Genomic DNA, 144,179 nt, shown 5'->3' on the forward strand with positions numbered 1-144,179 from the left:
TGCTACCATGGAACTGACGAGGATAAGGATGGGATACCTCTATTTATTTAGGGTAGCGTTGGTGGAGGAAGTGGGAGTAATGCCGTTGTCTTCTTGTTCTTCTTCTTTTTCTTCTGGCTTCGTAACACCATGCGGGTCAAGGCTGCCCCTGGGTCTGTTTTCTTGTTGTTGCCCTTCTTGGTCTGTTTCCTGGAGTGACGACGCCCCTGAGGTTTCCTTTGAGGCTGCCTTTGAGGCTGCCTTTGAGGCTGCCTTTGAGGCTGCCTTTGAGGTTTCCCTTGAGGTTTCCTTTGGCGACGAGTTGGATGTTGTCGCTTCTGTTGTTCCTCCTGCAGGTAGGACTGCCAGTTCAACAAGATGCGTGTCAACACACCTGCCAACGTTCCACTGCCACTGCGTTTCATCAGGTAATTCAGACGTTCATCCACAGGCAAACGTGGATTGGTGATCTTGGTCAAGACGTCTTGGTGTCTCAACAGCCAGGTCTTGTGTTGCGTTTTCAAAGGAACACGCCCTGCTTGCATATTTCTCATGGCGATGGCAAACCATTGCAACAGCCGATGACGTCCTTTGATAGCCACACTCTCTGGCAAAGGCAAGCGTTTCACAAGGCGGATGGGTTTGACTCTTCTGCGTGTCGTCGGTTTGGAGCGTGTCGGTTTGGTGGAGCTAGGAGCACGAGGTCGTTGAATCATGGCCGGAGACGTCAAGGGTTGAAAGGGTTGAATCATGGTAGGAGACGACGACGACGAGAACAAAGGGGTGGCATCAAAAGAAGAAGAAGAAGGAGGCGACAAGGTGACGGCAGGTGAAGCACGATGCGTATAGACAGGGACAAACGTGTTTGCTGCTGCCGCCATGGTGGGAGTGGCGGGGTACAACTCTTTTAAGGAAGGTCTTCTGGGTTTGGCAGAGGAGGAGGTGGAAGCAGGAGGAAGAGGTGTCCTGAGACTTTCGTACAACCGTTGTACACCCGAGCGATGACGTTCGGTGGGATCACGTCCCAAGGTGGTGGGGAGGGTTTTATGAGCGGGTTTAAACAAGCCTGTGGCAACAACAGCACGTTTGCGGGGCTGGGTCTGTTTTCGTCTGTTTCCAATGGCAGGTCAGACTCAACTGATGGGTCAGGTCGACAGTCAGCTCTATTTATCACTTGGGAACGTAAAGGGTGGTGGGGTTGCGAAAGAGATGGGTACGCACACGATGCTCTTTGGCCGTGGTGGGTTTCAAGTCCAGAAACAGATAGGAATAAGGAGCCAAGGTGGCATCCTCGTAGGCTTCTCGAAGGAAAGCCGTCTGTCCTGGAAAGATTTGTCGAGCCAAGTGATCCATTTGAGAGGCATCTCTCGGGTTTTTAAACAGCACCAGATAGTGAGCATTTAAACTAATGGTGCGTTGATGAGGTGTTGAGGCAAAGAGGTTTTGCGTCAGGTACAACACGGACGTGTTGCGATGATGACTTTTCTTGGTAAACCATCGCAACACGTCTGCCTCTTCCTCTTTGCTATGATCGCCCAGCAAATCGTCAATGATCAACCAGTGGGGTGGAGGCAAACCACCCCCACCCCCAGCCCCAACAGACCCTGCTGCAGGTAACTGCGTGTTGGCTTCGCTCATGGTTTGCACAAAGGTCAGGGGAAGGTTTAACTTTGATGTCAACACTTCCAAATCTTCGTGCATGGGTTGCCATTCACTGTACACCCAAACGATCCCCTGAGGGGGTAGATCGAGAATCCCTGGTTGAAACACGTGTTCCAGCAACGTTTTGACGAACGACGTTTTACCCGACCCTGTAGGGCCTGCAATCAACATGGTAAAAGGATGACGTAACGTGAGTGGGGTGACCATGGCATCCACCAGGTCGTCGCCCCTTAACAGTGTCCCTGACTGTGTCCCTGACATGGTCCCTGACATGGTCCCTGACAGTGTCCCTGACATATGTCTTATCGCCCTGCAGGTGACACCAGAAATGACCTCAAGGATCGATGAACCTTGAAGATATATACAACACATTCAAACCATTCACATTGAATTTTATTGAAACAACAACAACCTGTGAACCATTAACAACAACAACAGATCACCACCAGTTCAAATGGTCGTGGGGATTACAAGTCGAACAACGTAGAAAGTCCATTTGTCCAGGATGAAAATGATTTTCATCGTTAAACATGGGAATGTCTGGATAGTCCTCGGGAGGCATCATTTCTGATGCAGTCATCTCGGATGAAGTCGTCTCGGATGAAGTCGTCTCTGGAGCCATCACGGATGTCATCATGGGATCCGTTGTCATCAGGCCTGGATGAGCAGACGTGTCGGCGGAAGTCTCCCCTGACACTGTTGTTGTTGTTGTCTGCTTTGCATCAGTCATGGGGACAGTCGACGGTGGCATCTCTGGTGACAGCATCGGTAGTAGATCATACAAGTCTTGTAGATCAGGAGGCAACTCATCATGGGGTGTTGCGTCGGGGCTAGCAGGAGAGGTTAACTTGTCGGGGCTGACATCAACAGTTTGCTGATCATTGTTCCACAGCACATCAGATGTCATCTGTTTCTTGACACTCTGTGGGTCTGCTGCCTTGGTGGTGGTGGTGGTAGGGGCTTCCTTCTTCTTCGTCTTCTTCGTGGTAGGGGTACCTTTGGGAGGGGTACCCTTGAGAGGGGTACCTTTGGGAGGGGTACCCTTGGGAAGGGTACCTTTGGGAAGGGTACTCTTGAGACAAGTACTCTTGGGAGAGACACTCTTGGGAGAGACACTCTTGGGAGAGACACTCTTGGGAGAGACACTCTTGGGAGAGATACTCTTGGACACCTTCTTAGGGGATGTCTTGACGGGAACCTTCTCCTCCAACTTCTGTTTCTTTTGTTTTGGAGGAGCCGTGGCAGGGGTATCCTTAGGATTAACCAGGGTCTTCTTGGTGGGTGTTTTCTTCTTCTTCTTGCTGACCACCACCACCACCTCCTCCTCCTTCTGTGTCTTCCTCGTCATTGTGGCGGCAGGGGTTGTCCCTGGTGGTGGTATCACCACCCATTTAGGAGGGACGGCCTTGGGTGTCTTGACTTTTGTCTCTTTGGAGGATTCCGACTTACGAACGGTATAAGTGACACAGATGAGGTCCTCATGGATGATGAGTACATACCTTCACATGATAACGTTCATCCTGGAGAAGAGCAAAGTACCTCGAAGGGGATTGGATGTATTCAGCCCTCATGATGTGGTCCATGTTGGAAGAAGGGAGCAGTGAACAATCTCTAGTACCTGTAACATGAAATGGAAAAAGAATATTAACATCAACGTTTCGACGGTTGCATTGTGCAAGCATGATGCCCTCGGGCCTACAAATGCTCTGTGCGGTCGCGTACTTTGTTGAGTTAAGTAAGTGAAAACCATACTTACTGTGCTGACGTGGAGATGCTGCCATGCTGACTGAACTGGTACGACTGAAGACGTCTCGATGGATCCCGAGTTTTTTATACAGCAGCTGCAGTGCTATGACGTCACGCATTGACGTCACGCATGGCGTCACGAGCCTGTTGCTTCTGCACCGCCTCTTGCACCGCTTGTCTGATCTGTTCTAAGAAGTGTCTCTCTTCCAGATACGTGGCGATCACAAACAGCAACGTGAACAACATGATGATGAATGACAAGTCTCACACACAAACTCTTCTTTATATATATACACACATGCGATGACGTCATGACCTTGGATGACATCACTCGGTCGTCTCTGTCACTGTGACTGGTTCTGCATCGCTTCTCTGTCCTGTTCTAAGAAGTGACTCCGTGACTCCGTCCCTCCATAAGATCAGCCTTCTACGATCATCCCAAACATCCTGCAGAGTCAGTTGTCGTCTGTCACTGGGTGGAGCCTCTCTGGGAGTCTCTGTGGGAGTCTCTCTGGGAGTCTCTGTGGGAGTCTCTACTCCCAACACTCTCATGGCGTCTGTCTCGTCACATTCCTTCAACGCTTTGCAAAAGAGGGTGTAAGCTTGGGGTCCTCGCCGGGGCAGAACATCTAATAAAGCTCTGATCCGATTGTAAGAGGTTTGTGGTACCTCCATGATGTCAGCCTTCATGAAGAGGGTAAGGAGTTTAAACTCCACCAATTTGTCGACCACAGCTTCGATATCTTTGATGGCTACGACGAGACTGAGGCGATTGGTCCTGAGCTTATCACAGTGAACGGACTGCATCCTTTTGTGTTTTTTGGCTTGGGGGTGCCGAAACATACCGAAAACCAAGAGGTGAGTGTGTGTGCTCTCTCTCTGACGACTAAAGTCGGAATGAGGAGTTGCGTTGAGGAGGTCTTTATGACGCGTGACGTCAGGACACGTGACGTCAGGACACGTGACGTCAGGACACGTGACAACAGGGTTTGACCAATGAGGTGTTAGGAGGGTGTGCGACCATGGACTCCACCAGGTCTGTGCCTAACAAGATCATCATAAAAAAAAAAGGGTGACCATGGACTCCACCAGGTCTAACCCTGAAGACAAATGACACGACACATGAATATTCATACATCACATGATGTTTTTTTATGACTCTTGATAAACATGCAAAGAAACAAACCATGTATACAGTGTCATCAGTTTTCTTGTCCATGACATGATCAGCAACAACAGTCCCTTTGTTGAGTCCTCAGGCATAGTCACTCGCCCTTATAGCCATAAGGTAGTGTTTCGACGGGCATGCCTTCGGAATCGTAAATCACGCGTCGCTTGGTGTACACCATGCGGTACACTTTGCTGGTGTCCTTGGACAGCAAGGTGTTGTTCTGGCGGAGTCCTGTCCGTATGATCCGACGTGGATAGGGCACAGTGATGCTGACTCGATCCCTCTTACAGATGAGATTCTTCATGCTGTCAAAGTGAACGTATTGACTTGCCCTGTGATTCAGAGTAAGTCCTCGGACTTTGCTGACAGCTACTACACTACCGTCGGGTTGAGGATGTCGTAGCTTGTAGGTGTAGTTCTTAGGTCCTGCCGAGGCAAAGATCTGAATGCTATTGCCCCCTCCCAGCTCGTCGGTGAGTTCTCCCAAGGTGTCTCCCAGGGGACGGTTGTACTGTAGGGGACGGTGGATGTAAATGATACTGTCTGTATCAAAGTACAGGACGCGGCGATCCAAAGGTTTCAGGTAGGAGTAGAGCTTGAGACGGGCTTGGGCTGTGACCCAGGCTGCAATGACCACGTTGTGAGCAAATAATATCAACGGCCCTTTTCAGGGCCACCCACATGCTCCCTAAAGACTGCTTGAAACACGATGCATCCCATCCCATCGCCGTCGTTCCACTCTTCCCTCCTCCCCCTCTCCTCTCCCCCTCTCCTTCCCTTCCCTTCCCTTCCCTTCCCTCCCTCGTCCCGTCCCGTGCCGTGCCGTCTGCCGCCGCCATCTTGAAACACGCTTCCTTCTCGCGAGATCACGCGAGATCACGCGAAATCGCGCACAAACCACCGTTGTTTAGCAACACCCCCGTTGCTAACGATCACGTCACACCCCCGTACACACCAACTCATGACGTCATCCTAGAACAATCAAATGACGTCACACCCCCGTACACACCAACTCATGACGTCATCCGAGAACAATCGAATGACGTCACCATGCGGGTCACGTGACCGGAAGTGCCGCCATCTTGAAAAAGGCGCCAGAGAGACGCTGTGCACTACTAACGCTGTTAACACCACAGCGACAGATGAACAATATTGCTTTTGCACGTCGTGACTGCAGTTTGTATTGCAACAGTAGGCGCCCTTTCAAAAGCCATTGTTAACATGACAATCCACCTTATCTGTAGACACAAATTCTGTTGACACAAATATTGATCAAATACAACTGCATAATCATCATCATCTCTTATAATGTCGTGGAACACAATGTCAGGCTACAAACGTAAATCCATGATTAACTAAGTTGTAGAAGGAACCAAAATTAAGAAATTGGATGAACAAGGTGTATGAGATACACAATTTTAGAGGCTCAGTGAAACACACATAGAAGCTCAATCAATACAGTTAAACTGCTTTTGTGGAGAAGTGGACAGACTTCACCCCCTTTAACACTATATTCAGAGAAGGAAGTTGAACAACATTTATGTATGTTTAAATGGCATTAAAACTGACAAATACCCCTGATTCATGACTCTTCAGCATGTATAATGTGTGATGTTTGTGTACTCACAATTGAATGTACCTGGCCATTAACACCACAGCGACAGATGAACGATATTGCTTTTACACGTCGTATAAAATGCATGCATGAGTCTTTGTTCAGCCGTGAATGGGTACATTCAATTGTGAGTACACAAAGATCATACCGTTTGCCTGTGTTCCCAGTAAGAGTGGGCAAGCCTCCAAAATGGCCATAGACAGGCTACCCTGGCTACCCTGGCTACCCTTGATGTTACGTGAGATGAGAAAGGTTTGCGCTTGCCTACTGGCATAGTCTGAATAGTTTCTAGAAAGTTCTTTCCCCCTTTCCGACCACTCCAGATTACACGTGAATCCACCAATATACAAAACGTATAAACTTTCATACCATAATAAATTTATACTCGGCCAAATGAAAAAACGACACTTTAATCCCCAAGTGGACGTAATGAGTGCATTATTATGAAATTAGCTGTGCATCATTCTGCTATCACCTAGGTAACAAGACGATGAAAAGTGAAAAACTAATTTATGATGTCCCATGATAATCTTGTTCCACTCGTCTTGGTTGAATCACGCTTGTCTTCTGACCACAGTACACGTTGAGAGCGGTGAAACTACATCAGGATTGGTCCTGTTATTTAACCTTCAGCTCAGACATTTGCGATTTGTATCGATTCCTGATACGGTCTGTTGCTCATACTGTATCCCTGAACAACTGTCTGCTTGTGGAGATTGCAGTTACAAAGCTATTGCCATAGTCTATTGGGTAACCTGATTCAAATTTGTAAGTCATCTACATGTCCTCTGCTGGCCTTCTAGGTGTCCTCCAAGAGACCTCTTGGTGCCCCCTTTCGGGCCTTCTAAGTGTCCTCTACTCCGTGTCCACTACGGGTCCTCTACGCGCCCACTACGGGTCCTCAACGTGCCCGCTACGTGCCCTCTACGTGCCCACTACGGGTCCTCTACGTGCCCACTACGTGCCCTCTACGGATATTCTACGTGCCCTCTGCGGATCTTCGGAGTGATAGGCCAGAATTCGTGCTGCAGTGGGATGTCCATCATTGGCCTACCCATGCTCACGATTAACAATAATGTGGTTGTCAAGTTTCTAATTTCGTTGAGTATACTTCTCTACAGGTAATTATTGTTAAAACACAACGTTATGACTTTCTATTTAATCAAAACATTAACATTCCATTACGATTGCAACATAGCGTGACCATAAATTACACTGTCTTACCTGGGGACACTCCCCGGAAGAATTGTCAGGTAACTTGCCAGACTCAAACAATCTTGCCCCATCAGTGTCCACAGAAACAGGTGTGCGTGCAATCTGACGGACCAGTTATTTTCCATGCTACCTTTCAGAGCCACAGTTGTAACATAGTGCTGTGAATGTGTCAGTGCTTTCATGACATAAAGCAGCTATACTGCTTTAGAAATGTAGGTTCATAAAACACACTCTAAGCGCTTTTTAACTCGGTGTGCTCTTTACGCCGCTTTTAGCAAATTCACGACTGGGGACACCAGAAATGGGCGTTACCCCACCGCTGATGCATCTGATTGCTCCTGTTCTGTTTTTGGAAACAAAGAGATTTAATTTACTTTGGGTCCATAGTAGATATAAATTTCATTCTACAGCACAGACAATAGAAACTATGTCAAAACAATGGTAAATCAATGCGGTAATTAGCTAAAACAATAGCCCATGACCCACATCCCTCATCCCTCATCCCTCATTTCGTGCTCCAATTAGCAAAGACAATGAAACCAGTGACCGTAAATCCCCCATCCCTCATTTATCCCTCATCCCTCATCCCTCATCCCTCATTTGGCCCACATTTCATCCCAAAAATAGCTACACGTGACAGTCATTATCTAATCATATCAATTTCATTAAGCCTAGTGATACATAATATCACCATGATGAAAAGAAGTTAATGATGTTTAAGGAGAAATTATCAATGGATGTTTCACGCTATAGTTGATGGTTATTTGTTACAAAACGATTGGAATGCTGTCTATTCAAATAAGTTGTTTATACAGAACAGTCACGACAGGGTGGCATGACCGGTTGATACCCAGTGCACGGTGTACTCTATATATAGAATCAACAAACCAGGGGTAGCATGACTGGATGATGAAACTTAAACCTTTGAATAGTGCCATGTCATGATTAGTCATCCCTTTCACATTCTTTTTTTAAAAAACACACGTTCCACTACGTCTATAAATCTACCAATGAGCGATGGTGATTATTGTGTGTTGTCCAATGACATACAGTAGTTTGAATTCACCAATAGATGTGCGCATGCTCGCATCCATCACTGCTTACAGCAATGTTATTCCAACTGAGTACAAGCAACAGACAACTGTGCTGAGCAGTATTATATGTACATGAAGGCAATGACGTTTGGCGATGTGGTTACAGCTGAACACATTTTAAGAGCCTCTTCTGCTGTTATGCAGAAGAGATTAAGAAGATGTGTGAAAAACTTTATTCAACACAAATGGGATGTTGTGAGTTACCATGTTGTGAAGAAAGTTACCCTGGCTAAGTTTACTCAATCTTCCACTCTTCGACATGCATTAATGAACACCTCCACAAAAATATTAGCTGAAGCCAGTCCATATGATAGACGGTGGGGTGTTGGACTCTCTCTTCACGGTCCCAAGCTATTAAATCCATCTAACTGGAAGGGACAAAACTGGTTGGGGAAAGCTTTGATGGAGGTCAGACAAGAGCTTATGGACAAAGTTGTTGAGAGTGAAAAGTGTTAAATTCTTGTTTACAGTCAACTGAATGGTAAAGCAGCTTTCTATTCCTGGAAGCAAGTTCTACAATCATCACACACCTTGCACGAAACAGTTGTCATGCAATCTAACGAATGGTTTCAAGATCGCAGTGAATGTGTCAAGGATGCTAAGAGAAAGTTTCAAGATGATTCTAGGTCAACGAAAAGAATCATCATCAAGAAGACAAGAAAACTGTTCTTGTGTGTCGACGAAGTTGATAGTGGAAATCACATAAAGCATGCGGAAAATCTTCTCACTTTGTGTTACACTTTGGAACTGGCTAAGATTCTTAGACGGTTATCCTGTGATTTGTGTTTTGGATGTATGTTTGAACCTGAGGGAGAACTGGTGCACACGTGTAAGCACATGCTAGAACAGGATCACGTTGATGGTCTTTTCATGACGGCCATGAGTGAAATAAATGATGAACACGTGATTGATAAATGGTTGGAAGTATTTAGTGATGACACATCTCTGAATTACGTGAACATAGTTTCATACCGCTGCAAAGACTTTCGGGACACTCATTTTAAAACATCAGAGTGGCTTCATGATCTGAAGCAACGTGTGGTTAAGATGCTGTTGTTAGAAAATCGCTTTCAATAATTGTGAATGTATACATGAATGAATTCTATTAATTAAAGCATATGTTCCTTCCTATTCGTACCTTCATGTTATATATTGACTGTTACAACTGGTTTCATTCAGTACGTGTGTGAGTTCACAAAAGATGAACAGGGTATTGTTAGAGAGGCACGAAAAAGCATTAGAAAAGTATTATTATGACCCTCACAATCCAGGAGCCTACTATGGTCCGTCCAAACTACGACGGGTATTGAAGACAACACCTCAACCTGATGTTAAGCTCAGGAAGGTGAAATGGTTTGTCAACAACCAAGATCCTTACAGTTTACACAAACCAGTCAAGCATAGATTTAAAAGGATGAAAGTCAGAGTGAATTCCATGGACGAAATGTGGGATGTGGACCTTGCTGATCTTTCACGCTACAGCAAAGAAAATGAGGGTATCCGGTATTTGCTTGTCGTGATTGACATACTGAGTAGGTTTACTTTTGTCCTTCCTTTGGAAAATAAAAGGCCAGAGTCCGTGTTGAAAGCCTTTAAAAAAATACTTCAAGAAAGAAAACCAAGAAAAGTACGCGTAGATGGTGGTAGTGAGTTTAAGGGAGTGTTCAAATCTTTTTTGGAAAAACAAAATATTACCATTACTATTACACGCAACGAAAACATTAAAAGTAATTATGTGGAACGCTTCAACAGAACACTGAAGTCGTTGATCACACGTTACATGACACGTAAGAACACCAAGCATTATCTCAGTGTTCTACCTGATTTGGTGTACAACTACAATAACACCCCACATTCGTCTTTACCCCTTCTATCACCTGCTCAAGTCAATAAAAGCAATGAATTGAAAGTTTGGCAACACTTGTATGTCAAACCCTTGTTGAAGTCAAAGGAAAAAAAAGGTCAAGTGATAAAGAAATACAGATATAAAGTTGGTGATCTTGTTCGCATCCCATACCTGAGGAAACCGTTCAGCAAAGAACTTGATCTGAAGTGGACGGAAGAACTTTTCAAAGTAACAGAACGTTTCAAGAAACAAGACATACCTCTGTACAGAATTAAAGATTTTCATGGTGAACTTATTAAAGGGAGTTTTTACACTGCCGAACTGCAAAAGGTTAACAAAGGAGACGATATTGAGTGGCAAGTGGAAAAGATCTTAAAGAAGAAACGCATGAGAGGAAAAACGTATGTTTTGGTTCGTTGGTTAGGTTGGCCTAGTTCTTTTGATTCATATGTGGAAGAAAGTCAACTGAAAAACCTATGATGGAGAAATGTGTGTTTCTCAAGAGTTCTGACACAAAAAATTCTTATTTCAAGGATAACAGCCCTTATCATTTTCGCATTAAGCTCAATCAAAGACTGCTGTTTGATGGATTTTGGGTCGTGTCTTTATCCGAGTTAAACTTTGGAAAGATAGACCTCACTCATGTGAACGATCCTTATGTAGATATACTGTGTAACCTGTGCGATAGTTCACTGGTGGGTAATACCCAGTTACCACTGTTAAGACGCATTGATCTGAGGAATGGACCCAACTTTTCCTTTGCTAATGAATACAATATCCATGTGATGGTCAAAGAGTCACCTGACATTGAAATCTGTATAAAAGCGAGCAGTGCAACACCACTGTCATTCTTGAAAGAGCAGACTTATGCAACACTTCACTTGAGACGTTATCCCTTTGCTGACTGAACATGGATTCCCTCCCTCTGTATATCCCAGATTATAGCAAATGGCAGAAATACTTCAAGAAACAAATGACAAGTACTTCTCGTGTTGTGAATGGAAAAGCTCCCCCTAAAGTTATTCCATCTCACCGATCTGTTTCTCAACCGGAAGAACCTAAAATCGAACTGCAGATGACTTCAGAACAACAAAGTGTTGTGGAGAGAGCGGATGCTAAAGAAAAGCGTCATAGGTCTTTAAAAAGAGCTGCAGGTGAACAGATTGCCACAACCAAGAAGATACGTCAGACAAGTAACATCGCCTCCAAGACAGCTAAAGTGCTCAAGTGTACTCCTGTGAAAGAAAACGACATCTTCAGTTGAGCATCATGTCTTTATTGAATAGCAAAACTTTTGAAGAGTTGGTACCGGATTCGCTCAACCTATTTACCTTACCTCCATATCAGACCAGTATCCAGCAACACTATTTTGTAGATGTACGCCCACTCAGTCAAATTAATGACTCTTCTCCACTGGAATTTCACATATCCAATTCGGGTAGTGATTACATTGATTTGAAGCGAACAAAACTGCATGTAAAACTCAAAGTCACCCATGCGGATGGATCGGTATTGGATGCAGACGAACACGTGGCACCTGTCAATTTGCTTTTGCAGGCACTGTTTTCTCAAATTTCAGTGTATATGCAGAACCAGTTGGTGTCTTCGACCAACAATCATTATGCTTACAAGAGCATGATGAAGACCTTGCTAAACTATGGAGCTGATGCGAAAAGCTCTCAAATGACATCGCAGCTGTTTTACAAAGATGAGGGTGAAGATAATGATGCCATTGAAACAACTGATTGTGTCACTGGAACCAATTACGGTTTGATTGCACGTGGTACCTACATCAAGAAGAGCAATGAACTGACCATGTCTGGACCTTTGTATGAAGATGTGTTTAGCATGAAAAGACATTTAATCAATGGAGTAGATTTGACTTTGAAATTGTACAGATCATCACCTACTTTCTGTTTGATGAGCGGTAAAGCCAACCAAGAGTATACCATTGAGCTACTCGATGCTTATCTTCAAGTATGCAAACTCAAAGTCAACCCGGCGCTGATTCTAGCTCACAACATAACTCCAATGCACTCTACCCTTTCACCAAGTCTGAGGTCAAGGTCAACAGCATCCCTGTTTCTCAACTGACGCATACCATTGATAATGTGTCCAACCCCATTGCTAATCGTTACATCATCGCCTTTGTGGAAAGCAAGAGTTTGAATGGGTCATATGACAAGAATCCTTTCAACTTTCAATCCAGCATGCTCAAAACTGTCAGTCTCTATGTGAATGGTGTCAGTGTACCTGGACGTCCAACTCGAGCTGATGATGTGAACAGCTACGTAAACATGTTTGATGGCATGGGGTTTTGGAGAGAAAATCGAGGAAATTTCATATCCAGGGGAGAATTTTTGTTAGGAAATGCACTGTTTGTCTTTGAACTGGAAGAGTTGTGTGGAGAATCCGAGTACCTCAATCTGGTGAAGACTGGAAATGTGCGGTTGGAAATCGAGTTCAAAGCTGCACTAACCAAAACGCTGAGCTGCATCATTCTCAGTGAAAGAAACTCCATCATCGAAATCGATCAAGCGCGAAACGTCTTCATCAAGTAAATACAGAGATGAAAGCTTCACAGTTGATGTGCGCCCTTCAGTGTGATTCAACCTTACAGACTCACGTCTTCGGGGTGTATGCCAGAGATACGCTTCCTATAATCGCACCTTTCATGCAAAGACAAGGTGTAGGATGTATTGTGAATACTGAGTCCAGTCAGAACAGTGGTCGCCACTGGGTTGCTATGTACTTTAAAAACAATACAGCAGAATTCTTCGATAGTTTAGCAGATCCTGTTGATGTTACATTTGATCGCTATTTAAAGACTTATGCTGGTTCTTACTTACGCAGTAATCACCGGTTACAATCTGTGAATTCAAATGTGTGTGGGTTCTATTGTTTGTACTATGTATTATGTAAATTTAAAGCATGCCAGAGTCTAAACCATATACTTCATCAGTTTGATGTACACAACTTCATGTGGAATGACGCCTTTGTATCTGAATATGTTTGTAATTATTTCAAATACTGCTCTGCTTCTTGTCTAGATGACCCGTGAAGGTCCCGGGGTAGAATAGGCCTTCAGCAACCCATGCTTGCCATAAAAGGCGACTCAGCTTGTCGTAAGAGGCGACTAACGGGATCGGGTGGTCAGGCTCGCTGACTTGGTTGACGCATGTCATCGGTTCCCAATTGCGCAGATCGATGCTCATGTTGTTGATCACTGGATTGTCTGGTCCAGACTCGATTATTTACAGACCGCCGCCATATAGCTGTAATATTGCTGAGTGCGGCGTAAAACTAAACTCACTCACTCACTCACTCTTGTCTAGATTGTAACTGATGTTATATCTATGTATAAAAAAAAATATCAATAAAATTAGTGTAGATGAGATTAGGTTTGTGTTGTGTATAAATACCACGGTATCAAGCCTAGTATTGCAGTTCTGTGCTAAAGAGCGATCTGAATACATCATGGGAGAATGTGTGTTACCATTTCAAACTCCTACTACAATATCGGTTGTGGGAGGATCTTCAAGTGGGAAAACCTTTTGGGTTGCACAGCTCTTAAAACAAGCTAGCTGCATGTTCGATCCACCACCCAACCTGATTGTGTATTGCTATGCCGTGTGGCAGGATGCCTACAGCGAACTTGAGAGGACGATTCCCAACATTCGATTTAAAGATGCACTACCTACAGAAGAGGAGTTAAAATCATATTCTTCGGAATCCGATAAACGGTGTGTACTGGTAGTAGATGACTTCATGCAAGACATTTGTAAGAACCCTCTGTTTTTACATCTTTATACCACACTATCTCATCATCTGGGAATTACTGTCATTAACATTCAACAGTCAGCCTTTCCTAAAGGCGAATGTAACAGAACCATGTCTCTAAACACCCATTACTTTGTTCTGTTGTCTAACCCGCGTTCAGCACATGAATACAGAATTTTGGCATCGCAAATATTTCCAGGTCAAATTAAATATTTTATGGAATCCTTCCAAGATGCAGTTGGGAGAAAACAATATGGGTATCTTGTTTTGGATGCTTCACCCCATGCTGATGAACGCTATGGACGTTTACGCACAAACATATTTCCTGATGATGAAGTATGTACAGTCTACTTACAACAGTCCCAGAAGTAGGACTGAAATGATATATTCGTCTCTCTACAAGTGTTTTCATCATTTCACACTCACCGCTGAAGTTGAACAGAACCATGGATGTGTGCGGACGGTTCAATGATGTGCTCGCAGACTGTGTTGAAGCAGAGCGTTACACTGAGGAGTATGGCTATAAGTTTAGTGACAGATTGAAGTCGTTCAACAACTGGCCTGTTCAAATGAAACAGTCGCCAAAAGCCATGGCTGAAGCAGGATTTATTTACACAGGACAGTCTGATAAAGTCTACTGCTTCAAATGTAGGCTTCGTGTACATCAATGGATACCCGATGATGATCCCATGACTGAACACTTCAGACTGTCTCCACACTGTAACTATATACACATGGTGTCTGAACCCATGGATACCAAGAAAGGTTAGACGTGAGCAACTTTGAATAAATATTAATCACCGTAGTTTTTCAAACTGACAACCTTCCATATAACAACCAAATCACGTCACTTCAGCCATAGTACAGTCAGCCCTCGGTCAGAATGTATGCAGTGAAAGAAAGGAATTGTCTGATCAACATTATCGAAAAACACAGAAAGGATGATGCAACATTGAAAGAAACAGCTTCTCGAATGTTGTTTACAGTGTCAGTGTGGGGAGACGATTACGCTGCTTTACAAACAGAACATCACTATGACTCATGGACTGAAGTCATTAAAGACTTCTTGTGGAATAACAGACTGTGTCCCAACATATTAGATGAAGACATATGGATAGATGGAAGGGTAGACTACGAATGTTTCTGTAGTGAAAACGAGCGAGTGGTTGCTAATAATATTTTTCGAAAGGCTATGTCTTTACAAGATTACGAAGACTCAAAACACAGTACCACTGTGTCTGTTAAGGGTGAAGATTTGTTGGAAAGTTGGCAAAGAGATCCTCCTCATGATTGTAGTCAGTGCAAAGACGATGACAACAAAGAAGATGCGATTTTGGGTTTCTAGATAAATAACACTAACCAAAGATGTGTGTCTTCATTTGAGAGTGGAACAGCTACCCTACAGCATCAACATGAGTGGTCTGCTCCAAAAACATTCAGCTTTTCTTATGATGTTGGAACAAGCTAGTGTCAGGCAAAGAAAGGCTTTGTTAATACATGCCTCACGTGAACAGCTTATGTCAGTGATTACTCTTATATTTAACATTTTGAGAGGAATCATACCCTTACCACACAGTGATAAAATGCGTCTCTCACGCTACAAGAAGTGCATTCGATCTTTAGCCAGCAAGACAGTTAGTAGTCGCGAGAAACGTGAGCTGATTCTGACACATCATTCGGTTCTACCCATTTGCATAAAATCCTTTCAAGTATACCTCTCATCGATTCACAATGAGCAAGCCTATGGTTCTTCTGACAAGAGAGACCTACCAGAGGTTGATGAACAATCAAGAAGAACAGATTCTTCCTCAGACAGCGAATCAGATACTGAATCAGAATCCTCTGACGAGACAAGATCTGAAGATGATGAATCATAATAAGGGTTCTAGTGATGAAACGGTTGCATCTGTCATGGAACATAACATGGACTTTATGCTTCGTGTCCCCGAGCAGATCATTCGAGGGGTTTCGTCTACAAAGACCATTGGGAAGTTAATGAGCTTGTGGATATGTGTGAAAGAAAATATTCTGAATGGTCAAATAGGACTAACAGGAGATCTAAGACTTGTGTTACCTAATGGTGAGGTATTACATGGTTCAAATATAGTGGATTTGCTCCGCTTTCTCATCATGAAAGCAGGTGCTGAGAGTCACCGACCAGTGGGATATACAGAGTTTTATAAACTTTTGAGACATTTACACGTTCCTAAACATCTCATGAAAAGCAGGCAAAATAAAGACAAAAAGAAGAAGACTGTAAATACTTTATATATAAAACGCAAAGCGTCTCATGGTGTGCCTGGTGTGACAAACGTAAGGAAAACAATCGAACCATTTTAATGTACATCCATTCTTCTATACATATTATGTACAAGGAAATAAAAAAATGGATTACTAAATGACTAGTTGGTCTTGTTGTTTATCGTAAATGCATGTTGAGTTTGGTCAGCATCAGCAGTTTCTCTTTTCCTGTGTTGGAAAGCAAACCAGCGTTCAAACTGTTAATGTTGTCATACCAGTCGGTGTATCTATCATGGAAGTTTAGTCTGAGTTGTGTACGTTGTTTTGATGAGATATTCCACTCAGAGCTTCTTCAAAATAGCGCTCCACCTTTTCATCACTATTCAGCATCACACACTGGTGATTGATTTGAAACGGATGACCAATTTCACATCCATAGCAATCGTCTTCACACAATTTGGTGATTTTTGTCTGGAGTTCATTCAGGTAGAGCGTTTTGAGAATAGACTCGAACATTTGACGATGGTGTCTCAAGTCACATGCACGCTCAAGAGACCGCCTTGTGGTGTTAATTTCACGCACTTCTACAGGATATACAGTGTTAGCAGGGATCACACCCTGTTCCATGAGCCGCTGCAGAACCCTCTGTGCTGCTTGATAAGCAGCCATTCGTGTTCTTCTTAAGGTTTGTCCTTCACGCAGCGTTTCACCATTGGCACCGATCAGTCTGTACACATATCTCTGAACATTCATTTTGACGCTGAAAATAAATTAATGATTAGATAAATAGTTAGATAAAAGGAGCAATATATATATATAATTAGATAAATTATATATAATGAATGAGTAAAGGAAGCAATATATGGTGAATGAGTAAAGGACTCCATACATGGCAAATGCGTAAAGGAAGCACATACCTGTTGAGCACTGTTTTCTTGTGGAAAGATGTCTTCACATACATAGTGAATGTATACAAATTTTTTTAGATTGGTGAATATCCATATGGAACGCTGTGAACAGCATCATCTAACAGATACCTCTTGTCGTCAACTGGTGTCAATGCCACCTTGTTTTGTCTCTCAGTGTACAAAGTGTTATTGTATGATCGAATCAAGTGAAAGGAACAACTGAACCTCTTCTGTTCAAATAATGATTGTTTATACATATCATGTCTGAGAAATTTCTTGATGACAGATTTCTTAATGCCTTTAGCTGTCTTTTTTTCGATGACGTTTTTAGATTTTTGCATCAGAAAAGAGTACATTTTGCTTTTTAGTCCCACAAACTCTAATATGATGCTCCCGCCTGCTTCATCCTTCATTTTAACAGTTACCTTGCGATTTTCATCCGAGTATAACCCTTTTGGATCATCAGGTGCATAGTTGGAAGTGTCAAACAAATGTTGATTGTATTTCATGAACACATAAGGATCCAAAAGGGGTTCATGTGAAGGTGCATGTACATGCATAAACAAACTGTCCGTGTCCGTCATCAAAAGGTCAAGTCTTTCTGGCCCATACTGCATTTGCATGACATCATAATAGAAAGTGTAAATTTCATATTTGGCTAAATCCAAGATGGTGAAGCCAACAGCAATGGGTTGATCTAAATGTACAGATAATTTCTCCAACTCTACTGCAGTCACGTCTTCTGAAAAAATTTTGACCTGTTTGAAGTTACTTTTAGCTGCACATTTTCGAAGTTTAGATCTCTGTGTTACCAACTGAACTGTTTTATGCTTTCGTTTATTCATGCAGAACCGTCCAAACACACAGTTGTTCATGAGTTTATAACGATCTTTATCACAGTCATCCTTGGCATTTTTGCGGTTACTCAAATTAAGATCGATGTAAGGTTTCAACCATGCTCCTTGTCTAAATTTTAACACTCTGTGTATTTTTGTACATATCAATCCATGTCTCAGGTACAGCTGTAACGTTTTGAAGTGAACCACGTAGTGGGAACGATCTTTTAGAGTAGTGAACAGTTTTTTACCGGATGATTTCTTTGAACCTTTACGCAACGATTTTTTGAGTGGGTTGAAATGAGTTAACAGTTTCTGGTGAGCAGGTGAAAACTCATCATAGGGAATGTCATCATGTGTAGGAGCCATGGGAAAAGCAGCATGAGCTTTGTGTAAGTGTTTGGGATACAACAAATCGACTTCAAGGATGTAACCTGTATCTCCTTCTGTATCGACAGTTGTCCAGTCAATGCTGTCATACTCTTCAGAACTGATGAAGCGATAGTTTCCAATGGGGAGCGGTTGTAGCATGACTGTTGCATATAGAGAGTTAACATCAAAGTAGAGAAGAAAGGAGGTGTCTTTCAGTGGATCAAAACCCGATAGGTGATAATTGTTAGCAACTGCATATTTCTTACTAATCATAGACACCCCACCACGAATGGAATTTTCAATGAAATTGTAAGTGTCGACATCAGTGAACAGATCAAGTTTGGCATCTGTGATTTTCATAGCAGCATCCAGACAAAAACCTGGCATGGAGTAATAATGACAAATGTCAAGACCATAGTCAGTCAAACACCCTGTTCTGAAGGTCTCTATGATGTCGGTTAATAGCAGCACATCAACACTCACATACAACCGGACAAAGTCGCTCATGGTTTCACAGTCAAACTCCTTCCATAATTCATGAACAAATGTATAGTCTTCCTGACTAATATTTTCATCAGACAAAGAACTGAAAAAGGATGCTTGAGAAGGTAAACAGGTCTCATTCAGTTTTCCCCAGTCATCCATGTATTCATAAGGAAAGGGAACTTTCGTTGTTAACATGTTTCCATGATGGGGGAAGTGTTCTTTCAAATAGACAAATGAATCCACGCCTTTGTTCAGTTGGTTTTGTGTCAGTGCATCTAAGGAACTTTGCAGAAATTTGTAACTATCCAAAAAGACCAAATTGTTATCCACTGTAAACGATAGAAACTGTTCTGAGTTGTGAGGGATGACTGTAATGTCTCTGTCACCAAAGTGTTGTGCTACTTCCAGTATCAAGTGAGAATCATAACGTTCAGAGTTATGAAGCATGACAACCACTTTCTTGCGTAACTGAAAATTCAGGTTACATCGATTATGCAAAACTTGTCGAAAACGTCCTGTCAGGTGATCGTGGTCTAACACTCGATCAGTACCTAACAGTTCACTACACAAACCACAATGAGTAGCATTGGCGATGGTTATCTTATCTTGGACAGTGAGCTGCATGGGTTTGATAGAATCCAACAATGTCTGGATGCTGTCATATTCCCTTAAAATACTTTCAATAAAATGCTCAGCTGCCTGTTCTCCTACATAGGTTTGTACAGGTTTCGAATACCGTTCCTCCGTGCACACCACTTTGTAAGCATAAGCACAAGGTACATGTTTATTCAGTCGTGAACTACCCGGGTTGCTTTCTGGAATGAGCAAGGACTCAAAATCAGCCACGATAACAAACTTGGCTCGTTCTGTTTTGCTTTGAGAACGTAATCTAAACTGATACACCGCATCCTCTGGACTAGGCATAACGACTCTTTGTGCTTTGTCATAACAGTAGTCTTTATGCTTATCCAGACATTGTTGTGATGTATAACACCAAAGACATTTGCGACAGATGAACTGAGTGCGGTTATTACGTTGCTTGTTTCTGACTAACCCACTTAAACTGGTAATGAGACAGTAATGTGTATTTGGTTTAACGTCTACGTCCATGCGTTCATGTTCTTCTAACCCTAGGATGCCTTCAAAATCATCCGACTCACTTTCTTGTGAAAGCAACAACAAATCAATCTTCCTGTTTTCATCTGCATCCAGCCTATTACTGATGTACATGGGATACAAAGTATTATCTTCAAACCCATACACGTTGATACTCAACTCATTGGCTTCTTCAAATCGAGGAATTTGTTTTAAAGTCATGGGAAAGGTGAATCCTTCTAAATTCAAACGGTTTAAATAAGGACGATAATTTCCCTCGCGTTCTTTGTTATGAGAAGCCGGAAACAGTTTTGCTAAAATGCTGTAAGCAAAACAAAGATTATCGCCATTTTTTATGTTGATAATACTTTTGGATTTCTTGACAAGAGTTTGTGGTAGTGGAATATAACTACCACCTTTGAAAGGTTCAAACTTTACCACAGTGAGTTTCAAAAGTACAACGGCGGAGATATTCAAACCAGAATGAACCCCCTCATAATCATCCAGCGTCTGAAGCATCTTGTGTACGGCTTCAAGATACTGTTCATTTAAGTCACTACCCTCTGTAGCTATAGTCATGACACTTCTGAAATAAGCCTCATGGTAACTTGTGCTCTCATCTTCCCGACTAGGTTTGGCCATTCTAATATGGAGACACAACCCCCATTTTACGGCTTTTTTCTCACGAATTTCATCCTCAATTGTATCAATAACCTGACTTTGTTCACTAATCATGAAATTCAGTGGGTCCGTGCTATTCCGTCCGTCAAAGTCATAGTCTCTAACATCTCCCTGTAGGGAGTGGCTTGAACATGGACGTGAGGCGATATTGGTGGCGGGAGGGGCGTTAGGTGGGGGAGGAGGAGGGACAGATAGCGTAGCCGTTTTAGCCCTTTGTCTACGTTTACCTCTGCCACCACCCGACATGTCATGGTCAGTTTTATGTGTGTGCATTCTTAATGCTTTAGAGGTTGGGAAAGATTGATGATACGTTTGACAAATATGTTCATCAGGAGCAGATGTTTTACAGTTACATGAATGTCGTTGATAACCGAATTTGCTGTTAAACCTTTCAAAACAATGTGGACATTGACGACAATAAACAACATTTTCGGAACAACTTTTGACATGACGTTTTAAATTGTCTTCCCGATTAAACGATCGATGGCAATGGTTGCAGGTAAACAATATGCCCACTCGTTCACAATGTCTCTGATGTCTTAACAAATGACATTTCTGTTTGAAACAATGTCTGCAAATTTCACATTGGAAGACAGGACATGTAGTTTGCTCAGACATTTTGTTATTTGTTGTTATTCACCTACTATAAAATTTGAATACGATTCACTATTGCATGCTTTTTTCTGCGCCAACGTCTTTGTTTATCTGAAATAATTAAAGTTATGATAAAACGTTTCGAACAATGTTTTAAAAAATGATGCACAAAAAAGGCCGAAGACTAAGTATTCTGATTGTTACTCACTTCTCTGTTGCTTGTACGTTCGCTTGAAGAAGTCGAGTCTTGACTGTCTCTAGTCTTTGACGGACTGTTGAAGTGTGTTTCCGGTCGTGCATAACCTTATCCTTTTTATACCGTGTAAGTGCGCTATGATGCTTGCTATTTCTCATGTCTTGTATCGGAAGAGGGATGCGACTGGGGTCGCCACGTTTTGAAAAAGTGTCACGATTACTTCGCTTCTGTTTTTCAACAGTACAACGTGGTTGCTCGGTACATGCAGGGACGTTGATACAACGTGTTTTGGAAATGATAGAGGTGTGTGTCGCTCATATATACTGCTCACCATCACTCATGATGTTGTCTTGACTGATATTCTTGTATATGCGCGGATTCACATGGACACTCACGCGCGCGCGCACACACACACACACACACACACACACACAGACACACACACAAGCCATCGAACCACATGCGCGCACACAGAGTGAGAAGTCGACACTGCTAGACTATGGGTGAAAGTCCAACAAAGAATAAGAACAAGACTTTTCAAAGTAATTATTCGTTTTATTAAATTAATAATTCCTTTTCATTCCTGACGACCAAACCTCACCCCGCGTTCAGTGTGGTACGTGTCTTATTACAAGGACGTTGTTTGCTGGTGTTGTGGGGAAAGCGTAGGGGACCCGTGCCTGACACTGTGTCACTGCATCAAGAGGATCCCTTGATACCTTCTGACAGCAACAGGAAATGTAGACTAACGCTTAGTTTCTGAATACATATCATTTTGATAGTAACACACAAACACATTCAAATTCAAAAGGAGCATCAGGGAGACCAGAGCTTATAGGGCTTGAGCGCTGCAGCTAGGGCTATGGTGTTTGGGAAATAATATGGTTCGGGGGCTGTGAGACAGACTACAAGGGATCTTATCATCTCGGATGGTACGGATCAAGACAGCCACATCGATTGCGAATACACTCAGCACAATCATACATTCAGCACAATCAGCGACAACGTGGTTGTGCAGACTCGTACCACTTCTGAAATAATAAAATTTGTAAGAAGAACTCATGTGTGTAACGGTTTTTAACAGAATTAATGTTAAGTAACTTTACGGTAGGAGTACTACATCATTACATGAGAAGGGGCGTGATTGGACGAGTGGTAGTGACGTCGCACTGTATGTATATCAGTGTGTTCTAAATCGGATTTGCAAATAATTTGAAAAAAAAAACCCTTCTTGCTATAATTAGACTTTACACACACAATTATATGAACTGTTTAAGACAAAAAATGTGACTTACTCAAGACAGTAATCTATATAAATTTATTAGACACCGCATTGTGAGAAGCTGGTTTTGGTGAACATATGAGTAAATTCATTCATAACTAACGAAGCCGGAGGAACGTTTCAGATCACTATCACCAGCTCGCCGCTTTAACCGGAATGAACCCGGTTGTCGAGCGAACAATATGATTAAAGTCAGGCCATAGCTACAGGTTTAACCTAACCTATCACCCGTCGTCTACCTTCACCGCTTTTCATTCAAGACGATATGCTTACTAGAATGAACTCGCCTCACGCATATATTCAAGACTAACTAAACAAACTCAGTGAGCGGGTAAGCACGTGTTCCCGTTGGTGAGAAACATTGTGCAAGCACCGCCATTCATGTGTCCATTTAGATTGCCTCGCAGAATATCTACCACCCATCATGATACTAACAGCGCAGTGATAATAACGTATTTTAAAACTTGTACTTCTCACATCTTAGTAATAATTTATCCAACACTATGATGTAGGTAAGAACACTTTTTGTGAATTTCAGGTTCTCATAAAATTCGTAGTCGCCTACAATAGGATACAAGGTCATTATCAGTACACCTATCAACATGTATCATTTTGTGAATACCGTCTTTAATCAAGGCGATCGCACGAACAGAATTATAAACCACTTATCAATCAGATAAAGTAATCACATGACAGTTAATACGTGATTGTGGTAACATAGATGATGATCAAAGTTACAAAGTACCTGCGCGTTAGGTTCTGCAACTTTTCAACAGAACACTAATCACATGGTTTAACATGTAATGTTTGCATCAAAATCTCTCCCACTTTGCTAGTGAATTCACTCTCACGTTTGTGTAAAGTCGAGGTACGTTCTAACGATTCTATCTAACGATCTATCACTTGTTACAGCATGATTATCATAACGAATTTCATTAAGAGTGGAAACATTGAGGATACACATCACATAACAGACATTTTAGATTCGGTAAAGTGTTACAAAGTAATTGAATCAGAAGCGTTAGTACTCTTTATAATTTTAAGTTCGTACTCTGTTCTTTGAGCATTAAATGAAACGCGAACAGGCATTACGTGAAATATTCCAACTAAAGCTGTTGCGAGCGGTGGTGCGTTTTAAGACGTAAACGAATTAGCAGACTCTTAAATGTGGAAAACGAGCTGTCTGCTGCTAACAATTTTCTTTTCATCACTAATTCTACTGAATTTGAAAACATAGCAGGGAGGGTCTTGCACATCTCAGTTAAATAAACAGTAATTTAAAGCAAACCCATCTTGACCTACAGATCAAACCATCTTGACCTACAAATCAAACCTACTTGTCAGCACTTTTTTACACAATGGGCAATGGCGGAAAAAGTGGTGCATGAGCATGACACAGCGTTTCTCTTGCTGCTGATTAAGTTTCATTACAACGCATGAAATGGGATCGCGATGGGTTAGGGTTTGTATGTGACTTGACTAAAAAACGCTAGATCATAAAGACACTGCCGAGACGTCGCCAAGATAACCAGTCACATGACACCTTTCATGGTTGTTCTATATTACAGAGTACACCGTGCACTGGGTATCAACCGGTCATTCCACCCTGCCGTGACAGTTCTGTATAAACAACTTATTTAAATAGACAGCATTCCAATCGTTTTGTAACAAATAACCATCAACTATAGCGTGAAACATCCATTGATAATTTCTCCTTAAACGTCATTAACTTCTTTTCACCATGGTGATATTATGTATCACTAGGCTTAATGAAATTGATATGTTTAGATAATGACTGTCACGTGTAGCTATTTTTGGGATGAAATGTGGGCCAAATGAGGGATGAGGGATGAGGGATAAATGAGGGATGGGGGATTTACGGTCACTGGTTTCATTGTCTTTGCTAATTGGAGCACGAAATGAGGGATGAGGGATGAGGGATGTGGGTCATGGGCTATTGTTTTAGCTAATTACCGCATTGTTTTAGCATTGTTTTGACATAGTTTCTATTGTCTGTGCTGTAGAATGAAATTTATATCTACTACTGTCCATTGCAAAATCGCACCCTTTTCACATATATACACTACACCTGGGTAATAGTTGATCACCCCTATATATGTCGACCGGTAATGTTCAGAACTATGCCCAAGATCTGTTTATGTATGATGATAATTATGATGATATTGTTCATTTAACAAATTACTTTGAAAATGTCTCCCAAACACACCCTATGGAGCATGTCCAGTTTGGGCACGTTCCACATGTAGGTGTTTGATCTTCATGGTTTTCAGTCAGGCTTCTGCCCTATAGGAACAAGATTATGACGTGGCTAGAGATGGCACATTATTCGCATACAGAATTCATATATGCTCGCTATACTTCTTTGATTGGCATTTTAGAAGTTGGGTTGATGAAAAATGATGACAATTGTTATGGACATGCTTCATTTACACTGCGAAAGTGGCATTTCGACATAGATTCTAATGTCACTTGCTTGATAACATTAGAATCTATATATGTCGAAACGTCGCCTTCACAAAATAAGGTACATATCCATAACAATTGTCATCATTCTTCAAGTTCGTTATCGGCAATGAATGTCAACTCCAGTCATCGGTACTCGGGTAGGTCCGCGTTAGAATATTGATGTTCAATAACCCAGACTAACTAAAGAGGCGACTAACGAGGATCGGGTGGTCAGGCGTGCTGATTTGGCTGACACAAGTAATCGGTTCCCAATTGCGCAGATCGATGCTCATGCTGCTGCTCACTGGATTGTGTGGTCCAAACACGATCATTTACAGAAAACCGCCATGTAGCTGGAATATTGCTGAGTGCGACGCAAAACTAAACTAACTCACTCTGCTCTTTCCCTATCTCCTCAATCACAAATACCAAATGGAAACTCAAAACGTAAAACTAAACTCACTCACTACATTTGTGAGTCGTTTAGTCAGGACATACAAGGAAACCAATGAGGTCAAGGATAACCCATGTTCTTGACGACCTATGGTAACGGCAGATGGTGAAGACATCGCAGCATAGAGGCTCACTCCACGACTATCATTCGCAATTGCACTGTCGGAAAAAGAAAAAAACCCTGTTTTTCACGTTTATCTCTACAAGTTCCGTTGTTGATATGGGAAAGTGTGGACTATCTGTTAAAATACGCTCGGCCTAACTACAGTTCCTGTAGTAGGGAGATGAGAAACGTGAGAAAGGACTTTACTCAGGAGAGATTAGTGCAGAAATGAGCAGTACGGATTTTTCAAGGTCTAAGCGACTTATTTGGAACAAACCATGGCTTTATGCAAATTACTGCTAGACACATATGAGATGATCCTGCGCACTAAACGCATTTGTGACAAGAGAGGCGGTACAACGAATTGGGCGAGTACACTTGGCTGCTACAGGTAGCTTGACGATTATGCACGTGCAATACATGCTAACCGTGACATGAAATCAACACTGCTACTGATTAACACCCGTCTCGCTACTGTGTAACACCTGTCTCGCTACTGTTTTACACCTGTCTCAATACTGTTAAACAGATGTCGATATTTATCAGACAACCTGTCTCCCTCTTGTTTCAAGCGGATCGTTCTGTTGGGCGTTCCCAAGTATGCAAATTGGGGTCATTTGTCAGGTCATGGATCATCTTATATGTGTTTACCAGTAGTGTGCGACGATATTTTATAATTAACTTAACTTTTTAAATGCACATTTTGAAATTAGGCTTGGCTTCAATATAAACGTTAGCTGACGTAAAACTTTGATTGTGAAACTGTTATGGATGTAGTTAGCACTGAGTCTCACTATCACTGCAGGAGGGGTCGTCTCACGGTTGAAGCAGACGATGGTTTGTCGGGCTGGGGGATAGATATATCAGCTATGGTATGATAATCCCAGAGGGGAATTAAAGTAGAGAGGTACACAGTATGCCCTAACACAAATAACAACATCCAGCCTGTCGAATCCGGGTCATCAGCTTGACGAGTGAATGCATTAACCAAAAGACTATCCCATATGCATCCCCTCTGTAAGCTCCCTCTAGGCAGGTTCGTTATTGTCAAGCTGTAAGTATCTATAAACGTCAAATGACAGCACCCCTTATACGTCGTCGAACCCCAGCTGGGCGTTCAATGGAAAGAAACAGATATTAAGCGAGTAACGGATTATAACAGCTTTATTGTATATACTCACATGAAACACGTTGTGTATTGACGAATCCACAACGCAAACGCCCTGCAGCTGCTGCAACAGATGCACGCGTTTTTGTAACTAATAGACGCTGTGGTTCACGTTGTGTTGACGAAGGCTACTGAGGTTTCTGGTGTCTTCCTGACATCACGTAGGGAAATCTGTAACGGAAGCTTGCCCAGGAAACCACACAGGCCGAAGATTGCCCTCGATCCATTGCCCATGTTCAGCTTCGCCAAGAGGACTGTGGAAGGGTAATGTGTGACAGAATAATATCGCTGTGTCGCTGATAGTTAAAACGTCTTTTATAGTGTATGTGTAGTATTAATAGTAGTAACTGAAGTTAGAAACAACAATAGCGAAGTCCCCACTCTCCTTTTACCGGAACGTTTATTAAACGGCCATTTACACTCTCATGAAAATGACGTGTGCAGCCCCACTTTCCCAGAACGGTATATCCGCCCATGCTAGCCTGGTTTCTGGTAAAGTGTGTGATTGAAGTTCACTTGGTTTTAATGTTGTATTTGCATTATGAGATTATCTTACTTGTATGTGTGAGCAATAGTCATTCCTTTCTTTAGAACATTACATGTGTGGAACAGTAACTAATAAATAACTGCAACTGTTTGGCGGGGGGGCGCACTGCCAATAAACCTTCGCAGCCGCGACCGTTATCTTTGTTAAGACTGGCAAGTTCAGTTGTAAGAGCGGCTTAGCTCCTGCGAGAACGCGCAGCCAGTAAACGTAATAAAATGCATCCAGGGTATAGGGGAGATTCATCGGAACGTACACCTAGGAGATATCGAGGTTGCCAGTACAGATACATGCCCTCTTTTCCTACACTTGGGGGTCCGGGTTAGAATATTGTCCATCAGTAATCCATGCTTTTCGTAAGTGGCGACTAACGGAATCGGGTGGTCAGGCTTGCTGACTTTGATGACACATGTCATCGGTTCCCACTTGCGAAGATCGATGCTCATGCTGTTGATCACTGGATTGTCTGATCCATACTCGATTATTTACAGACCGCCGCCATATAGCTGGATTGCTGCTGAGTGCTTCGTAAAACTAAACTCACTCACTGCTCCCCTTTCCCTGTTTCCTCCATCACAAATATCAAATGGAAGCTTGGGGAAAGTGATGCCATACAAGAAATGAAACAAGCATATCACACACAATGTATATGGTTGTGAACACGCACGTATGCTCAAACACGAATTCTCACAAATTTGTTCTGCCAATTTGCCAGTATAAAGGATTAAGTGCATGTTAACTTGTATTCCAACCGAACCATAAATGTCGAGCTCATTACCAATTCACACAATGACCTACTTTTCTGCCGATCCTAATTTTCTCCCGTGAAAGTGAAAAGAGACACTACAAACAACTATGCTTACACTAACTCCAATTCCTTGTTTCATAAGAAAATGGCATTTACAAATTAATTTTAATGGTAAAGTTTTATAAATATCGTATTTTTATTTTTGATGTCGAGTTGCTGGCAGCATGTATTTGATTAAGACGTCATTGGAGCTGTTTGAAGATATCGTGCAATGATTCACAATTCATCTGAGTTCAATGGCTACGTGTTACATTTTCACAGAATATAGCTTTATGTGGCTTTCCTTACATGTATGAACACAACCGTTATAACAGATACAGCGTAGTTTAGATTTGCAGGGACAGCAATAGTATCAAGTTTAATGTGAATCTGGGAGGGGTTATGTTCAAATGAGAGATTATGTACGTGTTTGTACATGCAAAATGCAATAACTGAAAGCACGGATAAGGGAAACGTGCGTTCCCGCATGCTATTAACTAAACATATAAACTCTCTAAGAACGATAGCATAATAATATTACTAAACAATTCATTTACAACGAGGAAAAACAAAGACTGAAAGTAGGACTGTTGTCAAAGTAACAACCCATTAAGTCACAAAGGATATCGGTGTAAATAAAATATTTGATAGTTATTGAACAATATTAGATCATCGATATACCAGGAACTTAAGTTACGCACAATTGGCGTCTATGGGCACATCTAGTTCCTGTCGAAAGGTTTTACCAACAAATTTTACAAAAATGTAATCAGCGATGAAGTCCAGCATTATATACATTGTTTTCTCAATAAACTTCAAACGACATATGTTTTCAGTTTGGACAAACAGTCCTGAACTTAAGATCTCTGGTTTGGCATTGATAAGTCTCCAGGCATCAAGATAAGCTGCGCAGATGCTTAAACTTGGAAGCTTCATTTGGAAGCAAAGGTGATTATGAAGGTGTATATTTGTTCCAGATAAGCTTCGCAGCTGTTTAACATATACTACAGGCAGAAAATAAGGGAACCAAGAAATTGAATGTAGATGACTTTGACTGTGACAGGGTCCGTTATCGTGGCGTATCTCCCAAACGCAACATCCAATGACAATGGAATTTCGCACGATGCATGCCCAGCACGTGCTACACGTGCATACAGAAGTTAACTCCTGTCAATGTACTGGAGAAGTCGCAATCACTAATGCAATAGAGATTGACACTTACTGAGAGAAATGCCTCCGAGGCAGTATCTCGGTGAAGCAACAAAATGGAGAATTGTGGGGATGATTGAGGAAGGGGGGGGGGGGGGGGGGGGGGGGGGGCATCATTATGTGAAGTTGCCCGGCAGATGGGTAAATCAAAAAGTGTAATTTCACGCCTGTGGGATAAGTACCGTCAAACGGGTGGGGTTGCAACGAGACCTGGGCGTGGTAGACCAAAATCAACGACACCACGACAGGATCGTCTCATTACGTTAATTGCTCTACGCGATAGGTTTAAATCAGCCCCTGCCATCAATAGAGAATTCCGCACACTTACTGGAAGCCGCATTTCAACCTCAACCGTTAAAAACCGACTCTATCAAGCTCGTCTGAAAGCAAGACGGCCTTTTAAGGGTGTCACCCTTTCAGCTCACCATAAGCGCCAAAGATTGGCATGGGCTAGGCAGCATCAGGGACGGGCTATGCGCCACTGGCGTTACACCATGTTCTCTGATGAGTCAAGGTTGTGCCTACGATTCACAGATCTCAGAAAACGTTGTTGGCGTCGGAGCGGGGAGCGATATGCCAGAGCAGCAATTCTTGACCATGATCGATATGGGGTGGTGTGGGATTACACATGACAGACGATCAGATTTGGTCATCATTAACGGAGCCATGACTGGTCTGCGATACTTTGACCAAATATTGCGTCCTGTTGTGGCTCCATTGGCTAGAGTTATCGGCCGAAATTTTGTATTCCAAGATGATAATGCCAGACCACATCGGGGCCGAATTGTCTCCGCTTATCTCCGACAAGAAGGTATCCAGACTTTGGACGGGCCCTCTAAGTCCCCAGACCTGTCCCCAATTGAACATCTCTGGGACGTTCTTGGTCGACGGGTGTACGCCAGGGACCCAGGACCCGCCAACCTGGCCCAGCTTGGTGCAGCTCTCCAAGAGGAATGGCGGGCAATACCACGGGCAACCATCCGGATTAACAGCATGCCATCAAGGTGCAGTGAATGTGTTGCCCAACATGGTGGACACACCAGATATTGAACTTGACGCCTAAAATTGATTTAGTGGATATTTAAAGCAGTTTCAAATTCGCTATTATTTCATTAGTTCCCTTATTTCTTGTCGGTAGTATATAAACATCCTTTTAATAAAAGCAAACGTAACTCGTTTCACATTGAGTTTCTTGCGCACAATCGAAAAGCAAAACAACGTTGTTTTTGAGTAAAATCAGTGGGGTCGTAGAATACATAAAATAGGAGCTTGTACATAACGAAAAATACGCTTAGCTTATGAATAAGGTGAGAAACACTGTGACGCATAGGCAGATGTCCTACTGTATTTTCGTATTTTCAATGGTGTACTAGCCTACTAACTGGTCTCGTGAATGGGCGAAGCTACCATTATAAAAAGGCCCGCGATGATTTCTCTCTCAAGATAAAAAGCCTTGCAACCCACCAGGCTTGCACGAAAACATTGGTTTGCTACGCGCCTGTCGTGGTAATATCTTAGGCATCAACTAAATACTCCAAATTTTTCGTGTTCGTACATATGACGTACGTCGTGTGTTGGTTTTTAACCTTCACACCGCTGTGCTGGTTGGTCGCAAAGAACTCTGGGTAAGAGAGTAGATCTAACGGCTTCGAAGTTTTTCGCCGCCATTTTTTGCCGCATCGCCATGAAACAAGAGGTTTTGGGGCATTTGCCCCAACACATCCAAAGGAATTCTAAGGTAAGTAAATTTCACTCTCTGCTTATGTGAGCTCCATTTTCCTGTTCTATCCCCTGCCCACCAGGTGCCAAGTTTCTTCAACCCTCACTCTGAAGTCGAATAACATGATTCAGCAGACGCACAAATTCACTCTGCAGTTGTCAGTTCTGTGGGAAGTCCCTTTTCTTACTATCACCCAGAGATTTGTTAGGTAAAACAACATCACTGAATATTACATCTCAAAATATGATATAGCGATAATTACAAAGCATTGTGAATCTCGCAATTTGGCACACTGTGCGAAATCGCCTTTCCAAGCCTTGTGCTTGACCCCTGGCTGCAAGAGGGACATATTTTCCCTAGCTGGATGCCACAGGGACATATATGTCCTTCTTCATCACCCCTTACTTTGAAGTCGAAATACAATTCTGAATATACCACGCACATATATATACTTCACAGTTTTGAATTCTTTGGAAAATTCCGTTTCCTGGTACCATCCACTATTTTTATCTCAGACCATACTAAAGTGCTTAAAATTGTCTTTCAAAATAGACTTCATCGTAAATGTCGACATATGTCACACTACACAAAATCGCGATTCAGAGCGTTATTTGCAGTATGTTTTGAAATGTGAAAATCGGATAATTACGGGGAGTATTGAATTTCAAAAAGAGCATATTAATGATCACTGATATCAAGTTTTCATGTAACTAGTCATAATAATTCTGAAACGTCGCCGATGAACCCATAATCGGTTGGGATGTTTTCGAAAATACTCTTACACGAACGCCGAAGTGCGCTTTCCGCCATATTGGATAGTGTTTACAAAATCACGTTTCGAGAAGGCCGATGTCGAGACGCCAGTTACATCATGTGTATTTCATAGTCAGCTGCGACAAATGCATCACTGAATTCCCCAAACATTTAACAATGAAATTACAAATTGTCTTTGTCACCAATACCAACTGTCTAGATAAAACGAAACGAAATATACTTGGTATGAAAACAAACGCTGTGCTCGAAAGATAGCGCTTGTTTGAAATGTAAACAAAGGGAAATTGCGATGTTACACTGCATTGCATTTTAGGAAATTTTCCAACATCCAGTCGTGTAATCATTGCTTACAATGGCTCAATAGGCTTAGAATATTCAGGGGAAGAATAGCGTAGCAGGATATAGCAAGTTAAAAATAGATACAATGCAATCATTTCATAATTCATAAGAAACTGTCAAACTTTTAGTGACGCCATGACTGACGCAACATCACGCAGAACGACAACGGTACTTGTCGGCATTCTGGCTTCTTCCGTCATTTACAATGCAAAGGATCAAAACATATAACAACACACAGATAGTCAAAATATTCTGATTGCTTACATCTCACATTTATGTACAAAAGATTCCCACATAAATTAAAGAATCCTCATAAACTCCTCCGTACCCTTGTCAGCGAAGTCACCATTTTGAAAGAAATCGGTCATCGGTAGTGATGTCACACGTCAACATTGTTGCACATATAGGCAATTTCTTTGAAGTGAAGGTCGTTTGACTAAGAGTAAACACAATGGCCATATTCTCATTGCACTTTTATTATTGTGATGCATATTTTGCGTATCGTTCGGATATTTTTTCATGAAACTGATTTCGGTATCTACATATATCCATGTTCAACACCATATCATATGTGGATATAAGGTATGCGTTTTTATTCTTTGAAAGCTTTTGATAGTTTGACTAATATTTACATGGGAAATTGACTCAGTAAGTGTACTATACTACATTTAATAAATATTAATGAAAATGATTTGTACATTTTATGAAATGTAGAGGCACACATATTTAAAGGAATTGTCTTGTTCATTGTATTGGTTTGTGTCGTTTTCATAGACAAAACAATTATGAATATTGATTGACAAGGTGCGAGTTTGCCAAAAACGTTTCATGATTCATTATAATTTTTATCGATAACAAAGTCAATTCACATTCGATTAAAATTTATCTGATGGCAGAATATCTAACTCAAACAATATTTATACGAAAATTGTTAAAAATATATAAACCAGGTCATGTCTTAATTTGGACAAATCTTACGTCCATATTCTAATACTTCTGTACTGAAAAAGCGATCTCTTTGTACCTTTCACTGCATATCTATCAAGTGAAATAATAACATAATCATTGAAGAAAAGTCTGTTTCCTAAATAAATATTCAATGAACATTCAGGTGTAGTGAAATTTTCATTTAGACTAAATCGATGCCAGACAGGTGCGCGTGTTGCTTACAATAAGGTACGTATTAAAACCGTCTGATTGTTGATATAGTCAGGACACTATTTCATGGGTAAACCATTCCTTTTATGTTTTGTCTAAAAAGTGTTAAATTCTGACACACAAGCCGAGATCTTTCACACATTGAGTGGATATTAGGTTATATACATACTAATCAGCAAACCAGTGTCGTCTTTTTCCGACCTCACAAAATGCACAAAACATGCCATAATGTCAACTAAAATGTCGTATTATTTTGAGTTATGTCATTACATTTGGAAATGTGGCTGGTTACTCCGTTAATAATTATGCAAAATTAATCCAAATACTACATAGTACATCAGCACAAACAGGAGAATATGGGAATCTAAGATCTAAATTATGTATAGGTCCATCCAAATCGCTATTAACTGCTTTCTGGCTTTACGTTTAGCATGGAATAGCATTCTCGCCATGCATAATACTCAAAATTATGCGTAGACACCTGGTTGGGTAAAAAAAACCAAACTAGCCAACTGAGGTAACAAAATAATAGGACTAAACCGTGGATGCAGCTGAGGCCCAGATAAGATGCGTATCTTGGTGAAATGAATTTAAATTTCTACATTTCAGTGTAATTTTATAGCCGTAGATAGACGCGAGCAAACTTCAATTTGCATACTGTATGTCTTTATTTATATCAGAGTTATTAATAACTTTATTAAAAATTTCATGCAATTTTGTTCATGATAAAGTCACCGAAATCGTGTGAAAATGTGTAGAGCAGCCATGATGAAATGGACGCCGTTGAGCCCTTGAAGTAGCTCATTCATGCCATACTTGCTTTGTTGTAAGTCATAATTAATGAGAATTGACTATCTTTCGATCATAGCATCAAAATTATTTCAAGTAATTTTCTTAGAGTAGTTTTAACCTAATACTCCTTGATAGAGAGATTTGGAGGTAGCGTGTGTGCAATCCATGCTATTTCAAGCACACACAGTAATCGGTAATCGTAATCTTTTCATAACTGTGATTATACTGGTAAGGTAAATACTGTTTATTTGTTACTAGGGCCCAGCTGTCAAACGGTGTTGATCCACGTAGGATTAATGTGGGTCGTTATAGAGCTGCGATATTGTTTTGATGTACCATTTTCTATTTTAATGTGCGTTTGGCGCAAGGGCGTGGTCCAAAATGATCACTGGATTATAACGTGTACCTGTTAAATGTATACATTAGTGTAAAATCACGTGAAGGTTAAGTAAAGACATTCCTTTATTATAAGATATAACCTAACAAGTAGCATACTGTTCACTTGTCAATATTGATCATACGTTACTCCATATATTGCTTTAACCCCCTGGATGCCACAGGGACATATATGTCCTTCCTCTACATCCCTCACTTTGAAGTCCAATAAAATTCTAAATATACCACGCATATATAAACACTTCACAGTTGTGGATTCTGCGGAAAATTCCCTGTTTCTTGATACCATCCACTATTATCTCAGACCAAGCTAAAGTGCTTAAAATTGCCTTTCAAAATAGGTTTCATTGTAAATGTCGTCATTTTTCAAACTGTACAAAATCGAGATTCACAGCGTTATTTGCAGTATGTTTTGAAATGTGAAAATCGGATAATTACGGGGAGTATTGAATTTCAAAAAGAGCATATTAATGATCACTAACCTTAAGTTTACATGTAACCAGTAATGATAATTCTGAAACGTCGCCGATGAACCCAGAATCGGTTGGGATGTTTTCGAAAATACCCTTACACGAACGCCGAAGTGCGCTTTCCGCCATATTGGATAGTGTTTACAAAATCACATTTCGAGAAGGCCGGTATTGAGACGCCTCTAACATCACATATATTTCATAGTCAGCTGCGACAAATGCATCATTGAATTCCCCACACATCTTAGAATCTAATTACAAATGGTCTTTGTCACCAATACCAACTGTATAGGTAAAACGAAACGAAAGATAACGGGTATGAAAACGAACGCTGTGCTCGAAAGACCGCGCTTGTTTGAAATGTAAACATAGAAAAAATACAATTTTACACTGCGTAGCATTTTCGGAAATTTTCCAACATCCAGTCGTGTAATCATTGCTTACAATGGCTCAATAGGCTTAGTATATTCAGGGGAAGAGTATCGTAGCAAAAATAGCAAATTAAAACTAGATACAATGAAATAATTTGGTAATTCATAAGAAACAATCAAACTTTTAGTGCAACGTGACGCCATGACTGACGCTAAATCACGCAGAACGACAACAGTACTTATCGGCATTTCTGGCTTCTTCAGTCATTTACAATGAAAACGATAAAAACATATAACAATACACAGATAGTCAGAATAATTCTGATTACTTACATCTCACATTAATGTACAAAAGATCCCTGAATCAAGGAAAACGTCCTCGCAAAATCCTGTGTACCCTTGTCAGCGAAATCGGTCATCGGTAGTGATGTCACACGTCAACATTGTTGCACATAGTAGGCAATTTCTTTGAGGTGAAGGTCGGTTGGACAAGAGTAAACACAATGCCCATACCATTCCGATTGCACTGTTAGTATTGTGATGTATATTTTGCGTATCGTTCAGATATTTTTTCATGAAACTGATTTCGGTATCTACATATATCCATGTTCAACACCATGTCATATGTGGATATAAGGCGTGCGTTTTTATTCTTTGAAAGCTTTTGATTGTTTGAATAATATTTACATGGGAAATTGACTCAGTAAGTGTACTATACCACATTTAAAACCTGTACATTGTCAATAGAATTATAGGTAACTAAGGCAACTGTAACAAACATCTTAGGAATGACACTGCGGTCTTTGGGTAATTAATACAAGAAAACGCATAGTTGGAGAATAAGAAACTTGACTTTAATTGGGAAAATTACTGTTGTCAGAAGTTTAGCAATTTCCACTCATCATACATAGTCCAAACATTGGTTTGATTCCGGTATCCATTATGTTAAGGATATTTGTAATGAAAATGAATTTCTCAGCTTTGAAGATCTAAAACAGAGGTACAAAATAAGAGGAACCTTCTTAGATTATCATCATTTGCTAAATAACACTCCAGTAAACTGGAGACAATTTTTATGACACGGAATTCTATGCTTAAATCAATTAAACATTAACAGTGTATACCAAGATATCGGACAAACTGTTATTGATAACAACTTCTTGTTGCGTGATGTGTTGCGTGATCGCTTGACAACGGTACAAGAATCTGTATCGAAACGTCGCAATCACGCAATAAAGAAGTTGTTATCCATAACAATTTTTCCTATTTGTACACCTCAACTTCTAAAATGCCACTTACACAAGTTATACCAAGATATGATCTCAAATGTTAAAGGTTCGAGGATATTCTTTGATAAACTGATTGAGAACAACAATACCCCAAATGTACTAGAGTATTGCAATACTGTCTTCCAGCAGGATATCATTTGGCATATTTATTTACGGACTTATTTATACAAAGAAAGAACTACTGAAGATGAAATTAGTGGATACTGGTACATGTGATCTTTGTAAAAATTCTTCAGAAGACATATCGCATATATTCTTTTACCGTGGTTTAGTTAAAAACTTTCGGCCAAATGTAGAACAATTTCTAAATACCCACCTCCAGTGTAATGTCTCTGTACAAAATTCTCTGGTGTGGCGTGTGCTCAAACAATAAAATACTACTACTGTACTATATGTCTAGCCAAAAGATTCATTTTTGTTTCAAGTATTAAAAAAACAAAATGCGCTCTCTTTTGAGAGATTTCTTAGGCTGTTAAAATATATCTGTCCAAACGAAAAGTATTCAGCCAGAAAAAAGTAACTATATGCTGATCTGTGGCTACCACTGAAGCGCTCTTATAATATCAATTGATGTTTCCAATCTCCTCTCACTCCATTAAAACAAATCAGTGTCATATTATGATATTCTATGTATCAATATATATATAATATATATATATATATATATATATATATATATATAGACACACACACACACGGAGGATGTGATATATATTGTGTGTCAAACGTAATGTATCTGAGAATTGACATGGACTTTTAAAAAGAGCGAATGCTTATACATTATGTAGTGATAACCTTTCGATGAGTCAACAGCAGATCACATTATTTCTAATCAAAACAATGCTAGGTACAGATTGGGTGACCGAAATATATAATACAATCCAGTATCCTGTAGTAATTATGTAGGATTCAATACGCTGGACACTTGATCGGAATGGAAAATTATAATCAGTATATGAAGACTATAAACTGTACATAACATTGTAAAAGATTGTATTTAATTCGCCATTACAACATAACATTTTAGTTCAGTTTGATGAAATTCTTACAGTTACGGATATGCCGAATGGGTATCAACTTAATCACCGTGAATCATAAAAAACTGATTGCAATAACTGTTAACTATAAGTAATATAAATGTATTTATTAACCTTTGACTGCTGTCTTCGTTGACCATAATGGCAGGCCTTCAGCAAGTACTGATGTCGACCTGGCTTCGCCATATCTTGATAATCAAGTTCATTATTTCTGCATCTATCGATGTTCTTTACCGAAAACAATAAACAATGTGGCAACTGTATTTCTTGTATTAGCAACTGGGTTGCTCCCACTTTCATGGCAGAGATGTGCAAGCACCATCAATGTGCACTGAACCCAAAATTAATGTGTCTCACAACTGGGAGTTCTCACAAATTGGAGGACACCTCGACAACAGCTTGACAACTCTGATATTGGTGTTAATAGTGAGTTGTTTCCCCTGGTGCTATACTGTATCGACCCTGGGTGTATATAGCACCCTCAGTTGTATAATTGAGCGACCCTGGCTGTATATTGCATTCCCTTGGTTCTACACTGCATCGACCCTGGCTGTATATTGCATTCCCTTGGTTCTACACTGCATCGACCCTGGCTGTATATTGCATCCTCAGCTGTATAATAGAGCAACCATGGCTGTATACTGCATTCACTTGGTTCTATACTGTATCCACCCTGGCTGTATATTGCATCCCCAGCTGTATAATAGAGCAATCCTGGCTGCATATTAGATTCCCTTGGTCCCTTGGTTCGACCCTGACTGTATATTGCACCCCCATCTATGTAATAGAGCAACCATGGCTGTATATTGCATTCCCTTGGTTCTACATTGCATCGACCCTGGCTGTATATTGCATCCTCAGCTGTATAATAGAGCAACCATGGCTGTATATTGCATTCACTTGGTTCTATACTGTATCCACCCTGGCTGTATATTGCATCCCCAGCTGTATAATAGAGCAATCCTGGCTGCATATTAGATTCCCTTGGTCCCTTGGTTCGACCCTGACTGTATATTGCACCCCCATCTATATAATAGAGCAACCATGGCTGTATATTGCATTCCTTTGGTTCTATATTGCATCGACCCTGGTTGTATATAGCATCCCCTGCGGTATAATAGAGCGACCCTGGCTGTATATAGCATGCCCAGCTGTATAATGCATCAACTCTGGCTGTATAATGCATTAGACCGGCGGCTTCCCCCTGGTTATATTGTGTATTTCCCTGGTTGTTTAATAATAAAAATAAGAAGAAGAAAAGGTACTTCTCCAAATTGTCGATTCCCTTAAGGCAAAATTAAGAAAAATGTGGACTGAAAGAAAGAAAAAATGGGATAAGAGAAACAAATTTATTAAACAAAATAAACTATTTAGAAATAATGAAAAGCCGTTTTACAGGCAACTCAAGACAAGTGGTGTTGAGGAGCATGATAAGCGGTCTCCCATGGCTGCCAATGAAAGGTTCTGGAAACAGTTGTGGTCTGTACCCGGCAACTGTAACATGGAGGCACCATGGGTCAGTGATTATGACCATGCAATGCATGAGAAATTAACCAGGTCGTTTGTCTGTTACATCTCACCAGATTGCCTGAAGACTGCTATAAAGAAGTCCAAATCTAATACAGCTCCAGGGCCTGATGGCATTCGAAACCGGTATTGGAAACTGTTTCCCTGTGTCCAAGCACCACTTCTTCACTGTTTCAATTCTCGTGTGGATACAGGTGATGTTCCTCCATGGTTCTGCAAAGGTCGCACAACACTTCTCCCCAAAAAAGGAGACTTGACTGATCCCAAACACTTCCGCCCTATCACATGTCTAAATACTCAATACAAATTATTCACAGGGTGTTTGACGAACCTCGTGTCATCTTATTGCTTGTCTAATGACTAATTTACAGAGAGCAGAAGGGGGCGAGGAAGGGATGTTGGGGGTGCAAGGATCAACTTCTTGTACAGAAAATGATTTTGGAAGAGTCTAAAACGTATCATCGCAACCTCTTTATGTGCTGGATTGACTACAAAAAGGCATATGACTCTTTCCCTCACGAATGGATTCTGAAGTCTCTTCAGTGTATTGACCTCCCTGAGCGACTACTTGATTTACTCAAGTCTTTAATGAGTTGCTGGTCGACTCAACTTGAGATGTACCCGCAAGGAGAGGTGCAGACTTCAGAATCTATTCCAGTCAGAAGGGGAATTTTCCAGGGGGACTCCTTTAGTCCTTTGCTATTTTGTCTGTCTCTAAATCCTTTGAGTTTTTAGATCAACAGGGAGGAAGGGTACCATCCCGGACCTCCTCAGCACAGATCCCCAACACCTCTTACTCATCTCCTCTACATGGATGACATCGAGCTCCTTGCCAAAGGAGAGACCAATTTGAAAGAACAGGTTCTCCTTGTTGAGTCCTTCTCTAATGATATTGGCATGACATTTGGACTTGACAAATGTAATACTCTCCATTTGAAACGTGGCAAGGTAACTAATGATGGATCACAAGGGGGAGGAATTATTGAACATCTTGTGGAAGATCAGGCCTACACCTATCGTGGAGTGCAAGTTCGAGACAAGCTCCAGAATGCCCAGATTCAAGATAAACTTTGGGCCGAGTATAAATCTCGTTTAACCCCCTGGATGCCGAGTTTTTTTTCAGGCGCACATTTTCATAAAGTTTGAAAAGTGAACGTTGTGCGAGATTTGCTCTCGCGTGGTCCTGGATCTGCGTACGGCTATGAAATTGCACAGACATGTAGAATATTTGATTTCCTATCCGTTGGTATAAATATAATTGCGGCTACCTCAGGGGTTTGAGAAATAGACACTGCTAAAAGTTGTCCAAAACTTTTGTGTGTGTTCAAAAACAGTAAATTTCTCAGTTTTTTATCGTGCACCAATAGAAGCACTCTGCTACGATTTTTTTAATTTGGCATCTTTACGGAAAGTGTGAGTGAAGAAAATACAGCTTGATATCTGAACGACATAAGTGTATATGAAATGGATGTATGTGCTAATGCATAACGTCATACTCACAAAATCAAAAATGACCCGCAATAAATGTCAAAAATCGATTTTCTTCAATGACGCCAAACGTCGACAGAGAGGTCATGCACGTATAAAGATAAGGGGGCATAACTCAGCTATGGTTTACATTAGGTCAATGTAACTCCTATCACATGGAAAGAATTTGCTGTGGATATGGACAGTATATTTTAGTGATGTTTTGTTCACAGTGAACCAAACTATTCCAATACAAATGTCCCCAATGTGAGAGGATACCTTTTGGTAGTTTCACAATTTGTAAGAAAAGATGCAAGTGTACTACATCAAAAATCAGGCTATAGCGATTTGGATGTCCCTATCCGATACATATTTTAGTTCTTAGATTCCCATATTCTCCTGTTTGTGTATATGTATTTTTATTAATTTTCCATCATTATTAACGGAGTAACAGCCACATTTTCAAACGTAATGAAATAACTGAAAATAATGCGACGTTTTAGTTGACGTCACAGCATGTTTTGTGCATTTTGTGACGTCGGAAAAAGACGAGTCTGGTTGCTGATTAGTATATATCTAACCTAATTTCCACTCAATGTGTAAAAGATATCGGCTTCTGCGTCAGAATTCAACACTTTTTAGCCAAACCATAAAATGAATGGTTTTATCACTGAAATAGTGTCATGAATATATCAACAATTACACGGTTTTACTACATATCTTATTGTGAGCAACACGCGCACCTGCCTAGCATCAATTTAGCTTAAATGAAAATTTCACAACACCTGAATATTCATTGAGTATTCATTTAGGAAAAAGACTTTTCTTCTCATGATTATGAAATCAATTCCCTTCATAAGTATGCAATGAAAGGTACAAAGAGATCGCTTTTTCAGTAAAGAAGTATTAGAAAATGGACGTAATGCTTGTCCAAATTAAGACTTGACCTGATGTATATATTTTTAACAATTTCCGTATAAATATTGTTTGAGTTAGACATTCTGCCATCAGATATATTTTAATCGCATTTGAATTGACTTTATTATCGAAAAACAATGATAATGAATCATGAAACGTTTTGACAAAGTCGCACCTGGTCAATTAATATTCATAATAGTTTTGTCTATAAAAACGACACAAACCAATACAATGAACAAGACAATTCCTTTAAATAGTAGTATGTGTGCCCCTACATTTGATAAAATGTACAAATCATTTTCATCAATACTATCCGTTTTACTTATAAGTTGGAATTAAATCGCTGTTTATTAACCAGTTCATATGTAACTGCAATATTTGTCCCAACGTATTGAATATTGCACATCACGTGAACTAAAGCACATGTTGCAGTAATGGCTACGTGTAATATTCCAACACTTGTGCAGAGGCTTAAAATGTGGTATAATACACTTACTGAGTCAATTTCCCATGTAAATATTATTCAAACAATCAAAAGCTTTCAAAGAATAAAAACGGATACCTTATATCCACACATGATATGGTGTTGAACATGGATATATGTAGATACTGAAATCAGTTTCATGAAAAAATATCTGAACGATGCGCAAAATATACGTCACAATACTAAAAGTGCAATCAGAATGGTATGGGCATTGTGTTTACTCTTGTTCAACCGACCTTCACCTCAAAGAAATTGCCTAATATGTGCAACAATGTTGACGTATGACATCACTACCGATGACCGATTTCTTTCAAAATGGCGGCTTCGCTGAGAAGGGTACACAGGATTTTGCGATGACTTTTTGCTTGATTCAGGGATCTTTTGTATATAAATGTGAGATGTAAGTAATCAGAATTATTCTGACTATCTGTGTATTGTAATATGTTCTTATCGTTTACATTGTAAATGACGGAAGAAGCCAGAAATGCCGATAAGTACCGTTGTCGTTCTGCGTGATTTTGCGTCAGTCATGGCGTCACGCTACACTCAAAGTTTGACAGTTTCTTATGAATTACCAAATTATTTCATTGTATCTATTTTCAATTTGCAATTTTTTGCCACGATACTCTTCCCCTGAATATACTAAGCGTATTGAGCCATTGTAAGCAATGATTAGAGGGCTGGATGTTGGGAAATTTCCGAAAATTCTACGCAGTGTAAAATTGGATTTTTTCTTTGTTTACATTTCAGTCAAGCGCTGTCTTTCGAGCACAGCGTTCGTTTTCATACAAAATATATTTCGTTTCGTTTTGTCTAGACAGTTGGTATTGGTGACAAAGACCATTTGTAATTTGATTCTAAGATATATGGGGAATTCAATGATGCATTTGTCGCAGCTAACTATGAAGTCTACATGATGTAATGGGCTTCTCAATACCGGCCTTCTCGAAACGTGATTTTGTAAACACTATCCAATATGGCGGAAAGCGCACTTCGGCGTTCGTGTATGTGTATTTTCGAAAACATCCCAACCGATTCTGGGTACATCGGTGACTTTACAGAATTATCATTCCTGGTTACATGAAAACTTGATATCAGTGATCATTAATATGCTAATTTTGAAATTCATTACTCCCAGTAATTATCCGATTTTCACATTTCAAAACATACTGCAAATAACGCTGTGAATCTCGATTTTGTACAGTTTGAAAAATGGCGACATTTACGAAGAAGCCTATTTTGAAAGGCGATTTTCAGCACTTTAGCTTGGTCTGAGATGATAGTGGATGGTATGGAGAAACTGGGAATTTTCCGCAGAATTCGAAACTGTGAAGTATTTATATATGCGTGGTATATTTAGAATTTTATTGGACTTCCAAGTGAGGTATGTAGAGGAAGGACATATATGTCCCTGTGGCATCCAGGGGGTTAAAAATCTGGAGCTCCGAGCTAAATGATCGAAACAAGGTCAAAGCCACCAATACTTTTGCTGTGCCAGTCCTCTCCTATTCCTTTGGATTAGTTGATTGGACAAAACAAGACATCCAGGGTCTTGACCGCCTGACTAGAAGGATATCATGTCTGATAACAGAGCACACCACCCTCGTTCTTCTCTTAATCGTTTATATATGCCAATCAATTCAATTGATTAATGTGGAAGCTCTTCATGACAGAATTTTATTGTGTACTTTTGCACATATTTATTTATCAGATGATCCTCTGGTGATGCACGTCAAGACTCATGATGAAAGCAAGGAATTCCACAGCTACTTTAAGCGTGCCAAGGTTGTTGGACACAATTGGTTGATGGCGATGTACTGCTGGATGGTACAGTGATGGGAGTAAACCAGGTGAAGTCTTTCACCAAGTCTGCCCAGAGTCGGTCCTTTGTGGAGAAGCTGTCTGAGAAGCCACTGCACCGATTGTACATGCAGTGTGTGGAACAGAACAGCAATCCAACCGACTCATTCGCCTGGATGAAGCCGGCTGGTCTCAAATGTGAAACTGAGGGCTTGCTTTTTGCTGCTCAGGACCAGTCACTTCCCACTCGCAATCGCCAGAATGTTATTCTTAAAGAAAATATCAATATGAAATGTCGTCTTTGCAATGAATTTACAGAGACTGTCCAACACTTTGTCAGTGGATGCCCTTCCTTGGCACAAACAGCATATCTTAAAAGACATGATGGCATGGCTCGCTGCTTTTACTATCGTCTCCGCCATGCCTGTGGCTTTGACTCCGAGGTCCACCCATGCTCCAACCCTGAACATGTCCAGGGCGTCCTGGAAAATGATGCTTTTAAACTTCTCTGGAACAGGCCAATATACAGCCTGAGACGAATTCCAGCCAACAAACCTGATCTTGTCCTTTTTGATAAAACCAATGAAATTATTTATATCATTGAATTTTCTGTCTCTTTTGATAGCAATGTGATTGGCAAGATTCAGGAAACGCATGATAAATATGCGGACCTCGCCTTTGAAATGTCTCGCTTGCATCCTAAGTACACTGTCGTCAGGTGTACTTGGTGCCCTTGGTTTGGTACCTCCTGATCTCTTGGCGCAGATCAGGAGAGTGCCCGGGTTCTTCACTGGGAGCACAGCCCTTCTGACAATCTGGGTAATGCAGAAGGCTGCAGTGTTGGGGAGCCTCCATATTCTCCGGAAAGTTCTTGGTGGGTTCGACTAGGCAGTGTCTCCTGGGAGAAGTCCCTTTCGCTGTCTGGGCTGATGATGAGCTTGACCAGTCTGACTGTGCCAGGATCACCCAAACCCTCTCTGCTGCATTTCTATCTTAATCTGTAAATAATAATAATATAACAGATCCTTCTGTTTGTATATTCTTTTTCTTTGCACTGCATTGACCCTGATTGTGTATTGCACCCCTAGCTGTATGATACAGAAGTATACCTACGTGAGGAATGGGTACTATCGTGGACTATACCTCCTGCAAACGTGGACTTGGATTTTGTTTAAGGATTTTAAGGTTATGAAAATGTCATCACTTATTGATGGGTCGAATATGCCTGATGTGGTATCCGACCACTCGGTTTTCTTGTCAGAAATAACTTTACATGTGATAGCATGTGACGTGACTGCTGATCGGGTGCCTCAATGTGTATTCAATGAACAACAGTGCGCGCATTATGATAAAAAGCAAAATTCATGGTCATTTCCTATCAAGTGCACATTGCGTTTCTCTTCTGAACGACACCATCCGTAGAACTGAATCGCATCTCTGTAACCTAAGGGATGTTGACACTGCCTATGCAGGGACTGGGAAAGGCAGGGGTCATGGGCCGTTTTGGACATTAGATTGAAAAATGGCCCATTCAAAATTAAGGAAATGGCTAATGATCCTGAAAATGGCCCATTGTCGAAATTCTCTTTCCCAATCCCTGCTTATGGTGAATTTTAACTGTAGGCATGTTGAACTTGAAAAGGTTGAGGAGATTTAGGCGTTCTTGTAAAAAATGTAAATCAGTTCATAAACCATATTTGTGAGAAGTTTTACGTCTTCAGTGGAATGTGGTCTCAGGAAGTGAGTGGTTAAAGTGTAAATTGCTTTTTCGGAGAAAATCAGTAAAAAATTAATATTTATCTAAGCGTAAAGCTTTTGACAAAATCCCCGTTCATGTAAACGTTCTTATCAGAGACAGCAGCAGCGAATTCTCCTTGATGGGTGTAAGGACATGGATTCTTCGGTAGTTCTGGTAGGCTATAGGGAAAGTAGGAATAGCTAATGACAGATGTAGTTCTATTCCTTGGGATGTTGTGGAAATGTAGTTGTTGTCTCTGATAAGGATAAAGTTTTTGATAAATGACAATCCGATTATTGTAAATTATATACTGGCAGGGAGTGGGAAAGAGAATGGGCCATTTTCAGGATTATTGCCTATTTCCTGAATTTTGAATGGGCCACTGCCCTTGTATCAATAGTAAACTTCTAAATTTTAATGGACCATGTCTTATTCTAATGTGCAAAATGGCCCATGCCCTCTGCCTTTCCCAATCCCTGTACTTGTGATACAAGTTATCGATTGGATGGTAATCACTTGCATCAGGTAGTAGAGAGTGCATCATCCAACTCCGTTCCTTGCTTCAGTGGTGTTGGGCCAAGCCCGTTAAATACATGTACATCTGTATCATGTAAGGCTAGTCATGCCATCAATCATGCTAAATGTGGTAAGGCGCCTGGATTAGACTTCATACCTGAAGAAATATTAAAAAATACCTACTGAATACATGTGTTATTACACGCATTTTCATATTGTTTAGATAATGATGTTGACCCTGATATTTGGCGACACAGTCTAATTTATCCTATCAAAAAGGCCTTTGCAGATCCACTTGACCTGCTAGGGTAGACCTGTTGATACCAATACCTTGTAAATTATAAGCGGATAGTTTAAATACACGCTTCTCAAAATGGTTGGAAGAACATAATCTTTCGGCAGAAGAACAAAACGGCTTCCGTAGTAAAAGCAGTACAATAAAACATATTTAGTTTGTACTGTGAAGAACAGAGAGTCAGTATGTCGATTATATCGATGCTAAGAAAGCGTTTGATCGTGCGAATCGCGTCTGTCTGGTTTAAGTTATCAGAATGGGAGTAAACGGAAAGTTTCTCCAATTGGTAAATCGTTTTATGATAATAACACCTCTCGAGTTTTTGTAAACGGTAAAATTACTTGTAGTTTCGCTGTATTTAGCTGTGTAAAACAAGGCTGTGTTCTGTCACCGACACTTTTCTCGGTTTTCGTAAATGATTTAGTAGAAGAGATTAATGATGTAAAGTATGGGTGAAACGTAGATAACTCCATAATCAGTATGTTTTACTGTATGCGGACGATGTCGCGCTCGTTGCTCCTGAAAAAGCGTCGATGCAATCAGTGTTTAACTATGCCACCAACTGGTGTAGGAAATGGTGTCTCCAAATAACTAGCAAAAAATCTAAAATTGTTCACTATCGTAACATGTCCGCAGTAAGATTAGTTTAGGTTTTTATTTGTGGTGAAGAAAATATGGTGCATCCTTATAAGTACCTTGGGCTTTGACTTAAAGAGTATTTGGGTATGAATTATACAGCAAAAGGAAAAGCTAAGTCATGCAGTAGACCTCCTGGTGTAATAATTTGTAAGTTAAAAGCAATGGAGGGAATGGACTATGGTGTATTTAATGCTTTATATGATAATTTAGTTCAACCAATTTTATCGTATGGTTGGGCAATTTGTGATTCTAAAGAATTCGGTTGCATTAAGGGTATTCATAAGGGCATCACGCTTTTTTCCCGGAACAGGCAATAAGACATCCTATTTGGCTTTTGGGTGGGGTGGAATGGGCTGGACATCTAATTTCACAAAGTAAAAATTTGAGATTTTGCCTTTTTGGACAAAATTAATCTTGGCAGACTGAAATAGGCTAACAAAGATCGTAAAACTTGATCCTTCAAATTTTGGAAATCTTGGAAACATACATTTGGGAAATTGTTTGTTCAATCAGATTCTCAACCGATAGTGAGTTTATGATTTCATAATTTTGTTTATTCATGAAAGGTGCTTATTGATATCGATAAGGATTTATGGCTGAAGCAAATCTGGAATGATAAAGGGATGACTAATGGTAATAAACTTAGAACACATCGACAGTCCAAACGTCTCTTATACCTCCCAGCATGTGAGTAGTGTATCTAATAGAGAACGTCGCAGTTTACTGGCAATGTTTAGATGTGGCACTTTCCTTCTTGAACTTGAACTAGACCGCTTTTTGAAACCAAAAATGCCATTTACTGACCGTACTTGTAAACCCTGTAAGGCTGATACCATTGAAGACGAGGTTCATTTTCTAACATCACCTTTCTGTTGACTTAAGAGCTTATGTTTGTGACCTGGCTTCGTCCCTTAATCCAAATTATTGATTTTACGTACACGCCACTGGACACCTTAATAAACTATCTTCTTCTTTCCTGTACCATGCTTTTCCCTTGTTGTGTGGAACATTCTCATGGTTGTACAGACAATAGAATCTTAAATACGGTACTCAATATAGGAGACAACTCTTGTAGGTTTAAGACTGAACCTTACTACATCAAGAGTTATTTCCCCTGGTGCCGCCGCCGGCTTTTGTTGACACGATAGAATTACAACAGCAGAAAAAAGAAGAAGATTGTAAATTGGGTCTGACTAAGGCAAAAGAGTTAGCGAGTCGACATGACATTCCTCTGTCTACATTATACAGGGCTTTGAAGAAAGTCTAATGAGATGACTAGAGGAAGTTTTCAGGTATGTCATGAAACCCTTAGTGAGTGAGTGAGCGAGTTTAGTTTTACGCCATACTCAGCAATATTCCAGCTATACGGTGGCGGTCTGTGAATAATCGAGTCTGGACCAGACAATCCAGTGACCAACAACATGAGCATCGATCTGCGCATTTGGGAACCAATGACATGTGTCAACCAAGTCAGCGAGCCTGACCACCCGATCCCTTTAGTCGACTCTTACGACAAGCATAGTTGCCTTTTATGGCAAGCATGGATTGCTGAAGGTCTATTCTACCCCGGGACCTTCACGGGCCTGAAACCCTTAGACAAGAATTGCAAAGACTTTACTGGGTGATAGAGCGCGGAATTCCCTCTATAATATTGATGAGAGATGCCCCCAAATTAAAGATGTTAACACTGGCTCAGAGCTCACGAAAATCAAATTTGGGAAAATGTTTTGATGTAAATTCTGCCAGGCTTTTTGCGATCTTGGACTAAGAAGTTTCTCAGTTAAATGAGCTCTGACTTACACAATGCAATGTTATGGCTGGATGAACATAGCACGGCTCACACACATTGCAGAAAAACTGCATCGTGAACACACTATAATTTCAGAACATATGAAAATATCAATAAGTAACATACACGATTTCAGATCTATTTTTCATATACATTTTCTATAATTCAACATTTGCTGTCAGTCTTCAACTTAAATAGATGCTATAATTGCTGTAATTTTCTATTCAAATGCATCTTCTCGCGCATTACGTACATTGCCTGATTAATTAATCCGATTATTGTACAGACTCACTGATTGTTTTTGAACAGGGATTATTGAGGAGATGTAAGTTCTGTGATCACTGAGACGTTTATCAAATTAATGTGTATTGTTTAGATTAATCCAATCTTCCTTAAAGAAAGACTTCCACAGAAATGTTGAAGCAAAGGTTTTGTTCTGTGATTAGTGATCATTGAGGCAGTTGTACCACATACCTGGACAATTTATACAGTGTACACAATGACTGGTTATTTCTGTCCTTGTACACGTTGTCTGACTGAAGACATTAACTGCAACATATACATGCATTGGATACTTTGATTACACGATACCATTTAGGAAGTAGTCAGATGCAACATATATCATGTTTTGGATTTCACTTTCTCAGTAAAGTACAAATTCTAGTACTTTTTGGTTGAGTCCCATCCGGGATTCGAGCCCGCACCCTCAGAGTCAGGCACCTAATCGCCAGCACACAAAGTCAGCCGCCTAGCCCGCTCAGTGTGGAAGTCGCGGTGGCTGAGCGGTCTAGGCGGCAGACTTTGTGTGCTGGCGATTAGGAGCCTGACTCTGAGGGTGCGGGCTCGAATCCCGGATGGGACTCAACCAAAAAGTACTAGAATTTGTACTTTACTGAGAAAGTGAAATCCTAAATATGACATATGTTGTATTACATACTTGCCGAAACAACTTTCTCGGCAATTTCTGGAAATAGTATATAATACATTCCCACGGTTGTATGAAGGACCAGCCTCGTTGAATAATGCACCTCTGGTTGTATAATTTATCCCGTGGCTGTTTTGTGCGTTACCTTAGGTTGTATACCAAACGGCAAATTTAGCATCAATAAGCTATTATGACGTCGTTTTCGACCAGCGTTACCTTTGCGGTGGCGCTTTCACCTGTCCGCCCAGTTGTAACGGTAGTCGGAAAGAAAGTCAGGATAAAATGTCACAATATTGGCTTGGGAAAAACATCACAGGGAAAAGGTCACAGTCACTGTTTGTTATCATCTCGTAGCATGTAGAGTGATTGTGTGACTGTCCAATCTGACTGTGGCTACAGCCTAAATCCATGTTCCCAATAACACAATGTTTGATAATATAACACTGCGATTTCATTGAAAGCGGAAGCCTATATTCGCTGTAAAGCCAAAGTGATAATCTCTGTATGAATGAAAGCTTCTGTTGTCAGGCTTGACAAACTCTGCAGTAACTGTGCTTCCATTACCATAACCTGGCTTTCATAGCCCTTCCTGTTTTCAGGTCAATGGAGCGGTACAACTAGTACAATACCTCGTATAGCATGCAACACAGCTACAGCCATGTCAGTTTGTAAACAATAATGGCGTCTCCGACTCACATAAAGATTATAGCCTCTGGGTACCTGAAGTCTCACCACACAGCACATGTGAACAGCAACCAGTTTGACTCTGGTTTAAAGAACGAATGAACTCATCTTTGTACTCTTTTAACCACTGCATATGAAAGACGTCTGGTTAGTCATAAACGGAACACCATTTTTAAAAAAAACAAACTTGTGGTTAATTAATAACAATCATTTAAAAGTTGCTGAAAGCCGTCTGCTTCTCTCTCGCCCGCTAACGAAACCACAGACAGGTTACGTAACTCTATCGCCAGAGCTCTACAGTGACCTCATAGAACGAGTTTCAGTTAGTTGTATAGAAAATGTGTAGGAAACTCGTCATTTTGCTGATTTCTCGACGTTAGCAAGGACATACCGAATTGTTGTGTTGCCGTCAATTGCTCCTTGGGGTCGGGTGATGGTGTCACAGATTTCCATCCGACTCCGTAGTTTGTGCTAAATGTGTTGTTTGTGTGTGCGAAGCGAGCGTTGTGGAAGCTTGTGGTATATATACTATATCGGATGGTTCGCCCCATACCTCGCTTCCATGATACAATATGGTATTGAGATTTGTTTTCAAATTAACACTGCTTACTACACATTGCTGACCAAAAGGATTTTGCATGAACATAACGATTTCTTCCTCGGAAGCGAGGTTGTGGGCGAAATGACAATATTATTGTAAGTAATATTATATTGAACAGTTTGATGACGATTTATATTCTCTTAACGCCCTGGATGCCACAGGGACATATATGTCCTTCCTCTACATCCCTCACTTTGAAGTCCAATAAAATTCTAAATATACCACGCATGTATAATTACTTCACAGTTTGGAATTCTGCGAGAAATTCCCTGTTTCTTGATACCATCCACTATTATCTCAGATCAGGCTAAAGTGCTTAAAATTGCCTTTCAAAATAGGCTTCATTGTAAATGTCAATTTTCAAACTGTACAAAATCGATTTCACAGCGTTATTTGCAGCATGTTTTGAAACATGAAAATCGGGTAATTACTGGGAGTAATGAATTTCAAAAATAGCATATTAATGATAACTGATATCACGTTTTCATGTAAGGAGTAATGATAATTCTGAAACGTCGCCGATGAACCCAGAATCGGTTGAGATGTTTTCGAAAATACACATACAGGAAGGCCGAAGTGCGCTTTCCGCCATATTGGATAGTGTTTACAAAATCACATTTCGAGAAGGCGTGACGCCTATAACATCACGTATATTTCATAGTCTGCTGCGACAAGCGCATCATTGAACTCCCCACACATCTTAGAATCTAATTACAAATGGCCTTGTCACCAATACCAACTGTCTAGGTAAAACAAAACGAAAGATAACGGGTATGAAAACGAACGCTGTGCTCGAAAGACCGCGCTTGTTTGAAATGTAAACAAAGAAAAAATACAATTCTACACTGCGTAGCATTTTCGGAAATTTTCCAACATCCAGTCGTGTAATCATTGCTTACTATGGCTCAATAGGCTTAGTATATTCAGGGGAAGAGTATCGTAGCAAGAAATAGCAAATTAAAAATACATACAGTGAAATCATTTGGTAATTCATAAGAAACAATCAAACTTATAGTGCAGCCTGACGCCATTGACTGAAGCAAAATCACGCAGAACGACAGCGGTACTTATCGGCATTTCTGGTATCTTCCGTCATTTACAATGTAAACGATAAAAACATATACACAGATAGTCAGACTACTTCTGATTACTTACATCTCACATTTATGCACAAAAGATCCTGAATCAAGGAAAAAGTCCCCGCAAAATCCTGTGTACCCTTGTTAGCGAAGCCGCCATTTTGAAAGAAATCGGTCATCGGTAGTGATGTCACACGTCAACATTGTTGGACATATTAGGCACTTCCTTTGAGGTGAAGGTCGGTTGGACAAGAGTAAACACAATGCCCATACCATTCTGATTGCACATTTAGTATTGTGATATATATTTTGCGTATCGTTCAGATATTTTTTCATGATACTAATTTCGGTATCTACATATATCCATGTTCAACACCATACCATATGTGAATATAAGCTATGCGTTTTTATTCTTTGAAAGCTTTTGATTGTTTGAATAATATTTACATGGGAAATTGACTCCGTAAGTGTACTATACCACATTTTAAGCCTGTACACAAGTGTTGGAAGATCACACGTAACCATTACTGCAACATGTGCTTTAGTTCCCGTGATGTACAATATTCAGTACGTTGGGACAAATATTGCAGTTTCATATGAGCAGGTTAATAAACAGCGAATTAATTCCAACTTACAAACAAAACTGATAATATTAATGAAAGTGATTTGTACATTTTAGGAAATGCAGGGGCACATATATTTAAAGGAATTGTCTTGTTCATTGTATTGGTTTGTGTCGTTTTTATAGACAAATCAGTTACGAATATTGATTGACCAGGTGCGAGTTTGTCAAAAACGGTTTATGATTCATTATCATTTTTTAGATAATAAAGTCAATTCAAATTCGATTAAAATACATCTGATGGCAGAATATCTAACTCAAACAATATTTATACGAAAATTGTTAAAAATATATAAACCAGGTCATGTTTTGATTTGGACAAGCGTTACATCCATATTCCAATACTTCTGTACTGAAAAAGCGATCTCTTTGTACCTTTCACTGCATACTTATGAAGTGAAATAATTTTATAATCATTAGAAGAAATGTCTGTTTCCTAAGTGAATATACAATAAATATTAAGGTGTTGTGAAGTTTTCATTTGCGCTAAACTGATGCTAGACAGGTGCGCGTGTTGCTCACAATACGATATGTAGTAAAACCGTCTAATTGATGACATATTCAGGACACTATTTCAGTGATAAAACCATTTATTTTTCATTTTGGCTAAAAAGTGTTGAATTCTGACACAGAAGCCGAGATCTTTTACACATTGAGTTGAAATTAGGTTAGATATATACTAATCAGCATCCAGAGTTGTCTTTTTCCGACGGCAAAAAATGCACAAAACATGCCGTGACGTCTACTAGAATGTCGCATTATTTTCAGTTATTTCATTACATTTGAAAATGTGGCTGTTACTCCGTTAATAACGATGCAAAATTAATCCAAATACAATTACACAAACAGGACAATATGGGAATCTAAGATCTAAATTATGTATCGGATAGGGACATCCAAATCGCTGTTACCTGCTTTTTTATGGAGTACACTGAATTCTTTTCTTACAAATTGTGACACTACCAAAAGGTATCCTTTCTCATTGGAGAACTTTGTATTGGAATAGTTTGGTTCACTGTGAACAAAACATAACGAAAATATACTGTCCGTATCCACAGCAAATTCTCTCCATGTGATCTGAGTTACATTGACCTAATGTAAACCACAGCGGAGTTATACCCCCTTATCTTTATACGTGCATCACCTCTCTCTTGACGTTTGACGTCATAAAAGAAAATCGATTTTTGACATTTATTGCGGATCATTTTTGGTTTTGTGAGTATTGCGTTATGCATTAACACATAAATCCATTTCATATACACTTATGTCGTTCAGATATCAAGCTGTCGTTTCTTCGTTCACACTTTCCGTAAAGATGCCAAATTAAAAAAATCGTAGCAGAGTGCAATTATCAGTGTCTATTCCTCAGACCACTGAGGTAGCCGCAGTTATATTTATACCAACGGATAGGATTCTACATTTCTGTGCAATTTTATGGCCGTGCGCAGATCCAGGACCACGTGAGCGCAAATCTCGCACAACGTTCACTTTTCAAACCTTAACTACGAAAATGTGCGCCTGAAAAAAAACAAACTCGGCATCCAAGGGGTTAAACCATACAAGGTAATATGACTGTCTCACTTCTACTACCAACGAAAGTTTAGGTCAGTACATTCAGCTGAAGTTGACTAGTCATACGACATTCCACGACTGCATTGTGGGAATGTAAACATTGCAAACATTACCGTGTCTGTAAAATTTTGAGTCGAACTATGAGATATTTTATCCTTCGGAAAACATAAACTTAGTGTTTCCACCAATGATGTTAGCTGTGTGATGCAACTGCAAACCAAGAAACGGGATGCGACGAAGCACTTCACTGTGGGAGGCTGTACGAGGCGATGGCAACTGACATCCATCGTGACGTGATTCTTCAAAGGCATTTAGAAGTTGGCGTAGTAATACAGGACAATTTTTTATCGATAGCGACTTCTTGAGTTTATTTTGTCGACGTTTCGGGGCTTATCCTAGCTCCCTCATCATATGACGTCATAATGCTATGACAACATGATACCAGTAGCTAACAGGAATGCTATGACAACATAATAGAATAAGTGGTGAATGGTTCCAACTAACATGACTCACAGAATGAATACATCTTATCTGGATATAGAGTAGTGTTGTTGGATTAAATTAGAAATGCCAGATCTCGTAAACTTGTAAGTTTAGACATGTACAGATATTGTTGATAAATGTATTGCATGTATAGCATGTTAAGTAATTATTGTTCATCCATGGGAGCCCGTGTCGGTCTTTTTAATATGATTTTGAAATGACTGGCATACCCTTTAGTCTGGGTGAGATTTTAAAATTGCTCGAGCATGTCGATAAATCAAAGTTTGGATGTCGGTTAAGTTACCGCCATCCTCGCGTAATATTTGAAGGTTTATCAGTGTGCTAAATAATTTTGATTTTAGGCAAGTGGAAGCCTGCTTATATTCGATGGAAATAATCGCCAAGGGATCGACCTGCCGCCATACTGGGATGCTGGTAACGCACGTTATCAACATCACCTTAGGTATGGTGATTGTACCTCAACACCATCAATTGCTCATTTTGAACGTAATTTATATTACTAACCGATACCTTCTGATGTTTAATCAACTGAAATTTCAAAACTGTTCGCAGTCAGTATGATGGTAATTTGAAACAGGGTATGAAACAATTCAGCCAGACTACAGGACTGCTTAGATGTAAAACTTGTCAGCCATGACCAAACTTACCACAAAATATCTTCATATACCTGTCTAAATTTAATCCCGACCGTCGGTCAGATGCATTTGAGCATCTGGAAGTCAGTGCTGAATATAACCCGTCCTGGGCAGTCTGGCATGCAGATATTTCAAACGGTGGAATTTGGAATGTAGTTTTGGCTTATTGGTATCTTGATGTCGTCAATAGCAACGGTCCCGAAGACTCGGTTGACAATACCAACAGAGGCTCGATAAACAGCAACACATATATTAAGTATTGTCAGCGGTGTCCAAAGTAAGTGTGAATCACACAAAAGTTACAATATCAAATATACATGACAGACCCATGTTTGTCCGTTCGAGAATAGCTGACATGTTGTGGCGACCAAACAAACAGGCGCCAAATACAATATCTTTTGAACACTGACTACCAAGCCAGGGCTACAATGATCTGAAAAGTTCCATTTCTACACTGATACAAATGCAAATACGTGGTTTTAACACTGTGAGCGGCACACATTCGGCGGTCGTTTTCGACAGGCAGTCTCTTCACGACTGAAGTGCGAGAGGTGAGTGACACTGATGCAGTGTAGTATTTTCCCATTTCTCGGTTTCTAGACATATAGTCTAAAACCTTTGTAGGTTGTAAAAGCAAAGACATAGATTTAAAACATTGTTTGGTATTTAATAGATTTGATAGATTCAAAACATTCAGCGTCCATGTAATGTAATGAATGCTCGCAACTGTTGGTGTAAGTGAACCGGGACATTGTCATACCGGGTATCTCAACGAGGAACTATATAACATTAGTAGGGGCTAAGTTTAAGCTCATGGATATCCGTACAAATTTGAGAATTCAAATAGAATGCAGGCTGTTGAATTGACGTGACATTGAATTGTCAATCGAAAATCTGCTGTTGTATGGCTGTTATTTAATGTTTTTTTTCCACCATTAAACCTGAAACATAATTTCATTCCATACATAATCTCTCTCGTATTGTCGAGGATTGGGCTACATGTATGCAAAATGGATGCGAAATGTGAAGGTTTTGCATACAATGTGTGAATTTCTTCGGCTCGTACATGCCGGGATTTTGGATAGCATGAGGATTAAGCAAGCCATCGCCAGAAAACCAGTGTTCTATGTCCACTTTTGATTGAGCATTATGCGGAAGCTCAGAGTCTATTTTGCTGTATATTCCATCTCATGGCAAAATTTCACCGTGATATATAGCCAAGAAAGTGGTTTGCCTTGTTATATCGCCGTAAAATAACATAAATTGTCTGTGTTTTATTCACAAGACGTAGATACATTCATTTTACAGAGTAACAATAAATATTATAATGTTGGTAAGACATGGCACCGTCGCCGTTACTGTAAATATATATATAGTAATATTCACAAGAGAAGGTACATTCGTTTTACATCGAAATAATATGACGTTATGCATGTTGGTAAATCGTAGCATCTCAGTCCATACTCTAAGTTGTAGTGTTCAAAAACGTAGGTATATTCGCTCTACAAAGAGATAAAATTATACATGTTGGTAAGTGGTGGCACCGCAATCCATGCTGTAAGTTAAGTAGTAATATTGGCAAGGGTAGGAACATTCGTTGTACAAAAGGATAATATAAGGTTGGTATCAAGTCGATGCTGTAAGTAATAATATTAGTATTCACAATCGTTTACTAAGTCATATCTTGTGTGGTTTACTAACTTCACAACGAACAGACGCCACAATCCTATTCACTCTCGTTATCACTCTCTGCTATCTGTAGCTTCTTTTCTAAAGAAAGTTAGGACATTGCTGACGATTTCTCGACACTGACATGTCAAACGGCGATCTCTTCTCGGCTGTTCGGACATGTTGACAATCAACTGACAAAGTTGCACCCGTTCACAATCATTGACCCAACCAGTTGTAACACGGCAATGTAATGCATTAGTAGTCACTTGATCAGGTCAAAGAGAACAAACTGTAGTATAATGTTATGAATGTTGTTAAGTCGTGACACCGCTGTCAGTGCTGTATGTAGTTACTGCAGTATTCACAAGAGTAGGTACATTCGTTCTATAGTCATGCATGCATGACTCTTTTTTCTGTCGTGAATAGGTATATTCAAATGTTAGTACACAAAGATCATAATTATATATGCTGAAGAGTCATGAGTCAGGGGTATTTTTTTCAATTTTAGTGCCATTTGAACTTACATAAATTTTGTTGAATTTCCCTCTCTGAATATAGTGTTATAGGGGATGAAGTCTATCCATTTCTCCACAAAAGCTGCTTGATAGTATCAACATGTAGTTTCACTGAGACTCTACAGGTGTGCATCTCATACACCTTGTTCATCCAATTTGTTAATTTTGGTCCCCTCTACGGATGTTTTAACGTAGTTGAATTTGGTTCTATTCATCCTGTTCGTCCCATACAACAGGTGTACCTTATTCACTTCTTCTCAAAACCCACTGCACAAAACACACTTGTCTTACATTTATCTTTATTAGAGACTGTAAAGATGTGGATCTCATATTTTGTTTTTGTATTTCACAGGTTTTTTTTGGTATGTTTAGAGACATTTGAACTTCGATAAACTTTGTGGAATTTGTCACTGATGATAGTGAACTTTGGGATTAAATCTACCCACTTCTCCACGTAAACTGTTTATTCTGATAACGTACCTATTGAAATAGCGGTGGAGGTTTTTGAGGTCAAAGTTTAACTTGTACAGCTTACGTATGTAATAGAGATCTATGCCGTTTCCCAGCCGTGAGTAGGGGCAGTTGTAACTTGCTGCTCACCCTACTTTGTACATGTTGACGAATCATCACACATCAGTCCATGCTGTAAGTACAGATAGCCATTTGCTCATTCATTCGTTTGGTCTGTTGTTCATTATCTTTCAAATATTTCTTAAAACAAGAATTCCAGAGAATTCTATGTGGTAATTGGACCAATCAGTATCGAGATTGATCACGTGACATGGAGATGAAACGATCTGGAGTGATTGAGTGGCTTTAATTTTAAGCTGCTTTTAGCAATATTCCAGCAATATCACGACAGGGGACAACAGAAATGGCTTTACACATTGTACCCATGTGGGGAATCGAACCTGGGTCTTCGACGTGACGAGCGAACCCAATAACTGCCAGACTACCCCACCACCCATGGACCACTGAAACATCCCTTATTTATGATTTTTATCAAATGTAATTTGTAGGCTATGGAACTAAAACAAGATAAAGAACAAAAATACATCACCGTACAGGGACAATAAGCCTAGGGTTCATTTGCATTTCTGACACATAGAACACTAGGTTTGAACAAAATGACAAATCTGTTTGACCAAGTGTTTAATCTGCAAGCGTTTTTCGTTAATTTCTTATTAGGAATTTACTTTGAGAAAATACTTTGAGTTATTTTTTCAAGTCTTTTTGAAATAACACATATATATGTGCACAATTTTTGCACAAACATTTGATAGAGTATACAATAGTTTTGAAATTGCTGTTCTAAACATCAAGTTCGATTTTCTCGAAAAGGGGTTTTTTAGGACGTAGAACACTCTGGTTTTCAGGCGACGAGGTATGTAACTCAGAATGGTGAAGAAAACATATTCAAGAAATTGTGAACTTAGCGGTGTACCTCGCGTTTTGAGGTAGCAAGTGCCGTGACAATAACTCAATTTTCAATGCGTATTTCGCGTTATGTCCTATCGTGCCTATTCGAATTGGAGTTGGAGATATAACAAGTGATGCTGTTGTGAAATAACAATCACCACAAAACGTGTCTGCATGAGGTATTTCAGGGTATGCGACCGTATTTTAATGAATACCCAATAGGGTAACGATAACTGGGTTCTATCTATACATGTCGCTAGATGTGGCAGCGTATGGCAAGCCGCCCACATTTATGTAGAAATTAATAATATCTTCAGACGTCAGATGTTATTATGATATCTGTATTATCTGTAAACATACCAATGTGAGTAAATATTTGAATTTTGTTTAACACCTTCTGAATGAAAACATATATATATATATATATGTGTGTGTGTGTGTGGTTGGTGTGTGTGTGTGTGTGTGTGTGTGTGTGTGTGTGTGTACTATGTACTATGAACTACATATAACCATGTGATGTATATTATATTCCATGTGAGGTATCTTCAGTTTATTTCAATATATTTCTGTATCCATTCAGGATATCTTTAGAATATTTTAATAATTGTGAAAACTGTTTCTGGTCGCGATCGACTTTTGGTGAGTACGGTGTTAAATAACAAACAAGACTATTACTGCGACCCAAAATGGCTATAGCTAGTATGTCCAGTTTTTATGTCTCTCACTAATACTCATTTGCTGTCACATAACCACTACAAGCAATATGTGGGTCACCTGTCTCGTGTGTTTAGTTGTACGCATGCACAACACAACAAAACACGGTCAACATTAGTTCAATTCAGAATAAGAAGGTCATATTCAGATGTAAATCCATGTATGAGCGTTACATTTTCGAACGTTCAAATTTCACTCAGTTGCTGTCAAATGAGCGAGAGCGAGGCTTTTACGTGTGTGTGTGTGTGTGTGTGTCTGTCTGTCTGTCTGTCTGTCTGTCTCTCCCTCTCTCTCTGTGTGTGAGTGTGTTCATTGACACGTATATCCCTACTGCGTAGACGATGCTCAAACTGCTGATCACTTGATTGTCTTTTGCAAACGCTATTATTTAAAGACCGCCGCCATATAGCTGGAATGTCGCTGAGTGCGGCGTTAAAGAAGAAACCACCCAACCACGGATGTCTGGTCGGCAGAATGTTCAGTTTGTGAGTTAGGTCAATGAGGAACAATTGAGCATGCATGAAATGGCCTAGTCCAATGTCCCTTACGATCGAATCCTTTATATTATGATTTATGTTTTGATAAAAACCGGTTTCTAATTAAATCAAACTGACAGTATTTTGTAACACATCTGTAACGAAAACCACTTTCTCTTTAAATGACTTCTAAGAAAAGCATTGAATCATGAATGAACTGAAGGTATGGCGGTACATTCAGAACCGCCCAGATCCTTTCCCGTTTTAAACGCAGTTTGAATTTCGCTGTGATTGACCGAAATTAAATATGCACACCTCCTGTTATTTAAGAAATTCAAAACTGTTTCCTGCACTGCCAATTCTGCCTAAACAAAGTTTTCAACATCGGCTCCTTTATCATCTGTTGAGATGCTAAGGCGGTGTGGTAGCCTTATGGCTATAGTGTTTGCTCGTCAAGACCCAGGTTCGATCCCCCCACATGTAAACAATTTGTCAAGCCTATTTCTAGTGTCCCCCGCCGCGATATTGCTAGAACATTTTAAACGTCACACTCACTCACATTTGGGTAACTTCCAAAAATGCCACCTTACTTGGGCGTTTAAGGTACACCATTTGCTATCGTGGATCCAGTCCCACAGATCTATAATACTCAATATGAAATCAGTTGTCAAATGTTATAGAGGTGTTGTTGAATAGTGATTGATCTGTTCTAGGATGGCTAGCATGATCCGGTTGAAGAGGCTCAGAAGTATGTCATGGCCGTGCATGTTGACCCTGCTGTGTATTGTGACTACTGGGGTCAGTTTGCTGAGCAGAGAGTTCGTTACTGTTGCCAAGGACGATAGGGCAGTGGCGATCACGACAAGCACAACAAAGACTGGAAACGCATCGAGGCAAATAACCATTCCACCAACCACTCCAAAGACGATCAATAAACACAAGGCAGATATTATGAGAGCTTCTAAAAGAGTTCGCGCGGTGTCTGACCCCATGCTGCGATATCTCAGCATCACACACAGTAAAGAGGATGTTTGGGATAATTTACATTTGTACAAATTCTCTATGAACGCCGACAACTGTAAGGGTAGGGCCCCCGTAGTGGTAATAGTGCATAGTGCCATGTATAACACACACAAACGAGAAAGAATTAGGAAAGACATAAGGGGCAGTGACTCAAAGCGCGAACCATTATTGACTGTTGTTTTTCTAGTCGGGGAAACGACCAACGCATCATTACAGGCAAAAGTTAAAAGGGAATCGCAAAAGTATCAAGACATTGTACAAGGGAATTTCATAGATTCTTACCACAACCTGACCCACAAGCACATCATGGGTTACCACTGGGTTATCAATCATTGTAAAACTGTACGCTATGTTATCAAAATTGACGATGATGTCGTTGTCCACGTTGACAACGTCTTAAGGTACCTGTTGTTGAACCCTCTCCCTGAAGAGCATATTATGTGCGTCGTTCTGCCGATGACCGTGAAAAGTACACGCGGAAAGTGGGCCATTTCTGATCAGGAATACCCTTTTATCAGGTACCCTCGATATTGTGCTGGATTTGCATATATAACAACGCTGTCAGTTGTCAAGAGACTACACGCTGCTTCAACTTACATCAGGTCAATATGGGTTGATGACACTTATGCTACCGGCCTTCTTGCACTTGCATCCAACACCAAACTGATAAGTTTTCCCAATGGACAATACTATAACGGGTTGCAGAAGCCACCCGCACGATATAAAACAGAAGGGATGTTTATATTGTACCGTGATTAAGTGCGCCTTGTGGAGCACAAGAAGACGTACACGAAGTGTGATGTCGACCTCCAGATGATGACGCTGTCACAAGGAGAGTTATGTACTGAACTGTGACATGTCTGTGATGCTGCTTGCATAAAAGGAATTACAGACATAAATTGCGGGCGATTCTGCTAGTGTTCATCCAATGATGTGCAGAGGTAGGGTGGTCGAAATGAAAGCAATGCTGCTTGGATAAGGGGATAGCATTGTACAGCCAATCAGACTTGCCAATCTGCTACGCAAAGTCATTTCTGATGAATCATGATTTTCTTTTGCAGCAAACTTCTTTAGCATGGACATTTCTGCAATAATTTATTCCATTTACTAATTCATTAAGAGGTACATCGTTATGACTAGTATACTGTTAAATATACATCGTTTCACTGAATGTATTTAGTTATGTTTTATTCTCTTTATAACAACACTCGCACACACGCACACACGCACACAAACACCAAACACTATTTCGATTTCCATGGAAACGACTTAGTCTAAACAGGGAGTATGAGCTTCACTCAAAAGAACTCAAAAGCTATCTTCAACAAAGCGTGGTACATACATCAAACAACCTAAGCGGTGCCTTTTCTTATTTACAGATGTTTACATATACGTTTAGCTTGATTTCCATGGAAACGTGGTGGACTAAGTCTCAAGAAGGAGGGCTGGGTTTCCTTACCGGAGCACAACTCTAAAACCTTTCAATATCTTTCTGTAAGAATTTTGCAGATGTATCAAATAGATTTTGAAAAAGTGTTTTTTGCTACTTACAGATTTTTTAGCTATACGTTTTTCATAATATCCATGCAGGGGTTTAACACTTTTTCCAAGTCCACTGGCCCCAGGTCCAGAAAAGTTTTAAAATCCACATGACCAAATCTCATTTGATGATTAACATTAACAATCTGAGCTCGTGGCAGATTGCATTTCTATTTCATTATCAAAATACATATATTTTAGTAGTGTGGCACTACTGTACCCGAGTAAAGTTTAATTTAATGTGGATATTTATTTGACTGACCGTCGGGCAACAGTATTTTTACACCCCTGCCATGGAAACGGTGTTTTATTACTTTCATACATTTATACATATACTACTAGACATACACTGGATATGTAAAATGTACACTTCAATTATCAACACTTAAGTCATGATATCTAGGTCATTGCTAAGTGCAGGTAATGCGAAAATGTAACAGATTGGTTCATTTATGCTGTGAATAATTCGCAATGATCCTGTACAAAATTATAGCGATTGCTGACAACGTTGATTCATCATTTTATGAGCGCTTTGACAGATAATTCAGGCTGTTATCAATTTCCTTGATGTAGCTATATCTGTTATTTTTTCATGCTTTGAATTGTTCAGTTTTCCAAATATGTCTTTTATTGCTTAAAAAATGAAAACAAATCTATTAAATGAGAGGGTAAGCTGTTTAATACATAAAAGGCATGTAGAATACATTCGGAATCAGTTTTACTAAAGCATAGATCATCATCAACTAAAAGCTCATTTTCAGTAAATCCTTTTTCGTGTATATTAATCTGTTTTGAACGTCTAATAGCTTGCAATCATTTGTTTATTTCCTGTAACAAGCAAAGGCATCATTACAGATGATATCGTGATCAAAAACAGAGGTCAAGTGCCCCAATACTTTGGGAATATCATCATTCTTAATGGATTTATCATAAAGTATACTTTGTCTTGCATCATTTGAGATCATATCAAGATTAATACTGTTGATATTCAGCTGACATAAACGATGAGTTGTTGCGTTGAGTTGATGAGTAAGATGCCTACAGGTACCTGAAGCATTGTGTAATAACTGCTGATAATATAACTGCAAGATGATATGCCGGGGAAATTGGTGTTCTTCTGATGACTCTTGTATATGGTCTATATAAATCAGCACAACATGATACAGTGGAACAAGTCCCACACAAAAGGAATAAGAGACAGTGAAATCATGAATATTTCTAAATAATGCTTTATCAAGTAAACACTATAGTTTTGTTCACTATGAGAAGTGAGTATACGTACGCACATGTACTTACATAACTTACATGACTTACATGACTTACATGACATACGCGGTGGCTGATTTGATCGAATGAGTTAGATGTTGATATTTCCCACAAGTTTATAACTATTAATGCAATGTTGTTTACTTGAGATTGACGTAAATCTTGTTCAGGATAAGAAATTAATGCATTTTCTCGTAACATGAATCATCTTGGATGTAGATTTTAGCTGTGAATCAATAGAACATGACGATTACATACCACCTTTGGATGTATGTGTTTTAACCTTTTCATTATGCATAGTTCGAGAGTTCGATGCGACCATATGGTCACAGAAAAGATCCGGGTTTGATTCTCCACATGGGTAGTATCGGGTACAATGTATTAAGCCCATATATGGTGTTCCCCGTCTAGATACTGTTGGTATATTGCTAAACGCTTATTGCTAAACACTTGTACTCACTCACCCACTCACTCACTGGATACGAGTCGATATGATATTCCTTTATGTTTTTCTTGGACTATATATAATTAGACAGTCTTGACCATCGTGACCGATGTCATAAATTGTGTTAATATCGCTATTCATAGCAGTTCAACAGAGACCGTGTTATCAGGGTTGTGTCTTTGTCAGAAGATCTTGTTGTACAGTTCAGTTTATGAGTTATGTCAATGATGAGCTTGCAGGAAATGGCCAAGTGCCGAGGAATACCCTCATATGTATTATGATTTGTGTTTTGATAAACGGTGATTACTAACTTGATCAAACTGGCAGTGACTTATTTCAATGCCATTTTTGAAGTTGGAAGTCAGATCGAACAAGTATATAAGCTCTAACTTTTTATAGCTCTAGAACAGACGTTTCATGCAGGTTCTTGCATCGTTTTCAAGTATGAATATTCAAACTCACCTTAACATCCACATTCACTATTGCGTTATTTCCGCTGACTATCCACAGAAATGCATCTTTATATGGACTTGAAAGCTACACCAATTACTGTCAGTAACTCCAGTTCCAAAGAACTATAGCACTGTATATGAAATCAGTTGTCGAATGTTACAGAGATGTTGTTGAATATTGATTGATCTGTTCTAGGATGGCTAGCATGATCCGGTTGAGAAGGCTCAGAAGTATGTCATGGCGGTGCATGTTGACCCTGCTGTGTATTATGACTGCTCTGGTCAGTTTGCTGAGCAGAGAGTTCGTTACTGTTGCCAAGGACGATAGGGCAGTGGCGATCACGACAAGTACAACAAAGACTGGTAAACCATCGAGGCAAATAACCGACCCGCCAACCACCCCAAAGACGATCAATAAACACAAGGCAGATATTACGAGAGCTTCGAAAAGAGTCCACGCGGTGTCTGACGCCATGCTGAAATTTCTCCACATTACACATAATAAAGGGGATGTTTGGGATAATTTACATTTGTACAAATTCTCTATGAACGCCGACAACTGTAAGGGTAGGGCCTCCGTAGTGGTAATAGTGCATAGTGCCATGTATAACACACACAAACGAGACAAAATTAGGAAAGACATAAGGGGCAGTGACTCAAAGCGCGAACCATTATTGACTGTTGTTTTTCTAGTCGGGGAAACGACCAACGCATCATTACAGGCAAAAGTTAAAAGGGAATCGCAAAAGTATCAAGACATTGTACAAGGGAATTTCATAGATTCTTACCACAACCTGACCCACAAGCACATCATGGGTTACCACTGGGTTATCAATCATTGTAAAACTGTACGCTATGTTATCAAAATTGACGATGATGTCGTTGTCCACGTTGACAACGTCTTAAGGTACCTGTTGTTGAACCCTCTTCCTGAAGAGCATATTATGTGCGTCGTTCTGCAGGGTAGCATGAAGAGAACAACCGGAAAGTGGGCCATTTCTGATCAGGAATACCCTTTTATCAGGTACCCTCGATATTGTGCTGGATTTGCATACATGACAACGCTGTCAGTTGTCAAGAGACTGTACGCTGCTTCATCTTACACCAAGTCAATATGGATTGATGATACTTATGCTACCGGCCTTCTTGCACTTGTAACCAACACCAAACTGATACGTTTTCCCAATGGACAATACTATAACGGGGTGCAGAAGCCACCCGCACGATATAAAACAGAAGGGATGTTTATATTGTACCGTGATTAAGTACGTGATTTGAAGCATAAGATGAACGCGATGTGGATGTCCAAACTATAGATACAGCTGCCGCTATCCCAAGGAGAGTTATTGTCCAAGTGGCTATATAACAGAGTCATATATATATATCACTTTTGCTCAGCAACCATTGTTTCTGTAGAACGTCGTCAGTTATTGAATGATTGAAGTGACGTCTATGAAGAGGGCATTAACATTTGCTCACCGTGTTTTACTGCACAAACGTTTTTGAACGAAATGGATAATAAATATATTGTTGCACACACCTATGCGTAACTTGTGCTAGCGGGTGTATTGCCGTCGATCTCGTTCGGGGATAAAACATTTCACACTCGTTTCGCATCAATCGTATGACACGCATGTTCGTGTAATAATCTCTACGTAGGGAACTGTGGCGTGTTGGTGGTGCTGCTTGCATAAGGTGGGTTACAATTATACATTGCGGGTAATTCTGCTAGTGTAATGGGAATTAATATTATGTACACAAGTCGGCATGCCTGTCTACAGGCTATCTTGCTGGTATAATGGGAATTATGTACACAAGGAGGAATGCCTGCCTACCGGTGACCCTGCTACTATATATTCAGGTATGTATAGGGCCTGGGGTGGTCGATCTCTGGAAAATGTTACTGGACAATGGGGCTGCCTTGTGCAGATAACAGGACTTGTCAATCTCGTACACAAAGTCATTTCTGATTAAACATGTTTTTCATTTAACCTGTTCTGTTAACCCACATATGCATAGTGTCTTAGATTTTCCTCAGATTTTGTGAGCAAGTTTTTTTTTGACAAGCAATGATAGGAATGGGGTGTCATTTTACCATAAAATTGTTTTTACCCCCGTCCCCGTCCTGCAAAGTGCGTCGTAGAAATAGTACGATATGCACAGATGGGTGCAGGATTATTTTCCAGTGTTGGGTAGGCGCGTTCACAAGCACGATAAAATGCCAGTACCAGTGTATGCATCTTCCTTCGTGGAGAACGTGGACAGCCTTTTGTACATACCGAAACATGAGTCTCCTTGACTTCAGACAATGACCTGCCTTTCAGCCGATCCGAATTTTCTCCAGTGAAAGTGAAAATAGACACCATCAACGACTCTGGTTACACTGAATTCCAAGTCATTGTTTCATAAGAAAATTTCTCTATTTTATGTCGAGGTTTAGACAAGTCAAGTGAATTCCAAGTCATTGTTTCATAAGAAAATTTCTCTATTTTATGTCGAGGTTTAGACAGCATACCTTAACTAAGAAATCACGGCCTCTGTTTGATGAGGTCGTAAAATGATTCACAATGCATCAGACTAACTTGTTAGGTGTTTAGGGGGTGGGTGTGGGGGGTGTGGTGTGGTGGGACGTCGGGTGACAAAGTTTATTTTGCAGACTGTGTAACTGACCTGTATTGTCACCAAGCCTAGGCAGGAGCGGCATGGTTTACACACCTGAAGCCGTATTAAAAGCTTGGTTAAAACAAAACATGCAGGAACTGGATCAGGAGGCTGAAGATCATGTGCCATATGTTTAAGAATCATATCCCAATGTGTAACTCCAACCACCACCCACACCCCTCCAGTGTTTCATGTCCCTAGATTATACTAAACAATGATTCTGTTCCGATGGAGACTGCTTCGATGTGTTTTCAGAAAACAACAGTAACCCATGCTTGCAAGAGCGACTAATAACATCGGGGGGTTAACGCTGTTTTCAGCATGATTCCAGATACATGGCAGCAATCTGTAAATAATCGAATCTGGACACGAAAATCCAGTATAAACAGCTTGAGCGTCCACTTACACAGCTGGGATACTATGACGTGTCCATAAATGACGTGTCGCCTCTTGACCATGACAATCGAGGCTTTGAGATGCTCCCTTTGTTGCTCAGATTTCTCGTCTTTTCACGTTAGTATCTCCCGTTATCAATTGCCGACCAACCGACTGCTAGATTAGGGTCGCATGTTATGAGCGGATTATTGCCCTCAGTTGTGATAAACAATGATATACATTGCCCACAAACATTTCCCACTGATTCCCTCGTTAACTTAGTGTTGTGGTAAAAATCTATCTAGTTTCACAAGAACTAGGGGATGTGTTGGAAAGACAAGCGTTTTATTGATCACATATAAAAATGCATGTAACTTGTTATATATACCATTAAATGGTTGGACATATTTCTCACGACTGTGCACAGACGTAAGTACGCTCTGGCATACATTGAGTACTTTGGGCCAAATTGCGGTATAATACATAAACATAGCAACGTTGATACAGTGAGTTCACGAAGACAGAATTTGACATTAACCAATGACAAGAAGTACAATTTGCGGAACGACTGATTAATGGCACACTGCCATCGACATATAGAATCAGAGCTATTTTTATTTTTATTGTTGGAAATGACGGTAATATACGAAGAAATGAAAGGATAGCTCCTTAAAGGTCAGTTAGTGAGATATACAAGAGTGTACTGTACAAAACAAAGCCAATGCTAGGCATATATCTATCACAAAGTATCAGGTACAGGTTTCTTATTAAATGCTGCTTAGATGCAAAAGAACATGGGCCCCTTATACAATCTTTATACTCAGTGTGGGAGATAGTTTCCCAATGTTGCTAGCTAGTCTGGATAATTATGCCTGAAAGTTACTAGCCCACAAAAAAGTTTACTAGCACGAATTTGAGTGTAGAAAGTAAGAAAAAGATTACAGAAATAGATGTGAATAAGATATTGTCGACATGACACAGGTTCATCATTAAACTGCTGACAGTTTTCATCAGGTCATGATCCTCCATGATTTAAAAGTGTATAATAACGTAACAGGTCGGAGAATGTGAATGTTCAAGGTGTTTTTCCCAGCGCGTATGCATATGTGGTGTGCTGGATCATATTGGTATGGCTGTCTGTAAGGGATTTGGGGGTGGCGAGTCTCTGTGGTGTGCTATTGTGGTCTGTGTGCCTCTCCAGGATGTTGGTTTGCGGAAGCCCAGGAGCGTGTTGATCTGGTGGATCTTTTAAGGATGTTGGTCTGGTGTGGCTCTTGGGGATGTTGATCTGGTGTGGCTCAAGGGGTTGTTGGTCGGGTGTGGCTCTAGAGGATGCTGACCTGGTGTGGCCCAAGAGGATGTTGGTCGGGTGTGGCTCTAGAGGATGCTGACCTGGTGTGGCTCAAGAGGATGTTGGTCGGGTGTGGCTCTAGGGGATGTTGATCTGGTGTGGCTCAAGGGGATGTTGGTCGGGTGTGGCTCTTGAGGATGTGCACCTGGTGTGGCTGTAGAGGATGTTGGTCTGGTGTGGCTGTAGAGGATGTTGATCTGGTGTGGCTCTAGAATATGTTCGTTGGGTGTGGTTTTGGAGGATATCGATCTGGCAGGTCTCATAAAGATATTGGACTGCTGTGATTCAAGAGGATGTTTGTCTGGAGTTGACCATGAGGATGTTGATCTTAAGTTACTCTAGAGGATGTTAGTCTTGAGTTGCTCTCGAGGATGATGGCCTGGTGTTGCGCCAGAGAATGCTGGTCTGGTGTCTCTGGAGGATGGTGGTCTGGTGTGTCGCAAGGATGATAGTCTGATGAGTCTCTGGGGAATGTTGGTCAGGTGTATATCTGGAGCTTGTCCGCGGACATCTCCAAGGGTTGGCGGTTTGATCTGTTTCTCTAGAGGATGTTGCAGCCCCAGCAGCAGGTCTGTGGGTATTTAGGGGCGTAAACCTTGTTCTCAAAACCATAGATGAAGAAGTCCGAATCCGACTCCTTCCAGTGGAAGAAGGCCTGTGTGACGGGCACAATCCGTACTTGGTGGCGCTGCAAATACAACGTTTGGTGAAAGTATCTGGAATGTCTATACTCACTCAGACGCATTCGGTTCTATTTATATGGCAACATGATTACATGGTACAGCAACAAAGTAAGATAGGTACCAGGACTACTAAATAGCATTATTCAAAGCGGCATCATACCCAACTCGGTCACGCAACAGGAGAGTGTACGAGATCATAACCTGGTCTACCTAGCATTCAGTCAGATGGCTCCACACCACTATCACCCAGTAGGAGAATGTATGAGACCATAACTTGGTCTACCTAGCATTCAGTCAGATGGCTCCACACCACTATCACCCAGTAGGAGAATGTATGAGACCATAACTTGGTCTACCTAGCATTCAGTCAGATGGCTCCACACCACTATCACCCAGTAGGAGAATGTATGAGACCATAACTTGGTCTACCTAGCATTCAGTCAGATGGCTCCACACCACTATCACCCAGTAGGAGAATGTATGAGACCATAACTTGGTCTACCTAGCATGCAGTCAGATGGCTCCACACCACTATCACCCAGTAGGAGAATGTATGAGACCATAACTTGGTCTACCTAGCATTCAGTCAGATGGCTCCACACCACTATCACCCAGTAGGAGAATGTATGAGACCATAACTTGGTCTACCTAGCATTCAGTCAGATGGCTCCACACCACTATCACCCAGTAGGAGAATGTATGAGACCATAACTTGGTCTACCTAGCATTCAGTCAGATGGCTCCACACCACTATCACCCAGTAGGAGAATGTATGAGACCATAACTTGGTCTACCTAGCATTCAGTCAGATGGCTCCACACCACTATCACCCAGTAGGAGAATGTATGAGACCATAACTTGGTCTACCTAGCATGCAGTCAGATGGCTCCACACCACTATCACCCAGTAGGAGAATGTATGAGACCATAACTTGGTCTACCTAGCATTCAGTCAGATGGCTCCACACCACTATCACCCAGTAGGAGAATGTATGAGATCATAACTTGGTCTACCTAGCATTCAGTCAGATGGCTCCACACCACTATCACCCAGTAGGAGAATGTATGAGACCATAACTTGGTCTACCTAGCATTCAGTCAGATGGCCCACTGGGTATGATTGGTTTTATGTTGTTGGTTAGTACTGTACCATCCACACCACTATCACGCAAATGAAACTCCATCCACAGAAAGCGAACACTTGACCCATTAGACTAACCCCTTGCATCACAAGAACTTCTGATAAAGAATCAATGTTTGTTTAAAGAGGGACGGTAACAAGAACTTCTGATAAAGAATCAATGTTTGGTTACAGAGGGATGGTATGTGGCATGGCACGCATAGGTTATTGGTTTGGTTTGGATTGTGCACTTGGTTTACTTTTGGATTCAGGGCAGTGGGGTAGTGTATTTTTTTACACTATTTCCATCTTTTGAAGTTCCATTTTTCATCTTGTGTGAGTTGTCATAGATCAAGTTTGCATCAGAGGTTATTGTTGTGCTACTGCTGAGGAAGTATTAAAACAGATGCAGACATACACATGTATAGGTTATAATACAACACGTATAATATATCGAATTTGCAACATATGCCTACCTACAAAATGTCATATACACACACATACACATACAGATGTAGCAGTGATGAAATATCTGGGTTTGAACCCTTGATACATCATGAGCTTATTCAATATTTTATTACTGTCTCAATTGTATTTTTAGGAATGTCATTATGTTGTGGTTGAGGTCATTTTAATATATGTTATAAAATGCAAATAAAAAATGTATATAAAGAAAATGGGCTACAAAAAAGGTTTTAGGTGGCAGTATTCTTTTAAATTATTAAGTTCATTTGTGGTGAAGGAGTTCATCAATTATCTTGATGGAAAAGGTAGCAAAAGAAATGCATTTATTTTGAGATCACTGTATATAGTGAAGGCTGTCAGTCAAAGATCATAGTTCAAGGGGTTGTCATGTCAGGTCATGACACTGGAAATTGTTTATCACGTGGTCAGCTATGCTCATTTCTGATTGGTTGATGAGCCAATAGTTGGTTCTGCATGTTGCACCTGAACAATTAACCTTCACTTCACATTGGGACACAGAGATAGACAGGTGAGCCATTTTTTGTGTTGGCATGACATGTTCTAAGTGCTTGTTGGTGCGAGTAGAGCAGGTATTATAATTCAATTCTTAGTGGAATATTATTGCATCTTTAGCTGTAATTGTATTACAACTTTTTGTAGTTAATAAGTTAACATTTGATTTTGCTTTGAATAAGCTTTAGCATCAGCGTTATAAACTTAGTTACTGTTTAAATGAAATAGTGCTACTTTATTGTACAGTTTTCTGCACTTTACTGGTCCCAAGGGTGATTTGTGACTGAATGAATTTTTCTGCTGTTTGTGTACTGCAGACGGTAGCGTGTATGCCATGCGGTCATGGAAGGCAAGGGCGTCGCCATGTGCTCGCTAGGCTGTGTTACTTTTCTTTTATTCTTTGTATGTATTGGGAGACTATATATCATGTAATATTTGAAATGGGCATTTGTATCTTAAGGCATTTGTATCTTAAGAAATGAAATGAAGTACATTGTAACCTAAATGTGCATGAATCTGTAATGCCTGTTCTAAGTTGATCTTGAACTTAAATGTGATATGTTGAAATGTAAGAATTCCCTAAATGTTCCAGGGCATTGAATACTAGCGGCTTACGCTGGATCACCAGAACTAGAATAAAAGGCTTGAACCCCATACAGCCTCCATCGTCATTTCCCGGCGAATAGAGCTATTACACAGATATATTGCATGCACATACATATATAATGTATTCAGTTGTCAGTGATCAATGTAGTGGGTTCCCAAACAATAAATGAAAAGACGACCAGAAGGCATGAAAACTTGCAAAGTTACAATTTGAATATGCGATAAATTAGAAATTTCATAATAAAGGTTAAGAGCTTGGTTTAGTCATGTTTCTATTAAATTTGTAAAGGAGTGATTTGGTCATCATGACAAAAACATTCAAAGGATAATTATGTTTACCCTTTAAGCCAAACAATATATGCTCCTCACCGAAGGTGATTCTACCTTCTATATAATTTCTAAGCCATTCTGATAGCTTTTCCCAATATCAACAATATTTAACATTTACATATGATATGTGAAATCGTTTCATTTGGTTTGTTACATAAACTACATGCTGCTGATGGAATATAACAAATCTTGAATAAATGACTGTTTGTACTCAGAATTTTGTGCAAAACATTCAACTGAAAACATCTTAATTCACTACTTGGAGTGCATCCTTTCACCATTAGAATATAGTGTATCCATTTTGAATCCGTATATGTTTTCCCAAGGTAGTTTTCTCACTTTTTTGTAGTTCTTAAGTAAAATTAGACTCATGCAGAATTTTATAAAGAACCTTGCATTCAGATTTACTGTGTATTTTTGATATGTTAAATGGCAATATTGGTCCATAAGACATTTTCATTAAGTCATTTCTATTAAAGTTTCGTAAATACCTCAACATAGATTGTCCAATTCCTTGATAGGTCACGAAATTGGCTCTAATTCTATACTTTTCAAACGAATTCATCAAACTCATATATTTTACCATGTTCATTAATAAAATCATTCATAAATGTTACACCCTTTTTTTAATGGGCTTACCATAATATTTGTATAGAATTGTTACGCCAAACTGATTTGTTCATAATGTCTTCAACAGTTTGTTTCGTGTCGAAACAGTTCAAATATGTGCTCCATAGAAGCCCAAGGATGTGCCCTTTCCCTAAATTCCAATAAATCCTGGCAACTGGTTTGACGGTACCTGCATCAGTATGCGTTCTGTTGGGAAGGCCCCCGCGTGAGATCCCACGATAGTCTTGGAAGCGTTGTTGATTTCCTGATCCGGAAAGTGGTTTATTGGAAACACCTTGAAATGCATAGAAATTGAAAGAATGTATAAGTTGTCAATTTTCAGTTAATACTTGTTAACTGATGCTTGTGCATCTCATTTTAGTTGTGATACTTAACATGTAAAGTTTTGAGTCCATATATTACGTTCTTTTACTGTCTATAAGTTCTATTGGTTTGGTGAGTTCAACATCTTGAAAACTATTGGTCATGGAACATTTTGAATATGTGGTATTACCAACACCGTATGGAAGATATAACATGTCATAGTGTCTGGAACAGGGTAGTTTTCGATATCTACTTCAAATGATTTCGAAGGATTCCAAATGTCAGCAAAAACAGTTGTATTTAACTAAACAAACAATATAGTACAGGGCAGCTTTTAGAACAAATCAGTTATTTCAGACGCTAACAACGCCCATCGCTCACCCCGCCCATTACATTGTTCTTGCCCCTCCTCCGCTATCTTGGTGAGTACAACTGCTTACCCTGGGGGCTGTCTCCTGGAAGGCCTGGTGACCGGTCACCTCCCGGATCAGGTGGTCCGGAAGCTCCGTCCTCTCCACGATGTGGTCATTGACGTGGTTCACCCTGGAAGTCGTTAGATGGTGAGTAGTTGGTGGAAGATTGGTTGGTTGTGCGAGTGACTGACTGAATGCGTAGGGTAGTTAGTGAGTAGGTGGTTGATTGGTTGAGTTAGTGACTGGCTGAGTGGGGTAGTTAGTGAGTTGGTGGTTGATTGGTTGGATCAGTGACTGGCTGAGTGGGGTAGTTAGTGAGTACGTGGTTGATTGGTTGGATCAGTGACTGGCTGAGTGGAGTAGTTAGTGAGTAGGCGGTTGATTGGTTGGATCAGTGACTGGCTGAATGAAGGGTTAGTGAGTAGGCGGTTGATTGGTTGGATCAGTGACTGGCTGAGTCGGGTAGTTAGTGAGTAGGTGGTTGATTGGTTGGATTACTGAAGATACAGGCCCTTTACGAAACATGAAAGATTACACCTTTGTCAAAGTGCTGACAGTGGAAACAGCCTTCCACTCATATTCGTGACTGTTTGAGCGATTGTGATACAGCACTATTTTTCCACTATTGCAGTAGATCGATATATATCCCTACACGCCAGTTATATGCCTCAGGAAAGGCACTAATGTCACGCGGGATTTAGAAGTTCACCCGTAAATCTCCCAACAACCATTGGTGTTGATGATCGGTGCCTACCATATTATACTCAGCTTGATGTAGCACTTCAGTCTGGTTTTGCCGTCACATAGCGGGCACGTGACGCGTCCGCAACCATGGCAGCGGTGACATCTGAAGGACAAGAGAATTGCATGTCCAATGTGCAAATAATCGGTTCAAATTTAGGTTAAATTAGAAAAGAGTTTGTTGTCTGTAATACAAAGTGGTTCATGCATCGGTTCCTTTTGCACAGTCAACTTCGGAGTGGGTAATTAACTAGTGCACTGCATTTCAGCAATCAGATAGCACCTTTCAAACATTTCCTATCAAATCTTTTTGTCCCCTTGGAAACACCAATTGTGATCCTTACACAGCCTCTGAGAGAGGAAACCACAAGAAATAGTGAAAAATATCAAAAAGGTCCCACTCAACTCACGTCCTCATTCCTCTGCCGTTGCAGCTGGTGCAGCTGCGGTCCACCCAGTCGCCGTCGATATACTGCCTCGAACACCCACGACCATTACAAAACGTGCATTGTTCCTGTAACGACATCGACGATAAAGATATTTACAACAGTGTAGTAACGACATCGACCACGTTTACTGCAGTTAATTAGCGACATTGACCACTGGGACACCACAATTAAATAATGACATCAACAACGGGGACATTTATTACAGTTAAATAACGACGTTGACCACAGAGATATCTACTACAGTTAAATAACGACGTTGACCACAGAGACATCTACAACAGTTAAATAACGACATTGACATTACACATTAATGTGTACGTGACTATCACAGGTAGATCAGGTATAAACCCCAGCCCGGGCTACTGGCTGACAAGGAACCTTATCAGTCATTAACACAGCACATCCGGGCAGAGGATTAGCTATAGATGACAGGAGCAAAGGGATAGCATCCGTGTCTAGCGAAGTACCCTATCTAACAATGCTCAGGCGATATTTATTTGTTTAACGTATTACCTATTGATATTAAGAAATTATACATCTTCATTCATTCAATAAATCTAGACCAGTTCACACTTACATGGAATATGAGAGATGTATTACGGGGTCTGAATGAGACAAATAACCTACCCTCCCCAAACCGAAGCACTTGTTACACTGGATCCATCCAGAGGCACAGCAGTTGTGACAAGCCTGCAACAACACAGAACAAGTTGTAACTTTGGGTCACTTTTACAAAGGACGCCCGGATCAACACGTGACTTATTCAGATCTGCTGTGTAGGGAGCTGAGTGTAAATCCGGAAGTGCAGTTTCCGATGCACATTTCCTCCGCTAATGGCCCTCATTCACCATAATACCCATTCGCTTACTTTATGTAACCGACGGAAGGAACATTTACGTAACTGACATCCAACAATTTGAGCTCGCCTCTTTGTACACCCCTCAAGTCTAGATTTTCTGAACGTTTTATGTCCTTTTCAGATGTAGAGAGGTAACATTTATTAGAAAGAGTTTTTCAGTATTTTTCTAAATTTCTTGCACTTCAATTGGTCTCGGAAGCTTTGCGAGATATCTCCTCTGCTCTTACCTACCTTGATGCTTTGTGGGATACCATCAACTCCCAGTTACCTACCTTGACAGATGCTGTGTGTGGTACCTCCAGATCCATCTTGCCGTCTTGGAACATTGTGGGGCCGGGGCTAGGGGTGATGTCCCATGGCCCGGGGGCGGGACCATTTGCTGGGGTGTCTAAAATCTGACCTGTGCAAGAGTCGTGGCGTTGATGTCAGTATTACTACAACCCTAATAGCGATGAATAAAGGCGTGATATCAGCGAAACGAACAGGGAATCATAAGACTTGGCCTGACACCGCCCGTCCCTTCCCAGCAACTGGACATCCAGGAGATTACCCACATAGGGAACATCTTCATGTGACGAGCGAATGATTTTCAACTTTGCCTCTAAATCGCCAAATTCCTGTATGAAATGTGGTGTGTACTCTTATCAGAGAACCATGAACAAATCATAACCTGGTACTCACCACAAAATGGCTCAAAGGCCCAAGAAGTTGACCGCGACTCACAGAATGTCTCAAGGGTGTACTGGAAGAGGAAACAAGAACTGAGTGAGTGAGGGAGGGAGGGAGTGAGGGAGGTAGGTAGGTAGGTAGGTGTATTTGTGAACAAGCACGTGCCTGGCGAGCGACGATCCATGTCAGGTCACACGATCTATCAGGTAAGACGGAGGTAAAAGCCACTATTCAAAGGGCACATGTCATTCTAGCTACCTAATCCTCCGTATTTCACCAGTCCCATCCAAGCTGACTAAGCAAACCAGCTGAATATTAGATGAAGAAATCACATGGGAGTTTCAGGTGAATATAAGCTGCTCGTCAGAAGAGACTGCCTGCAGGATTGGGAGGTCTGGCTCGGGGTTTGCATGTCATATTACATCAATATCGATCACTGTTTCTTTGGTCCATACTCCATTATTTGCAGACCAGTGATAGGTTGCTGCTGTGCAATCTGACCATAAAAAGACATTCTTTGACGTGAAACAAAGACGGTCGTACATGGAAAGCATTGGTAGGCTGCAGCTGGGTGAACTTCATCGTCTCGGCAGCTCCCTTCCCGTAACAGCAGTGCTGCGCCACATACATCAGCAGCGCTTCACGTGCCTGGTCTTCATTCAGTACGTCCACCCTGAAGAAAAATCAGGTCATCAGTGAATATACCCCAACACCCTGGCCGACTTAAAGGGCAGGTGCCCGTTCGCCGCTTTCACCCTGAAGAAAAATCAGGTCATCAGTGAATATACCCCAACACCCTGGCCGACTTAAAGGGCAGGTGCCCGTTCTCCGCTTTCACTCTGAAGGAGAATAAGGTCATCAGAGAATATACCACGACAACAGGGCCTATTTAAAGACAGGTGCCCGTTTACCGCTTTCACCCTGAAGGAGAATAAGGTCATCAGAGAATATACCACGACACTAGGACCTACTTAAAGACATGTGCCCGCTCACCGCTTTCACCCTGAAGGAGAATAAGGTCATCAGAGAATATACCACGACACCAGGACCTACTTAAAGACAGGTGCCCGTTCACCGCTTTCACCCTGAAGGAGAATAAGGTCATCAGAGAACATACCCAATACAAGGCCACCCATCCCGTGATCTACCGAGCCACAGGTTTCCTTTCACCACATCAGCTGAAGGAGAATCAAGTCACCAATGAATATACTCCCGAACCCTGTGATCTACCAAACGACAGGTCTTTATTCATCACGTCCGTCAGTGAATATATCAACTCGATCTACCAAATGGCAGGTCCTCGTTCAGCACGTTTACCCTCACTGAATGTACACCGACACCCCCTGATCTAAGCTAAGAAAGGTGCCCATTCACCAGTACATTCTGAAAAAGCACCAGCGATTTTACCAAGAATAGTCTTATACAGCACGACATGGAAATACACAGATATAGACTGCACAATAGGTGTGAGTACAAAGCATATCGCTTGTAGCCATACACAAACGTTATGGTATTTCCTGTTGAACAGACAGAGATTTATTGACATGTAGCGTTCACTTCGGAATGTGATAAGGAGCCAAACAATATTTCTTGGGAGATCCGGGTGTGTTTTTCAGGATAATGAAAGGTTTTACTAATATATCCCTGCACTCACAACCCCACCGTGAGATATCAGGTGGTCTGCTCTGAGTGAGTAAGTGAGAGTAGTTTTACTTCTCTTGTAGCAATATTCCAGCAATATCACGGAGGGGGAGAACAGTAAGGGGCTTCACACATTGTACTCATATAGGGTATCGAATTCCAATCTTCGGAGTGACGAGCGGACGCTTGAGCCACTACACTACCCCACGGCCCCAGGTCTGCATGGAAGAGGTGATGACATACCCCTTGATCTCCGGTCTTTCCGCTGGGGGCTGGACTGACTCATCATACGACGGGGGAGGAAGACAACCTGGAATAAAAGAAGTTGGTTCTGTCACAGTAGAATGAACACCTAAACTATCACTATATGTGCTACAAGTACCAACAATTTAACTGTTCACGATTTGATGTTATAGCGCAATGTGACGAAGATAATCGGATCAAAGTCAACCCTTACAGTTGCAAACACACAATGTGTTTACAGAGCGGTCACATGTAACATGTGCTATATATGGGATGACACATTTGAAGCAGTAAGATTCTAGAACCATTGCAGGGTTGAATCCAATGCGGGATTCGAACCCTCACCCGTAAAATGTGGCACACAATCGCAAGCACAGCCATGACAGCAAAAACTCTTTAACGTCCTGGAATCTGCATGTACTTCCTCGGGAAACTGTTATCTCCAATATAACACATGTTGAACCCTTAAAATAATATTTTATTATTACCCGTCGTTTAAAAACAAATCAAATATCAGTTTAGCCACAGTGTTAATCAAGATTGAAAGTAGTTCCGGCATTACTACTATATTTGCCTCTTGAAAAGATTTAGTTAACAAATGTCAGTCAAATATTGTATTTGGAACTAATTTCATAACAAGACTTACTGCCCGAGAAGCCGACACCTTCGTACCCCCCTACGTTGTCCATCTCACTGAGGGAGGGGGCGGAAGGGGTGGGAGCTGCCTGTCCTCCTGGAAGCGTGCCTGGCTGGCCCTTCTCGTTAGGATTCATTGCTCCGTAGTTCGACGGCTGAGCCAGGGGCGGTTGTCCTTGCCCTGGAACTGCACCCACAGCACCGGCTGGGGATACGCCACCTGGGTATCTGTAGAAAACATGATTGTAATTGTTTCTGCATCTTTTGAACCATTGGTTTTGTTTTTCTATCAGTGGGATAATCATGTAATAAATATAACGGATTGATATGGTGCCCGGTGTCTCGAAGCTGTTCAACGGCGCATCACAAAGTCATCTGGATACCCTTACACCGGATAAGACAAGCTGCTTGTGAGCCGCAATAAAATTAATGATCACATGACTTATCCCGTTGGGTTTTTCATTTTTCTGCTGGGTGAACAGAGACAAGTTTGAACAAACTCAGTTGCGAAACCATATCGCTGTGGGGCAGGACTGAATTCCTGTAGAAACTTTCAGGACTTACTTAACTTGGACTGATTTGTGACCTATGCACACGACCAGATCAGTGGATATACGCGTCTCTCACCTATCACACTTACCGACCTTAACGTTAAATCGTAATACCTCTTGGCATGCAGTGGAAATATAGTTCCTACACGCATCGTCATTACAAGGCGTATGTGTTCCCTCCGGCGTTGTATTTCCATGACGTGAGTCCATTGTCATGTTTGATGTCGTCAACACTTCGTGTCGTGCATACATTCATCTCATGTCACGAGACAATCTTGAAGATTAGAATCAGTCCTTCAAGGTCAGTGTGACTGAGGGATTTTATGACTTCACGTTGATCTTGTATTTATTCTCTAAATTGTCAGTAGAACACCACTTTGCTATAATGGAACTTCCTGATTTCTCCCTATCGTATTCCATGAGAATAGAACAATGTACACGTATGATAAAACGTCTGTCAACCACTGTGTGAAGGCCATAAGATGCTATTTTATGAATGACATTTACGTGTGTTATCTTAGCATGCCTGTATTTGCTCATGATAGGCCTATCAACATGGGCTAGTGATATTCAGGTTGTTGATAAATTCACTTGGACTTAGTTCAATCACATATTTGCCCTGAAAAAGAATTCCAACTTGGCTGCAATTCTCGAGTCCCGCGTTTGTCGGCCGAGGGGTGCGCTAGGGAGAGATTAGTTCAGAAAATAGAAATGTGACCAAAAGCGACTTTGAGGGGAACAGAACATGGCTTTATGCAAATTAGTATTACAAAGGGAGTTTTGTACATGCCCATTTTGAAACTAAACTTAACGTAATCATGAACTATAGCTTACGTAAAAAATACTGTTAAGACTGAAACTATTCAGGATGTAGCTACCATGGAGTCTCACAGTCACTATGAAAAGAATCTGGTAAGAGGGTCATCTCAAACGCAAAGCCAGGACGGGTGTAGCAGACCGTAGTCGGGGTCGGGCTGGAGATATCCTTTAGGGGAATGAAATTAGGGGAGCAAACGGCATGTCATAACAATAATTACCAATCATGTATAGCCAGTCGTTTAGATCATGGGGTGGTCGTTCAGTACGATGCCAGATTTAAGCGGTTCTATGGGCATCGTGTTCTTTTATACATTTCAACATATGAAAGAAAACATTTAAGGTTTTAGTCTATAGATGAGATATATTCAACGCACGTGAAAAGCATAAAATATCTTTGAGATGATCCCTTGTGATTGTAGGCAGCATATGCATTTCATGCCAGATGAGTCGACGGCCCTCTTCATACCTGGTTGAGAGACATAACTGCCATAGTCTGATCTATTGTTTTCAGCAGATATTCGCATTTTCAAAGGGTTTTTCCCGATTTTACGCGTAAACATCTGTTCTGGATATCCTATCACGCATCCCACTGAACGCCCAGGTAGGCCGATGTGGGTTATCTCTACATGAAATTTGCAATTTCGTAAATTGCAGGGATGTAGAATAACAGCCTAAAACAGTCTTTTTTCAACTTCCGACAGTACTTTAGTGCAGCGAACCTACTTGTTTATCAATACACCTAGTGTTTTATAAGAGGCCCGGGTTTTTTTTTAATTAGTGAGTAAGATCGGAATAGCGCCGCTTTGAACATTGTACGCCTTATAATGAGGTGTCAGCTGGGTATGGCAGGAGGTCCCACGTGATAAAGAGGCGGGAATGGGGAGTGAGTGAGGACAAGGTCGGGCAGACGGACGGAGGACTACAGGACATTCTATTCGTTCACCGATAGATGGACTCTCGATAACTCCAGGACGTTAGGGACGTTCATCAGTCTCTAAGCAAATCGTGTGAGTTACTGAAATCTGATTTTGGCAACTTTATATGTATAAAATTCAGTAAGTTGATATTTGCAACTGATAAAGATACTATCCTGATATGTGCATAGATCCCACCAGCGGGTTCATCGTACTATAAGACTCACGCAAGATATAGCCTCGATAATGTAGATCAGCTTTTAGTATCTAATTTGTCTGAGTTTAGAGATTCCCATGTTGTACTGTGTGGCGACATGAACGCGCGTACTGGGGAGAGTAACAAGCCCCAAGTGACGTGGTGATGATAGAAACGTCACTAACATACTTGAGGAGGAGGAGGATATCCCTGGTGGGGATCGTAAATCACATGATAAAGTCATAAATAGATTCGGACAAATTTTGCTGGACATGTGTTATGCATTTCAGTTATTTATTGTCAATGGTAGAGTGTTTGGAGATGAACAGGGTGAATATACTTTTGTCAATGGTAGAGTATTCGGAGATGAACAAGGTGAATATACTTTTGTCAATAGTTGCGTGTTTGGAGATGAACAGGGTGAATATACTTTTGTCATTGGTGGAGTGTTTGGAGATGAACAGGGTGAATATACTTTTGTCAATAGTTGCGTGTTTGGAGATGAACAGGGTGAATATGCTTTTGTCAATGGTAGAGTGTTTGGAGATGAACAAGGTGAATATACTTTTGTCATTGGTAGAGTGTTTGGAGATGAAGATGGTGAATATACTTTTGTCAATGGTAGAGTATTCGGAGATGAACAGGGTGAATATACTTTTGTCAATGGTAGAGTATTCGGAGATGAACAAGGTGAATATACTTTTGTCAATAGTTGCGTGTTTGGAGATGAACAGGGTGAATATACTTTTGTCATTGGTAGAGTCTTTGGAGATGAACAGGGTGAATATACTTTTGTCAATGGTAGCGTGTTTGGAGATGAACAAGGTGAATATACTTTTGTCAATGGTGGAGTGTTTGGAGATGAACAAGGTGAATATACTTTTGTCAATAGTTGCGTGTTTGGAGATGAACAGGGTGAATATGCTTTTGTCAATGGTAGCATGTTTGGAGATGAACAGGGTGAATATACTTTTGTCATTGGTAGAGTCTTTGGAGATGAAGAGGGTGAATATACTTTTGTCAGAGGTAGCATGTTTGGAGATGAAGAGGATGAATATACTTTTGTCAATGGTAGAGTGTTTGGAGATGAACAAGGTGAACATACTTTTGTCAATGGTTGCGTGTTTGGAGATGAACAGGGTGAATATGCTTTTGTCAATGGTAGCGTGTTTGGAGATGAACAGGGTGAATATACTTTTGTCAATGGTAGAGTGTTCGGAGATGAACAAGGTGAATATACTTTTGTCAATAGTTGCGTGTTTGGAGATGAACAGGGTGAATATGCTTTTGTCAATGGTAGAGTGTTTGGAGATGAACAGGGTGAATATACTTTTGTCATTGGTAGAGTGTTTGGAGATGAACAAGGTGAATATACTTTTGTCAATGGTAGAGTGTTCGGAGATGAACAGGGTGAATATACTTTTGTCAATGGTAGAGTGTTTGGAGATGAACAAGGTGAATATACTTTTGTCAATGGTAGAGTGTTCGGAGATGAAGAGGGTGAATATACTTTTGTCAGTGGTAGAGTGTTTGGAGATGAACAGGGTGAATATACGTTTGTCCATGGTAGAGTGTTTGGAGATGAACAGGGTGTATATACTTTTGTCCATGGTAGAGCGTTTGGAGATGAACAGGGTGAATATACTTTTGTCAGTGGTAGAGTGTTTGGAGATGAACAAGGTGAATATACTTTTGTCGGACAGCATGACTGAAGTGTTAATGATTATTTCCTCTGTTCTAGTGATCTCTTTGAATATATAAGTATGTTCAATATAGGTGACCTATTAAGTTCCGATCATGTGCCTTTAGAGCTCAAATGCCAATTTCCTAATAGGAAACAAATTAAAGGTAAATCAACATCGGTGACGTCCACTAATGAAAAATTATGTGGAATGAGTCCTTATGTAAGACATTTTTAGAACATCTTCAAGAGATGACCACAGCTTGTTTTCAATCGGTGTTTGATAAACTTGACAGTAATATAGAACATGCTATTGATGATTTTGTAAGTATGGTTTTAGATTCTGCGAGCTGTATGAAGACACGTGTATCGTTCGCACCGTCGAGAAACATTCCACCCTTAAATACTGAGTGTAAGGTCGCACGGCGGGTTGCACGAAAATCTTTAAAGACGTTTAGACGTAAACGTACTGATACCAATAGAAAATTATATTGTAAAGAACGAAATACATACAGAAACTGCTGTAGAAGACTTAAATCGGACCAGAGTAAACGAAATGTCGATAAATTAACAAAGGCAACAAATAACCGACTTCATTTTGGAAACAGATCAGATATTTAAAAAGTCGACCATCACGAAAGAATGTAATTCCGAAAGCGGAATGGCTAAACCATTTTAAAAATGTATTTCATTATGATTTTGTTATAATGATTCTTTTGATGATTGTCCTTTGCAGGAGAGTGTAACACCAGATATCTTAACTGCTGATATGTCACACGTCGAATGACTTCCATTGGACTCACCCATAACAGTTAATGAAATATCAGAAGCGTTATTGCATTTGAAAAATGGAAAATCAGCTGGTCTTGACCTCGTTGTGGCGGAAATGCTTAAATGTTCAGAGTGTGTTATCATGCCCTTTTTGAATAAGTGTTTTAATAAATTGTTTGAGAATGGGATTTTTCCCCTTTGTTGGGCGCGATCAGCCATTGTACCCTTACATAAGAAAGATGATGTCACCAATCCAGATAATTATAGAGGAATTTCCCTGAGTATTTTAGGTAAAGTCTTTACATCTGTTCTAAATAACAGGCTGACCAAATGGTGATATGACAGATAAAATTCCCCAATCACAAACAGGCTTTGGGAAGAATTATTCAGCTTCTGGTCATATCTTTACACTATTTGCACTATCCTAGAAATGTCTATCCAGTTGCAAGCGTAAACTATACGTAGCTTTCGTTGATTTCCGTAAAGCATTTGATTATGTCAATCGTTCTAAATTGTGGTATTCTTTAAGTAATGCTGGTCTGAAAGGAAGAATGTATTCAGTTTTAAAAGCAATGTATACTAATGTGAAAGCTTGTGTACGTTGTAATGATGACAAGACTGATTTTGTCGACTGCCTCGTTGGCTTAAGACAAGGGTGTGTTGTGAGTCCAATTCTATTTTCCCTGTTTATCAACGAATTGTTCTACGATATTATGGCAAATACTAAGCATGGCATCCAAATGTTTCCAGATCTCTTAGAACCTTTTATTCTTTTATTTGCTGATCAGAATCTGTAGTTGGACTACAAACCATTCTGATCAGTTGGACTACAAACCCAGTTTCATATTATGGAACGGTATACTAAAACATGGGATTTATCTGTTAATCTAGATAAAACTAATATTGTTATGTTTAGAAAAGGTGGCCGGATATCTTCTAAAATACGGCGGTCCTTTAATAACCAACAACTTGTAATTGTCTCCGATCATTACACTTATCTTGGTATTAAGTTTACGTCTTTTATGAACCGGAAAACATCTGTTACTGATATATCACTGAAAGCTAAGAAAGCATCGATAAGTGTTTTATCTGCTTTGTGTAAAATTGGTGTGTTGACGCCCAGTATTTACTTTAAAATATTTGATTGTTAAATTCAGCCTATACTTTTGTATGGATCCGAGATTTGGGGATACCAGAGATATGAATGCATAGAAAAAATACATCTGATGGCCTGTAAGAAATTTTTAAATGCAGGATCCACCACACCGAATTGTATGGTGTACGGTGAATGTGGGAGGTACCCCCTATATATAAATGCTCATATTCGATGTATAAAATTCTGGTTTAAGATATTGAGTATGTAAGAACATAGATTACCAAAAAAGGCTTATAACATGCTTGTTCATTTGGACAACATTGGCAAAGAGACGTGGGCATCTCATGTAAGAAATCTCCTATTTGCACATGGTTATGGTTTTGTATGGTTAAGTCAGTCAGTTGGTGATGCAAGGTTGTTCTTAACTCAGTTTCGAGAGAGAAGTCTTGATATGTTTAATCAACAATGGTGTTCATTTACACTACTTCTTTTATCAATTGACCAGCATGTAATAATAAAGCTGTCGTGTTATATCAAATATATAATATTATATATACTATAAACATCCTTGACTTGACTTTGACATTCTATCCGTTCACCGTTAGCAGGATTCGAGATAAGTGCAGGACATAGTTTATGGCTAGGGGTAATGATGACTGTGGTGCATGTGCAATGTGAAAACGACCACCACCACCCTCCCCTCCCTCCCTCCACAGCATGTGTACAAAAAATAAGGAACGGCCCTCAACCTTGATGTCCGTTTAGTTGCACGTTATGGGACAAGGAAACGAAAGTAAAAGCATATTGTCAGTGTTTTGTTAAAGTGCGGGAAGTATTTTCTTAGTAAAGCTCTGGTTTTGTACATGCTGCTGCTGTATAGCCATTTTTTCCAGGTTTCCCCCCAAATATCATTGCGGTTTATCAGATTCAGTGGTGCAGGTCTCATACGTTGCCACAGATAAACACACGAGCACGGTTTTAATTGTTGTGGCAAAACAAACAAACAAAAAAAACCCCAGACATTGGTTTTTGCATACCCAAGTAAATCACCACATCGTCCTACCATAGATGTATTTTACATTTCAGTGACTTCTATGAACTTTAATATTAACATATATTTATATTTTACATACTTTTGGACAGACTGTAGTCTAGTACCTGCACATTGTATGATTCAGATATGTTTCCAATGAGATCTATAACGATAATTACAGAACTCTGGTCCAGTTTCGATGGACCCTGTGCCCATGTGCGACATATAACAAAGACGTGGTTATAAGCCTTGTCAGTGAGGCCCTGTGGCCACCGATAAGTCCGGTAACGACATATCTCGGTGTCGGGTCACATGCTACGTCCGGATAGGAGTGTTCGTAGGATGTGTCACGTCACAGGTGTCCAGATACAGTGACAGGTACATTTTCATTGTCCTCATTGCGGATGTCATACCATGCCGTGTAAATGTATACAGCTTGGCTGCAGTGGGATATGTAGCTTCAATGTCCTAAAGTCACACAGTCATATAAAGATTACATGCGGTGGCGAAGGAGACAGCTCGGCAGGTTCGATGGGGAAGGCGCATGGAGACTTCATATTTTTTAAATATCCCATTATATCTAATAGTTGTTCCCTTATTTGCGTCCACACGCCACAACATTTCATCGATCTACTGAAATATCTAGGTAACATCAGCACCATGAAATGCTCTCTTGTTGCTCACTGGCTATACGGTGGTAGGGACCATCAAGGTGTGATGTTCATATATCCCATTATATGCCTGTATATCAACAAGTCACGCCAATAACCGTGCATGTAAGTAACTGGTTAGACTAGGATCAGTACATCAATATTACCCCACGTCAAAAATGTTATATTGCATTTTATGTAAAATTACGTCAGTATGTCATACTGTATCATATGTAATAGTACGTCGACATGTAAAACTGTATCATTAATAATACTGCGTCAGCATATTACACTGTGGAGGATAAAATCCTACGTCAGCCTATACTGCGGTGCATATAATCCTACATGAGCATGTTATACTGTGATAGATATAATCCTACATGAGCATGTTATACTGTGATAGATATAATCCTACATGAGCATGTTATACTGTGATAGATATAATCCTACATTAGCATGTCATACTGTGATAGATATAATCCTACATGAGCATGTTATACTGTGATAGATATAATCCTACATTAGCATGTTATACGGTGGTCTACAAAATCCTACATCAGCGTGTTATAATTTGGCCTATATATTCCTACATAAGCATGTTATACGGCGGTCTATATAATCCTACATCAACATGGTATACGGTGGTCTATATACTCCTACATCAGCATGGTATACGGTGGTGTATATACTCCTACATCAGCATGGTATACGGAGGTCTATATACTCCTACATCAGCATGGTATACGGCGGTGGTCTATATACTTCTACATCAGCATGGTATACGGTGGTCTATATACTCCTACATCAGCATGGTATACGGAGGTCTATATACTCCTACATCAGCATGGTATACGGTGGTCTATATACTCCTACATCAGCATGGTATACGGTGGTCTACGGAGGTCTATATGCTCCTACATCAGCATGGTATACGGTGGTCTATATACTCCTACATCAGCATGGTATACGGTGGTCTACATACTCCTACATCAACATGGTATACGGTGGTCTATATACTCCTACATCAGCATGGTATACGGAGGTCTATATACTCCTACATCAGCATGGTATACGGTGGTCTATATACTCCTACATTAGCATGGTATACGATGGTCTATATACTCCTACATCAACATGGTATACGGTGGTCTACGGAGGTCTATATACTCCGACATCAGCATGGTATACGGAGGTCTATATACTCCTACATCAGCATGGTATACGGAGGTCTATATAATCCTACATCAGCATGGTATACGGTGGTCTATATACTCCTACATCAGCATGGTATACGGAGGTCTATATACTCCTACATCAGCATGGTATACGGAGGTCTATATACTCCTACATCAGCATGGTATACGGTGGTCTATATACTCCTACATCAGCATGGTATACGGTGGTCTATATACTCCTACATCAGCATGGTATACGGCGGTGGTCTATATACTCCTATATCAGCATGGTATACGGTGGTCTATATACTCCTACATCAGCATGGTATACGGCGGTCTACGGAGGTCTATATACTCCTACATCAGCATGGTATACGGTGGTCTATATACTCCTACATCAGCATGGTATACGGAGGTCTATATACTCCTACATCAGCATGGTATACGGTGGTCTATATACTCCTACATCAGCATGGTATACGGTGGTCTATATACTCCTACATCAGCATGGTATACGGCGGTCTACGGAGGTCTATATACTCCTACATCAGCATGGTATACGGAAGTCTATATACTCCTACATCAGCATGGTATACGGAGGTCTATATACTCCTACATCAACATGGTATACGGTGGTCTATATACTCCTACATCAGCATGGTATACTATGGTACATATAGTCCCACATACCGTTTAATCGGGCATGTTATCACAGTTGTCCTTCAAACATCATGTCTTGCACTAAGCAAATGATACTCCATTATACCTGTGCGTTAACGTTTTAAGTTACTGGGATTTCAATTTATACGATGCCTCCACGGATCATGTTTTGAAAGAGACAGGAGGTGTCATGAAGGACAGTAGGACATGATGTGACAACATGACAAGGCGAGTGACATGGTCTTCCACAATATTTGTAACCACCTGTCACATAGAGTCGTCACTGCTGCACGACTAAATACTCACTGACTAGTGTCCATGTTGGTAGCTTTCCCACTGTCAAGTTTCCAGACACGCTTGGGCTGTATGTATGCAAAGGGGGTGGGTTTTGCACACGGCCCGCTAAGTGCGATGTTGGAGACTTTGATCAGTGATGTTGACGTTGCTGGAAGTTGTGAAATCCATGGTGTTAATGTCCATTCAGAGATGCTGCGAGGAGCCCTGACATGTACAGTCTGGAGTAGGGGGGCGTGTGTCGAGTGGGCTTGTCACGAGGAGAAATAGTTGAATTTCGCGTCCACGGTTATATTACTTCCTTCTGGACATGAGGTGGAAACGAGGCTCATGGGTGTTTATATTTATACATGATGTAGCCTTCATACTGACATAGGGGGTAAAAGACGAAACTTCAAGGCAACCGCTGAACATATGTAGGTCGCATGTATATCTGCCTCGGATGGCATACCACAGATTGTGAATGAAAGAGCAGGGATTGGCTCCCATGTGCAAAAACTTACAGTGTCTGGTTAAATAACTTATTATGTCGAGTTAAATACCTTACAGTCGAGTTAAATGCCTTACCGTATCAGGTTAAATATCTTACAGTGTATGTTTGAATACATTACAGTGTTTGGTTAAATACCGTATAGTGTCAGGTTAAATACTTTACAGGTATAGGCTAGACGGCGAGGATGCGTTCTGCAGCCGTGGAATAAGGCGGTTAGAGGGCTCGAACCGCCTTAATCCACGGTTGCAGAACGTGTCCGAGTCTTCTAACCTACTTAGAGCATGCATACAAGTATTGCTTTTAACAAAATAAAAGAATGATGTTTATTTGGTACGCGTCTGTAATTTAATGAATACACTATAGTTTTATTTTGAGCGCTAGCAAGTTTGTGGTACGGTCGACTTATGTCATGAACGGCACGTGCTAATATGTGTTATATTCTGTATTCTACCTGAAGGCCCGCACAGTCGCTATCGTTAAATCAACGCTAATATGTCTTGGCCAGTTACCGAAGGTCGTCTTGTGAAAGCGGCCTGATGCTCTTTGATTAATCAGCTTCAGGGTTATATAGGATTTCATTCCGGGCCCTCATCAAGGATGGTTAATTATTAATGAACCGAGGACTCAAAACTCGTGCTTTTCAGAAATCTCACCTTATAAACACATGGACTCCGCGCACGTCTCTTCATTACGCAGCAGGTATGGGTGGGACCGACATCGACGATACGTTGATTCCAGCTTCACAGTGTTTTTGACAGTAAGTGATGAAGATGAAATTCTATGTACAGCACTGGAAACTGAGGAGGAAAAGGATCTTCTTCAGCAACATTACAGCGCTGTTAGTGACGTATAGGAAGTCCACGTGAGTGAGGATGTATTTGGCGGCGCTCCGTAGTGGGAAGCATAGTGATCATGAAAGATTTTCTGTACCGTTGTTGGATTCTGAAATTGCAGGATTACTCGAGGCAAGTGTGCCTCAAAATACCAAGCAGAATTTACGTTGGGCCTGTGGTCTATTTGAAACTTGGAGATATTCACGTAATCAGAGAATTTTACGAGGGGAAACATCCTGACATCGTTTAATAGCTAACAAACTCGATGATCTGAACCACGATGAACTTAATTACTCTGTGTCGTTTTGTATGCGAGGTGCGCAAAAGCGATGGATCTGAATATAATCCAAACACTCTCCGGCAGGTAGTAGAGACCGCACCGGAAATACAATCACGCCGCCTGGTGGTATGCTTACATAGAAACGGGTTTTGGTTTGCAGAATGGGTTCACTGTTACGTGTTCATTCACAATTATAACGCTATGGTAAAAAGCATTCTTCAACACGTGAAGGTAGAAAACGCCTTCAATTCCGGTTTGGTGCCCACTGAAACCAGTTGCAGTTGATAATTTGCCGCGTTTTTGCATTTGGACAGAGAGACACCAAGGTGAGTAGACCCTCATAAACGTACATGCTTAAATGTAATCTTTGTCTTCATATACATTTGATGGCAAACGCAACTTGAATGTATAGACAAACGAGTAAAACGGTCCAGGGCCCCGTTTCACAAAGCTCTCGTAAGCCTGAGATCTCGTAACTTTTCTCGTAGCATTCGTACCTCCTATACTGTAACATAGGAAGTAGGAATGCTACGAGAAAAGTTACGAGACCTTAGGCTTACGAGAGTTTTGTGAAAGGGGCCCCAGGACCACATGTGACGTGTGAGAGAGACGCTGTAACACAATAAACAAAAGTTGAGCACGCAGCCATCGTGGCCAAGATGGCCGACATGTTTATCTTAGATACATGTACATGTTAATTGTAATGTGTTATAGAGCAAAGCTTTATATTTCGCAGGTAGTCGTCCGTGAAACGTCAACCAGCAGATATGCAGAAATCAATGCAGAGGAGTTTGAACTAATTTGAGGTATTTCGACTCACCTATATTCATTCAGATTATACTGAAAATGCATCTCGACAGTGACATTGTATAAATCTCTAAATCTTTGTCATGATATGAAAATGCAATTGAACTCTGCAGAATGGCTCGACAAGGAAAATTTCTTTTGGGAAATCTAAAATCCATGTTTAGAGACATGCCTGTTACAGAAATACACAATGTTGTCCATGCACAGAAGTTATATGATTTCATGGAACGTGTTCAACCAACTGTTATAAATGAAGCAGAAAAGATAATCATTCAGGACTTGGAGGAATGTGGGAGTGTGTCGTATCATATATTCAAAGTGTTTGTCCGCAACATGAAATCCGAATGTACATGTATTTGAAGATGGCAATTGCAAATAAGTTCACTTTTATTAATGACCACTACCACATGAGAGTTCTGAAAGAATTGGCTTGGTTTGCCCTAGACATGCAACAAAACACAGACGCTGACTGGCTGTTGTATTTTTAGATTGTGTGGTTCATCTGTTTTATACTAATGCTCCTGTGACTGTATTGTGACATTTCATGATGGGTTATAAATATGCCTTTGCTCATGAGTTTGGCATCATACCCACTGATGTTCCCAAAACTGTCCTTCCAAGGGGGAAGTGTATTACTAATGGGCTTGTACTGGATTTGTACTCTGAGAACTGAAAACCCAGATATAACACCTGAAGTAGTGTGTAGATTTTTGCACATTCACAGTAGCTACAAAGATCACTTATCAGCAAGAGTTAGTAAACTTGACAGAGAAAGATGAAACGTGGTAAGTATCTATAGATACTGTTGAACACCACATTTGAACTGCCCTATGAATGATGCAGAAAACAGCATCAGACAGTGATAACTGAACTACAAACTAGCACTGAAATACAGAAGCAAGAACTTCATCAGTTGAAAGGTGAACGAAAACATCTGAAACGCAAAGTCTTCCAGCTCATAGAGAGCCGTGAAGCAAAGGGGTAGAAAGTATCAGAACTGAAGGAGAAAGTCAACAGGTGTACAAAAAAACTTGAAAAAGAACTGATTAAATGTCAAGTTGACAAGGCAAAGGAAACAAGTTCACTAAAGTTTTCTCAGTCCAATTTGGGAGCAGAGGTAGCTCAACTAAGCAGACATATATCTTGTATTGAAACCACAAATGCTAGTCTTGAGTCACAGATTGTAACTTTGAAGATGGAGAGGACAACTTTGGAACTTGAAATGAGGCAAAAATCTGACCAAATATCATACTTATTGAAGAGGAATGAAGAGTTGGAATCAAATTGTCGATATCTTGAGCAGTCTGTTGGAGATCTGCAAAGTGATCATCTTAAACTGTATGATACAGACACCAGAATGTTCAAACCTGAAACAGAACTCTGTGTATATAAGTTACTTGATTATAAGGTGGCATTTGATAACGTGGGTGGAGTTATTAAATCTGTGGCATCGTTACGCGGAAAAACAAACATTGATCGATTGCCAAAAGAGTCTACTGTGAGGAATTGTCACAAATGCAGGCAGCTGAAGTATTGCCAGCAGCAGAAACGATGACTCTATACACTGATGAAACTGCAAAGCGTGGAGACACGTTTGGTGGATATCATGTCAGTGATGAAGAAGGAAATATGTGGGTTCTGGGACACAGAAATATGGCAAACAAGTCAAGAAAAAAACAGCACTAGATACCTTCAAAATGGTGCTGTCGGATATCGATAGGAGCTTGGAATCAGCAAAGGAATCAGAAGCTGACCATCAACCCACTGGACATCAAATTCTCTCAAAGATCAGATGCACAATGTCTGATCAAGCTGCAACAGAGAAGCACTTTAATGATTTGTTGACTCAGTACATATCTGAAATACTTCCTGAAGTCACAGCTAGCTGGCAGGACTTGACTGTGGATCAGAAGGGTGCTTGTGCCAAAATGTACAATTTCTTTTGTGGACTACACCTACTTGTAAATTTAGCAGAGCTGACCAACACTACCCTGAAGAAATTTGAGTCCAGTTTGGACTTTGCTACTTTGCCTGAAACCACAATGTTTACATACAAAGAAGTCTGAAGCTGGAACAGTTCCGTGTGAGGACGGCATGCAAAGCATTCACAAGAGGAGGGGACGAGAAAAATGGAGCTTACAGGGCATTTGCAGACTATATTGACGATCAAAGGGATGAGATCCTCCGATTTGCCCTCTTTCGTGGGAATAGTTTGTTGATGGAGGCCTAGTCTACTACTACTACTACTCCAAAGATATTACAGAATTCATAGGAGATGTTCATGGTGAATCTAACACACTCTTGACAGCAGTTCATGCTGACTCCAAAGTTCCAGCATTCCGTGCGGGCACAAAGGTTTTAGGTCTGATAGAGAAGCAGGTGACATCCCAATTGTGGAGAGTGATTGAAGACAAGGGACATCTTCTCGACATAAATCAGCATTATTTTCGTCTTCTAACATTTCTCAGAGAGGCATCAATTGATAGCTCGGCATTCCTAGCTGGGAAGCAAGTACCTTTTCCAGATCACGTGAAACATGACCGAGTCCTTGAATATCTACTAGCGGAGTCTGATGTTCATACCATTTGTCAGCGGATGTTACAGTTCCTGTTCTCATCATGGATAACATGTATTGAGAAGGCTGTGAAGGATCATTTACCAGGAGGTGACCATGAGAAAGTCAATGCAGTGATGAGAACTCTCACTCTCAAGCACAAGTTTCCCGAAAGTATATTTGGATTACTCGATCACCTACTCACTGTGCGGCCAAATGCAACTACTCTCTGCAATGAGGCATACATCATGTTTTTCAAAAATAAAACATTTCAATGGATTGACAGCAAGCCAAACCATGAGCGCAATGAGTTGTCAAAGAAGTGTCACACACTGATAAGGGAGATCAAAAAGGAGTTCAAGCTTCGCTGTGAGGACATCATGGAATCAAGAAAAAAGCTCAGAAAGAGAAGAAATTGCAACTACTGAGCAAAAAAACCAAAAGGAACTTCCCGAAAAGGAGAAACTGACTAGTGACATTATCTATTATGGTCTCTGGCAGTCCGAGGAGGAAATCCGTGTAAACGTACGTGACCTTATGGCGTCCCAGACAAAACAAGAATGCAGGAAAGCCCTTTGTGCTCACCTGAACTTCAGAAAAAATGTCCTGAACCAGAAACATCATGATAGAGCTATCGTCAACATCACCCGAAGAAATAATGTACCATTGACAATACTTGATCTTGAGAAGAACCTTGGGGAACTTGTGCGTGCTTCACTTATGTCGCCAAACATTGCTGAGAGACATGTAGCTGGACATCCCTTGTTAGTAGGCAAGACTGTTAAGCACACTTTCAAAGACAGTGATGAATGTGACACCTACACTGATTATATTGGCTATGTCATCAATACTGTTCCTTGGCATCCAACCTGGTATAACATCAAGTATGAACATGACTGTGCAGTCTACACATACCATTTGCAGGATAATTATGCTGATGGTTCCTTGAAAATCCATGTTGGTAAGATGCTTGAGGCATGGAGTTACCTGATATGGAATGATTACAAGGACAGTGGTGAACGTTCATTGCCACAGGACAGTGGCGGCATGTGGCCAGGATGGCATATACTTATGAACTAATGGTTTCAGGCAGGACCTGGAAGCACATTGCCAGGATGGCATATTGTTTTGGAACTAACGGTTTCAGGCAGAAACCTTGATGCATATGGCCAGGATGGCATGTATTTGTTTTAACTAATGGTTTCAAGCAGAAACTTGGCATGTTGTTATGATCAGAAACAGGTTGCATGCAGCGATCATTAATGTTGTGTTGTTATGACACCATTGCGAAGCAATCGGTTGAGACAATATACATAACTTAATGTCATAGTGATGCCCACCATGGTTTTATATACACACCATACAGTTTAACATAGCTGCAGCTATAGGGACTGAATTAAACAGCCTCTGAGTCAGCTGCATCACAGTAATGTCTACAGTAATTTTAGGGCAGTTGTGAAAAGTTTTACTAACAGATTACAGTTCCCTCATTTTTCAGCCCCTCCCTCCTCAGTTCAATCCCCATTACCTGGCTAATACTAAAATCACTCACTCATTTGTTTGTTTTCTGATCATTCAATCATTGCGACTACACAATGTTAAAGAGCTGAAACGTTTATTGTTTTTATTGTTGGTAAACATTCACTTCCAGAGGTCTGTAACAAGACAATAAATGAGTACTTATTTAGGAAAGATCTATGTACGGAGAATCTGAACAGGGCCAGGGTATTCAGATTTCATGTTCAGTTTAGTTATCATGATTATGTATGCTATTGGGGCAATTTGCATTTTTCAATTCTTCATGCTGCTCTGTCACGACTATGTCAGTAATTCAATGTATTTTACATCATGGTCTAATTTATATATCGAAAGAAATAGAATGTTTCTGTATTTTAGTTGTGATTTAACAAACCTCAAATGCGATCATTTTTTGTCATAAACTAAGCCATCCTGAGTTATCTCCCTTTCTGACCGTTCACGAAGTATTGTGTCACGTTTTGCGTCTTATTCTGGAGAATGCTGAACGTTGTTGTTTAAAGATGAGCTTATTTGAAAGATCTTGAGGGTAAAAAAATTGTCAAACGGTGTACGGGTGTACGGCGCCTCAGGAAATAAGGATTTACAAGTCTTACGGTCTCGTACACTCTTTCAAAACACAGTGTATCCAATAGTGTCTAACTAAATACCTTAAAAAATTGGTATCTGTGTATGTGCTTTACGGTAGTTGAAGTGTCATGATATATTTGTAACGTCAGGTTATGACATGCACCACCTTTCCTCTTGTTGAGGCACGGGGCATTCCTGTTTACTGTCGTATGAGAGACAGGGTATTCCTGTTCACTCTGTGTTGAGGCACGGGGCATTCCTGCTTACTGTCGGGTGAGGGACCCGTTTACCCTCGGGTGAGGGGCGGGGTATTCCTGTTTACTCTCGGGGGACGAACTGGGTATTCATGTTTACTCTCGGTTAAGGCAGGACGTACTCCTACTTACGGGTGAGGCACAGTATTCTTGCTTACTGTCGTGTGAGGTAAGAAGTGCTCCTGTTTACTGGCGGCTAAGGCACGGGAGATTCCTGTTTACTCCCGGGTGAGGCGCGGGGTATTCCTGTGTACTCATGGATGATGCACGGTGTGTTCCTCTTTACTGTCAGTTGAGGCACGGGGTAATCCTGTTTACTGTCGGGTGAGGCACGGGGTATGTCTGTTTATTCTCGGGTGAGGCATTCCTGTTTTGTGTCGAGTAAGGCACGGGGTAGATATACTAACTGGACCCGTGAAGGTCCCGGGGTAGAATAGGCCTTCAGCAACCCATGCTTGCCATAAAAGGCGGCTCAGCTTGTCGTAAGAGGCGACTAACGGGATCGGGTGGTCAGGCTCGCTGACTTGGTTGACGCGTGTCATCGGTTCCCAATTGCGCAGATCGATGCTCATGTTGTTGATCACTGGATTGTCTGGTCCAGACTCGATTATTTACAGACCGCCGCCATATAGCTGGAATATTGCTGAGTGCGGCGTAAAACTAAACTCACTCACTCACTATACTAACTGCCTGGTGAAGCACACTGCATCCATTTTGGGGATGAGGCTTTGGGTAACCCCCAGTAACAGAGACACGTGTTATTTAAGGTTACTTGGTGACAGAATTACGTTTTTAGCATTCTCAACCAGGTTGGGACAATATGATTGTCTGGAAATGCACATGCTTTTCATGCATATAAACCTAAAGTGTGCCTCTCACTACACATTATAGGTCATCTCTTTGTTTTCCCAGAATAACCGCATTTGAGGTTTTTGTTTTGGAGTAAGACCGCTAATCAGGTTTCACTTTTCGTTAGTTAGACCGCCTTCCAGGGTTTTAGTATTTTTAACTTTATATGAACATCAACAATCAAATGATCCACGAGTGTTTGAAATCAATTGAAAAATATCGCTCAAGAGTAAAGTCACAATACAAAAGTGTTCCGAAGCGAGATAGGAACCGCAGTTTTCTCATCAGCAGGCAGACGCTCTACCACACCTTCACCGGGCCGACGAAGGTGGAGGGATTAAATTATCTACTTATAGTTACTGTCATTACATTGATTTTACACGCGCTTCAGTTATTGTTATGTAGCTTCATTAAATGATCATCTACATTGTACTTACCCATCATTGACGGTATATATGATAAAGAAAACACTTCTCGGTTTTGGTAGAAAACCTCCGGTTTTACATTGTCTGCCAAAACCTCGGAGGCATGTTTTCTCCTATACTGATAGTTTCATGATGCGACGTTTCCTTGTTCACGCTTACACCGCCATCAAGCAAGTTATTAACATGTATGAATCGCATTCATTGCAATAAAGAAGTTGTCTATCCATAAAAGGTATTGTAAATGCCACTCAAAGAAGAAAAATAACCTTTGAATGTAAATGTCTGACTGGTTTGGCTATGATCTAATGTATTTTACAAATTGATAAATTCAATACAATGTCGGGTTACCAGGTCATTACCTACCCTGGAAGACGTGGTTCCACCGATAGATGCCTATTTTATATATGTTTTAGCCATGTAATTCCTGAAATATGGGAAAGTCTGTATAAAAGACGTTTTACTAATTATATTTTACTAATATAAATTATTCAGAGAATAGTCGGTTAGTGAATACAATAATCTTGACAGGTGAAGAAAGATCTGAAAGATTCGGCCTTTACACCTACATTTACTGTGATATACGGTGTGGCTCTGTTTACTGTCGGGCAAGGCACTGGAGTTCAGAACGTAAAGAATGGATTGCGTTTTAGGGGTACCAACATCATTTTAAGTCAAGCTTGTGTCTCAGCTGGTACAGACGTTCTATTGACACTCGTCTCAGCTTTTGCAATTCGATGTGAAGAGTTGCGTGCCTTGGACTAGCCCCCCCACCATTCATGTGCTGTAAGAAAGTTCCCCCATGGGACACGCTCGTTTTGTTTCACGCGAGTGCTTGCTTGCGCATGCTCAGTTGGTCACCTTGCAAGAAGTACACATTGCTCAGCTGGGTGACACACTCGGTTGAGTGAGTGGGTGAGTGAGTGAGTTTAAGTTTACGGAGTGAGTTTAAGTTTACGCTGCACTCGGCAATATTCCAGCTATGTGGCGGCGGTCACACCCTGTTGACTGTTTACGAACAAATATGTATGTTTAGGTCAACTGATTAAACATCTGTCAGAAATTATTTTCTAGCTAGTAATTGTGGTCCATAGACGCAGACATGATAGTGTCCGGGTATGACTCGTACGAGTCTGTAACACTTACTTAACTTATCTGTTAATCAATTCAATGAACCAAACCCAAAACAACAGCTTTGTTGATTACGAATTTGTTCAATTGTGTAAGTAAGTGAATAAGTTCGGACGAACATCTTTGGCCTACTCATCCGTGTTGTGTAAATAATCACTGTGATCAACAGCATGAGCATCCATCAACGATTTCTATACAATGACATGTGTCATGTGTTATTTCCTTAAGTTCTGTGATAACTAATATCTCGTAAACCGGATTACCAATATATGTGAAATATGGCTTTGCTAAATTGATTCTCCTTCAAAAATAAAATTAATGGAAGCTTTTCAGACACTGGGCCTCGACAACATAGAAACAAGCTCCGTCCGTCCGTACGTACGCGATACTTTGTCCGAAGCACATCTCCTAAACTATTTGTGATAATTAACCAAATTTGGTACACATAACAAGCATGGTCTGTAGATGTGTCTTTTGGGGATTAGAGTCAGACATGAATTTTATTTTTGCGGTTTCCATTGAAACATGACTTTGGCTGTGGCTATGACGGGTGATGAGGGTGTCATCTTGTCCGACGCAGATCTTACAAATTATAAATGTTAACTTCATCAAACTTGGTACACATGTCAAGCATGATCCATCCCTACATGTGCCTCTTGAGGATTAAAGCCCGATATAAAATTGATTTTGCCGGTATCCACGAAAACATGGCTGAGGCTGTGCCTATAAGGATGTTACCTTTCCCGGAGCAGATCTCCTAAACTGTCCATTCTGGCGTCATCAAACTATCAAACTTGGTACACATGTCAAGCATGATCCCTAGATGTGTTTGGGGGAGGGGGGGCGGGGTTAGGCCCAGATATGAATTATATTTGTAGCGGTTTCCATGGACACATGGCTTAGGTTGTGGCTTTGAAGATGTTATCTTGTTCAGAGCAGATCACGCAATTCCTTTTATCAAACTTGGTACACGTTTTCCATGTCCACCATGATCCCTAGATATGCCTTTAGAGGGCTTTATTTCTTGTGTTATCCGTGACGAAAAGGCTTGACTTTGACTGAACTTGGTGGTTCTGCTCTTTTTTTTGCGGAGCAGAACTTTACAAGTTTACGAAACTCTCCTTCTACTCTGCCATATGCACAACACATTAACACACTGTAACAAACACAATTAGTAGACATATTCATGAAGAGTATTTTGCCATTGCGGTAAGTGTTGATGACTTTGTCTTCTGTGTCTCGAATCTTGGTTGTTTTGGTAGTCTAAATAGTCCGTGCCTGTGTCACATGTTTTGAAAACGTTTTATGCCATGAGAATGAGGAGAAACCAATCCTGTTCCGTTATCGACTCGCCCCTCCGTGTATTTATTTGTGGTTCATGTACACGTGGGATCAAGTGGTCAGGCTCGCTGACTTCGCTGACACATGTTATCGGTTCCCAAGAGCCCAGGATGACAATCACTGGATTGTCAGGACTCGAACTCGCTTATTTACAGACACATAACTGGAATATTGCTGAGTGCGGCCTAAAACTAAACTCATTCATTCAAACATTGTGTCGTCCCACAAAGCGATCGAAAAGTTAAGGTGATCGTAACTCCCATACTTCAACATAGACTTACGACCGGTTTGTGGGGCGGATCCCGGACCTATTAAAAAACAACCTCTCGGTTGAACTACCTTCTACTGTATGCACGTAGTACGTGATTTACACAAGCAGGATAATGTTTGCTTACTGGAAATTGATAAGACCACGACCTGAGGCACGCCTGCGTTTGGGTAAACGATGGCCTGGTAACTGCACAATACAACACGGCTGTGGTTGTGAAATACTCCTCACCGTCAGACACTGGTTTTGATTTCGAAATGTAGAGCGAATTGCGTAACTCGACCGATTAGCTGAACACTTGAGACTGACGAGTCGGGGTTTGCAGTATGCAGACACTTTCGTCTTGGGTCGGTTTAACGTCGGGAACCGTGAAGATGTGATTGTTTATAAACTGGAAAACGAAATGACGCTGACGCTCAGTGAATGTATGAGCTTATTATTGCGTTCAACTGAAACTCTCTGGTATGTTGTATGATTTGCAGAAACTTCATAATCATAGTGAACCTTACATTGATATTTACTCGTTTTGCTAACGGAGATTAATGATCAGAAGCAGGACTTAATCAAAAATGCCGAGACACGGACGAAGACATGGACTTGGTCATGGGAGGCATTTTGGCCATGGCGGCCATTTTGGTCACCGCAGTCATTTTGTTCATGGCGGCCTTTCTGGCCATCGGAGCCACATTGTTCATGGCAATCATTTTGGCCACACCAGCCTCTTTAGTCATGGCCATAATACTGGTCGCCGCCGATCTAACCTTTCACCGGCAGAGCTATTGCTTCTAAATCAACTGAACGCGCCACTGAATTCAGCAAACATTGTGATGAATACGCCATCGACATTTCAGGTAGGGAACTACTATGGAATTCTGGGAACTCCCGGTGGTGCCCGAGTAATGGTATCGTCTGCTCCGGGATCCGAAAACTCTACCCCTCAGTCTCTTGGGTCTTCCGTGGGTGTCTGGCCACAGACGCCACAACGTGGACAGGGTGCGGCACAAGTCGGATTTGAGGGGATGCTGAACGAACCAAGCGCTCCCTATATCAATGCCCCTCCGTCTTATTCGGACGCCACTGTGGATTACCAGGTAGTATCAACGGCTGGGACGTCTAACGGAGTCCTGAAGCCATTAGGGATGGAAGGCCGGGAGCAGAGTTCCAGGTAGGGACACAGTAGTCGTGAATCTCTTTGTCTGCATATTCATTTTCGGTTCTGAGTGAACCAATTTCCTTTACATGCAGTCTTCAGTAAAATATCTTAGTGCATATCTTGAGTTTTTCTATCAGTCCAGCCCAGGCTAGCCCACGATGGTTACTGCAGAGTCCCAGGCTACACTGTGGGTTATCGATGTATCTATAGCAAAAGCAAAAGAAAGCATGCCGAGTTTGTGTGGAACTGAAAAGCTATTTAAGTATATGTATAATAAATGAGTTCTTTGAAGACTGGTGGATGATCTGCAGCCTCATGACACTCAAGTATTTTATATTGTTCCATTATGATTTGAGTTGAGAGATGGACAAAGCCAAAGATCATGTGTTCGTTGCAGGGAAGGTGTGACAGATCTCTGTGGTTACCCTTTGGGTTTAAGACAAGACTGTATTCTGAGTCCTATCTTATTTTCAGTTTTCATTAATGAATTATATCTTGAAATAGCTTCAAAAGGTAAACATGGCATCCAAATGTTTCCAGATCTAATAGAAGTTTTGATGTTACTGTTTGCAGACGATGTCATTTTTAGTGTCAGATACAGTGGCTGGTCTCAAAAGGCAAATAATTATTCTAAAAACATACACAAATGAATGAAAATTATCTGTGAATCTAGATAAAACTAAATTGTGATCTTTAGGAATGGTGGTCCAATAGCGTTGAAAGAAATATGGGTATTTAATGGTCAGTTGGTCAATGTAGTGGATCATTATTCATAGTTAGGAATCTAGTTTTCACATATTATGAACTTGAACAACTGTACCGTGGATTTGCCATTGCGTGCAAAGAAAGCCCTAATGAGTTTAATTTCAATTGTTCATTAAGTTGGACCCATGCCACCTAAAATATTCTTTAAACTCTTTGATACCCAGATACAACCAATTATATTATACGGCTCAGAAATATGGGGATTCCAGCGGTATGAATGTTTGGAGAAGGTCCATTTATTAGCATGTAAAAATTTGCTTAGTGTTGGGTCTTCTACACCAGATTGTATGGTATATAGTGAATGTGGTAGATACCCCTTATATATTAATTCCAAAATTAGATGTTTAAAATACTGGTTCAAACAGCGTCTTCCTAAAATAGCATACAATATGCTTTTACATTTAGATAACATGGAGAAAATTACATGGGTAACGCATGTAAGGAATCTTTTATTTTCCCATGGTTATGGTTTCATATGGTTTTGTCAGTCAGTTGGAAGTGTTTTAAGGAATTTAGAACGCAGTCTGCAAATATGTTTTACCAGGAATGGCATTCAACTTTAGAAGATAGCTCACGTTATGCTTACTACAGAACTTTCAAGACTTTACTCCAACCATAGATTTATTTATCAATACTCACGACGGAAACTTTTTAAGGAACCATTTTATTAAATATCGATTAGATTTATTAGACCTTGTTGAAAATAAGGGCAAAATGTGTCCATTGCAAAATCGAAACGAATTTGTCGGTTATGCAATATTTTACAGTGACCCTCGAAAGAAATATATTAAAGATAAAGATGCCGCCATCGCAAGCTTTCGTATACGTTTAAACTGCTAAGAACGAATCTCAAACCTTTCACTACATATTAAACATGCATTAGTTAAAAGGAATGAATTGCTTAAAGAACGTGTTACTCCATGTGTGTAACTTTATGTTATATACATACCCTCTTGTACATGGACCGGAGGCCTTTTGTACAATAAACCTTTTGACTGGACGACAAAGACAAGATTTAAAAATACACCAAAACAAAAATGTATTAAGCGATGTTGTTTTCCGTTGTTTTTGTTAAAGAAATGATTCGTATAGTCATGTGCTGTATTAATCCATTAAGTTGATCCATGAAGAAGTTTGTACTTGAGTACTAAGCACAGGTCGTGTCACAGACATAATATTGCTAATGAAATATATTTTGAAAATAAATAATTGAGAATAGAACACAGTTATTTGTGTTGAGATGAACTTGAAAGAAAGACTTTCTTTTTCCAGTAGGTTATGAGAACCTGGAACAATTCCATTTGGGGACCACCGTCATGTTGGTGGAGTATTTCTGAGTTCGTCGTTTAACAGTCATTACTTTCTTTGTTCCAGTTCCATCACCAAAGGTCAAGGCTATACTGACCTCTTCCCCAAACCCGAGGTCAACTCGCCGGACCCCATGGAATACATTCATGCCGCGCCCCACAATAGATACAGCTCCACACCACGTGATGAGGACTCGCACAGCAGAGGTTGTTGCGTCATATCCTGAGTATCTCATCAATGCGTGGCTTGGACACCGAAGGGTCCATCACCTCATGAGCACTGCTATCGCTTGCTGCGCTTGTGCGCTGCTCTCTCAATACATTTCCCAGACCTCATAGTATGAATTGTTGCAGATTACCTGGCCCGACTGTACAGCAAGCACGTGCGCTGCCAATATACTTTACAATGATATTGGATGACTGGTGTACAGAAATGTGTTCACGGGGGCAGGAGGAGGGGGCGTGGAGGGAAGAGGGGAACACTGTCCAAATATCGAGATTGTAGATCACGCAGCCATATCAACATGAAAATTCATAACTCAATATATACGTATTGTTGAGCGATATAAAACACTACACACATACACGCACAGACATGAATGCCAATTCATGCTTTCCTTCCTTCCTTCCTTCCTGATATCCGGTATCCTGTAACCTCACTGCTTATGTGAATGAGCTTGGCTAGATTGGATCTACTGATGTTACTTGTTTCAGTCGACGATGTAGATAGCGTGACGAATGAACAGTTTCGTGGTTTCTTGTCTACACACAAACAACACAAACGACGGCACTCCTATAACATAGGTAATGTACTGGATGCTATAGCAAATGATATCCTTGAGATTTGCGAGAGTGATCACAACAGAGGAACGGATGGATGCACACCGCTTCAAAGGACGTGTCAGATGACCGCAGACTATCCGAGGTATCTCGTTTTCACCTTAAATGGATACCCACATTAGTTTCCCTGGTTACAAGAGAAGTGGAAGTGCTCGGGCAAATGTATTACTATGAAAAATAATGAAGGAAAACATGATATATTGCCATGGTAGATCGGGTCAACGAGATATACTCTGTTGGTCTAGCATTCCAACCACTGCTCCATAATTATTACATACCAACCCTCAGTTATTACATGTGAGGTATACTGGGTCGTTCTACCAAACCGACCCTTGCTCTATAGTTCTTACATTTGAGGTATACTGGGTCGATCTACCATACCAATTCTTGCTCCATGGGTATTGCATTTGAGGTATACTGGGTCGTTCTACCACACCAACCCTTGTTCCATGGGTATTACATGTGTGGTATACTTGATCGACCTACCATACCAGCCCTTGCTCCATAATTATGACGTTTGAGGTACACTGGGTCGTTCTACCATACCAACCCGTGCTTCACAGTATTGTGTAAATGCAAGGTGACGAAGACGGCCATTGGCAACTGTTCGATGGCTGATCGGTGATGACCAATAGCGGGTTAACTGCATTGGTATTTATATAATACTGTTATCTAATAGGATTTTAAAACTGGCAAACGTATGCCGAAATCAGATTCTGAGAGAGTTTCAGTTCCTCCTCAGTCAAAGTTATATTTATGTGAAAATATGACTTATTATTCCCTTCAAATATTTCAAATTTGAACAAACTCAGCCAAGAAATGAATATGTCAGAAGATTCTACTCTCATCATATAAAATAAACTTGAAACATATGTTAACCATGACATATAAAACAATATACGATTGCAAAATTCTTGACTTTTACTTTTACAAATACTGTCCAAACGTTGACTCGAAACCCGGTAGCAAGGGTCTTCACACACAGAACACAGTACTGGGGACCAGTGGAGCATGTTGTGAAATATTCTGAAATTGAAGGAAGCAGGTAGGGTAACCAAACTGAACTCAGGTATAAGAACTCAGTTTGGCGTCTATGACAGTCGCATTTGTGTTCATAATATTAACCATGAAAGGAAAAATACAGACCTGGACTACAGAGCGATTTCGAAAGCAATTATCGGAAATGACTTGAACTTTCATTAAAACAGTCGTTACCTTCTAAAGTTCGAGCGCTTCATGAACTAACTGGAAATACGGGAGACCAGCTGAGAAAAAAACCTTTGTGTTACACCATAGCCTTTTAATGTGCCCGGGAGTATTGATTCATGTCAGTCAAAATAATTTCATATATATGTTATGTAAGCACAAGGGCGGATCTACACATTACCCCTCACGTCGTGAACTTTTATTAAATGACCATTAAAACTTGGGTGTGAATGAAGTGTGTACTCCTACGCTTTCTCAAAAAGCTGTATCCGCCCCCTTTAACTGATGTGTTAAGATGATGGAACAGCGGTATTTCCCAACAATCGTTGAAAGCCGTCTGGACTGAAGCATGCATTAGGAAGACTTTGAGCTGTTCGCCGTTTGTAGGTTTGGCGAAGCAGTGTTGAACAAACCCAGCTCAGTGACTATCTCGTATTCCCTGTTATAATGCCAAACTACATAATGTATCATGTTTGCCAGCAAAGATATTCCTCCAAACTGCCTGGATATTCATGTTAAACTTAGAAACTATGTCATAGTAGAAATTACGTCCATTCAGTGCACAGATTATGATGTTATCTCGTTTCCATACAAAGGTATGTACTCGTTCTTTGAATAAAGATCTTTATTTCTACAATGTATTCACTTTTGTGAACTAGATTTTGCTAAATATGCCATACTGTTTCAAGATACAAATTTGTTCATGATTGAACAGTAACGCTGAAAGGATTATTGCCACGTTCACTAAATGACAGACCTTGGTGAAAATAGACAAAGCCTTAACACCAAAAATGCAGTTGTTCACATGCAGCACACTGAACATGCTTTCCAGCATTTTGATGCATGATTCTTGTGCTGTTCATCTGAAGTTTGCAGTTGGGATTCCCCCTGGAGTCATCTTCGATGTAACCATGTGTATAATTGTAAAAGTGTTTCGATAGGTAGGATACATACAATAACCCCATCACCGTGGATGTATTTGGAAAAAGTTTCAACCCGAAAGTTTTTAATTGTTTCGAATCCCATCTACGATATCCGTACTGTGGTGATGTGGACCTGTGACGCGGATCATGTTCCGACTGTGGATGAGACGCATGCACATTTTACATTCCTGCTCACGTCCATTAACAAGCTGCTTACAACACTAATGTAGGTCCCACACTGTCAGCATGTAAGCACAACCAATATTATGGTCTCATAACTGACTTTCTATGCAGGGACAAGGAACAATACACCATACGAAATATCCCAATTCAGAACCTGTCAATCATTGCCAAATCCCTCCATTCAAAATTGCTGGCTATCCACTGAAATCGATATCGATAAGTATCAATTAACGACAAATATTTGAGTGCACAAATAAGTAAAGGAATATACATACATATATTTCACATAGCTGTTCGAGTAAGGACTTTTTCTGCATAAACCCTAACCTACTGAACATAACTTACTAGACATGAACACGTCCAAAATATATACATTGACAACATTCTATCACAAAGTCAATGTACGATATTTTTTATCAAACGTTTTCACATGGAATAGCCTAACAATCTGACATTTCCAATTACCGATGATTTTAGCCAGTCTTCTGCAATTCATCAGGAACATGTTTCTGAAAACACAGGCATTGAACAAGTCCTTTCACAACAGGGCATTTCCGACAACTGCCAATTCCTATACAACATGACACATAAGCAGGGTCAAGATATTTATTATACCTTGTGTTGATACAGGTAAACAAAGCCCACAATGAAATACCCAACGATGACCTGGTGCCTCGTGGAATTGTTTGCTTCATTACTGAGCAACTTGTCTTGAACCTGCCTGTATCCCTGGGTTAACAGCAGGATTTACGTTGGTTCACCACCCACTGTTGTACATTCCTGGGTTAACAGTAGGATTTACGTTGGTTCACCACCCACTGTTGTACAAACCTGACAAAGAAAACATGCAATTACCAAGAGAAAACAGAATAATATTGTGTTTGCCAATAAGCTAAACAAGAACACATGGGTTTGTTTAAAAAAATGAGTAAACAAATATTTACAAGTTTCAAATTCATTACTTGGATTTTACCTATGTTTGACGATCCTTTATGAACGGGCACCAATGACAGAAGTCATTGATTTAGCTTGTTTGTGGATTCCTAGAACACAAAAAAGACACGAATGACGGCCAGAAAAAAGAAATCAAAGACATTTAACCAGATTTCAACCACTAACTTTTTTCAATGTTCAAGTACTACAAAAGATAAACATTAATAGTAATTTTGAAAGTATGCATAGTGGAATGTTTAAACAACTTCCAAATATTATATCAAGGGTAGTAATTCTAGAGATTGAATGCTATGAATTTGGGTAGTTTATGAAATCTGGTTACAGGGTTAATCATATGGGTAAAAGAAAACGGTGATAGGCAAAAAAAAATCTATTACAAGAAGCTATAATGAAACATACTTAGAAAATGAAATCTCATTATTCCTTAAGCATTACTTAATCCCATTTACTTTTATGTGTACTCAACTCAAACCATGAAGAGCCCAATAATCAGTAAACACTTAGAACAAACTCCTACCTTACCTTACTACACAGACGTTCCTGCATTGCTAACTTGCTGGTGCTATCTAGCCTGCATTTGGAGCTGAAGGATGATTGCCTACACTAGGTAACCTCTAGGAGACCAGTGTTACATATAGCTGGTAACTAACACACATCTAAAACATACAACATTCACCCACCCCAACAATATTCGTGCACAAACAATAACAATGATTTACCTGTGTCATAGAAATATGGTACATCGAAACCCAAGGCAGAAAGCCAGCAACTAGTGGGTATGCCAATTGAAATGAGAATTAACATTTCCCAATGAACAGATGGGTATTCTTTTAGCATGTACCAATTTCTAGCCACTTGATCCACAAGTAACATGCATTGAGACTCATCTAACCTGGTTCCACATAAATCCACTGTGCATTATCTGTATCTTGACTAGATCTGAAGAATTTCAGCAGTATACCAAGAAACACTACTTCATAGTTTTCCAAACTGCTAAAATCAACAGACAATACAGAGGCTACATAAACTTACGGTGCACAGTTGAATTTGACCTGCATGTAACCAACAATGCTTAGTGTTGCAATGCATTTCATTCCTTCCCCTGATCTATTGTTTACAGATGCAGAGTCAAATTTCTGGCCTTTCTTGAACACAATGTAGAGAAACTGAAGACACTGAATAACAGTTCTATTTCTTTTGTTTTCACTTTTATTAAGACTGCCCACAATTTGTTACAAATGAGTAAAAAGATAGCACAAATAGTGAATAGTCTCGCAATGGTGGTCAATGTGATGATTTCCATGACATATGATCAAGTTTGATTCATGATACATGTAATAAAATATTTTCTTGCTCTCCCTACAGCTTCTGGGGACAGGAAGATAGCTGCTGGACTATCTTTGACAGTTCATTTCAGGTTGTTCACTAATAAATACTCCTTGCAATGTCCATTATGCCTGCTCTAGCACTACGCTCACATAGCCACACCGGCTAAAACAGACAGCCGCCAACTATCCTCAAGGTGACTCTTGCTTAGAGCTATCCATGTATGGTCGCCTGAATTCCTTACTCTCCCTTCAGTCTTGGTCATATCTTGAAGCTACCGTCTCTGATGTCCATAGTGGACACTTGCCTCCTTGTAGCTATGGTAACATGGTGCTATGGTAACCATAATTGCTGGAAACACTTATCCCTGATCTATGTCTGCCTGCCTGTCTTACGCTGCTTCTTAATGAGAACCTGCCTGGTACAATCAAATAATGCAAAATATGTAAAAATGTCATAACAACTCAAAATCATCAATGTCTTTTAATCATTTTCATTACCAGTAAATAACTGTGCTTCAATATACTCTAATTCTATCATAACCAACTGATGTTTACACAGGAAAACCTTATTCGGCACTTTAAGAACTTAGCTTCATTAATGGGATGATGTACTCTGGGTGAGAATGGGATGAGATACTTACATGGAGAGCCTTTTGTGAGTGGGATTTATCGTCTGTTGTATCCCCCACCGCCTCCAAAGTTACCTCCATAGCCTCCTCCACCGCCACTACCATAACCACCTAATAAAATAAACAGGTCATTTACCTATTTCAATTGTAAGGCTGTAGGTTTTCTGACATTTCTTACTGTTTGCTGGAGTCATTAGCTAACAATTAAAAAAATCCTTCTCACAGATGGTGTTTCAGATTGGTGAGGAACCAACACCTACCTCCGTAAGGACCAGATGATCGCTGGTTGTAGCCGCCACCACCACCTCTCATGGCACCACCTCCATAGCTGTCACCATAGCCAGATCCAAAGTTGTTGCCACCCCCACCCTGGTTCCAGTTTCCTCCCTGCTGACTGCCTCCATAGCCGCCACCACCTCCATATCCTCCATCATACCCTGCACCACCGCCTTGGTTGCCATAGCCACCGCCATAGCCACCTGTAGGTAATAAATTATATGGTAATTCAAACCCGACTTACCTACTAATTGTAACATCGACCGAAATATGTTGACCACTACTTCTTCTGCTGCCAGGTACCTACTAAAAACTACATTGTCAACACACCAAACTTAATTTACCTTGAAATGTAACATGCATTGGTCAATACAGGCATTTAAGTAATAAACTTTAACGAAGACCACACTACATCCCACACACTACAAAAGTATGAATTGCTCATCTGAATTATTACCAACCTGGTGACCCCCTAGAAGACCAGTTATAGTTAGGCCCACCACGACCCATGGAACCCGGTCCTGAAAAGTTATTAATTATACTAAATACATGACATGGCCATGTGTAACACCTACAGAGCTAAATGATTCTGCTCTACTATGGCATCACTATCAACTGATATCTCTTTATTATCAGGTTTGGTATTTGGTTTACGCTATCAACACACCTACACAGGATTCATCAGGATTTGCCAACACCTCACAAGAATCACAACTTACCTTGATTGTAGCCTCCTTGGCCATAGCCACCATCGCCACCTCCATAGCCGCCACCTCCTCCGTACCCACCACGTCCTCCACCCCGACCACCACGCATTCCTCCACCACCACGGTTTCCTTGTTCTTGTTGCTCCTTACTAAGAGCCTTCTTCACCTCAACATCCTTCTCCTTGATTGTGTGACGCTTTTTCACTGAAATAAGGTCAACAATATCCTGTAACAATTGCCAACAGTGGTACAGTTGAAAACGTAATGTTTCTGAAATGCTAATAATTGTTTCCGAGAGATCTCAAAACAAATATACTTACAAACGCATTTATCAACACTGTCATGGTCATCAAATGAAACAAAGGCAAAGCCCCTGAGCTTCTGTGTCTGTTTGTCCTTGATGATATCGATTGAGTTGATGGTACCAAATTCTTCAAACACTGCTCTCAGATCGTCCTCCTCCATATCATCCTTGATCCCACCAACAAACATTTTCTTCACAGATTGCTGAGATTCACTGCGACCACCAGAGTCCCGCTAGAAAAATGTAAAGGAACATTTAGTAAGAATGTGTCTTCTCTATAAATTCAACGATACATGACCAATCAGATTTGAGGACTAAATGTCAAAATGAGGTGCATTTGCTTTGTCTTCATATTCAAGACTTTGAAACTCACTGAAAGGGAAAGCGCCCCTTCTGTTCCCCTATATTCTTTATTCCATTGAATAACTGAGATAATACGAAGTGGTTCAACCTTATATACTGTACTTAATTCTTGGGCTTCCAGTGTTTTTGTGAGTCCTACAAATGTAAGTGATGTCATAGGTTAAAACGTCAAGTATATATCAATTTATAAATAATATTTGGGATGGGATAAGGGGAGAAACTCAGTAATGTATCACCTCTCGTGGCATGGCCCTCTTTGACTCCACCTCACGTCCGTCAATCTTGTGGGGACGTTCTCCTTGGGCAAGATCAACCATGGCAGCTTCTTTGTATGTGATGAAGCCAAAACCTCTTGACCTGTGAAGATATATGCACAAAGTAAGTCGTAAATAATAGTCATTCTCGACAATAAACAAAAAATAATAATTATAAATGAAGTCACATATATACAAACTGTCCACGAAGAAACCTCTAAAATTTGATCAAACACAACTAAGGTGTTACAGCTATGAACATAGTTGTAACACTGAAACTCGGCTTCATCATGCCTTTTCTTCATACACACCTCTTCGTTTCCGGGTCTCTCATTACAACACAGTCAACAATTGAACCCCATTGTTCAAAGTGGTTCTTGAGGCTTTCTTCTGTCGTTTCATAGCTCAAACCACCGATGAAGAGCTTGCGGAATTGCTCGTGTTCAGGGTCTTTGGGCACCCATGCTCCGCCTCCACGTCCACCTCCTCTGCGACCGCCACCGCCGAATCCTCCGTACTACAATAAAAACATTTCAGTTTTATGTCCTGGTCACGTTTCGATAAATCGCGAGGCTAGAGTGCAGTTTACCGGGCGCGCGACCCGGGACTGCTGAGCGCTCGCTAATGAGCGCGCGCTGTAGAGCTACTGAACTGTCTCACTTTACCGCGCTGATGTATCCTTAGGGTTAGGGACCCTTCTAGAACCTTAGGGTTAGGGACCCCCCTTCTAGATCCTTAGGGTTAGGGACCCCCCCTTCTAGATCCTTAGGGTTAGGGACCCCCGCTTCTAGATCCTTAGGGTTAGGGACACCCCCTTCTAGATCCTTAGGGTTAGGGATCCCCCCTTCTAGATCCTTAGGGTTAGGGACCCCCCTTCTAGATCTTTAGGGTTAGGGACCCCCCTTCTAGATCCTTAGGGTTAGTGAGTAAAGGTTAGGGTTGGCAAACCTTAGATGCGATTATATCCATATATCCATCCACGAATCGAAAGTCAAACGATAAACGTCATCATATATCATAGCTTCGCTGGATTGGCTGCACAACATCTTGAAAACAATGCCTAGGTGTGGCTTCTCGCTTTGATGAATGGTTAGGCGGGGCCTAGCTCTGCGCATGCGCAGTAAATGAAAACAAACCATAATAATTTGTTTTCATTCACTGCGCATGCGCAGAGCTAGTGGGGTAATGACCCGTTAAACGAGCACTGACAAACTGTGATCGCACCGGTGGTCCCGAGGTAGCGTGTCCGCTAATTAGTCTAATTAGAATCCCACGACCCCTGCTGAGAGCGTTCGAGCCCCGCCAGCACAGCGAAAAAAATCGGAAAAAGCGCGCCCGGTAAAGTGCACTACTCCCAATCGCGAAGTGATCAAGGCAAACCGTGACTGTATTTGTTAAAAAAAGTCTCGGGTAATTTAACTATGAAACAGTGTAGGCTGTTCGATGTGTTTCCTTATTCGTCAATGGCAATGATCGAAAATATTGAATCTTGAAAATCAAAGTCAGAATGGGCCTACGTACATTAAGCCTTTCATATTACTACACACACACACACACACACACACACACACACACACAAATTATTGCCCACGCCTATATTGCTAATTCGGCAACACGTGGCCCAAAAATACATTCGATACCGTTCTTAATCTGGAAGGCCAACCCTCGTAAACATATAAACATAAAGCGTGATGTAATCAGAATCCCATTTAACCACCTAATTCAAGCACGGAGAAGACCCACAACTCTGAAATGAATATTTCTTTGTGTGTGACAACATGGCCGCACACATGACGCGCAGAACGACGCCATTGCTAAATTCCACCTTTCCAATAGAAAGACCACATTTGCCTCTTTGCAACTGTACTTACTACTACTCTAGTGTAAGAAGACTAAAAAACACATAGCAGAGCTAAACGGGAAGGCATGTTAAAATAAATTTCGTGTTTTACGTACCTCAGGCATATTCTGTTGTGCTTCTTGTGCTGGTTCACACGCAGGAATGAACTGCAGACAAAGAGATCAGCCTACTTATAATACTAGGCATGCGCAGTTGGTGGTATGATGTCATTTGTCACTTCGGTAGTTTCCGGCGAGCTTCCCAAACGATTCGGCTAGTGTCGTATATTTCCGGAGTTGTTATCGCCAAAGAGTTTTTCTCCTCGCATCAAATTACCGTTCGTAGTATAGATTTATCTACAGATGTATCCATTTCATTTTGCAAAATATGAATATGTATTGCCTTTCCCCCTTTGTTCATTCATTTGAAAGTAACGGGTCAAAAGTAAATATGTTTTCAACAATACAAGAACTAATTTATTTTTATTACAAGTAATGCGTGAATCATGACAGACAAGTATATGGTCTCTGATTATCACCACTGCTCGTTCTTTGATCAACTTTGTCATTGGTAAACCAATTTACGGACGTTGTCTTTTAATTTTTGGCACAAATATATCCATGAGTGTGTGATTTGGTGAAATAATAACGATCAAAGATATGTGAATTGTGGTGATGGATTGTTTCAGAGGGATTTGGGGGCATATACATAAGTTCAAGTATTTCTACATACACCCAAGTACATGATGTGTTATTATTCCGTATTGGATATTGATTGTTCTCTTGTATATAAATATATTTGGTTATCCATTCTGTTTGAGATCATTTATTTCTGGCGCACACAGACAATATATATTTTAGAATACTGTTGACGCATAGAGTGTGAAACTCGTACATGTCTATGGGCAATTTCATGACAAACAGAACCTTTCTAGAGCCAGGATAGCGTTTTTATCAGTTTACATGGCTGTATGTGAAAGTGCCGATATGAATAAAGGCATACGAAAAATAAATCAACTGTATTTTTGTCAAGTTACATTGTATGTGAATAAAGAATTAGCAACCCGAATATCTTATTTTTCTGAACATTTGTTATAAAAAGTAGGACCTTTTCCCATTTTAAGCAAATTTAGTACGTTTTAACCGGTACTTTTTCCAAGGAATTTTTCCCGAACACCTTTAGGAATGATTCAAGACCACTCACAAACAAAGCAACTAAAAGACCTGATCATGTGTGTCAACATAAGGAAAATGATGAGATATATTTTAATACTTTGAATAATCACTAAACTTCGACCGTTTTCAAATGATTTGTAAATTTAAAAAAGAAGATAATTTACTGTTGTGTACGCTATGAAATAAACATTAGGCTTATGGTGTAACTTTTCAACAATATTATTTACACGCATGTTAGATACTCAGAATGAGTCATTATATAATTTAATATTCTACAGCTGTAGTTTCGAAAGGAAATTAATCCAGATCAAAGGATACTTTTGATTATTGAAATGCACGTGGTGTCAACCTGCCTTTCAAAGCGTTCATTCATGTAGGCATGTATTTAAATGCATGGTGTTAATTACTTATGTAATGGGTATTACAAATGCCGGTCTATACGGTAGACGGATGTAATTAGTGTCAAACCCAGATGGCTTTGTTCACAATGGACTGCTTGGACATTGGGCTTTCAACCAGATCTGCGCTGCGCGCGCATGGCCCCGGACAATGGAGATTAATAGAGCAGCTCAGCCGTCCCCTCGGGCGTTGCAACCGCAGGGCCTGTCCATTGTTTAAAATATCGATGTTTCGGCGACCGAGGCCATCGCGTCATCTCAACTGACCAGTGACGAGATCAAAGGATGCGATGGATAGAACAGACGCGAGTGTGCACAGATTAGATTTTACGGCCATTGTACAATGTCCGCCGGTCGGTTTAACCGGAGTTACCTTGTAAAGCTTCTGCATGAGACATTATACATTACGCCTGTCTTAACGTGGCGATTGAGGTAGTTTCGAAATCTGACCCGATAATGCAGGGGGAGATACAGATACTTGTTTGACAAGTGTCACAGAAGTGTTGCACAATTCATTTTTCATTTACACCCGTTTTTACGAGAGCTTCAATGGTAATTTGATAAGCGTGCAGGGGAGGAGATGAGATGGGGAGAGAATACCCCCCACCCCTAATATAATGTAATGCCAGTATCACATTCGTCATTTGTAACGAATTGTGTGATGTGATGTAATGTAATATGACAACTGCAATTTATAATTGTGAAATGTTTATCACCTCAATCACTAAACAGACGAGTCTCTCCCCACAATCGGTCTATGGTGACGATTGTCCAGGAGGTATGTCACAATGGAATTTGTACCTGGTCTCTCAGGCACTTGCAAAAGTATAATTATGTGCAAGGTGTTGAACTGGCACTGACATTTGAATAAACAGAAATGCAACCTACTCCTATGAATGCACCTGTCCATTAATAAGCTTTAACTGTCGAATAGTGGAATATGTTTGAGGGATGACATTTCACCACAGTGCGTCTTGATTCTGATGTATTTCACAAAATATGTGCACTTGTATTGTCAAGCAAGTACAGAGAATTTGTACTTTAGAAAGAAAGTGTAATACCAAATATGACGTATGTTACATGTACAGAGTTAGGAACTATTTCAGTCCGCAACGCTTTTGTCATTAGTTTTAGTCAGTTTGTATTCGCTCTGATGTGTACTAACACTTGCCAATCCCCAACCCCACCCAGTGGCGGATCCGGGTGGTGGTGATGTGGGGGGTTGCAACCCCCCTCTTTTTTCCAAGGTCATGTTATGATTCTCAATCAACACCGCCCCCTCCCCCCAACACACACACACACACACACTGAAGATAAAAATGACAAAAATGCAACCCCCTTTTTCAAAAGGATGGATCCGTCCATGCTAACCTTTAATTTTACTTTCTCTACAACTTCAAGTTTATACTTTAACATTTCAAGCCGGAGTTACGGATGGAATCTTTAAGAGTTATTTTTCACAAATAATATATAACTTATGTCGTCTCTGAGGTAAATCCGACGCAGAGTGAAAACGTTTTTGTATTCTACAGGAGGCCGACAAAACATCTTGAAATATTCCTAAATTACATTTTAGCAGTAACATTTCCTGTAAAATACAATGTATTCTATCGTAAGGATTGTCATTACCAATACATCACTGGTATAGGCGATGAAGTCCACTGTCATTGAAATTTAGAAACGGTTTCTATAATCCGTTAACTAAAACAAATTCAAAGGAGCAATAGCGCTGACTATGCATTGTACATTTGTTTTCGAAGATCACTGACGACGTTTTTGACAAAAACTGTTCATAATTTAGATTGTCAATGACTAAAACGTTCCAACGTTGAACTGTTCAAATGTGACATTCATGATTTCCTGTGAAGCCTATATATCCCAAAGAGTTTGTTTTGGTTGTCCATTTACTAAAACAGATAACGCCTCTATTTCGCCTATATTTACCGTGCACTTTGTAGGCAATGATTTCAGTCCTAACACTAGTTATAAAATATACCCCTATTAGTAAACGTTTGAACATACCATTTAACACTAATGTAAACTTGCTTATAGCTGGAATACTGCGGACAGCGGCGTTAAACGCAACTCGCTTACTCCGCTGAACAAGTTCTGGAAAAGTGTGATAAAACTATCGATCAAAGAGTAACCGTCGCCAGTTGACAAATAAATCAACAAACCCATTATTTACGTGAAATCTGTAATTTGTTGGATTCTACACAAGCCTTAAACTAAAAACGAGACTAGTCTCAGTCTTCACAGCATGTGAATGAGCAAGACCGAAACCTTTTAAAACACACCAGGCCTCCAATTAGCACGAGGAAAACCTACTCTTCCTGTAGTTGAGAGTTCCCTTCTCTCTATCCCGTTGTCGCATGCATAAGCGTATTTACAAAGGGAGATAGTCATATGCCTTGGCATGCAAAGGAGCAATGTTGTTCGACTTCATATCGAGGATTAGGTTTTATTTGGTAATATCGCAGTAAAGTAAATTCACATATTGTAGGGCTGCCCAACGTGACAATGGTCCTGTCCGTTGGTGCTACAAGCAAGCAAAGAATGTGTCAGACTTCAGGATGAATCTGTGACAGTAGGAACAGCACATTCAATGTGTTAAATGGACACCCTCCTTTCCGAAGCATTGGCCATCCTCACTGCTCCTTTATACTTAATTCCACTCATGCCCCGCTTGTCCAGCGTCTTCATTAAAGCTAGACCAAGCATGCTGTTAGCGACATCAGATGTGTAAACAATGGTATCATGTTCAATAGTGCCAACTCCTAACTTACATATGAGAATCTTGTCCAGGATACAATGCCGAATGCCTTTAGTTTAATGACACTTAATGTAAAGAGATAAAGTTTCAGGTATTTACCATTTGGGAGAGGGGGAAAGCCAAGGTGGGGTTTGGTACAGGCAAACCCAGACACAATCATGGTAAGCCAGGATTCAAACCCACACTCACAATTCCTGCCATGTAACAGAACTTCCAATGAATGTAATCCTGTTCAAAAGAATCCATTACTCAAGAATGGAGTTCAACAAACCTTGGTGTATCAGCAAATTGGTGAATCTGTGGATATATTATTCCCTACAACCTTGTAGCAAATTTCTCCAACAATAAATTACAAATCTGTTATCTTCTAAATTAAAGTACAGGTACTCCTACAGTAATAAATAGATGGCTAAAACTATTGCTTGAATTCTGTAAAATCAGAACAAAAATGAAACCCTGGAAAGACCGACTGAAGACACCTGAACATTTGCAAAAGTAAGGCCATTTGCCCCAACAAATGCTTTGATCCAGAGGTCCAACACTGTGGCACGTCAAGAAATCAGACTACTATTTGCACCTATTTCCACTACCTCCTGAAGCAAGACTCTTTGAGCAGCTCAGCAGCTCTGGTGCTATTCATGTTTTCAGCATACACAAGTTTTAACAGCTGTTACTCCCATTGTTGAAAACATTAACCTGACAAAAAATCTGCACCATCAGAAGTAAATGCCAAATATATTTTATTCACTGCAAGGAATGATTAATCTATGAATACATTGAGTGGCACAATAGCCTTCCTAAGTCCATATACAACAGGAAATATACTAAGCAGAGGATGTAGTTACAGAATAAAGTGAACTTTGCACGGGAGAAAGAAACATACCTTGTAAGACAGGCTGTATTGATTCGCCATTGCATGTTAACTCTTTCGTGAGGATGTACACTATACTTAGTTTACCTATAAACTTTACAGCTGAAACAACATTTTCTTATTCTACTGGGTCTCCAATCTTTATTTCCTTCCCCGAACTTAAAGCTTTTTATATATTGCTTCTTGGTTCTATACAGGGCTAAAAATTATCACAAGCCCTTTTCCATCAGCTGGTTTAGATTTGAGGAGGAAAGAGAAAAAATAACACTCCTACAAGTCCATTACATCTCCACCAACTGCTTTGCTAGGTTAATTAATAACCCTGTATTTATCACAACTGCAACAGTGGGCTATGCATCATTTTGTGACAGCAGACATTGTTAAAGCCCTTATTTAGGAATGTGGTGAAATATGGCGGAACAATCAAACCTGTCAAAATGAGTGGTAACAGTTTGGGCCGATTCATCACTGGCTCTTCATGGTTAAAATAACAGAAAACTTACAGATTTTTAAGATGATATTTAATTCCGCGGAAAATGATGGAACAAAAATCATGATTTATAACTAAAAATGTGAGAGCTTGGTAAAAAGCTTGATGAATGACGATGTGGTAGTTACAGTGTGACAGTATGGTTAGAGCAGCAATGATGCGAAGGTCCAACTGCCCAGGTTCACAAAGGCTGTTGGGAGGTTTGCCCACTGCAGTTCCGCTGTTCCACACCGCATTGCGGACGACAGCCAGCTGTTGGTCCCCGTGACAGGTGCTTTCCTAGGTCTCCGATAACTTGCTGTCTGGAGGAGTGTTCAAAGTTTGTTTGTCTCAATAGAGGTAGTTGAAACACACCACCAGACCCTAAACGTAGTAGTTTGCCCGTTTGCCTGCCCGTTTGAATGAACCCGTCTGAAGAAAGAGAAATTGAAAGTTATATAAGTTACGTCATGAACATTGTGCTCCCTTTAATCCATCTTCAATCACAGTATTGCAAACCAATAACTGTTTGCATCCACATGTTAATTTTAAATTAGGTTTGAGCAATTCAAGAAAATACTTAGCTTTAGGTTTAAGTTTTCATACTTTACTTTCATTCTAATATTCTTTTACATAGATTTGAAAGTTAGACATCTTAACATATATGCATTAACGACTATCAATGGCAATACGACTAAAAATCAGTAAATAAAGTTTTCATATGAAAACAGTTGATAGGAGTATCACTTGAATAAATGAGCTTGTGTTACTGGAGACATTCCGGAGGCATAATAGACACAGCATCACAAGGCATGTGGTCAAACAATGTACTCAAGACTGTTACCTTCAGCAAACAGATACACACCAGAGGATGGACATCCCATGATCTAGTAATTCTTCCCATATCCTCCTCGTCCACCACTGCCGTATCCACCACTGTTGTAGCCGCCTGCAAGACACAACCAGAATATGTATATAGAAGAGGACATGTCACTGACAGCTAAAACAATTGTTCTCAGTTTGAAAACCCTATATGAACAATTATGTGCAAACACAATTAGGCTGAATCTAATCAAATATTTGCCGATACATTCATAACAAACCATGTTCCATACCGTAACTTTGTTTCTTAAGACAGAAATTGTTTTCTACCAATCATAAAAGGCACAATGTCACAACATTTTGGCCTATATTATATATATATTGGGGCATATGCACTTTAATTTCCTACTGCTGCTGCAATAAAAGACTTATTACCCCACACAACTTGTCTAAAACCAGTAGTTAATACTTGTTGAACAGTTACCAAACAGACAGTACTCACTATATCTGGAATGTTAATGATTGCTCCATACACCAAAATGTTTTGACTGTCTACTTTAAATACTACCTTACAAGATCATGTTACTTGTCATGTGACCATTGCAAAATTGATTACTTAAAATTAGGAATGAATTGCAAAATTCATTTCCAAACAGACAGTAGTGCTGTTTAAATTATTTTGTCCATTTAAGGATATCAACACTAAAAAGGCCAATTTCCGACAGTGTAATTGTGAGGCTCTAGATAATGGTAAGGCTGTAGTTGGACGGGGAATCCTAGGGCATTCTGTCTCATGGGGTACTCACCACTATAAATGACATAGGGTATCTACTTTCACAGGTGTTTTGTTCCTGGCTACAGTTCAAACTGTTTTAGAGTAATTAGAAAGGGAAATTTTTTATTATCTCTGCAATTTGAAATGTTTGACAGTACATTGCGAGTTTTTGATACAATGGGCATGCCTTGCTGTCATCAAACTGCTAAAAACGTTCAGCCAACGAAAGGATCAAAAACATATGAAACTTTGAGATTGCTTTGACAGCAGTTGCGGATTAATGATAGAAAATGTGCGATATGCACGTGAATTTAACAGTTTATGAAATAAACTTTATCTTGTCTGAAGGTAGGCTGTACAATATTAAATGATTGCATTTATTTTTTGTTCACTAAATATTTTATCATAATGTCACTGGGCCTGACTTCAGATAATGTAAGCTTTGCGGTTGATTAAAACTTTCAGTTGTTTGTTTACAAGCTGACTGCTCAGTGCTCATTAAATACCTGACTTGTTTTACCATGTTATTTTATCGTTATTAAACAATCAAAGTTATGTATTGATGAAAGTTCCATATTGAAGTTGACTCCAAAAAACATGTCCATGACTCTCTCATGACACCAAGTCATGATGACTCCTAAATTTTCATGTCTGGGGCAAACACTGACATTAGAATCTAAATACGTACAAAATAATTAAATGAATTATAGTGGACTGTCAATACTGGCACCACTCAGGACCAAATAAAAATGCCTGTTTCCACGAAGTGTCGGTATAGGCAGTTTGCTTCATGATGCCAACGCACAACGGAAGTTGTACTGTCTCGTTAGCATGAACAACATGTTTAAATAAGGAACGAGTCAGTGTTAGAATGCAGTCATTTATTACACATTCAAATAATAACAAGGTTGTTCAGAGTGTAAAAGAGTCACTGATGTTCAAAATATCAGATGTCTGTCTGTCTGCCGATTCCGTGTGTTGATGCTAATGCTTTCTGTGTGGGTCGAGGCGTTTTATCAAAATCTTCTATCATTTGCACTTCTTGTTGAAGTGTCAATTCAAATCTTCATCACGTTTTGCGGGCCGAAACATTTTGGCAATATTGTTAAAATCTAAATATTTTAGATATTTAAATACTTACCGTACTGTTACACTACTGACATTATACAATTTTACCTTCAATACCCTCCAATTACTCTATGTATGCGACACATACCACTCACTAGTTAACAAGATACTGATTGACACTTACTATTTCTAAATAATATCGGGAAATGTGTTGTTACAGTGTTTACAGTCAAACTGCCCACTATTCATCACGCTATATAAGGGACACGTATCACTAATTAAGAAGACACTAATTGACACTTCCCATTTCTGAATTATCTCTGGTAGTAACCGCGAATTGTGTTGTTACATCATTTGGACCTAATTGCATCAATGGATCGCGCCGTCTTTTATGTGCCGTATATTACGAATTTGTTTTCATAACAATTTGTTGGGACTGAAAAACAATGCCGATATCCCGAGTAGACAGAAGCCGATGTTTACAAATGTTTCTATATGATAATTAAGTGCATTTCTGACGGAACTGAAACTTTGTGCCTTTGTAGACAGAATGTCAATGTTTAGAGTTTGCAAGTCCACTGTAAATGGCAGCTTCCCTAGGGGTCGATAGTATTATTAAGAGAAATGCACTATTTATTCTTTGGGATGGGTTGTTTGACTGTGCCTCCTATAGAGGAATTAAATCTGTTGAAAAGTAATGTCTTTTTGAAATTTTTGTGAGCCTCCCAAGAAAATAAAGGATCAAATAATCAAAACGAAGGAAAAATGAGCCTTACATAAAAAATGAGCCTCACATATGAGCCTCTTGCACCCTCAGTAGCGAAACTGACCAACAGGGATACTCACCTTCGTATGATCCTGATCTGTGTGAGTAGTTACCTCCCTTCATGTGGCCGCTGCCATAGTTGTCCCCATAGCCTGAACCATAGGGCGGGCCGCCTCCCCAGCCACCTTGGTTGCCATAGGGTCCACCGTACCCGTCATAACCGCCACCGTGGCCACCCCAGTTGCCACCGCCGCCTCCACCTCCACCATATCCTTGATTGTAACCGCCATATCCTGCAAACAAAAGATTACTGATTAATGAAACACAGCTAAACTAAGGCAGTCTGTAAATAATCAAGCATGAACCAGAGAATTAAGTGATCTACATGAAAATCAATCCTGTGCATCGAGGATATGTTGACAAGCACAGTGATTGGGAAAGGCAGTTTGGTCAATGTGTTAATGACCCCCCTCAATATGAAACAAAATGGGTCATCTCAAAATTTAATGGGCCCAACTTGTTAAATGTTATACAACCACTTGTCATGGTAGTTTGTTTTCCCTTCCTAAGACAAATTATGCAATACATTTTGCCATTTTTGTAATCAATCCAAGGCCATAATTTTCGCCATTTCTCTTGAAATGTTCTGATTTATTATTTGAAGTTGCAGGATCTGTATTTCCTGACACATTTCCTTCTTTATTACTTCCTCCAGTTGCGTCAGTTTGAGTATGACTTACTTTGCCCTCAGTAAGAATCTCAGTGTCAGCAACCCTGTCAATTCCATCAACAGTCCAGTCATCATCACTAATGCTGTGTTCCTTGGATTGTTTCATAAATGAAATCTTAGTTTTTGATTTTCATCAAGTTTAAACTTCTTCCTTTGTGGTATTCTTTTTCGTTGAAATGGTTGTCACACAGACATCCAAAATACATTTCCAGATCAAGTTTTGTATGAACTTGATGCCATTGATAGATGCCATTCAAAATTTTCGGTACAGATCCGTGAATAGCAATTAGCAGTGTGTGTTCCCATTGTTTTTGTTGCATGAGATGATTTCAAATCAGAAAAATGTAAACTGTTGTTTTACCAAGAGGAATTAATATGGCACTGTGTCACTCTAACTGCAGGTTATACTCTTTTCTGTGTTTTGCAGTGTGCCTGGCTATTTTTAGTGTGATATGAGGTCATGATGTTTTCGACCAATCATCAAGTTAAAGAAATTGTACACAGCAAAGCTGTTTAATATACACCATGTGATTGGCTGAAGTAAACCTACAGACCATACTGTACATTAATCTATGCAAAACTCAAAACATATAGGTGAAGAAACTGGGTTGTCATTAAATGTGAGTGAATACTGAAACTGGTTTGGTTCAAATAAACGGAAGGAGTTTATCAACATTATTTGAGGCATTGTTTGGCAATATGTATATTTATGCAAAGACATACATGTTTCATTTGAGCAACACTGGACAATAACGGTAGTAAAATAAATCGCCTTTGTGCCATTAGGGCATATCTATGGGAAGATGCACCCAGAATTTAAAACGTGCAAATGGCGCATGCCTTTCCCAATCACTGCAAGCATCAACCAAGTTATGGGGCTTGACCACCCAATCCTGTTATGCCTCTTGCTATGAGCATGGGTTGCTGACAGCCATGTCAAAACCACATCCTTGTGGGTAAAACAACCCCATCTATTTCAAACTCTATAGCCAAGGTAATTTGTCTAGACATGTAGATATATCACCACAGGGTATCACCTGATGCAGAATATTGTGTCCTACTTGCAAAGAGACTAAGAAAGGACCACTTTGCACTGTGAGGCTGATTGAAGCCTGCAGTAACATGACGAGCAGTGTAAACTTACCTCCAGGTCCATAGCCATCATTGTAACCATCCCCGTATCCTCCTCCGTAACCACCATATCCTGTAAGTATGGAACAACACTGGTGAGAGGGAAACGTAGTCCAGACAAAAAACTGACCAACCATTTTCCTAGGTAGCGAATACAATAACACAAAGAGCCTGATAAACATCTGTCATTCATCATGCTCCATTCAACAAACAAACAAACAAAACTGTTAAGTACTGGGAATTGTATGTGAATTATTGCTGATTCTTACATGATATAGAAAAATACTTTCCAAGAAAGTAATCATTTTGTAATCATTTTGTGACAGCTTTCAAGTGTTTTCATTGGACAGATCGAAAATTGTAGGCCTTGTTCTAGATGTGTTAAAAAAGGTTAATATGGTTAAACAATGATCTGCTCTTCCAAGAAATTCCCTTCAATAAAATGGCATTACTATCAAAGAAAATGAATGCAGTAGCAAATTTGCAACAAAGGCAAACAAAATCGTGATAAATTGCAGCTGTGAGATCACATGCTACCTTCCATGAACAATTACTTTGCTTACCACCCCTTCCCCCTCCTCCTCCACCACCACGACCGCCTCTCATGCCACGACCCCCCCTTCCCATAGCCATCGGCTGGTCTTTGTTTTGAGCCTTCTTTACTTCCACATCCTTGCCATTTAATGAGTGTCTCTTCCGTACTGAAAACAAGATTCATGTAAGCTGTCATCAAGTTTGGCAGAAACAGTGAATAATGTTATCTAAAACAGCATGTAAGTGTAAGATCTCACGGCAGGCTTAATCTGATCTTAGTGGCAAACATGGTTAAGTTGGACTGGAACAGGGAATATATCAACAAGAAGTTGGTGGTGTGAAAATAAAGAGAATGGGCAAACCTATTTGGTCTGCGAAACGGAGGGCAGATGTAGACTTCTGCATGTGCAATGCATGACGATCAAATTGACTCCACACATAACTGCACACACCTTGCTCATAACATGGTCAGTTCAGTAAGTCGGTCATATTCCAACAATCTGGGGTCTCTTTGCTCATAATGGCAAGTGCCAGTGGGCAGCACTGATTTACATGGCAATACGGATCAGTAGCTCAACTTATCCCTGTTTGCCAGTAATGACATTCCTGAGACAAATGAAATCTCTATCTGCATGTTGATAACGGTATTTGAAATCTTTCCATGTTTACTTTTAACATTTGCAGAAACCTGTTCATATTTGCATCCATGCTGCACTGTCAGCGAAAGTTCTGTATCAGATGCAAATTGGATCATGTTCTGAATATTATTGCCAACAACTTGACATGGTGTCCATCTGGAGCATGTGTTTATTTAACAATTCAAGCAAAAAACTTATGTTAAATTTGCTTAACTCTTATAGAATAAGTATTTTAAGCTCGAAACATCCTCATTCAACTTACAAACTGCTTTATCCACACAATCATAGTCGTCAAACTCCACGAATGCAAATCCTTTTAGTTTCCCCGTTGTTTTGTCTGTGATAAGGTTTACATTTTCAATTTTCCCAAACTCCTTGAAGACCTCGCGTACTTGTTCCTCTGTTGTGTCGTCCTTGACACCCCCGATGAACATCTTGTTGACAGACATTTGGCTGTCTGGGTTGCCACTCTCCTGGACAATGGAAAGTTCAATATTATCAATGCCAATGATTAATGACTGTGTTACGGTCTTCATTTGACACTCACAAATATTCCAACTGCACCACAGCTATCTTGATCTGACAAACCAGTGACTGATACCATCAGCTACTGTCCATGACACTGACAAGTAGATAGTAATACTGGGCTTGGGCTAATCCATGTTGAGGATACATTTTATCCTTGAATCACCGGGATAACTCAAAAATAAAGAATGGTAATTTTGGAAGACCACTAAAGTGAATTTAAGCTACAAATCTGGTTTGACGATAGAGGCTCCCTATCTTAAATTAATGCACGCTCAATTCATAATATGCTGATGTTGAAAATATAATCGTTATACAACTGCCAGGCATGGTATTTCAAAACTAAAATTTTCAAGAAAATTTATTTTCATATCCTCTTAAAGGCAGAGTAACTTGAAAAAATGTTCAAACTAGACTTCTAACCCTGAAGCTTGCATCCTTCATAATAGCTTGGTTACTTGCAGACAAGCCAGTGACTGACATTGCATCAATCTGAGCAAGACGAGTTCCTGAAGATAGATTGTAACCTTCAAATGTTTCTATGAATTTTAACAATAAAGAGGCAAACGCTCTATGAAACCATGTCTTTGTGAAAAAAAAGAGAAAAGTTTACTTTCATACTGTACCATTAGATTCACTTTGGAGGGACATTTATTTACAAAATTTCTAGACTGGATCGAAGTTAAATAAACTATAGAAAACTGATCAATATACATAAATTGATGCATTTGGTGCTAAGAGCTTTTCAGCCCAAACATGGCTTCCCATTGCCTTTCACATGGGATAACCTACTAAATGTGGTAATTAAGAATCTAAATCTAAATTATCTAAAATAGATGACAATAATATTGTGATGATGTCATGTTTTATATTTTCAGTTTGGTACACACCTCTCTTGGCATCGCCCTCTTAGATTCCACCTCTCGGCCATCAATCTTGTGTGGCCTCTTGCCCTGAGCCTCATCAACCATGCCAGCCTCCTTGTACGTGATAAATCCAAACCCTCGGGATCTATAATCAAACTCAGAAACATAAACAATTTTCTACACTTGTTTACATTGATGTGCATCACAACTTCACTCCACAACACACTCACAGTTTAAGCCAATTCACCTTACTTTGAGTTTAATTCTTGATCAGTTGGAATTTAAGTTTAAAGAAGCACATTTTAGATCAAATACAAGATTTGCTTAAGTGACAGCAATAAAACATCTTGACCATAAAGATTTGTATGTCTGAAAAGAAAACACCCTCACCGTTTTGTTGTGGGGTCCTTCATAATGATGCAGTCGACAACCTGACCCCATTGTTCAAAGTGTTTCTTCAGAGTTTCATCTGTAGTTTCGTAGCTAAGACCACCAATGAACAGCTTCCTATATGTTTCATGTTCAGGATCTTTGGGTCCATAGCTTGGCGGTTTCCTTGGTTGGTACTGAAGGAACAGTACCAAATAGCAAAATAAGTATGATTTTACGCTGCTTTCAGTGTTGTTTCAGCATTATCATGATGCAGGGACAACAGAAATGGTGTTCAAACCACGTACCCATTTGGAGACTCTTACATGGCCTCTGACATAACGATTGAATGTTTTAACCACCAGGCTATTCCACTGCCCCAGGAATGAATATGAAGACACTAGAGAAAAATATCATGAAGGCTGCTTGAATATGTTTGGGATATCGATGTTTCATTGCAAGATCACCACTAATTGGGTGTTACAAAGAAAAGAGGGAAGGTTGCAGCTGGCTCAAGCCATTGTACCGTATATCTACACCTACATTATGCCCTTTGGATAATTCGAGGCAATTAGAGATCTAGCAAGAATACTGAGCACACAGGACAATTTTAAGAAACCTTGTGTGAATGGCCTAAATTAAAAATAAGCCGGTTTATTGCTGAATGGGAGCATGGATGATCTTGGTACTAGCCTAAGTAAGGTACCAAGAAGAGTTTCTGGGTTGTCTTGTTACTTAGAGCGAGTCTTGTACATGAAGTAGCAAATATCTTAAATCTGTTTCAATTCTGCACAGGACATTCACTCAAGACCTTTGCACTTTGTCTTGTGGTGCAGATTGAAGGACAGTGAATATGTTTAAATAGTAGCCAATTTTATTATCAATATTTTACGGATAAATGTGGCTGCAAATTTGTGACCGATGACTGTATTTTTCGCAAAACAAATAAAAAATAATTCACAGAAAAAAGCTATTCCAAATAAGCTTTAGACTACTCAGATATGACCTAAAGCTTACTTGGACATAACCAGTGGTATCAACCCTTTGATGGTCCTTAAAAATACAAAAGAACAAAATAATCAGCATTTAAAGGGCACTCATACTGAGATGCCAGGCGCTAATAAATATGCTAAAGCTGACTGATTAGTCATTCAAGTGTGGTCATTAGCCAAAGGCACCTCGCATGTCTTGGGATTATTGATTATTCACATAACCTGGTGATCCTTGGTGACATGTCCAGCTGTTGGGTACTACTGGTGTACTACACACAACAATATTAAGAAGTTGTTTACAATTTGATCCATAGGCACAAATTAGATGCAAGGCATTCGATTTAGCAATCTATTTTGTCACATATTGGCTGCTTATAGTTAGAATCCAGATTATATACACGATGACCTAGATACAATATTTACAGTCATAAATATGTACACACATTTTGATAAACAGCTAACACGTTGTTTGCATGTCTAAATATGGTACTGAAGTGTTATTTATGTCAAATTTCATTTTTTTTCTGAAATACATGCATCTGCTTAGGTGTGAATGCAATTGTTCAGGCACAGAAAAATCTCAAGATATTCAACATTTATCGTGATGGGAGTGATACAGAGCTTAGCGTATGAGTAAATCTACACGCAAATTAGGAAAATCACCATCTTCATCCATCGATCTCAACACAGAGGAAGACAGATTCATCTAGAGACCGTTGTTCAACCAGTATCGACCTTTACACGAACCTATGTTGGAAGGGTCATTTTCAAACTGAGCGCCATACAGGTTCACACCTCGATTTCTAGCTGAATCCCCATTACAAAACCCATCTGAAGTTTTGATGAATATCAACCTCCCATTACAAACTAGATGAATCGACATAAAACGGACTCTAAAGGCGAAACAATCCCTTACAGAGACTGCTGTTGATTTTGAAAACCACGCTAGTTATTCACAAGAAAATGGCGGCTAAGAACACGTGCAAATACCCACACAAAGCTTGAAATAATTGCTTGTCGAATATAGGTAGATTGTGGGTTAAGAGGTCTGTTTCGACTATACAAAATGTAAGTTATGTTTACGTCTACACTTACGGGATCATAACCATACGGCATTTCGAAGATTTTTCGGCAGGCAAACAGGCAGTAGTAATTTGATCTCGCGGATGATGCCGGTGTTCAAACCGGAAAGGTTCTTACAAAAGTTGGATTTGTTGTGCTCGGACATTCGCTACGCCAAAGCATTTTCCTGAACTTTTATAGGAAACAAACATGAAACCAAATCTTTGAAGTGAAGGTCTACATGTTGACACCGGACTTGACATATGTTCTAGCTGTGATATCGCACAAAGAAACAGAACAATTGTGACTCCATAATTCACATGTATACTTTTAGGTGTACCCTCATTAATAATCGCATAAGATCGGCTATTTCCGTCGGAATAGGCCACAAAAAGAGATAGCTTCTCCGTTTCAAGAGGATTGTGCATTTATTAATGGCAGACAATAAGTAAAATTGAAAGAAGATAAAACTGGAATAAATCCAAATGTAAATTGTTTTCAAATCATGCACTAGAATTATGTGTAAGTAATGTGTCATATGCCGTTGAGATATATTAACTTTTGTTCGACATGACGAGAAATTAAGCTAGTGAGAATTTCTGTGAGGATATTTTACGAACTTGTAACTTAATCTCGATATGTACATGACGAAATTAATTACCATACGTGATATTGTCACACTGATTTTATTCACGTACATTTTTTTCACACATTTCTTTTCGATAGTAGTGTGAAATGTCAAATATGCCGAAAAGCTAATATTTTTCTCACCATCTCTGTGCCAATGTGGATGATTGTGCAGTGAATCAACAAACACTCCTGGAGAGATGTATTCACGTTATTGTTCCTTACCTCATTGTATGGCCAACAAATGTATAAATTGTTGCTACTTTTTCAAAAGACACTTTAAATAGTTTATTACGTTTCTATAGTGAGTGAGTTTAGTTTTACGCCGCTTTTAGCAATATTCCAGCAATATTACGGCGGGGGACACCAGAAAATGGGCTTCACACATTGTACCCATGTGGGGAATCGAACCCGGGTCTTCGGCGTGATGAGCGAACGCTTTAACCACTTGGCTACCCCACCGCCCCACGTTTCTATAGGGTTGATACAGAATATGTGTAACGATAATTTTGACTTGTCGCACAAACAACCCAAAATGATAACCCGTCATCTGTAAGTAATAACACTGACGGTCGAATTCGTTTCATAGGTTTGTGACCCGTGAAGATCCGGGTTAAAATAGGTCTTCAGCAACCTATGGTTGTCTTAAGAGGCGGTCCACCAACGTGATCGGGTGGTCAGGTTCGATACCATGTCATATCGTATGCCAACTGCATAGATCGACACTCATGCTGTAGAGGATTGGCGAGTAGCCTAGTGGTTACAGCGTTCACTCGTCACGTCGAATTCTCGGATTCGATTCCCAGCATGTGTACATTTCTGATATCCTCTGCCGTATTATTACTGGAATAATTGCTAAAAAGCGGTGTGAAACTAAACTCACTCACTCACTCAAACAAATCTCCCGATTAGTAATTAACCGCTTTAACGTTTACTACAGCTTTCATGACAATGCGCTTTAACAACTAGGCTACCCAATCGTCCCACGTGTTTGTTTGATGTTCTATAAGTTCATAACTCATGTAGGAGGAGAAAACTTACTTAACTCCCTGGTGTAGTGGATAGAACCAGGGAGCCTATATATAGAGGGAGAAAAAACACCCCGAAAAACCCTGAACGTATGTCTCGGGTCGTTACGTAACCAGTGTACCAATATGGTGGCAGCGTATTATTTAAGATTGAGCCCGGTTTATTTTAAAAAACTGATTTGATTAAGTTCGCTGAGTGTTGTACAACTGAAACCTACATGTAAAAGATAAGTTAACTATTTTGTCACTTCAGTTTAAGTCAAATAATTGGTATTAGTGTCCGTATTAGGACAGTAGATTTGTAGTAAAGTTTCAAGTCGGTCTGTTATAGCTCACTGGCTTCTATTCACGATTCACCGCGAAGATAGACTAAATTGTATTTGCAAGCAATAGTGATATAGTTTTATGACTTAAAAATTGTGAGGGTGTAATTGAGGTGTGTGAAAAATATGACATTTCGCCGATCTGTTCTGATCCGCCATTGAAATGCTTGAAATGTTGTTTGAGTGTTTCTAGTTATTACTTCAAAAACATCTATCACATACACCTTTAATTCTTATGAAGGGAATGTAGTAATATAGTTTCATAATCTAAGAAAGAATGTTAGGTGTATTTTAGGTGACATATTGCCGATCCGTTTTGATCCGCCATTAAAATGCTATACGTCGTTGTTTGAGTACTCTATACTATCAGGTGAAATGTGTTTGCAAGTAATAGTGGTAGTTTCATAATCTACAAAAGAATGTTAGGGTGTATTTGAGGCATGTGAAAAATGTGACATATCGCCGATCTGTTCTGATCCGACACTGAATACTACACGCCGTAATTTGAGTGTTTCTAGATATTACTTCAAAAACATCTTTCACATACACCTTTAATTCATATGAGGGGTATATACTATCAGGTGAAATGTGTTTGCAAGTAACAATGATAGTTTCATAATCTAAATCAAAGTGTTAGGGTGTATTTGAGGTGTGCGAATAATATGACATATCGCCGATCTGATCTGATTCTCCATAGATGCTTGAGGATTATAGTTCCATAACCTTTTTCTTTCGTCTTGATCTTATTATTTGACAAAAATGGAAAGGTGTTTTAGAACGCTTTGTGACAGTTTTGTACTTTATTTTTGAGGGCAGCGTGACAGTGTCAGTTAACGTCCATTCCATTCCCCACATGCAATAAAATATCTGAATTAATCATTAATGTAACGAAAATGTCTCAAAGTAGATTTTTTAAAAGGACAGCCGATGTTAACAGGTGTTGTCGCGATGCTTTTGCGTTCTTTAACATGTTTTGGGAGGGAAGGTGTATCATATGTTCTTTCATTCAATCACATATGTATTTTTATTAAAAAAAAATTAAAAATCTCTTATTTTTCTTTCTTTCTTTCATTCATTCACAATGTTTGCTCTTAATTCATTCATTCATTCATTCATTCATTCATTCATTCATTGTAAAATTCCGACTGATACAATAAACTGTCTGAAGATCTGTTAAACACAACTGAAGTTGCGATGGGAACGAGCCAAGTCACTGTGTGCGCTGGAGCATGACGAGGCACTCCGTAAGGGGACACTGATGTGGAGCGAATAATGTTTCTCTCCAACCGTCTAATTACGAAACCAAACTGCAGCTCCCGCTCCCTTGACCGTGACGGACAAAGGGACTGGGCTCCGGTGCACCTTAGTAGAATTTCTTCACCTAAACAGTCAGGAGACCGGATGCCCATCATATGCCATTATTTAAAAATATCCATGGTATTCCTTGTCTGATCGTAAAAAAATATCCCAGCAGTGTAGTATTTTTCGGATGCTTGGATGGTATAGTGACTGATCCAGTTTGATCCTATATCTGTGTTTGTTTACCTCGATATTAAATCATTTTACGTGAAAATATTATGTCTACAGGCACGTATAGCAAACCATTAGTTTCGGTCCGAAAGATTGCAAAGCTTTATATTCAGATAGTTTTGAGTGTTGGCCCAGCTGTGATAGCAAATAGCATACGTAAACTTTGGTAGCAATGGTAGCTACCCTTGTTTATTATCTATGATAATGAAAACACACAGTTGATTTATTTGAATTCGTAAACTAAAAACAACGACTTTGCAATTGGTAGAGAAATCTGAAAAGTTTCTTACGTTAAAAAAACATGATTACACCTATTTACCCAAGTACACAGCAAATGCCTGTATGTATTCCTTATGTAAGGAAGTTCCGTTGGTATCCTCAAAACAGTTTCGGCCCAAAAGTGTTTTCAGGCTACATGCGACACGGAGGTTACATCTTCCTTGCTGTAACTCGCGTTTGATGGTGTAAACCTACACATGTTATTTGTCATCATTCTCTTGGTGGTCAGTTAATGAATTTATAACAGGTATAATTAGTGGTAGTACCACTCAGGTTACTCAACAAAGGTTCCCATTTGGCATTTCTCCTGTCTTGAGTAAATACTCAGCATTATAAATTAAGGTCTGTAGTAGTAAATGTATTGTATGTTATATAATATGTGCATGTAAGTGATTCAAGAGAGTTTATCAGCTGACATCGATCAAAGGATTAACCGATAACACACTGATTGATTAATTACTGTTATCTTTTACACATGGATTTGTCAAAAGGCAGTGTATGTACTGGTAAACACATATAAGATGATCCACGACCTGACAAATGACCCCAATTTGCACACTTGGGAACGCCCCACAGAACGATCCACTTGAAACAAGAGGGAGACAGGTTGTCAGATAAATATCGAGAAGTTCATTTTCCACGTGCGTTTCACGCATGAATTGTTATAGCACACTCCATTTGGGAACAGGTACAATCCCAACGAATTGAATCAACACAATATGCTGAGCAAATATGTTTAGGACCACCGATCCATTTCACGAAGCAAATGACATTTTCCTGTGTTTTTTAAACAAAATTGTTGAATATCTAAAATGCCTGTTAATGCCCCAATCATCTATTTGTCTTCGTCTTAACTAAAGGTTAGCGCGGAATATCAGTATCTTATGCCTGAAATTGCAGTCTTATCATTCGAAGGAATATGCTGTGTTGATTTCATGTCACGGTTAGCATGTATTGGACGTGCATAATCGTCAAGCTACCTGTAGCAGCCAAGTGTACTCGCCCAATTCGTTGTACCGCCCCTCTTGTCACAAATGCGCTTAGTGCGCAGGATCATCTAATATGTCTAGCAGTAGTTGCCAGGTGTGCTATCTTGGGTGACCAATGAGAGGTTCATCATGTTTTCACCAGCGTGAAAGACGTGAAACGATGTGATACTTTTTCGCAAATTAGACTGTTGTAAGAAACACAACACAGAGCAGGATTATTTAAAGGCTTGGCAGTCTATACAATGTTCAAATGTTACAGTCATGTTAGAAATTTACTATAAGTATAAGCAGACCGTGTGTTCTTGTATTAATTTTCATAATCATACAAATATGACAATAAACTAATTAGGGTTATGAGACAAAATATACAGACGTACATTGGCTTCGTTATTTTTCCATCCTAATATATTTTTTAACCATTTCTACCACTGGCAGATGATTAACCCTCAAAGTATTTCATTTGTTTGCATAATACATTTGTCTTTAAGTATAAATGACTTCACCTTAGTTGATCTGTCTATAATTAAACTGTCAATTGCGCATACGGACTGCGCAGCAGAGGTCACGAACCTGTCACGAATTCTGGGATATCATCCGGGTACTCACGGGAGAACAACAATAACGAAAGTTTAAACCAGTCCACGGAAATTGCTCCGCATCAGTGCTCCTTTGATTAATTAGTACAAATGGTACAGAAAACAAGCGAGTGGCTTATCCCTGTTGTAGACTATCCCTGATAGAACGGAAGATTGGACGTTCGATCTCCTATTCTCATGTTCCATGAGACGTTAAGATATGGTGCTTTTTGTTACCCTTCCTGGCGCTCGATCGGCATCGCGGGGACACAACATGTATGGGCTGGTACATTATTGTACTTTTCATACATGACAATGTAGTCATTTGTAATGCATAAAATAAACACATATAAGTTTATACATCTCCTGCCATCACCCGTCGATCATCAGTCTTAACAAACAAGACTTCGGGTACCAGAAGCCTCATGGTTTAGAGGATGAAGAATATCGAAAAAGGATGTTTATATTTGTGTATTCCCCACGATTCTGTCGTTCTTATTGCTAACCATTTTGTGCATGAAGCTCAAATCTAATATAAAATCAGCATTAATTTATAACGCTTTATAAAGAAGAATGAAAGTTTCCACATCATCTTTCTTTTAAGGCATTTGTTAGCTGTGGGCTCAAATGCGGTTGAGTTTATCTGAGTCAGACAATCCTTTTTGGAGAGATGTTCTTTTGGCATGGAGGACATTATATAGAAAACACAATCTAGACTGTGACGACACACACCAAGTCATGGTACAACCTCTGTGATTAAGTCATCATTTTAAATGCTCATATATGATAAAGAACGGGTTTGATCATGGTCTACACAGAATCACATATATTTGTGGTGAAAGTGGCTTCAACAGGTGTACAGAATAAATAGAACGTTCCTAGATTCCAACGTTTATTACACAATATCCCAGATACATGGAAGCATCCCATTAGAAAAAACCCAAACACACACATAATTTATGTCAGCTAAATATCAATAGTATTAACCTCGATAAGATCTCAAATGATACAAGCTCAAGGGTATTTTATACGATAAATAAATTCAGAATGATGATATTGCAATTGGAACTCGATCACGATAACTGGAAAGAAGCCTTTGTTTACTATGTGAAATGTACACTTGATTGCAAGCTGTTAGACTATCAGTACATATTTATTAACAGAGAAACACACACACACACACACACACACACACACACACACTCACACACAAGTGCTGAAACGAGGAATACTGATAATAATCTTTTAGTTAAACTGACTCTGCAAATATTTTACATGTCTTCTATGAATGTCAGACTGTTTTCAGCTTCTGGCAGAAAGTAAAGAATTTCATTAGTAACTACTACAAAGGTAATCGGAAAGTAACAAAATACTGTGTAATGTTCGGGTTAGGTTCACACACTCACATTGTTTATCAGATCGTACTCACAGCCAAATGCTTTATCTACATTTCATGGTTTTAACGTCTTACGTTATCATCTAACAGATTCACCTCAGCAATAAATGACACTTGTAAAATTGAACAATTCATAGAAAGACAAAAATAACAGATTAGTAACTTCAAAAGATGGAAAGAACGGCCTGATTTGTTCTTTGAAGCGCTATAAAATAATCAATCACAGTGTTGCTGCTGTCACCTTAATTACTTTGTGTCATCGTGAATTATTTATAGTATGAATGAAGCAGTTTGTTAACACTGTAAGTATCCGTAATGCTTATCCATAACCTGGATAACATGACCGAATTATTTATAACTTAAATATATATTGTCCATATGTCATGTCTGCCTGATATATGCACGAATGTATGAAATGGAATAATAATACAAGAAAATATGCTGTAAATTTAGGGATTGTGTGTCTCCAGACGTGTTACGTTCACATACTCTGGGTGCACGTGTTCAGCGTAATACACATAGAACATATCTGTCAGAGTGTGTTTACTCGTGTGGACCAGTGGATTCCACACGAGACATGGCCTGGTGACCCCCTTGGAACCACTGTCCTGCAGAGCGCAGTGATGGGGTGACTGTCCGCCTGCCTTTGCAGTGATCGCGTGCTTGTTTTGGTGGTGAATGTATGATCGGTGTTCAAATCTAGTCACCATTTGTGAAACACGAACAGTATGGTTGAACAATTAGCATTTCACGAATGCACAGGTTGTGGTGGTTATAGAAGGAAAGTTTCAAGCTGGTAGGTTAAACATGAAAGAAGCAATCGTCGATTATCGGCAGATCATATCTTTTCACGTGGACAAATACTAAGTTTATTTCCTAATGGTTTGATTTTACGGCATTTCAATGAGCCGATATTGTTAATAATACACTTTTCCACATATATGTGACGTCTTTGCCCTATCAAATGCATAATATTCATTTTATCTATCTAAATGTGATCGTGAAGTGATCTGGGTGCAATGACTGTACACCCACTGTGCATGCTTGCAGTGATCGTATTTTTTCTTGCAGTGATCGGTATCGTACAGTCTTTTCAAACATGCGCATGGACCATGTAGAAGTGAAGATGACTGAAATATATTGTTTGGATCTAAGCTTTATTGGCACAGAATCAGAAATTAAAGTCCCACCTATTGTACGAGAAAGAACTGAGACGGCACAGCACACGTTAATGAAAAAATAACAGCACAGCACAAGTTAATGAAATAAATATTTTCCCGGCACTTGTGTGCGTGCTGCACGAACACGTGGCTGTTCCCTTCTCTGCACTCTTCCTTCGTAACAAACAGTGAACTGTGTGAATATTTTAATTTGATAGATTGTTACACAACAAAATCCTCACAGGTATGATGGTTTGATTATGATCAGCGTTTCACTGAGTATGCTATGTTTAACAGTTTCCGAGTTAGATTGCAATTCATCGTCCTCTTCATCGTCAAACGATGTATAGCCTAACACAAGCCTAGAAACGTTTATTAGAAATGATAGAACTAAGAGTGTCATCATAATGTGTATTATCACACTTCCAGCCTAGATGTCGCTTTCTGATTGGCTGAGCGCTTTTCAGTTATTTTCAATGTGCCCCGCTTACAAGCGCGTAACAGTTTCTATGTACTCCGCCGCTGTGAATGTCGAACTCATTTGGTACTTCGTTGTAGCCATTCTTTATCTCGAGTTACAGTGAATCACGTACCATACGTACGGAAATTACCGATATTTTGCGAATGCGATGGAAGGGAGATAACTCTAAATTTGGTTTTCTTGGCAAAGTCAAGCAATGGCTGCAAAAAATCTTGCACCCTTGCTTCAAACAATTCAAAGTTAACATTGGGAACACAAACAAACATCGAGGATGCATCAACCCATGTTCGCCTCCCGGCCAGTGAAGAACTTGTATTGTGTGTATGCTAAAAAGTGGCTACATGGGTTTGTTATCCTGGGGAGGTGGGGAGGAGATACAATCAATGCCTCTGTCCTCGGCCGACCACATTGCACGCACAAATTGAATCAGCTTTCATCTGTGAAGAGCACACGAGACCACTTGTCATGATGTCTACTCCAACTCAAACTCGCTTGCCTGTGACGTGGTGTTAGTCCGGCTGCCTTTAAACGTCGACGACCGGTGCTCCCGGATATCGTTACATTGTTAAAGGTCACATGCAACCAAAAAATCAAACATAATTAAAACACATTTATCACTTATTCATGACATATAATATACATTGCTGCTTTTAAAAAAACAAATAAACACAATTATAACCGTACAATCGCGATTCAAAAGTGCAGTATTTTGTACTTGGGCTTACTTCCCCCGAAACGAAGCCCTCGGGAGACCGAACCCGGTCATAGCGGGTGGATATGCTCTCAAGTGTAACGACGGCTTCCGATTGGCTGTTTCATTTGCTGATGTGCTGAGGGTTCATTGTGTGTACAGAAAGATTATCTGTTTGATGGGCATTTTAGAAGTATAGCCAGTCACAAGAAAGTAAGAATCTTTGTGGATAACAACTTCTTTTTGTGTACTTGATGCGTCGTTTCAGTATGGATTCATATACTGTTGTCAAACAAAATCATATACACGAAAAGAAGTCGTTATCCATGAAGAATGTATATAGAGATGTTGGGTTTAGAAAATACATGTTCTCTGAATTTGCGCTCGATCCAATAAAAATGTCAGTAGAGATGGTAAACTACTGGGTGGCTGGAATCTCGTCCAAGTACAAAGCAGGACTTGAAACTGACAAGAGTTTGCACAAGTTTCCGTCAGATCCAGTCATCCGAAAAAAATGGATGCAGTTTGTTTGCAACCCACAGACATAAAAACATGTTATGTGTATCACACGTGCCTAATTACATGATGTGGCAGACACGGGACTTGGTTGCACGTGTCATGAATCAACTTATTTTCTTTATGTCGTATAGCCTGATAGGTGTTAAGTTCAATTTGCACGTGGTCAATGATTGAAGCTGTGTATTGCATGTTGTCTTTAGCAGACAGGCAGACAGACATATAGGTGTGAATAAACCAGACACTGAGCTTTCTCTGTGACAGAGACTGCTTACCACAATCAACAAGTTGTTTTACGTAACGAGTAGATTATTTACTTGTTTGTGTACACAACCAAGATTAGACTACTGCTCACGACCTCAGACGCTGGGCATGCATACTGTTTCAAGCTCCGCGAACCTAGTCACTGCGCATGCGTTATGGGCGCAGCGCAGCACAGCTGTTGAAACCAGTTTTCCCCCCAGCGCTGGGGGGAATTTAGAGAAACGTTTGAACTCCGATTTCACGGGCTTTTTTTTCATCGCGTTTTTTTCAACTTTATAGGTTGAATTGGCATTTTTTATGATTTGTTCCGGTAAGTGCACACCGAAAGGTACCAGAATCTGCAAAGTTGTGTTTTACGTTGCATGTGACCTTTAACATTGGAGTGTTCTGCTGGAAGATCTGCTGCGTTAAGGAATCGGTGTCATAACGCAGCGTTAATCACGTGCCTATCATCCAAGACTGCTGACTAGTTTGAATTCTTGAAATCTCTACCAACAGCACCCTGACTCACATAAAAGCGGATAGCAACCTACTGCTGAATTTGACTAGGTCTATGATCTGACACTCTCACAGTCCCTGAACCAAATTATTTTGCCTACATCCTAGCTTCCCTGCAATGCTAAAGTTCTTAATGAAGGGAGTCTAGATTTCCCCAGGTTCAGAATCCCTGGTGTCCTTGGGGCTCCTTTTCAATTTATAATAGGTTTGTTGGTTGCCATCAAAATTTATGATTATCTCTTCATAGACTAAGCATTAGTCTAGGTCTGACACATTTCAGCAAGCGTGACGCCCATTTCTGGTGTCCACCGACGGGAAATTACTGGGATATCGCTAAGGGCGGCGTAAACCTATATTCACAATACTGGTATCGGTGATACTAATGGCGTGTAATTTTATTACATATATTTGGAACTACAAATATCCCTGAATACGTCTTATGAAAATTATTCAGAGACTATTTAAATAGTACAAGAAGTACGACTTGTTCTCTTTCCATGTCTCTCATGATACACGGATTGATTATATATATTCCACATTATATACAAGTTTGTCTGTGTGGTGATCACTGATCAGTTGGTCAACAGCAAATCTCTGTGAGTAGTTGTAAGTCTGTTAATGGAAAGTCGGATTATGGCGCATATTTCCGCTAAATGACATCACTGATCAATTTTCACACTTTGGTGATACATTCATGTGTCTCTGGTTCGCGGTTTGCATAGGGAACAAGCTGTGGCTTTATGTACTATGGGTAGAGATTTTGTGATTTTGCAGGTGGATAATGTCTTTGGCTTGATATACATTGTCATACGTGTACGCTTGGTAAATATGAATTATTGCCTTTGTTTTTATAAGTGTTATGGTCATTGTCTCTATTTTCAAATCTCCGTGTTTCTGCACACAGTGATTAACAACTGCAGAAAAGGCATCCATAAAAGGGCAATATCCACACCTAACCCCCTCATTCATGTTGCTAAGTCTGAAACTGACTGAAAAAATACTTTGCTACATCGAAAACCCTACTTATTTCATATTTTCGATAAATTTTAAGAAAACGTGTGCAGAAATTTCCTATCACTGCATATTCCAAATTTCCGATCACTGAATTATGTGTTCACTGTACTCCCGCGATCACTTCACTGAATATCGGGTTTACATTTTGTACAATATCTTCTTAAGTTTTGATCTGGATGACTTCCTCTTTCACAGAGGGTACTGCTGGTGATACCTATTAACCCTGTTTGTCATTCATATGAAAAATGGAAATAAATTTGAAATAAAATCAGTATTTTTCTACGTGAAAAGATATGATCTGCCGATAATCGACGATTGCTTCTTTCATGTTTAACCTACCAACTTGAAACTTTCCTTCTATAACCACCACGTCCCGTGCATTCGTGAAATGCTAATTGTTCAACCATACTGTTCGTGTTTCACAAATGGTGACTAGATTTTTAACACCGATCTTACATTCGCCACCAAAACAAGCACGCGATCACTGCAAAGGCAGGCGCACAGTCACCCCATCACTGCGCTCTGCAGGACAGTGGTTCCAGGGGTGATATCGCTACAATGAAGCATCACAATCATCGGTTTCCATACGTCACAATCAAATGATGTCACAAATTACTCTGCCATTTGTGTTTCAGGGGAATGAAGCTCCACCGACGAAAAAACAAAAATAAAAGAAAAAACACCCTCAAACAAACAAACAAACAACAAACAAACAAACCTCGCACCCCGATGAAAAAATAACAATGATAGTGCATATTTAAGTTTATCAACATTCGTAAGCATTCTTATGGCAAAATTCAGCATTGCCCTGGATCACCCAGGCTGGTGGTTACAGTCACATGACTTATCCCACTGGATACCCATTTTCTGTTGGGTGAGCAAAGGCAATTTTGTACGAACTCACTTACCTAAGGTGAGGCCACACATGCTTCGTTGTGGGGCAGGATTGGAGTTTGAACTCTCAAAAATTAAACTCCCAAGCACAGCTACCCGTACCATTATCACTATTTTATTATTATAGGATATCTATATGGCGCACCTATCCATGCAACTAGTGCCTGCTCAAGGCGCTGACATTTATCCAAGTACTTTGTCCAAGTTTATAGCACGTTGCTGTACTTGCAACAAGGTGTTTGCATGTATTCATGCGGCCACCATATAGTCATGTACCAAAGGATTCGTGGGTTCTGTTCAGTGCACAGGGTTGTGACAATAAGGAAAGAGTCTGCACAAAGGTGACTCCAAGGGTTTTACAACCGGTCATAGGTGGACTCGATCCCGACTCCCCAACCTCGCTAGATCACTAGCCTGGCGCTTTGCCAGCACGCCCACCGTGCCCCATACCAGTAAGTAAAACATCCACTGGTTGTAAGCATGTGTCAATAAATGTCACAGCCACACGATCCCCTGATCGGATACAAAGAAAGAAAATACATGCATATGATAGGTATGGTCAACATGAGAGTGAATAGATGGAGGCATAGAGAAGACGACTTCCAGGCAGGATCGATATCTATGTACCATGGAGTTGAGGAAAATAGTCAACACTGAGCTAGAACTGAGGGACACTTTCAGGAATTAACGATACAGATCGAGATAGGAAACTGCGGAACTGATGTTAAGATGTCTTCTACTGAATATTGCACGCAGACGTCCCCAATCACAGTGGATACTGCAGTGTGGAGGTCATCAACAGAAGCTTTAGATGACCCCGTTTCTCATGAATTTGACTTGAGAGTTCGGCTCCATCTATGATTCAGCTTGAGAACTCGACTTCAACAAAGATTCATCTTGAGAACCTGGCCTTCTCTATCATTCGGCTTGAGAACTTGGCTCTATCTGTCATTCAAAATGAGAATTAAGTGCCGTCTCTGATTCGGCTTGAGAACTTGGTTCTAGCTTTGATTCAGTTTGAGAACTCGACTCTATCTATGATTCGGCTTGAGAACTTGATACTACGTGTGATTTGGCTTGAGAACTAGGATCTATCTCTGACTCAGTTTGAGAACTTAGCTCTATCTATAATTCAGCATGTCTACTTGAGAACAGCTTGAGAACACTGGTCTGTCTATGATTCCGCTTGAAAAGTCAGCTCTATGATTTGGCTTGAAAACACGGCTTGAGAACTCAGTTCTATCTACGATTCAGCCTGAGAACTGGGCTTGGGAACTCAGCTCTATATATGATTCAGCTTGGGAACTTGTCTGTACATATGATCTGGCTTGAGAAGCCAGCTCTATCGATAGTTCAGATTGAGAACTCGGCTTTAGAATTTAGCTCTATCTATGATACCTCTTGCGGACTCGACTGTATGTATACTCTATGCTCTTTGCTCTATGCAAAAGAAACGTCACCCTATCAGAACTTTTGCCAGATATGTTTCACCTTAATTATAATTACTTTGTCACTTTTCATATGCTAGCCAGACCTGGTTCGTAGCCAATGTTCAAGAAAATCTGGTTTCAGATTCTGTATTTGACACAATAACAATTCGTCAAAACACTGTTACTAAAGTAATGATCGGGCGGGTTTTTTTGCTAGTGTTTCATTAAAATAACAATGCATGTGCATCCCGAGCTCTCATCCCTATAAGAAGAGCCACCGAAGAAGCACCGAATCATTCAGTGTTCGATAGTAGCGAAATGCCACGATTGTCAAGGGAACAGAGGGACCGAGGTTTTAGGAAGACTGAATGATGATCAGGCTGCAAGACATGTTGCAAATTATTTTTCTGTTCATGTTCAAACAATATACCTC

General features: G+C 40.2%; 6 protein-coding genes across 12 annotated transcripts; 3 read left to right on the forward strand and 3 right to left on the reverse strand.

Annotated features, from left to right (window-relative positions):
• Positions 1–61,179: 61,179 nt before the first annotated feature.
• LOC137297358 (beta-1,3-galactosyltransferase 1-like) lies at positions 61,180–62,247 on the forward strand. The gene has a single exon (XM_067829367.1). It carries the CDS (start codon positions 61,180–61,182, stop codon positions 62,245–62,247), a length of 1,068 nt encoding a protein of 355 aa, XP_067685468.1.
• A 3,140-nt stretch (positions 62,248–65,387) lies between these two features.
• LOC137297359 (beta-1,3-galactosyltransferase 1-like) lies at positions 65,388–66,455 on the forward strand. The gene has a single exon (XM_067829368.1). The coding sequence runs from the start codon at positions 65,388–65,390 to the stop codon at positions 66,453–66,455; it is 1,068 nt and encodes a 355-aa protein (XP_067685469.1).
• Positions 66,456–68,552: 2,097 nt separating this feature from the next.
• LOC137296376 (protein SSUH2 homolog) lies at positions 68,553–90,049 on the reverse strand. The gene is made up of 12 exons (XM_067828158.1): positions 89,730–90,049; positions 79,888–80,105; positions 79,242–79,308; positions 77,901–78,030; positions 77,370–77,430; positions 76,961–77,088; positions 76,457–76,519; positions 75,791–75,894; positions 75,394–75,486; positions 74,667–74,769; positions 74,093–74,197; positions 68,553–70,265 (listed from the first exon to the last, which is right to left on the reverse strand). The coding sequence occupies exons 1-12, from the start codon at positions 89,741–89,743 to the stop codon at positions 70,119–70,121; spliced, it is 1,233 nt and encodes a 410-aa protein (XP_067684259.1). The 5' UTR covers positions 89,744–90,049; the 3' UTR covers positions 68,553–70,118.
• An 834-nt stretch (positions 90,050–90,883) lies between these two features.
• On the forward strand, positions 90,884–106,960 carry LOC137296378 (uncharacterized). Its single transcript, XM_067828162.1, has 3 exons — positions 90,884–90,967; positions 101,907–102,220; positions 104,348–106,960. Exons 2-3 carry the CDS (start codon positions 101,955–101,957, stop codon positions 104,505–104,507), a joined length of 426 nt encoding a protein of 141 aa, XP_067684263.1. The 5' UTR covers positions 90,884–90,967; positions 101,907–101,954; the 3' UTR covers positions 104,508–106,960.
• Positions 106,961–108,024: 1,064 nt separating this feature from the next.
• Positions 108,025–114,320, reverse strand: LOC137296377 (heterogeneous nuclear ribonucleoprotein A3-like). 4 transcript variants are annotated; one of them, XR_010957640.1, is made up of 10 exons: positions 114,204–114,310; positions 112,559–112,764; positions 112,230–112,350; positions 111,647–111,863; positions 111,339–111,530; positions 111,081–111,140; positions 110,604–110,822; positions 110,356–110,454; positions 108,406–108,475; positions 108,025–108,263 (listed from the first exon to the last, which is right to left on the reverse strand). XR_010957640.1 is itself a non-coding variant. In XM_067828160.1 (9 exons), the coding sequence occupies exons 1-8, from the start codon at positions 114,210–114,212 to the stop codon at positions 110,381–110,383; spliced, it is 1,098 nt and encodes a 365-aa protein (XP_067684261.1). In that variant the 5' UTR covers positions 114,213–114,310; the 3' UTR covers positions 109,573–110,130; positions 110,356–110,380. The 4 variants fall into 4 exon arrangements, 2 of the variants coding, with proteins under 2 accessions (XP_067684261.1, XP_067684262.1); XR_010957641.1 differs by lacking the exon at positions 111,081–111,140 and having other exon boundaries at positions 114,204–114,294; XM_067828160.1 differs by lacking the exons at positions 108,025–108,263; positions 108,406–108,475 and adding an exon at positions 109,573–110,130.
• Positions 114,321–119,810: 5,490 nt separating this feature from the next.
• LOC137296939 (heterogeneous nuclear ribonucleoprotein A1-like 3) lies at positions 119,811–130,356 on the reverse strand. Of its 4 annotated transcripts, none has more exons than XM_067828853.1 (9): positions 130,085–130,356; positions 128,019–128,194; positions 127,653–127,773; positions 126,500–126,710; positions 125,629–125,766; positions 125,079–125,138; positions 123,285–123,497; positions 120,618–120,722; positions 119,811–120,205 (listed from the first exon to the last, which is right to left on the reverse strand). In XM_067828853.1, exons 1-8 carry the CDS (start codon positions 130,103–130,105, stop codon positions 120,661–120,663), a joined length of 1,002 nt encoding a protein of 333 aa, XP_067684954.1. In that variant the 5' UTR covers positions 130,106–130,356; the 3' UTR covers positions 119,811–120,205; positions 120,618–120,660. The 4 variants fall into 4 exon arrangements, with proteins under 4 accessions (XP_067684954.1, XP_067684955.1, XP_067684953.1 ...); XM_067828854.1 differs by having other exon boundaries at positions 120,639–120,722; positions 130,085–130,208; XM_067828852.1 differs by having other exon boundaries at positions 120,639–120,722; positions 125,620–125,766; positions 130,085–130,196.
• Between the last annotated feature and the right edge of the window lie 13,823 nt (positions 130,357–144,179).

This window comes from Haliotis asinina, chromosome 9 (genome assembly GCF_037392515.1).
Source record: "Haliotis asinina isolate JCU_RB_2024 chromosome 9, JCU_Hal_asi_v2, whole genome shotgun sequence".
NCBI classification, from domain to species: domain Eukaryota; kingdom Metazoa; phylum Mollusca; class Gastropoda; order Lepetellida; family Haliotidae; genus Haliotis; species Haliotis asinina.

Coding starts and splice junctions, on each gene's coding strand:
- LOC137297358 (XM_067829367.1), top strand. CDS start 61,180: ATGGCTAGCATGATCCGGTTGAAGAGGCTCAGAAGTATGTCATGGCCG.
- LOC137297359 (XM_067829368.1), top strand. CDS start 65,388: ATGGCTAGCATGATCCGGTTGAGAAGGCTCAGAAGTATGTCATGGCGG.
- LOC137296376 (XM_067828158.1), bottom strand. Junction 78,031..79,241: donor GAAAGACCGGAGATCAAGGG/GTATGTCATCAC, acceptor ATTTTTCTTCAG/GGTGGACGTACTGAATGAAG. Junction 76,520..76,960: donor CACACACAGCATCTGTCAAG/GTAGGTAACTGG, acceptor GTGTTGTTGCAG/GCTTGTCACAACTGCTGTGC.
- LOC137296378 (XM_067828162.1), top strand. CDS start 101,955: ATGGTATCGTCTGCTCCGGGATCCGAAAACTCTACCCCTCAGTCTCTT. Junction 102,221..104,347: donor GGCCGGGAGCAGAGTTCCAG/GTAGGGACACAG, acceptor TCTTTGTTCCAG/TTCCATCACCAAAGGTCAAG.
- LOC137296377 (XM_067828160.1), bottom strand. Junction 111,864..112,229: donor AGAGGGCCATGCCACGAGAG/GTGATACATTAC, acceptor ACATTTTTCTAG/CGGGACTCTGGTGGTCGCAG. Junction 111,141..111,338: donor CCAAGGAGGCTACAATCAAG/GTAAGTTGTGAT, acceptor ATAACTTTTCAG/GACCGGGTTCCATGGGTCGT.
- LOC137296939 (XM_067828852.1), bottom strand. CDS start 130,105: ATGCCGTATGGTTATGATCCC. Junction 127,774..128,018: donor AAGGACCCCACAACAAAACG/GTGAGGGTGTTT, acceptor GTTTGATTATAG/ATCCCGAGGGTTTGGATTTA. Junction 125,767..126,499: donor TTGTGTGGATAAAGCAGTTT/GTAAGTTGAATG, acceptor TCTTGTTTTCAG/TACGGAAGAGACACTCATTA.